The sequence below is a fragment of the Pinus tabuliformis genome, chromosome 4_2 (genome assembly GCF_031772625.1).
Source record: "Pinus tabuliformis cultivar Carrire ecotype Pingquan chromosome 4_2, CPIR1, whole genome shotgun sequence".
Taxonomy (NCBI): Eukaryota; Viridiplantae; Streptophyta; class Pinopsida; order Pinales; family Pinaceae; genus Pinus; species Pinus tabuliformis.
Genome location: NC_142304.1, coordinates 1104656757 through 1104800935, shown reverse-complemented (window position 1 = coordinate 1104800935; position 144179 = coordinate 1104656757). Strand labels below are relative to the sequence as shown.

The 144179-nt window shown below is 40.2% G+C and overlaps 1 protein-coding gene and 1 pseudogene across 1 annotated transcript; both read right to left on the bottom strand.

The window, feature by feature from the left end:
• Nucleotides 1-42219: 42219 nt before the first annotated feature.
• On the bottom strand, nucleotides 42220-116150 carry LOC149173533 (period circadian protein). The gene is made up of 4 exons (XM_089424641.1): nucleotides 115871-116150; nucleotides 115649-115748; nucleotides 42914-43330; nucleotides 42220-42549 (listed from the first exon to the last, which is right to left on the bottom strand). The coding sequence occupies exons 1-4, from the start codon at nucleotides 115975-115977 to the stop codon at nucleotides 42415-42417; spliced, it is 759 nt and encodes a 252-aa protein (XP_089280767.1). The 5' UTR covers nucleotides 115978-116150; the 3' UTR covers nucleotides 42220-42414.
• Nucleotides 106505-107430, bottom strand: LOC149173534 (cytoplasmic tRNA 2-thiolation protein 1 pseudogene; annotated as a pseudogene).
• Nucleotides 116151-144179: the final 28029 nt, after the last annotated feature.

Genomic DNA, 144179 nt, shown 5'->3' with positions numbered 1-144179 from the left:
CAGGAAATAAATAATGAAAAAACTCTTAAAAATTACTTCTATGTTGTAAAGATGAAAAGCATGAAATAAAACTAAGAAGCATAAAGCAACTTCATTCCAACTAATCTACGGAAATCATTGAATGCTTTGAAAAGAATCGAGATGATATATGCACTGCTTCTTTAAAGACAATTCAGTATTTATCTATAAGGAAAGTGTGCAAAAGAACAAACAGGATAAATATATTTTTTGCTACTTACCCTGATCTTATAAAATCATTAAATACTTCCTCTGCAATACATAAATATTCTATATGATATGTGCAAAATTTAATTATGACGAAAGGAATATCAATCATAGCTATTAATGTCAAGACATTTTAAGAATTCTGCGAGCACTTTACTTTGCCAATAAAACAAGATTCACAACTTCACCTTATGCTGATCCTGGCATTTGTTTATTAAGATTTCAAAAATGAATGTTTTTCTTCAAAGTGCAGGAATCAGTTTCACATTTAAAATAATGATTTTAAGGAAAAACATGAATACATGTTAAGTTAAATTAACCAGAACTCTTACTCAACAATTGTTTCCTTCACCATTATATCCCGAAAGTAAACCTCGTTATCCGGCAATGAGATCAGGGCAAGTATCACACTTAACTTGTAATGGAAATAAAAGATGATGTAAAACATTCGTTTCTTACCCTTTGCCTTGGTCTTAATAAAAATACATAACAAATTTATTAATTGAACTAAAATGATAAAAGCTATGAGAAAGAGTTATAGATAAAATCACCAGTCGAATGATCAAAGCATAAAACAAAACTATGAAATGAAATTATAGAATTGTATTAAATCACCCTCACACCATGCAAAACAAAATGCAGCAAAGGAAATCCTAAGAAGTTTGGGGCAACAAACTGGATGGTGGGCCCATCCACCCAACTCATTGCCCTTACAGCAGCGAAATCACAGTGCCAGAAGATTTAGAAGAAACATAAATGCAAAATAGAATGCCAGAATATATTAATCTCGAATTCCTATTACATAATTGCTGAATAGTGCAGAGTTGGGCTCCAGTGGTCCCCTCGAGGGATCATCCCACTGGGCACACAGGTTCCTCCCTTCCTTCACAACGAAACCAATTCCCCTGTTCTACAAAGAAATGTGATTTACAAAATACAATGTTGGATTTGGATCCCCTTTTTAGTGCACAACCCTCTATCTTATAGCAACAACGCTGCCCCAATTACTTAGATCTACAATTAATAGGCCTATAAGTTTAGAATTACAATTGATTTAGAACCAAAATAAGAAAATTCGATTTTGACTGAGTTCGAATGGGTGAAGGACGCATTTGTTGAGTGTATGTATTTTAATCATGTTGCTAATAACTTTGTGGCTTCTAGAAGTAGTTTGACTTTAGCTCCACACATTGCTTGTCGTTGTTTTCTACACTGGTGAACATTGAAATTGTAAACCCAAGAAATTTCTACCTCTGTTATTGTAACTTGATCCCTTAAAAATTACATCTGATGCTATCAACTTCGCCAAGCCTTGCATGATTGCATCGAGAGCTGCTTGTAGTTGTTGGGCCTCTAAATAATTTAGTGAAGTTATTTCCCTGGCTCCAGATAGACCACTAGCCAAGGAAACTGATCCAGGTGGATCTCCAGACACCAGTGGCATGGAAAAAGCTCAAAATTCAAAGTGGCTGAAAGATGATGAACTTGACATCAGATCGAAGTGCTCGTCGCTCTGATACCGCTTGATCCAGAATCTTTTTCTTATAAATGTGTTAAAGAATTACATGCATAAATTGTAGCTTAACATAGAAAACTTAATGTGCACATGAGAGAAGAGGAGAAACACATAAGGCATGAAAGAAGACAACAAGACTTGATAACGGAGTTCATCCAACTTGGAATATGTCTTCGGGCCCTGCTCGATCAATGGGGAGGCCTTCATTCATTAAATGGCATGAGAAAGAAGAGTACAAGCATCAGTTACAAAAAAGGAGTTTTATACCTCCATACTGAAAAATGGCCAAAAAATATAGAACTTTGTTGGGGAAACGGACAGCGCCATTGCGTTCATGGCGTAGAGAAGTGATGAAACAAGCAGGGCCCAGAACAATTCTATCCCTTGGGTTATAAGAAAAAAGCCTTAATGGATTGGAAATACTTAAGGCAAGGCAGAGGTCAGGATGTTCAAAGCTTTACCAAGGAGTTTAGAAAACAAGCACTTAATTTGGACATTGCACTTGACTCACCTGAAATAGTAACTAAGTATATTGGATCATTACATAGTTACATTACACATTCATTATTATTGTTTGAACCTACTACCATTGACTCGACTAGTGTAAAGTTCATTCATCTGGAAAACAGGGGAACACCTGAACGGGATGACCACCCAAAGAGAGCCGCAGCAGCGAAGAGAAGGGGAGCAAATCCCTCTTGTACACATTGTGAGAAAGAGGGGCATGATGAAGAAAATTGTTGGAAGTTGCACCCTGAGCTGAGACCTGAAAGGAATGACAGAAAGGGGAAGCAGAAGGTCGTCACCACCGTGCAACAAAACCAAGATTCCAAGTCAGAGGAAGATGAGAAGGTCGCAGCTACAGGATTTGCACGAGGTAGGCCCATTGACTTGGGGTCCAATTCCGGTGATGAAACGAAGTTTGCAGCCCTTGGGATCGCAGCAGCAGGACTTATAGATTTGGGGTCTGATTTCGACCATGAATCAAGGATTTCAACAAACTTAACAAAAAGGGCACTGCCCGCAGTAAGGCTCCAAGAACTTGAGGAGATCAACCACCGCATCCAAGCAAAGAATGCTGAGCTAAGGAGGCTTCTACATGCTGGAGGTAAAAAGCGATTCCTCGATTTCATATGATTTTAATGATGATGAATTTGCTACTTTTGAAAAACATATACTACAAGGATTGGATCCAAACTACTGAAGAAGATGGGGTATTAGGGAAAGGGCCTCAGCATCAAAGGGCAAGACATCGTAAACCCATCGAAGTCGAGGAATTGTTGCGTCGTGCAGGACTCAGGTACGCCAGAAAGGAAATGGGAGAAAGCTCCAATACAGCTAGAAACCAGCCAACGACAGACGATGAAATTCCCTCCTCACAGTCCAGTGATAGTGAGGGCCCCATAAACAATTATCGAATGAACACTATGGAAAAGCGCCCCAAGGCAACCCCAAAAGTTTGGAGGAAGAAGAATCGTTGTAGCCATTGCAACAAAGAGGGACACCAACAGACCGCGTGTCCGATGCTCCATGCTCTGGAAACATCGTTGGAGGAGCCGAAAGGTGAACATGTTCAGCAAATGAATCCACCCCATTCACGGTGGTCTACTTTATTAAGTTGGTTTTTCTAAGGTAGTAGCTTGTTATGGCCACCATTGTAAATCATACATTGCAAGTAAATGTAAAAGTGATGGTGTGTTTCCTATCACTTCAAAACGCAATGATGATATTTTGGCCTTTCTTTATTAGTAGTTGAGGTATTGATTACTTTTTATGTAATCCTTGGCCAAGGAGTGTGTGCTATAAACTCTTGGCAAGGAAGGGTTGTTAAGTCATGTGTGGTGTGCATAATTGCAAAAAAAAAAAATGTACTAGTTTTGCGTGCAGGTGATCGAAAGTGTGGGTTGAAAGGACACAAACAGTGTGCTAAGTGTAAATGCTTTTGGGGTCCAAAAGCTCCTCAATGGGAAGGATTGATCTAGGTGGATCTCCAGACACAAGTGGCATGGAAAAATCTCAAAATTCAAAGTGGCGGAAAGATTATGAACTTGACATCAGATCGAAGTGCTCGTCATTCTGATTCCAATGGTGCGAACGAAACTCCAATCCGAGTCCAAATGAAGGAGATAGAGGCAGTCAAAGTTGGGTTGACTTTTTGATGACTGGGCAGGATTAATGAAGGCACAATTTGGACTTTTTCCGGTGGACGAAATCCGGCCAACTCCAGCCAGATTCTGGGCAAAATTGTTGCCTAGTTAAAATGACTCCTTCGGTCCAAAACCGAATTTTCAAAATTGCACAGTTTGTTTATAAAAATTAAAAATATATATAAAAAAAGGGGGTGGCGGGCCACCAACCCCGCCACCCCAACCCATACCATATAAAAAAATAAAATATTGGTGGAGGGGCGGGCCACGACCCCCGGCCCCTCCCACGGATCCATCAAACGGTTACAAGGGCAAACAAACGGGGGTGGGCGGCCATGACCCCGCCACCCCACAACCCATAACCACTATTCAATATGTAACAGAGTTTAGTGGGTCGGCCCTTGGGGCATGGACCCAACCCCAAGACACGCAACCATCGCCCAAATAAATATGATGGAGCCAGCGGAGGTATGCCTTGGGCAGCCCGACCCAACCAATATTTTAAATTCGTTTGTGGTGTATAAAAAAAGGAGGAGGTGGGGTTTGACCACCCAACCTCCTTCATATTAACCGAACCTTCCACCAACGCGCCATAACTATTTCATTGAAAAATCCGCCACCCATTTGTTATTTAAACACATCTTATCAATGTGCCCAGTGGGAGGAGGAAGTGCACGCAATTCAAGGTAGAATTTTGTAGGAGGGCCGAATTTCCACTTTGTCAGATTTTGACAGATTTTATATGGTTTCAACATTTCTTGATGCCATGAACGCAATGGCGTTGTCCGTTTCTCCATCATAGTTCTACATTTTTTGGCCATTTTTCAGTATGGAGGTATAAAACTCCTTTTTTGTAACTGATGCTTGTACTCTTCTTTCTTATGCCATTTAATGAATGAAGGCCTCCCCATTGATCGAGCAGGGCCCGGAGATGTAGTCCAAGTCGGACGAACTCCGTTATCAAGTCTTGTTGTCTTCTTTCATGCTTTATGTGTTTCTACTCTTCTCTCATGTGCACATTAAGTTTTCTATGTTAAGCTACAATTTATGCATGTAATTCTTTAACACATCTATAAGCAAAATATTCTGGATCAGAAACAATTGTGTCATTTGTACTAACACCTTCACCAGATCCTATGAGGGAAACTGCTAAGAGTGGAAAGAAAACAATGCAGAGTTTTGCAGCATGTCCTCGACAATCAAACATATTAATCTTTGCAGCAAGATATAATGAGATATATCCTAAGCGTACAAGTGCCCATGATGTATGTCTGCTTGGAAAGCTCTTATGCCCTTCCTTTATGACTTTCGGATCACCATGACATATAACGCTCTCAGTAACATTATTATAGATTGGTACTCCATCAGGGAAACATGCCAATAGAAGTCAGGCCGACCTCGAGCAACTGCATCTTTTATTGAATCAGTGATGACTGTTGTAATAAGAACAGGCAGACAACGCCCTGTTTAGTGCATAATCAAGGCCCAAAAACCGTGGAGGTGAGAACATTGTAGTTCTTGTACTGTTGGTACATGAACTATTCACCTGCCACAAAAAGAGTTTATTACATTAATGACATTTTTTACATTCAATACTCATCAAATTAACAAAACAAGAAGAATTCATAAATCAATAATTGTTACCTCTGAATGCCTCTAGCTAATAGCCCAATAGTGCATAAAAAGAATAATAATGACTATAAACACCTAGTACAGGCAATATTTATTCAACAAAAAACATGAAAATATGGACAAAATGGAGGCTCAACACTCCCCCACGCTGACCTTCTTGCATGTCCTCATGCAAGCCAAACCATAAAATTATAAAATCATGGAAGAAGGCAGGGGGAATGGTTAAATATTAATGATCATACTATGCTACCTAAGAGTGTCAAAAAGAATCTCCAGCAAGGAAATATTAAGATATCGGGTATGTCATAATTTTTAAAACATTTATCAAGTTTGCAACATCACTATTACAGTGCCAACTAAAACCATGTTACAGTCCTTATGAAAGTATCGAGTGTAGGAATGACAAAATTTCAATGTAATAAGATCAGGTACAGGAAAGAAATGTTTTGTACTAGACATTATGGAAAAAGAGTATTGCACATTTATAATAGAACTCACATACATGTTGTACTGTCTCAAATGAACTCCCTACTTGTCATAGATTTCTTTTTCAGAGTTCTTTTTTCTACCCAGAGTCTTCTTAACATTCATGATATAAAAAAACAAATTTATGTTGAAAAGGTGCAATTTCAAAAAGAATACCACAAGATTCTTGCACCTCTTATAGCAATCTTGTACCTAGGCCATCTAGTGCTTTTAGAGGCAACCACAATCAACACACATTGTTGTCTATCAACCCCTAGTGAGTAATCATTGCTAAGCAATTCATCACTCTAAATACCATAAAGAATTGAAGTGAGTCATGATACCAGAAAATAGAAATAGAACAAGATGACACCTTCTTGGACCAAGCAACAACTTCTTCATTGAACACTCTAAATTTTGTTTTCATCTAGATGCAAAACTGAATTTCTTTTGAATCTAGTACAAAGAATTACCTATAATAAGGGTACCACATCATTAAATATTCCTAGTTTTTGAAAGATAGAACTCAAAGCATCATCCTCAAATAATCTTAAAACCATTGTCCAAGAAATAAAAGGATGAGTCTTAGGGAAAGAGAAAGATAATCAAGTAAATCATAGTTTATAATTAACTTTAATACCACAGACATGGTCCTACTGCCTGCAGGTGTCTATAGCCTCAGCAGGGATGTCTTTTAACCCAGCGAAATGTCTGTATCCCACTTATTAGATATAGATTCAGAGTTTTCTTACTTGACTTTTAGAAATTATATGAAGGCCACTGTCCTGGCTTGGTAACCAGCTGATGGCACTGCCACTCACAAGAACTAACATGGACGAATAGGCCGACTCGTGATGATACCTCCAGTCTTCCAACTTTCCGCTGAAAACCATTACTTAGGCTTGGTGACTAGTCACAGTAATGTCATAGATGTTATATCTCATGATCGTGGTAGGTCAGCTCATCCTGAGACCTCTTATCCTCCAATCAATCCTTTGTAAAGTTCGATTGTGATTAAATTCAAAGGTTACTTAATAAGTGGGGAGGCAGATCTACTCCTTAAGAGTACGGGATCACGTGAAAAGTTTTTAATGACTAATCATTACTGGCTAGTTCCTCTACCCTAAAGACTTGTTTTGATAAGAGATCCCAGATAATGTATGAAAGATTTTTTTTTTAGTTAATAATGCTAGAGTTCTCATGAATAGCTCATTATGATCTTTATAAGAGTGGTCCATATAGGAGGCTCTCCAATGGTAACTTCTAAGGGAAACTGAAAATATATATCTAAGATGACAACTCATTAGAATGACTAATCATGGTTACTTTTGCAAAATCATGAGATATTAGAGTGAATCATACTCAACAAGACTTGTCACAAATGTGTGTGTTAACAACCAATGTGGATCAAAAGTGGTTTCAGTGGCTATCCTTTGGAAGTCAAAACCCTAATAGCATTGTTGTAACATATTTATTCATGGCATTGATTTTATTCTTCTACCCTACTCTACCCTAAGAAGCGGAAGACTCACGTTTAAGTATAGGAGTACTCCCAATGCATCCATGTGCGCAACATGAGGATAATCTTACTCATGTTCAAATTTGAAAAGCATATTCGAAAAAATACCAGAACATGAGGAACCAACTGCATTAACTGATGTGATGCTACAAATTGTCGAATGATAAAGGAGGGATGGATACTGACAGTCATTTGAAACCAAGATTCTATGGGATCCATATACTCTTGGTCATTTGATTCATGGACAACATATGGTGCATCATGTGAATCCTCCACATTTCTTTGTTTATCCTCTAAAGTTCAGGCCGGATCAGATGGATGTTCTTTAATATCTGCTTTTGATGGCTTCTCCTCATCAAGCATGATCCATAGCTTCTCAGTTTCCCTAGGAAGATCTTCTGGATCTTCATGAGTCTTTTCTTCCAGAGGGATATACCTATCTCTAATTGATGCCAAAATGTGTTCTTTATGTGAAGCAGAGACCCCAGCTTCTGCTAGAATTTGAGATAGTTCTTGGAATAGCATCACACTTCCTAACATTTCCTTGCTAGCTGGAAAATGTTTTCAGCACCTAGATTGAGAACGGGGGGTTCTTTTAGCACCTGAAAAGAAGAAAAATAGAAACACACTAACTCAAAAATTCAATTATAGTTAAAGGAACAAGCCAATATTGTAAACTAAGAAAATCACACTTGCAAAAATTAAATAATCTCAATTGCAGAAACGAAAGCAACCCAGCATCACACTTTGTAGTAAATAAAATCACTCTTAAAAATTCAATTGTAGTAAATCGAGCATCACACTTTGCAGTAAAAGAAATCACTCATAAAAAGTCAATTGCAGTAAAAGAAAAAAATTCGACATCACACTTTGCAGTAAAGGAAATCACTCATTTGTGGTAAAGGAAAACTTGGTTGTGAGCTCTCTGAAAATACCATCTAGTATGCTTCAACAAGCAAGGGGAATCTTGTTAATCTAAAAATTCAATTGTAAAGGAAAGGGAAAAGCATGACAAGTCGTGAGGCCTTATCCTTCAATGTCTCCCCGGAAACAAAGCCAAAATGTCGAGCGGTATAAATGCAAGATTTACACCAACATTTAAATTGTCAATCCGAGTTGGTAAGCTTAGAGGTGTAACACAATGAATGCCAAAATACGACCTCAGGGATCTGTCAAATAAAAATCAAGCTCTTGCAAGAAATTCAAAAAACGCATCATTCAGGAAAAATGAACAAGACTCTTCAAAGAAAAGTAAACACACTGGGAATCTACTTCTGGCTCCTCTTCTGGATTGAGTTGACTACTACAAAAAGTCTTCCTCAGTTGTCTAGGGGACAAGGGAATGTAGGCACCATTCCAATTGGAAAGTCGTTAGGAAATAAATAATGTAATTTAGGAAATAAGGAATGCAAAACCTCTTAAAAAATATTGCTATGTTGCAAAGATGAAAAACATGAAATAAAACTAAGCATAAAGCAAATTCATTCCAACTATTCTACGGAAATCATTGAATGCTTTGAAAAGAATCGAGATGATATATGCACTGCTTCTTTAAAGAAAATTCAATATTTAGCTGTAAGGAAAGTGTGCAACAAGAAAAAATAGAATAAATATATTTTCTACTACTTACCCTGATCTTATAAAATCATTAAATAATTCCTCTGCAATACAGAAATATTATATATGATGTGTGCAACATTTAATTACGATGAAAGGAATATCAATCATAGCTATTAACCTCAAGACATTTTAAGAATTATGCGAGCACTTTACTTTGCCAATAAAACAAGATTCACAACTTCACCTTATGCTGATCCTGGCATTTGTTTATTAAGATTTCAAAAATGAATGTTTTTCTTCAAAGTGCAGGAATCTGTTTCACATTTAAAATAATGATTTTAAGGAAATCATGAATACATGTTAAGTTAAATTAACCAGAACTCTTACTCAACAATTGTTTCCTTCACCATTATATCCTGAAAGTAAACCTCGTTATGCAACAATGAGATCAGGGTAAGTATCACACTTAACTTGTAATCGAAATAAAAGATGCAGTAAAACATTCCATGTTTATCCTCTGCCTTGGTATTTATAAAAATACATAACAATATTATTAATTGAACTAAAATGATCAAAGCTATGAGAAAGACTTGTAGATAAAATCACCAGTCGAATGATCAAAGCATAAAACAAAACTGTGAAATGAAATTACAGAACTGTATTACATCACACTCACACCATGCAAAACAAAATGCAGCAAAGGAAATCCTAAAAGGTTTGGGGCAACAAATTGGCTTGTGGGCCCAACCACCTAGCTCATTGCCCATGCAAAAACTAACTCACAATGCTAGAAGATTCAGAAGAAACATAAATGAAAAATAGAATGCCAAAATATATTAATCTCAAAGTCCTATTATATAACTGTTGAATATTGTAGAGCTGGGCTCCAGTGGTCCCCTCCAGGGATCATCCCACTGGGCACACATGCTCCTCCCTTCCTGCACAACGAAACCAATTCCCCTTCTGCAAAGAAATGTGATTTACAAAATACAATGTCGGATCTGGATCCCCTTTTTCAGTGCACAACCCTCTGTCTTATAGCAAAAACATTGCCCCAATTACTCAGATCTACAATTAATAGGCATACAAGTTTAGAATTACAATTGATTTAGAACCAAAATAAGAAAATTCAATTTTGACTGAGTTCGAATGGGTGCAAGACGCATTTTCTAAGTGTATGTATTTTAATCATGCTACTAACAACTCTGTGGCTTCTAGAAGTAGTTTGACTTTAGCTCCACGCATTGCTTGTTGTTGTTTTCTGTGTTGGTGAACATCCCAATTGTAAACCTGAGCAATTGTTACCTCTGTTATTGTAACTTGATCCCTTAAAAATTACATCTGATGATATCGACTTCGCCAAGCCTTGCATGATTGCATCGAGAGATGCTTGTAACTTTTGGACCTCTAAATCTTTTAGCAAAGTTATTTCCCTGGCTCCAGATAAACCACTGGCCAAGGAAACAACCATGTCATTTGTACTAACACCTTCGCCAGATCCTATGAGGGCAGCTGCTAAGAGTGGAAAGAAAACAATGCAAAGTTTTACAGCATGTCCCCGACGGTCAAACATATTAATCTTTGCGGCAAGATATAATGAGACATATCCTAAGCTTGCAAATGCCCATGATGTATGTCCGTTGGGAAAGCTCTTATGCCCTTCCTTTGTGACTTTCAGATCACCATGACAAATAACATTCTCAGTAACATTATTATAGATTGGTACTCCATCAGGGAAACAACACCAATAGAAGTCAGGCCGAGGTCGACCAACTGCATCTTTTATTGAATCGGTGATGACTGTTGTAATAAGCACATGAAGACTATGCCCTGTTTAGTGCATAATCAAGGCCAACAATATCTGGCAAAAACCATGGAGGTGAGAACATTTCAGTTTCTACACTACTCGTACATGAACTGTTCACCTGCCACAAAGAGAACCTATTACATTAATGACACTTTCTTACATTAAATACTCTTCAAATTAACAAAACAAGAAGAATTCATAAATCAATAACTGTTGCCTCTGAATGCCTCTAGCTAATAGCCCAATAGTGCATAAAAAGAATAATAATGACTATAAACACCTAGTACATGCATAGAGTTATTCACAAAAAGGTATGAAAATATGGACAAAATAGAGGCTCAACAAAAGAGGGATGTTTTCCAACATTTCTTCCTCAACTTGAAGAAGAGGGGGAATTTGTTTAGAATACAAGTTTTATAAGTTGTTGTAAGCTTTTGACCTTGGTATTATCAAACGAGGAAATTTCTTTCCCTTCCACCAAAATTTATTTAACATTATTATTCTATAGCCTCATTTTTCTTTCCTAGAGAAAAAAATGTTAGGTAAACTTGACTCAGGGTAGAGTCAAAGTTGACCAGGTTAAACAGTGATGGTTTTGGGGCACATGGTATTGTGCACCCATAGTATTCTGCCCATGGTATTATATGTAATGGAGCTTATAAAATGCTAGAAGGACTTCATTGTAATGCAAGACTTGGAGGTGAGAGGTGAAGGCTCACTTGGTCGAATTGGCCAGGGTTTTGGCCAAAGATAATGAAATTTCATTAGGTTGGGTTTTTCCCCAGATTTGGGGTTTTCCCGGATAAACATTTGTGTTTATGGTTGTTGCTGGTTATTTTCTTATATATATTCCTATCAGTAATTATTTATGTTATGCAGTAAATTTTCTAACAATTGGTATCAGAGCCAGATATTGGCTTCAAAGGGATTCTTTGATGCTAGGAGTTTATATGGCCTGATGAGATCAATGCAGCTTTTTACAGATATGGGTCTAAAAATAATGGTGGAACAATCGTACGCGGAAGAACCTCGAGGAGAATGTGCGGAAGATAGTGTCGTAACTGCCAGGGATCGCAGTGCATTTGCGATATTTACCGGTTTGGAACATGCTAACGAAGTGTTTGGGATTCATGCAGCTATTTAAAGAAGGTAAGCAGAAGAAAATTGTTCATGCAGCTTTGAAAATTGTTCGTTTTCTGCTACGTGAGGCCACCGGTGCTGGAATCTACGAGGTTCTCAGGCTCGCAGTTGGAGCGGTTTGATAGAAGTTTTTGAGCAAATCAAATTGAGAGAGGATGGATCAGAATCGCAGCAGCAAAAAAAAATGAAAAATAAAATAAAATAAATAATAAATAATAATAATAATTAATGAAGTCAAAATTATTGCATGTAAATGGGCATACTACTGTAAGCCCTGGTAAGGCATGTGTACCCCTCGGTGATCACCGGTAAAGTCTGGTTAGACCTAGGTGATAGGGGGGGATGTTGGGTTAACAATACCCCGGGTAAAAACTCTAAGGGGGGTAAGGGCTAGAGTGAGCGGGATTGTCTCACTTAGCAGGTTTGGCTCGAGTTAGTCAAGGAACCCCAAGTCAAGTTTAAGGGGGGAATTGTTAAGTAAACTTGACTCAGGATAGAGTCAAAGTTGACCGGGTTAAACAGTGATGGTTTTGGGGCAAATGGTATTGTTCACCCATAGTATTATGCCCGTGGTATTATATGTAATGGAGCTTATAAAAGGCTGGAAGGACTTCATTGTAATGCAAGACTTGGAGGTGAGCGGTGAAGGCTCACTTGGTCGGATTGGCTAGGGTTTTGGCCAAGGATAATGAAATTTCATTAGGTTGGCTTTTTCCCCGGATTTGGGGTTTTCCCGAATAAACATTTGTGTTTATGTGTTTATGGTTGTTGCTGGTTATTTTCTTATATATATTCCTCTCGGTAATTATTTATGTTGTGCAGTAAATTTTCTAACAAAAAATTGTATTTTTGCTATCTTCCTTGAGCCATGGACTCCTAGATTAAAACCTCCACATTTCTTCCTCTGTTTTCAAGGAGGAATGGTAAGGCTCAAATGTCTTTTTTCCCTCCATTTTGATCTCCATGGAGAAAGGGTTTTGCTCCAATTTTTTATCAATTTCTTCTAGATTTGATTTGAGTGACATTATATCCTTTTCTATAGCTTCATAATTTTATTTTCTCAAGGATTTTAGCGCTACTTTAGCCACTTTAATATTATACTCCTAGACATCGATAAGGGATCTAGTAACCCAAATGATACAAGACATGGAGATAATATCAAAGAGGTCCTCTAAATGGGCCAAAGAGGATTGAACTGAAATGGAAGAAGGCCATAATATATTAGTTCATGAAGTTCTAAAACAATGGGCCTATGGTCTAAACTTCCCCAAGCCAATGCTTTGGAGGATAGAGAGAAATGTTGAACCGAAAATTCACTACTTACAAGAAACCTATCTAGCCTTGCCATCATGTTTTGCAATCCAATCCTTCAACTGTTCCAAGTGAGTTTTATTTTTGTTAGTTTTATATCTATCAAGTCCAAATGCATTATTTGATCTTCCATATTCTCTTTAGAAAGATCTCTAACTTATGATTCACCTCTTTTGAGTCTCCCATGGATGCAAAATAGTATTTAAATCACACCAAAAATGAGACTGGAGGATCGAGATAGATCACCTATACTATGAAGAGAATTCCAACAAATTAATTCATCTTAATAAGAAATTGACATATAGACAATAATAATAGAACACACCTTTTGCGAAGGCAAATGGGAAAGGTTGAGGGCTACCCAATGTGGATATTTCCACTCTTGAAGCTTCTGACATATTGAAGGGTCCTAGAGAGTGTAGACTTCTCTTGAAGCACCTTTTGAGCTTGTTGTTGAGGATTCACTGCCTCTCCATACACTTTTTCCTTTAATCCAAATTTCCTCTTCTTTCATTCTAGTCTCCTAGAGTAGAAGAATCAGGCATTTTCTTCTATAATCGGAATTTTAATTTATGATAATATTTTTTCATTCCCTAGTCCTCTAAAGTTACAAGAGACCACCTTCATCACTTACTTGTTGATATTGTACACTCCCCTTAGGGAGGAACCATGCCTATCAGTTTCTTTGCACTTCTAGTGAATTTAGTTAATGTTTCTTTGATTGATTTTTGAGTCCCTAGATCTAAATTCTCATCAACTTGCTCAAATCAAATATATTTTTTTGATTTTCTTCCTACTATTATATGTGGCCTTTCCATAGGAGTATCATCAGAAATATCTCTTCTAGAGAGCTCCTCATCTAATGGAACAAATTAGCGAGGGCTGATGGAGGTCTTTAGGGAGAGAAGGGCTTCTCATTCTTTTGGTTATTTTTGCCTTGGAACTTGCAATGGGATTGGGACATCTTCAAGTGCAGGCATACCTTCCTCCTCTTGGTCTCCTAGGAAAGCTTCTTTCTTGTGAAGATATTCAAAATTTTAGTAAGTTTCCTCTATGTTCTCTAGTCCATTTAGGAATTTAAATTGATTTTTGAGGTATCTTTTATAACTAGCTTGCAAATTCACTGAAAAGCAATCCCTTGAAGGATTATGAGGAGGTAGTGATACCTTAGGACCAATATGATTCTCAGGGGATTGAGGGGGAATTTGCAGCCTTGAGGGACCTCTTCTTCTCTTGGCAGTCTGCCAATTATCTCCTTCTTCCTTCTACGAGAGAGAATTTGAAGGTTTTGAACATTTTCCAACAAAATAAGGTAAGATGGTCATATTAAACTTCTTGGACGAAGGTCCAATTATCTAAAGGTAGATCTAATGCTTCTATAAGGCCTTTCTCCAAATCAACTTCAACACAAATGTAGGCACACGAAAACATCCCATCCTTGGGTTTTGCTCTATCTATATACCCTCTTAGGGCATTGCTAATATTTTTTAATGTTTCTTTATTCCAATAATGGAGGGGGAAGCAGAGGAGTTTTAATTAGATGGTAACAGAAGAAGGAACATAATTTTTAGGGTTGAAATTTTGACCCCATTTGTATATAAATATATATATATAAGTCTTGAGATCCCATAAAATAAGGGCCACTTGTGAATATCAAGTCTCTATCAAATTTATCTTCAAAATAAAAGGTTAAAAAAACCCTTCCACAAAAGGAGGTTGAGACTTTTCCTTTAATCAAAGGCCTCCAATTCTTATCCGACCAAAGATTCATGGATTTACAGGAGGGCCAAATCCCTATGAGCTATCTCACTACACTTGGGTCCCCCAATAGAAGCTCCATAGTGCACGATTTAGTAACATTCACCACGACTTTTGGAATTTATTATATCTTCTTCATGAATTTAACAAGCCACGACCTTGCATTCTAGACGACGTTGTTATAAAAGTGTTAAATGCATTGAAGTCAGGGCCTAAGAGGAATAGTGGGAAGGGGGGAAGGGCAAGTCCCCAAATCCAAGTACCATTTAGGGATTGTAGGAAGTCAATTAGAGTTTTGGAAGTTTAGATATCAGGGATAAAAATATTCAATTCACTCAACTTATATTGGAATATCAAGAAAAATAATTAAACATTAGAGTTGAACCCTATATTTAAATATGATAACATAAATGAAAGTTTAAAAATGCATGTCTCATCAATAAATATTTATAATAAAAATAATAATAATATTATAATATATCACTGGGCGCATTCAACATGAATGGGAACTCATAGTCCTTTATACAATATATTAAATACATTAAGAAAACAAATTACAAAAATAATCAGATAACTAATTAATTGAGTAATTATTTAATTACTTTAGGGTTACAGGTGTTTGGGAATTTGTCTTTAATCTTGAAGGAAATAAGGTATAAAATTTTGTCTGGGAATTGAGAGAAGCTATTGATAACCAACTAGAAGCATTGGCACTCTATTGAGGATTAAATATTCTTAGCTCAATGGAGATCATGTGTATTTATACAATGGGGTATTCAGATATCATAATTCAATGTTTAAGAAATAAATCTAACTCAAAAGATAACATTCTTGTGAGGTTGCTTTACAAAATTCTGCTTCGGGCTTACAAGACTCGATAGCAAGCTCATAAGCCAGCCTATGTTTTGGTAGTTTTCTAGAGGCATGCATCGAGAGCCCCGTGGAATATTCTCTGAAAGGCCATTTGCGCGCGTTTTACGGCTACTTTACACGCCCAAGCGGGCTACCTTGCGTAGACTGAGTATAACCCAAGGGTTGACAAATAACTTTGAATCCATAGGTTATATTAGGTTTTGAGGGCCTTGTTAGCGCTTGAATTTGGCCTCAGGCTGAAAAAGACAAAATCCAAGGCAACATCAAACCACTTAGCCTCGTAGCTAGCCCTACGGGGACAGGAGAGGGCTCTCTCCGGGTCTATCTCGGCAAAAGGTCTTTAAAGGGCTGAGATGACCTAATAAAGAACACTGATTTTAGGCTAGTAAACTGATGGGGAAAGTTTGGTTTTAATTTTTTAGGGTTTTGTTGGAAATCTGAGCACGGCAATTTTGGGTGCGGGGATGAGACACAGTTCTTGCAGAGGTCTTTTTGGGGCAAGGTAGGAGATTGTCTTGATGCCTTTGAAATAAATGAATGGGTAGATATGACCGGTGAGGAGCTAAGGAGAGCAAGAAACCGTCGAGAGTTCTCCTTAAACAGATGAAAACATAGATATTAAGCAAACTTAAAGGCAGAGCATAGAAACCATGAATTCTACCTTAACACTTCATTTACTTAATTTGCAGAAGAGAAGAGTAGGAAAATGATATACATAACAAACTTAAAAGTACATGAGAGAAACACACCATCAACACAAATAACCACAGGAATCCCAAATAGTGCTGCAAAACCCTGGTCTTTCCTTTGCCAAAATTGCAGAGATACAAAGTGTAAAACAGTCTAAGCTTATCCCTCAAGAGTCCAACCATGAAAATGACTAAGAAAATACATAATATAGGCAAGCTAACCATTCCCTTGCCTCTAGGGGTTGAGCTCATCATCCTAGGAGCTGTTTCAACCAATTCTAAACTGAGCACTACAATCTAGGCAATCAAAACAACTTGCCTCTATAAGCTAGGAAACCAATTCATTCATTAATTTTTTGCCATTTTATGAATGAATCTTCTAGAATAGGTAAAAAAGTATCATGTCGACATGAAATTACATCAATTACATCAAAGAGGATGAAAAATCCAACCAAAAAGTCAAAACTAGTCAATGTTGCGTTTTCCTGAGCTGAAGGTGCAAAACTGGCAAATTTTCCCAACGCGTAGCGCGCCTTTCAGGCCACTTTTGAGGCACTTCCCAGCATCCAAATGAGGCACAAGTGGGCTTGTTGGAAAGGTCTGGATGTCTACTCTCCAGCCCAAGTGGAATTTCTCAATTTGGTGGCAATTTGCCCCTCCAAAAATGCAAACCCCCAAGACTGCTTCCTGTGTGTCCAAAAAGTGGCAGAAGGTCATTTTTTGCATGTTTTTTGACCTTTTGGGGGCTCAAATCTTCATGAAATTTCTTGGCAGTGACTGAGCAAGTGTAATTTGTCATGACAAATCCAAAAATGCTGAGTTTTCCTGAAATGGACCTCCCCAACTTAAGGGTAGCACGCGGGCGCGCTATGCGTTGAGGGCAAAAACCTGTTTTTGGCACAAAAAATTCAAAATTGACCAAAATTGCTCCAAATTTCCTGAATTTTGAGCTGGAGGTGTATCATTGAACACCATGCTCCTTCAAGGTGGCTTCAGCCAAAATCTGAAGCGGATCGAGCCTTTTCCTCCGTTTTAGTGCCTTGGCCAAGCATGCTTTGAGTACCTTCATTTTTGCTTTGCACACATGCATGCGGGCCCAATAATGATTCTTCATGTGGCGGAGCATGTCATTGTCCCTGTTTGCCTTGGCTAGCAACTTCTCTAAATGAGTGTTCACCCGAATGAGCATAGATCCTTGCTCAATAGGTGTCAAATCACCGGGTCTCTTCCGAGCCAAGTTCCGGTCTTCTCGGATCCTCCGCAACTCATCAAGAGTGTTCATCCTCCAACTGCTTGTTGCGCTGCTCTAAGTATGTGATTGTCCAATTTTCCATTTCCAACTTTTGCTGCAACAAGTCATTTTCCGCCCTAAGTTGTTGAATGATCTCCTTTGACTCTAAGCTAGGAGAGCTGATATCAAGGTCAACAATATCTATGTCTGGATCACCTGATGGCCCCTCATCAATCTTGGGTTGCTTGCCTCTCTCTTGTACTTGTGTTGCTGTCGAAAGCGAGGCCCCTTCCACCTGATGTGGAGATAACACTCGCTGTGCTGATGAAGAAGGCGAGACCCCTTCCACCTGGTGTGGAGATAATACTCGCCGTGCAGATGCAAATAAGACCCTGTGGCCTCTCTGATATGTAACATATGGAGGAGCGCTGACATGCTCTGGCTCAGGAATGTCAAACTGATGTGAAGGCCCTCCCTCATCATGGACAATCTCGGGAGGTGGTTGTGGCACCATGAAGAAGTCGCGAGAAATGAAATCCTCCCAAGCAATACCCTGCTGTGCTAACTGATGCATCACTACAATCTCGATCAGTGCATAATGATATATACTTTTGAGTTGATGTGCAGGGTTCTTCCTTTGCACTACGGGCACCATCTTCTCTATATTTCGGCACATGAAAAATGGAATGTTCATCATTCGTACCCGGGTGAAATGCATCAACAAACAGATATGGTACGAATATAAACGTGAAAATCTTCCCTCACAAGTGAAATAGCGCATAATGAGCCTCATCAAGGGTGCATACTCATCCCTGAGGAATCTGAAAGGAAAAATAGCAGTAAGGTGCCTCATGCATCCGGGTTTGATGTATGGTTGATAATGAAATTTGTCTAGCAGCTTGCGCTTGGTCCACTCTTCCCCAACATTTGGTATCCCGGTGGCTTGAGCAACCATTTCAGGTGATAAGGTGAAATCCACTCCTGCAAGGTTCACATGGCCATTGTGCAAATGTAGGACAAACAAGCAGACCAGCTCTCTATGGTGTTGAATTTGTGAGATCCTCTCACAATATCCAAAGCATGATTGATACTGAAAACATGACATTGCAAGTGGACAAGCTTGAAAATGAGCCAATGAAGTGGGCTCCTCTCTGACATGCCGACCACCCTTACCACCCTTGTGATGCCTCCTTGGCACTTCTACCTCTGGTGTTGAATCACTGTCATAACTCTGCTCATAATTTGATTCGGTTTCTGACATGGTTTTGAAGGCAATATGGCTGAAATGTATTGCTGACTTGGCACCCAATTAACTATTGTTTGACTTTTTCAAATGTTGTTACCAAGGGGACATAAATACAAAGGAATTGTTAGGGATAGGGGAACATAAGGGAATTAGGGAGAATAAACACAAAGAAGGAATTTAGGGAAGGCAAGCATGGGAAATCACAAAATTGTGGGATTTTAAAGTGAAGTAGGGTTTAGGAATTAAATATGTTTTAGGAATTTAGAGAGGAGAATTATGAAATTTCATGGGAAAATTTTAAAGAGAAAGGTGATGAAAATGAGGGAAAAAAGGGATTACAAATGGGCAACCTTGGACAGCAAGAGAAATTTGAAACCCTAGCAACATTGAGACTTTAAATTTTCCACAAGAATGTAGGGTTTTGATTTATCATTTTCATAGCAATTTGAACATATTAATTTTCTCTTTCATCTTGCAAAACCAAATCTAACCATGAAGGAGAGGCCTACCTGCAATGTGCTTGAGAGAAAGATCGATTTGATGGCTTGCTGGCAGTTTGTTGAGCTGAAACCCCAACGCGTAGCGCGCCTTGCCCAACGCGTAGCGCCCCTCTGACGTGTAGCGCACGTGCAAAATAACACTGAGAAAGGCTCCCTGACGCGTAGCGCGCCCCTGACGCGTAGTGCGTCCTCCCTGACGCGTAGCGCGCCTCTGAAACTGCTCAACTTGCTCAAGAACTCCTAAAATCGCCTTTGCAAGGATTCACTTAGCTTGTGAGAGGCAAATGAGTTGCTAATGAAGAGTGATGTGTTTTGATAGGCTTCCTTTAGGTTTTTACTTGCCCAAAACCCACTTTATAATGTTTTGAGTGTTGACACTTTTTTGAATTAATTGGCTCTGACTTTTGATTTCTTTTCTTTGAAAAATTGGTTGAAATGATGATTTCTTCTGAAAATTTTTGCAGGGATAGCTTCTAAGGTGCTTTGGCAAAGGAGACCAAGGCTACACTTTGACATTTGGAGAGTTTGAAATTTTGAGAATTTTTACAAGAAATGAGATAATGACCTTTGTTTTTCAAAAACAGAGTTTTTGAAAACAAGGTGAAAATTTAGCTGTACAATAGAGAAAATTGTTGAAATGGTGCTTATGAAGAACATCCCTCTGGCCAGTTGGTCCTTTATGACTTCTCAAGACAAAAATGGACTCAACCCTAGACCTAAGACCTCGAAACTTAAGGCAAGATGAATGACCCTTTGAGGATTTTATTTACTTAAACAAACCTGAACCAGCAGTGCCAAACAAGAGGGGAATAAAAAACACAAACTCCCTCCACCGGGATTATGGCATGCCTAACGGAATGCATGATCACACTGATGGAACACCTAATCATGAAATGCAAAGAGCTTTGATCTCTGGTGGAGGGGTACTAGACCGACTCTAACAGGCCTTTCATACACCAGAAGATTGTAAGGAAAATGAACTAGTATAGTTGAAATTATAATAATTAACGAGGGATACCTTTCATCTCCCACCTCCCTTGAAGCTTAGAAGCATAGGCTTTAATATGTTAATGAAAGAAGCATTGCTATACAAGGTGACATTAGAGTGTCAAGTTGAAGTAGGATTTCAATTTGAAAGCCTACACAGATGCAGATTGGGCTAGAAGTCTTGATGACAGGAAGAGTACTTTTGGTGCAGCTTTCTTCCTAGGTGAATTTTTAGTGTCGTGGGTCAGCAAGAAACGAGGCTCTATCTCTCTGTCGACTATTGAAGCAGAGTATATTGTTGCTGCTACCTGTTGTCCACAGATTCTATGGATGAAGCAAACCTTGAAAGATATATAGGTAGAGTTGTATGATCCCATTCCAATAATGTGTGACAACACAAGTGTGATCAGCATCTCTAAAAATCCAATCATGCATTCAAAGACTAAGCATATTCCTATCAAGTATAATTTTTTGAGAGAACAAGCTGCATTTTCAAACTTGTATATGTACCCACTAAAGAAAAATTGGCAGATATCTTTACCAAGCCACTGGCAAAGGGAACCATTTGAGTATCTCGGGTAGTAGATAGGAGTTGTGACTCCTCCCTCCACATGACTTCATTTTGGTAGGTGGTGCCGCTACTCAGCATGTGGAATTCATGGGAGAGTAGACTGCAATGGTTCAGGGGGAGTGCTTGTGAAGTATTCTTTGCCACTGATGTCAAAGGAGGAGAAGATTCGCATCAGAGTAAACGTGCCAAGCCTGAGGGGGAGCTTATGGTGTTGCAATCAATGACAAAGGGAGAGATTGTTGGACATTTGATGGTGTATAGGCGGTTATGTAAGTGTTGGCATTGATGTCAAACAAGGGTCAGCATGATGATTAGGTGTTTGGATGGAACTCCATGGTAGTTGCAGCTTACTGAAGAAGCCATAAAATGGTCATCATGGTAGTTGTTGTTCAACTGGCCAAAGAGATGCAGAGAGAATTTTGTAGTCACCTTCTAAGAAGTAGGACTCAAAGCCTATATCAGACCCCCCCACATTGGAAATTGCTCTGAATAAGTTTTCCAACGATATGTGGAGTCCAAAAATGGACTCCTGGATCAAAAGTTATGGTCTGCTGAAGTTTCAAGGATTAAAGCTTCATGAAGGAAAGAATATCGGTGATCACATATCGGAGGTCCAGAGATATCGGCGATTGCATATCGGAGGTTCAAATAAGCATGCATATCGGTGATCGCATATCGGAGGCCCAGGAAATCGACGCATCACAACATCAAAGGTCCTGAGATATCGAAGCTTCGGCACATCGAAAGGTCAGGCATACCAGCGCATTGGAATATCGGCGATCGCATATCGAAGGTCCAGTGATATCGACGCATCGCAACATCGTAGTCAAGCATATCGGTGATCGCAATATCGGAACTTTCCAAGTGGTGAACCTTTTAAATGTTGTGATATGGGTGAAGCATTGATAGCGTTAAAAGCCATCGGGAATGCCAAAAGAGAATTAACAAAAGATTTCATTGCAAAACCAAAGGTGGGTGAGCCCTTTTCTCTCTCCTATAACAGGGCACGTGGTGGCATATCATTCGTCTCGATAAGCTACAATGGTATCCGACGTCAGCATGACGTGGCAGTACGACAGAACACGTGGCAGACAGTTTTGGCATTTTGAGGGACATAAGGGGGGAAATCTGGGTGACACGTGTCACCTCTCAGGAAATGCCACATGGTGTGAGGCATATCGGAGGTTGAGGATGTCGGCACTTTATAACAGTTGGAAATTGACAAAGTGTCGATAAGGGGGCTCTGATATTAAGGTTGGCACATGGTCGAGAAGAACTTATTGAACCAAAGGTGCTAAGCTCTTAACAAAGGAAAAGCAACCCCCAAGCAAGAACAAAATGCCCTAGCACCTTAAGGCTAATCCTTTGGCCACCCCACCCAGTCCTATGGAGGAAAATAGAAAGGGGCTAAACAAAATGGGCCAAGGACATCAGAAATCGGTTATAGTAATGTCTTTAAGAATAAAAGTCTCGATGAGTAAAAGCTCTGATATAACACTATTGAAATAATACAAGACATATTGGGTTCCGATAGTGTAATACAGAGAGTTAAAGATGTTCGACAGTTGCAAGATTGAATGTGGGAACAGAGGAGTTAGTATCAGGAGTAATGGCGACTATCAAAGAACTGTTGGGCTTGTCTTGATGTTGAAGGAAGGCCATCCCTGATATCCCATGCACATATTATAGAAATAAATGAAAAACAGAGAAGCCATTGCGGAAGTACAGTCGAGCTCTGTGAGCCATGAGTAGGACTGGGAAGTCTCAGTGGAGTGTGCAGGTGGACTAAGATTAAATTCTCAGCATGGAGATTCACACAATGAGATGGTGAAATGAACGAAGCCCATTCTTATGTTTTAATGCAACGACAGAATTTGGAAAAAGTGATGCAACAGAATAATGGAGTGCTATGCCAGGAGTACAATCTCGGGCAATGTGGATGGCAACAGAGACAACATTGAGCTCAGTACAGCGCAGGAACAAACCTCAGAATTTCCATTGAGCTACGGTGGAATACAATATTGTTATGTATCTACTTAAGAGAGTTGGGCAGATGTGTGACAGTAATTGAGTTTTGAGTGAAGCGCATAGTGACAGAGATGTTGAAGCACCTGAGAGGACCTTGTCTGATAGTGCAGCGAGAGTGTTATGTGGAGAATGGCGAGGGTAGTGTTGATGAGCAGTCAGTGAAGAGCCCTTGACAGTGAAGGCATAGCACAGCGGAATTGTTGTTGTGAGCAACAAGAGGAAATTTGTTGCAAGTGAGCATAGAAGGCAGAATGCAAAAGTCAAATCTGTGAACAACAATTATTTGGTATTTTACTTGTAAAATTGTATGCCTATGTTTTCAGTTTGAAAATTGTATGAAATAGTAGAAAAGTGGCAAGGGCAGGTTGGTGCTTGCATACTAAAGAGGTTGATGCCTCTTGGCAAGTTGGTTCTTGTTAACCAAAGGCAGGTTGGTGCCTGCATACTAAAGAGGTTGTTGCCTCTTGGCAAGTTGGTACTTGCTAAACAACAGGGGTTAGTGCCTCCTGTGTACAAATGCTCACAAACAAACAAATGTAATTGAGTGGGTGTTTAGTTTACATCATAAACAAACAACAAATTTGTGGTTTTTTCCCTCTGGTTTTCCACATGAAAAAATAGTGTCAAATGCATACTGCTCATGTGATTGTTGTTTTAATATGTGTGCTTGAAATGTTGTTGGTTAATTGATTTGTGAATGCATGATCTCACAAGCTAAATATTGTAAGAAGAGACTGTAAGCATAAAAATAAAAAGAATAAGAGTTTCTTAATTACTTATTCACCCCCCCTCTCAGCAATTCCTTATTTTAACATTTGGAGCCCTTGAGAGGTGTATAAATAAGAGGGTTCGTTGAGCGTATTTTTCATATCCTAAATGCATCTTCCATCAAGAATACCTCTTTGATTTGGATAGCGATTGAGGCAAGCGAAGAAGGGAGGCAAGGCGCTGAGTTTAAAGAGGGTTTGTCTCCTAGGGTGTGAATTCCTTGAGATAAATCCGCAGGTCTGATGCAGCTTGTGTGGAGCCAAGAAGGACTAGTTGGGCAGCTTATCTCTTGTTTTTGGGTGACTTCCTTGCCAGATTAGGGTGCAAATGTCTAACGTAAGTTGGGACTATTTTGTGCATATTTAGAGTAGTATTACTTTTGTTATGGGCCGCAAAGAAGGGTTGTTGCTACAATTGTGCATGAAAAATGTTTTTGAGGGTCAAGAGGCTAGTTGAGACCCTCTGTCCTAGCCGCAGTAGCCTATAGAATGCGGCATCCTAAACAAAGGTTTATTTCCTTGTGTCAGAGGACCAAACCTTTGTTGTAGCAGAACAGCAAGTTGTGACGTGTCTTAAGGAGGATCTTGAGGCTCAAACAATGTGTGAGGAGGCCTAGAAAAGGACAACAAGGGGGTAGATTGCTTGAGAAGGGAATAGTAGGGATTTAGGGCTACTGGTGTGCCCTAATCAGATTGAAGGATGCACAGATACCAAGGCAAGAAGGCAACAACAGTGAGTTGTAGATAACTTCATGTTGATGGTTGGATGCTAGGGGATGAGAAGTCCTAGGAGAGGACATTGCATTGGACGCTCGTGGACTGTTGGAGGGCAGCGTGAGAGTGGACTAAGTTGGCAGAGTTGGAACAGCCTAAAGAATCACTTGTGGAGGATTGTAGAGGCCTGCTTCAAACCCTAAGGAACAAGTATCTTAAAGGACTAAGGGATTGTTAGAAGTGGCAGAAAAAGAGCTCAAAGGCCTTATCAACTAGGAGCAGTTTGTAGCCCTAGGTTTGCCTTGTAGAGAAGGACATATATAGCAGAAGTTGGGCAGTCCTCCATGCCCTAAGTTCATTGTTGGAGAAGGACATTCGACAGTGATAGTGGGAAGCCCTCCAACCTTAAGTGTGTCTTCATCAAGCTGCACAGGAAGGCACTAGTGGGAATAAATTCCCAAAAGCGCTGAGGAGCAGTAGTGGTCGGTAAAGAGTTGTTCACAAATGGACTTGTGAACAACTCAACAAGAGTATCGATGTGTTGATGCCTTGAAGGACTAACGATCAGCATGAGAGCATTTGAAGTCAAGTTCAATGATCTAATGGAGTTAGTTCATTAATAGAGGCAGATGGGTGTCGCTACAGATTGAGAGTTCAAGGATCGAGTAGATGTGTAGAAGGTATGACCAAGGCAACTGTGAGGAACTCTACATCAACTAGACGGTCAAAGTACTTTGTTCATGATAGATTGGTGGTCATCATGACAGACACCAATCCCTAGTAGTTATTGTCTTGCATCAGTGGATGTATGAGGGCCATTATCCATGGTACGGGAGCCTAAAACTGTTGTATTATCAGTTTGTTAATATATCGAAGTTGGGTTGTATAAATTTGTAAAAGGTTGCATATATTTTGTGCATTAGTAGATTTACTATCTAATATTGTTCTGTTGTGCAAAGTAGTCTTGTTGTGATACTTGGATTAGTAGCGTTGATCATTTAATGTTCTATCCTATACTCCAGTATCGTGGAAAAATAACATGATATCAGAGCTACTTTGAAGGGCTAGTGAACCAGAGTGTGCACAACGAAGCATCTCAGAAGGAGTTGGGATTGTGTAGATCATGGAGTTGATGGTTCAACTGAGAACATGGAGATGTGGTCTTGACTGGCTTGGCAAAGAGAATGGCTGGGAGTTCTGGTGGATTGGTGGTGATCCAAGTGAATGGTAGTTTTTTATAGGGCAAGTTTTTGATCATGGACTTCATTTGACTTGCCATGGATCGTTGGGACAACTCGAGAATTTCTTTGGCGTGGACGAGATTGGTTTGATCGAGATCATGTGATGGACTACAGATTGGCAAGCTAGGTTCTTCATTGGATCATGATGTTGCATATCCGAGATTGGAGGGATATGCACGTGTTGTGTTTAATCGTGGAGGATGAGAGCTTGCAGCACTGGGTTGCAGTGATGATGGCACGTGTTCGACTGCAACTCGGACTGACCTTGTAGGACATGAGATCAGTGACAGGGTGTGGGAGTGGAGATCGTGTAGACTCAAAGGGAGTCTAACTTCAAAGGGAGAAGTCCTATGGAAGTGTTGAGGTCTTTAGGTTCAGATGAGAAAAGTCAGAGGCACTACCGAAATTACAGGGTTCATTCTACATAGTATGCTCTAGTGATGGACGTCAGATGGGCTAGTGTCGCCAAAGATGATGTTAATGGAGACTCCCTAGTGTTGGAAGTACCTCCCTTGCTAAGAGGGAATGTTGAGATTTGTAGCTTGGGAGGTACTCCAAACCCTAGGCTAGTAATTTTTGAACGAATGTGCACACAAATATGTTTGTGGACCTAGAACCCAATCATATGGGCTTTGCACGCAAGTGTGTGGGTGTTAAACCGTGATGGGGATTTGTGATTTGACCAATGGAGATGATAGAGGACCTCTAGAGGAACCAGGGGCAATGAAAATCATCAAAATCTGAGGTCTAGAAGTCAAGTTATGAATTTTTGAAGTTATGTGTGAGCTAATTTGTCAAGGAGAGCAGGTTGGCTAGGGCTAGTTTATCCCTCTTGACAAATTCGTTGGAGCCCTTGAGAAGTGTATAAATAAGAGGGTTGGTTAAGGCTATTTTTCATATCCTAAGTGCATCTTCCATGAAGAATATCCTTGCGATTTGGACAGCGACCGAATCAAGCGAAGAAGGAAGGCAAGGAGTCGAGTTTGGAGAGGGTTTGTATCCTTCTAGGGTGTTGATTGCTTGAGAGAAATCCGCAGGTTTGAGGCAGCTTGTGTGGAGGCCAGGAGGACTATTTTGGGTAGCTTATCTCTTGTTTTTGGGTGCAACTTTTGTGCCAAATCAGGCCACAGATGTCTTAGGTGGACTATTTTGTGCATATTTTAGAGTATTATTACTTATGTTTGGGGCTGCAGCGAAGGGTTGTTGCTATAGTTGTGTGGGAGGACTATTTGTGAGGGTCGAGAGGCTAGTTAAGACCCTCTCTCCTAGCTGCAATCACCTAGAGAAGGTTGTAGCCTCAACAAAGGTGCATTTCCTTGTGTTGGAGGACCGAAACCTTTGTTGTAGCATACCAACATGTTGTGAGGTGTCTTAAGGAGGATCTTGAGGCTCAAACAATGTATGGGGAGGCGTAGAAAAGGACAGCAAGGGAGAAACTTGCTAGAAAAGGGAATACAGTGATTTGGAGTAGGGATTTAGGGTTACTGGTGTGCCCTAACCAGACTAAAGGATGCACAGATCCCAAGGCAAGAAGGCAACAACAATGATTTGTAGATGACTTCTTGTTGATGGTATGTTAGTAGATGAGAGTTCCTAGGAGAGGACATTGCATTGGACAATCGTAGATTATTGGAGGGCAGTGTGAGAGTGGACCAAGTTGGCAGAGTTGGAGCAGCCTAAAGAACAACATGTTGATGATTGTAGAGGTTTGCTTCAAGCCTTAAGGAACAAGTCTCTTGAAGGACTAAGGGATTGTTAGAAGTGGCAGAAAAAGAGCTCAAAGGTCTAATCTGCTAGGAGCAGTTTGTAGCCCTAGACTTGCCTTGTCGATAAGGACATATACAGCAAAAGTTGGGTAGTCCTCCATGCCCTAAGTTCATTGTTGGAAAAGGACATTCGACAATGATAGTGGGAAGCCCTCTGGCCATAAGTGTGTCTTCATCAGGCAGCACAGGAAAACACTAGTGGGAAGAAAGTCCCAAAAGAGCTGAGGAGCAATAGTGGGCAGTTGAGAGTTGTGAACAAACAGAGTTGTGAACAACTTGACAAGAGTCTTGATGTGTTGATGCATTGAAGGACTAATGGTCGGCGAGAGAGCAATTAAAGCTGAGTTCAATGACTTCATGGATTTGGTTCATTGATAGACGCAGACGGGTGTTGTTGCAGAGCGGGATTTGAAGGACCAGGTTGATGTGTACAAGGTACAACCAAGGCAATTGTGAGGAGCTTTACATCAGCTAGACGGTCAAAGTACTTTGTTCGGGATAGATTGGTGGTCATCACGATAGACATCAAGCCCTATTAGTTGTTGTCTTGCATTAGTGTATATATAGGGCCATTAACCATAGTACGGGAACCCTAATTATTGTATTCTCAGTTTGCTAATATAACAAAGTTGGGTTGTATAAATTTGTAAAAAGTTGTCTATATTTTGTGCACTAGTAGATTTACTGTTAAATATTGTTTCATTGTGCAAATAGTCTTGTTGTGATACTTGGATTAGTAACTTCAATGATTTAAGATTCTATCCTAGACTCCATTATCGTGGAAAAACAACACAAAGCATTTCAAAAAATTTAGCTCTATTAATGTTTTGACCTATTGTAATACCTTTAGCCAAATATAGGGAATCACTTGTACACAAATGGTGCATCATCCAGGGACCAAGCCTGCATGAGTAATAAGTAAAAAATATAAAAATCTCTTAGATGCTCTAAATATTAGTGTTGTCCAATCAACACCACTAAAAAGCACTAACAACACTAAGGACTAGAAGCTTTCTTCATTGCCTACACCCAACCAGTAAGTAGCCATGTCAGCCCTCACCTTTTGGAGGGCTATATATGCCAAATACTTGAATATAATAACCCCTGCTTAACAGACCAACCAAGATCTCGTTGAAAATGTAGCGAGTAAAGGTCTTTTGGCTTGTGCCTTAGCCAGTGAAGACCTCGATTTGTCCTTCTCTCAATAGGCATGCGAGCTCATAAGTTAAACTTCGGTTAGGATGAGTTTATTTCCAGTTTACTGCAATAATCTAAAGATGGCATGCATAGAGTTGGAGCTTCAGTTAAGTGGAGTATTCATCAATTTGACTACAGAACGAGGTGGTAGTAACAAGTTTAGGTTAGAGTGAGTTAGTCTTCAGTCTTAGTTAACTCATTATCAAAACTCGACTTCTAAAATTGAACTGGGCCTTCCCTGCATGCTCGAATTGGGTCTATAAAGAGAAAGGACAAAGGCAAAGAAAATTACAAGTTTGTTCACAAGTTTGTGAGATCATCTTTGATTGTGGAGAGTGCAGAATTGAGAGCTTGTGTCCTAAGAAATAGAAGATCACAAGTGCACAAGGATTTAGGAGATTGTGAGTAGCACATATTTGAGAACTCGTGTCATGAGACGTAGGTAGTCACAAGTGCGCAAGAGAATAAGAGTCACAAGTGTGCTAAGGAATAGGATACTTGTGTGCTAGAAAATAGGAGATTTGCGCAAGAGAATAGGAGCTCATGTGCACTAGGAAATAGGGACCTAATGCACAAGGAAATAGGGGCTTCAAAGTGCGCAAAGAACAACGAGCAAGATCAAGCAAGAGGTAGGGCAATTCAAGGCAAACAACAGGGAATATTTGTTTGTTGGAGGCCTGAGATCAAGCAGTGATCAAGACAGGTCAAGATCAATTGTATCATCTGAGATTAGCGAGAAGAAGCATAACGCTTTCTCAAAGACAGATGCTTTGTACTAGATCAAATTTCTCAAGGAAAATCAATAAAAGACCACAACAAAGATAGTAGGTCTTCCTTTTGGGTTTCCTGGGTAAACAAGTGTTTCAATTGCGTGATTTTGTTTTTTAACCCTAGTGTTTTATTACGCTTTATTGTTAAGGAACTCTTTATCTTGGTGAAGGTAAATTTGGTTTTAGTTTTCAATTATTCATCTAAGTAGTTGTAGGGTTTCATGGAAAATTAACATGGTATCAGAGCAGAGATCAGCATAAATACCAACACTGAATTGATCAATCAGTGAAGAGCGCAAATCAAGCAAAAGGCCTACGCAAGAGTTTTGAAGATCAATCCTTAGATAGCAGTGTGTCGTTCCTAGGACTAAGGGCAAATCACAATTTAGAGGGTGCCTCGAACTTCTGCTCATGGAAGGAGCAAATCTCAATGGTGTTGGAATATAATGGGGTGCTAGAATTTGTAAAGAATCAAATAGTGCCACCTCAAGATGCCCAACAGTTGACCCAGCATAACAAGAATAACACCAAGGCAAGGAGGATCATTCTTGAGGGGGTTAGAGATCATATTATCCCTCATCTCCATGGGAAGAAGACAACATATGAGAAGTGGAAAGCCATCTTAGATTTCTATCAAGGTACCAATGATGTCAGGAAGCTTGCCTTGAAGGAGAAGCTAAGAAGTATCCGGATGAGCAAAGGAGATCCCATCATTACGTATCTTTCCAAGTTCACCCAAGTTCAGGATGAGCTAGCTGGAGTGGGCAATATTGTAGCAGACGGTGACCTTGTGAGTCTTCCGCTTCTAGGACTCATAAGTCTTGGGAGAATTCTAGGATGTGGTCAGTGTCAGAGAGAATATTTCCAACCAAGAAAGGCTATGGAGTGACTGCGTCCAAGAAGAAATCTAGAGAGGGTGTGAAAATTTCATCTATCACAACGACTGGAAATTATCTTTCTAATTGTTAATTTAATTAACAATTTATCTGTTGTTTGCTACGGCAAATACCAAATAATTCACACTGATTTTCACGAATAAACTGCAGAAGAAAATAGCGCTAGAAACTAAGAAAATTTAGCACACGCATACTCAAAAATGACAAATGTCCCTGGAAAAAACCCCAACTTGGGAAAATCGGTGCAGCAGATGAGGGTTTTATTATTATACAGCTATGAAATCTAAGTACAATCTATGGATACCCAACTGGAAATCCAAACAGCAAGTATCTAACAGAAATAATTTAGAGAGAAAATTCGCTCACCCCACAAGCAATCTTGAACTGGGTCCTTCACAAAATTTGGTCGTCCAAACCCCAATGTATGCCCTTTGCGCAATCCTTGTGCTACCTCTCACATGTGTGCCTCGAATCTGCCTCTGAGAAAGTCATCTAGTCTATCTTTGCTGCTGGAAGTGATTCTCCAACCCTCTAGAAGAATTTCCCGGCCTCTGGAAGCTAAATCAACTTCCTCCCAAGTTAATTCGAACTGCTATGCTTCTGCGTAGATCACTTCTGTCACTTGTTGATCCCTCTCCAGATCTGGAAATTTTCCTTCGGATTACTCTCCCTGCCCCTCACTGTCTCTGCTTCCTCACTGAAGCTCGAACTCTCCAGCAACTGACTGTTGCTACTCTGGAAAATCGAATTCTCCAAGTGTCTCTAGTGTATTCTCCAAGTGCCCAACAACTTCTTATAATCCTTTGTTGGAGCACCAACAACCAAGATTAAAACTTAATTAAGAGCTAGGATCATCTTGAAGTCAAACTGTGTGAGTTTCTAGACTATTCTCACCTTGACTTAATTAATTTTGATTAATTAACCAGTGTTCCTAAGTTTAGACTTAGGAAACATTAAAAAATAGGTTAATAATCTAATTAAGTCATCTCTAGGTGGAATTTCCATAAACGATTTATGGGTTTTAGAGATCTCATGCATTCTAGCCTCTCCACCAAATTTCATGGCTAGAACACATCTAATGCTACAAAAACGAACACTCCCTCTTAGCGAGGATTGTATTCTAACATTGCACACCCTACTACAACACTTTGTCTATGTATCATCCTTTGTCACGTTGCTGATGTATATCCATACTTTCCACCAACCATTACGCAACTATGACGTTGCATCTGTGTCGTTGACACTGACATATTGATTCCAACCCTACATCTATACTGCAACTCCCTCTTAATTGTTGTTGTTGCGACTGCAACTACTGCAACTGAGAAGCATCCTAAATATTGAATCAATTGTGTTCAATATGATGCATTTGTCTCCTGAGTTCGGAATGCTACTAGCCTTTGCACTGTCACTGAGGAATCTAAATTGCTGCTAACTCTGCACTGAGCCACCTACTTTGTTGTCAACACTGCACTGCGCTCCTTAACATCTAACTGCTACAAATCTACAACTGTCATTCTAGTATTGACTGCATCAATTTCCACTAATCCATCTTGCTACTGAATATTGTGGGCCCCCGTAGCCAGGTAATGATCCTAAGAGGTGGGCTCCTCAAGGACCCTGCCCACTCTTTGTAGCTCTTTGGGGCTACAACACCAAATCACCCCACCTCACTCCTGGAAGTATATTTGCGAACATAGCAAACTCTTCCTCTAGCATAAAGGAAAGCTTGTTTATTTCCGTGGATGTTGCTCGTTGGTCCTACTTCCCCTGCTTGTCCTTCTTCCTGAGAGGACACTGCGTGTTGTAGTGACCAAACTCACCACATATGAAGCACTTGACCTTAGGCGGGTTTTTCTTCTTCTTCTTCTTTTGCTCCCCCTACCCCTGACTAAGACCCTTAGATGCGAGGTCCACATTATCCTCCTCATTGACACCCTTTGACCTGCTACTATTGTTGCCACTGATGGAGCTCTTTAGAAGAGTTCGACTCAACTCCTCCTACTGCAAGTTGGACTACATCCTATCCCATTCTTGTAGCTTGTCTCGGCCCAATATACTTTGGATAAAGACTTGTCAATCCTCCAAGACACTATTTAGTGCCAACCGCACTAGGTCTGTTGGTTGAGACGTTGCCCCAACAGCTGCAAGTTAATCCCGGAACTCCTGAATCTTGGTGAGGAAGGGATTTGTGCCTTCCCCTTTCTGCATCCTGATGCATCTCAGCTTTCTTCCAAAAACATCTTTCATTGCTCAGAAGTACCCTGATATAGTTGGGCAAGAGCATCCCACATCTGTTCGGCAGTATCCTTACAAGATATATGCGAGACTATATGGTCCCAAACTCCATCCAGGATCAACAACTTCACTTCACCATTTATCTTCGGGATTCCTTCAGTTGATCTGTATCCTGAGGAACTGCCACATTGTCTATGTAGAGCTTGAAGCCATGTTCATCTAACAAAAAGGACATCATGGCCTCCCAGATGACATAGTTAGAGGAACCCTCCAACCTATCCTGATCTCTAAACCATGTTATAGTCATCTCTTAATCTGTCAAGAAATCCCTCTTTTCCTGCACTTGGTTATTGGTTTTGCTATACGCACTCCCTTCTTGAGTGAGAAAATATTCACTCAACCACTTCTAATCTGCTACTGGAAAATCGAACTTATAAAACTCAAAGTTCCCTGAGAGAAATTTTCCCTCTGTATGTGCTTTTCTCTTCCACCTGACGTTGATTCTGCAACTACAAACCCCTGCAAAACCCTTTGTGTCCAACCAGAAATCTGCTCAGCGAAAATCTAAGTTGTTGTTGCTCCCTCTGACTGTTGGAATCACTATTCCGGGCAACTCGACTTTTCTGCCAACCTGCAACTGAAATCGAATTGTTGCCCCAACAATTCGACCTGTCTGCCAATGAATTGTGCAGCCTCTAGGAATTTTGGCCTGTTGTTCCCACTGAATAGTGAAATTCCCTTCTCCACTTTTGAGCTTCCCGACTAATCGCTCACGCTCTAATACCATGTGAAAATTTCATCTATCACAGCAACTGGAAATTATTTTCCTAATTGATAATTTATTTAACAATTTATTTGCAGTTTGCTACGACAAATACCAAATAATTCACTGATTTTCACAAATAAATATTGTGGCAGAAAAATAGCATTGGAAACTAAGAAAATCTATAACACACACACTAAAAAATCATACCATTATTTTTGGACAAATGTCCCCAGGACAAAAAACCCAACTTGGCAAAATCGGTGCAGCAACTGAGGGTTTTATTATTATGCAATAGTGAAATTTGAGTACAATTTATGGATGCCCATCTTGCAATCCAAATAACAAGTATCTGACATAAATTATCTCACCCCACAAGCAATCCCGACACTGGCTCCTTCAGAAAATCTAGTCGTCCAAACCCCAGCGTAAGCCCTATGTGCAGTCCTTGTGTTGCCTCTCACGCGTGTGGCTCGAATTTGCCTATGAGAAAGTCGTCTAACATGTCTCTACTACTGGAAGTGATTCTTCGGCCCTCTGGAAGACTTTCCCGGCATCTGGAAGTTGAATCGACTTCCTCCCCAGCTAGTTCGAATTGCTCCACTTCAACCACTGCACAGTCTATTTGCTGCTTCTGCATGGATCACTTTTGTCACTTAATGTTCCCTCTCCTGATCTAGAAAACTTCCTTCGGATCACTGTCCCTGCCCCTCACTGTCTTTGCTTCTTCACTGAAGCTCGAACTCTCCGGCAATTGACTATTGCTACTCTAGAAAATCGAATTCTCCAAGTGTCTCTGGTTTATTCTCCAAGTGCCCATCGACTTCTTCTTATAATCCTTTGTTGGAGCTCCAATGACAAAGATTAAAACTTAATCAAGGGCTAGGATCATCTTGAAGTCGATCCGTATGAGTTTCTAAACTATTCTCACATTGACTTAATCGGTTCTGATTAATTAACCAATTTTCCGAAGTTTAGACTTAGGAAACATTAAAAAATAGGTTAATAATCTAATTAAGTCATCTCTACTAAGTTGCAGGAAACGCTGGGCAGGGGGCCGTTTCCGTACGGAAACGAAACGGAAACGGGTTTCCCCGTACCGTACGGCGGGGAAACGAGTTTCCGTCCGTACGGGCGCGTTTCCCGAGATGGAAACGCGCCCGTACGGACGGAAACTCGTTTCCCCGCCGTACGGGCCCCGTTTCCTTTAAAAAAACACTTGTTTTTAAAAAAAAAAAAAATTCTAATTACTTTAGGGTTTAGTTTAGGGTTTCTAATCACTTCTAGAAAGCGTTTCTAAAGTTATAAAAGAGTTGGGCCTCTCATTCTCTCATCACACTATTCAGCAAGGAGTTTCTCTTGGAGATTGGCAGTTGTTTTAGTAGCTGGTGTTTTGAGCATTGAGCAAAGTAGATTTCAGCAGCGGGAGAAAGAGATTTCAGCAGCAAGAGAAGGAGATTTCAGCAAGAGATTTCTGTAGCAGCAGATTTGGCTCAGCTACAGCCATATTTATCTTCTCTTTTCTGGCATTTCCGGGTAGTTTCAACCACAGAAAATTAATTTGGGTAAGCCACATTCATTTTGTTAGTTTTTTCTTACTAGTTCTTCAAATTTTCTAGGGTTTATGCAGCTAAATTGCTGAAAAACGTTTTTTATTTATAGATTTGTTTTTTAAATTTATTTTTGCAGCAGATTTGGCTCAGCTACAGCCATATTACAGCCATATTTCTCCTCTTTTCTGGCATTTTAGGGTAGATTCAGCCACAGATAATTCATTTGGGTAAGCCACATTTATTTCTTAGTTTTTTCCTTACTATTTCTTTAATTTTTCTAGGGTTTATACAGCCAAAAATATGAAAAACGTTTTTATAAATTTATTATTTACAGATTTGTTTTTTTAATTTATTTTTGCAGCAATGGCTTCCAGCCAAAGTGCAGCTGCAACTTCAAGCCCTAAGGCCAACCCAAGGGCTGAATATTATCCTCTTTGGAGGCATGTGGTGAAGCTTCAAAAATGTGGAGGTGGTGGCTCATGGGAATGGCGATGCACTCTTTGCAATGTTACGTACAAGGGCTCCTACCCAAGAGTGAAGGCGCATCTGTTGCATGGAGGAGGACAGGGGATTGTGGGTTGCACAAAAACAGTAGACCCGTTGCTTAGGAGGGCATATCAAAGAGAGCAAGATGAGGCGGATGGTACTAAGAGGAGGCATGATGAGCATACTCAGGCTACATCTAACGTTGAGCCAAGGATTGTAGTTGAAGCAAGAAAGAGGAGAGGTGGTCTGGGTCACAGTCAAGAACATGAACAAGCAGCACCCAAACATACCAGAGGCTCAGGGGCATCCCAATCAGTTCAGGATAGCAGAATTGCTAGATTGGTGAATGTGCAAGCAAGAGAAGAAGCTGATTCCAGAGTTGCCAGGTGCATTTATGCATGTGGTATCCCATTCAATGTTGTTCGCTCTCCTTACTGGCAAGATATGTTGAGGGCAGTTAACAAAGCTCCTCAAGGGTACAAGGGGCCCAACTATTCTCAAAAATGAGAAGGAACTTGTGGAGGACGTTTTAGCTCCAATTCGTTCTTCCTGGAGTAGCTCTGGGGTTACCATAGTCTCAGATGGTTGGACAGATATGAGGCGCAGACCATTGATAAATATCATTGCCACTTCCCCCAAAGGAGCAATGTTTATCAAGGCAGAAGACTGCTCAGGAGAGGTGAAAGATGCACAGTTCATTGCTGATATTATTATAAAAGCTATTGAACAAATAGGGGCTAACAGGGTGGTGCAAGTTATCACGGATAATGCACCAGTTTGCAAAGCTGCAGGTTTGATTATTGAGGGGAGGTATGACAACATATTTTGGACACCATGCATTGTCCATAATCTGAATCTGATCTTAGAGGAGATCGACAACAAAGTTTCCTGGATAAAGGAAGTCACAGGGGATGCAAGGGAGATTATCAAATTCATCACCAACCACCACCAGTCTCAGGCCATATTTCGAGAGTACTCCAAATTGGAGTTGTTAAAAGTTGCTGAGACAAGATATGCCTCAAACTTCGTGATGTTGCGCCGCCTTGTTGAGGTTAAGCATGCATTAGTTTCTATGGTGGTGAGTCAACTGTGGATTGAGTGGAGACAAGCAGATTCAGAGCGGGGATCTATGGTGCGTAGATTGTGCCTTGATGAGGATTGGTGGAGCAAGGTAGATTTCTTGCTGAACTTCACAACCCCTGCATTTGAGCTTCTCCGGAGTGCTGACACTGACCAACCTTTCTTGGGAGAGGTATATGATGGCATGGATTCCATGGTTGAGAAAACTATGGAAATCATTTCGCAGGAGTCTCCACAACTTCTGTTTGTTGATGATCATTTTGCTGGTTTGATCAAGAAAATCATTGTTGACCGGTGGAACAATTTCAATACACCATTGCACACTTTAGCACATGCTTTGAATCCCAAATTTTATGATGAGGAGCTTATTGCTAAAAGCAATGGGAAGAGGAAGGCACCCCATAAGGATAGAGAGGTGGCTAATGGGGTGAAAAAAGCACTAATGAGAATGTTTCCTTCTCACCTACATAGGGAGGTAAAGGAGGAATTTGCCAGTTTTGCTGCAGGAATAGATGATTATGCAGATATATCAGCTTTGGCGGAGAGAAGCACCATGAAACCAGTTAGGTGGTGGATTTGTCATGGAGCAAATGGTGTACATTTCCAAAGCCTTGCCATTCGTATTCTTTCACAAGTGGCAAGCTCTTCATCAGCAGAAAGGAATTGGAGCACTTATGGTTTTATTCATTCTGTGAAGCGCAATAGGTTGGGCTCACAGAAAGCAGAGGATCTTGTTTATGTGCACTCCAACCTTCGCCTTGCATCTCGTAGGGGTCCAGAATACAACAGTGGTCCTTCTAAAGAATGGGATGTGGATGCAGAAAATCCTGATTTGGATCTCTCTCTTGCTGCCCTGAATATTGAGGAGGATTCTGGAAGTGGAATTGGTGCATCATCTTCTTCAGCACCACCATCCACTGTTGAGCATTCTGCTGCTTCTATTTTTGATGAGGATTGTTATGATGAGGATTAGTCTTTGACTCTTTTGTGACTTGTCTCTATAGTTCTTGAGACTTGCAGCCTTATAGTCTTTATTGTACTTGCAGCCTCATATACTAATATAAATAAAGGCTGATTTTGGATTTTCCAGTTCCTATATTTTTATTTTCATTATGTGATGAGTCATGAGTAAATGTGATCATTGTGATGTAAATTTAATCTTAATGTTAAAATGTTTAAGTAAATGTATCATTAATGCTTTATGATTGCAGTCTTGCACATATATATATTAATAATTTTTAAATGTTTTTAATATATATATATATATATATATATATATATATTATTATATATATTCGCGTTTCCCCGTTTCCAAAATTCGGGGAGGTCGCGTTTCGTTTCGCTTCCGCGTTTCGTGTCGCTTCCCCGTTTCCCCGTTTCGTGCAACTTAGCATCTCTAGGTGGAATTTCCATAAACGATTTCTAGGTTTTGGAGATCTCATGCATTCTAGCCTTCCCACCAAATTTTGTGGCTAGAACACATCCGAGGCTACAAAAACTAACAGAGGGATGAGAGCTAGGAGATTAGCTTTGACAAAGGACAAGGAGAACTTTGCCCAGGCAGGCAAAGGTAGCAAAGCCAAGGGCAAGAAGGGCTAAGGAGAGGCCAAGTCCAATCAGAAGAATGAGAAGAAGAAGGATCTAAGCAAGATCAAGCGTTTCCATTGCCATGAGTTTGGGCACTGTGCCACTAAGTGTCATAATCAAAAGGAGGAGTCCAGTAAAGATCATGTGGCTGCATAAGCTTGAGGTAGATGCATTTTCTTCTCAGTTCAAGAAATATTTCTCATTGATAGCTTGCAAGGCAAGCTAATAAGCAGCAATGCAAGGCATATTGATTTAGGAGCATCCTTCCATATGACCGGGAACAAGGAATACTTCAACCACCTGAAGCAGAAGGAAAGGCAATTTCACATTAAGCTAGGAGATGATGGCATGTATGCGACCAGGGGAGTTGGTATTGTCAGTTTTGACAAGGAGTCAAGTAGCTCTCTCCATCTCAGAGATGCCCTCTATGTTCTAGGACTAAAGAAGAATCATGTTTCTATTGCTACTGTAGATGATAAGGGTTATTATGCCATCTTCAGTAGAGTTAAGGCTTACTTCAAACACTTAGCTTCTGGATATATGAAGTAGATAGGTGTGAGGATGAAGAATTTGCAGAGGTTGCAGATTGAGACAATTGCAACCTTGAGAAGCAAGGTAGGGAGTGCGTAGAGTAGAGACATGAGTTTTGAGGAGAGCAGAGCTCTGAGGGAGTCTTTAGCGCGAGAGCAGGTTAGAGTACCTAAGGAGGAGCTATGTTGATTTCTAGTAGCATCGGATGTGCTCCAAGTCTCAAAATTTACAGGGAGGCTTGAACACATGTATTCCACAATACCCAAAAATCGTTTTGGGAAATTCCACCTACAGATAGTTTTATTAAAATAATTAATTATTTTTAATGGGAACCTAAGTCTAAACTTAGGTAATTAAAATAATTAAAGGGTATTAATCCAACTATAGGTGAAACTTCTAGAAGAAGACAAAGATCGAGTCCAAATGATCTAAGCCATTGATTAGAATCTAATTTGGGTCGTTGGTTCTCAACTGGAGGATTATAAGAAGGACTTCAGTGGGCATTTGGAAAACACACAAGGCAAATACTCAGTTACCCGAGTAAAATCGATTTTCTCACTGGTCGAGGTTCAGCAAGAGGAAATCGATTCAGAGGGAGAGTTACATGTGAGGAGGAGAGAGAAGGTAGCAGCATTAGTCAGGAGTGCAAGAGCAGAGGACGCGGAGAAGAGAAGGGACATCAAAAAGGCTGTGATGCAGAGGGGCAACACAGAGGCTGACGCTGGGACTGCGCAGTCCTCATGCAGAAGTTGACGCAGTGAGACACAGAGGGGGCAATAGCTCCTCTCCTAGAGTAGAATCTCGTTGGGAAGTGTGAGAGAACTGTCTATAAATTTCTCACAGAGATTCCTCTTCTATTCAGCTGGTTGTATCTTGTACATGAGATTTTTGCTGAAGATTAATAAAGAAACCCTCATATGTTGCACATGTTTTCCCACATTGGGTTTTTTTAGGACAATTGTCCAAAAATAACTGTCATTATGATTATACTTGTGCTAGTATTTTCTTTGCATTTACTTTCCGTGGTATTTTAATTGTGAAGGTTGCAGTAGAATTTATTTCGATATTTGCCGTATAAACACTGTGAATAACTTATTTCTGAATTAATAAGTAGAAGAAATAATATCAGTCACTGCAGTTGGATTTCTATCTAGAAATTTTCACAAGCTACTCAAGCCCAAGAAGGAGCCTCAACAAGTATCACAGATTGAGCCTCAGCCAGGTGGCAAGTGGGCCGACCAACAGGATGATGACGAGGAGAGACCAAGACAAGTGGAGGCAACCACTCAAACAATGACTCCCAGCACAATGAGGAGGAGAGCCAAGTGGACCGATCAAGAGGCCCAAGAGCGAGGTGAGTCTCCTAGCTCTATGCTTAAGCAAAGCAAGCAGCAATAGAGGTACATCGAATATATGGCACTAATGAATGATTTGATAGACTAAAGCCTTATTGTTATAAAGAGGCAGTCTCTCAACAACTTTGGCAAGATGCCATGGTGGAGGAATATTCCACCATCATGAAGAACGATGTCTAGGAGATTGTGGCATGCCCAGAGGGAAAATTAGCAGCATGCAAGGTGAAGCATGGAGCAAATGGAAGTGTGGAGGAGTACAAGGCCACTGTATTGGATGTAGGAACAGTGTCAGTTGATACGAGGGAGCAGGTTGCAAGGAAGAGTGATTCTTCAGGAGTATGATATGACATTGTTAGAAGCTCAGGATCAGAATCTTGGGAGTATGGTTGGAAGGAATAGGTCTTCAGATCAAATTTCGCAGTAAGAAGCAGAGAGGTCTTCTAGTTCAAAGGAAGCAACAACAATAGCAGATAACGTGGTGTGTTGGAGACAGATCTAAGTGGAGGAGGTTCTTCCAGAAGTACCTTCCTCGCTAAGAGGGAGTGTTGAAAATGTAGCGAGTGAAGGTCTTTTGGCTTGTGCCTTAGCCAGTGAAGACCTCAATTTGTCCTTCTCTCAGTAGGAATACAAACTCAGCAGTTAGACTTCAATTAGTATGAGTTTATTTCTAATTTATTAGAATAATCATCAAGATGGCATGCGTAGAGTTGGAGCTTCAATTAAGTGGAGTCTTCATCAGTTTGACTACAAAACGAGGTGGCAATTACAAGTTCAGTTAGAGCGAGTTAAGACTCCAAGTATTGATTGGAGAGAGAAAGAGTATCACTCTCAGTTAACTCGCTATTACAACTTGACTTCTAAAATTGAACTGGGCCTTCCTTGCATGCTCAAATTGGGTCTATAAAGAGGACGACGAAGGCACAGGAAATTACAAGTTTGTTCACGAGTTTGTGAGATCATCTTTGATTGTGGACAGTGCAGAATTGAGAGCTTGTGTCCTAAGAAATAGGAGATCACAAGTGCGCAAGGATTTAGGAAATTGTGAGTTGCGCAGATTTGAGAGCTTGTGTCCTAAGAAGTAGGAAGTCACACGTGCGCAAGAGAATAGGAACCACAAGTGCGCTAAGGAATAGGAGACTTATGCGCTAGAAAATAGAAGATTTCCACAAGAGAATAGGAGCTCATGTGCACTAGGAAATAGGGACCTAGTGCGCAAGGAAATAGGGGCTTCTAAGTGCACAAAGATCAAGGAGTATGATCGGCAAGAGGCAGGGCCAGTCAAGGCAAGCAGCAGGGAACAATTGTGTGCTAGAGGGCCGAGATCAAGCAGTGATCAAGGCAGGCCAAAATTAATTGTATCAGCTGCGATTAGTGAGAAGAAGCAGACCACTTTCTCAGAGAATATTGCTTTGTAATAGATCAAATTGTTCAAGGACAATCAATAAAATACCACAACAAAGATAGCAGATTTTCCCTTTTGGGTTTCCTAGGTAAACAAACGTGTCAATTTGTGTGATTGTGTTTTTTATCTCTGGTGTTTTATTCCATTGCGTATAAATTGTTAAGGAACTTTGTAACTTGGTGAAAGTAAATTTGGTTTCAGTTTTCAGTTATTCATCCAAGTAGTTGCAGAGTTTCATGGAAAATTAATAGATCCATGTGACATGGTCCCATTCAATATTTGGCATATACATGTTTTCTCTAGCTATTTTCAGAAATTGTGTTCATAACAGCTAACAGCATGAAATTTGTTCCTGAAAGGTAGAATTGTACAGTATTGTTACTATGTCGAGGACAGCATATGGCAAAAGAATGTGGTGTCAAGCTAAACAGTGGCAACATTTACTTAAAGGGCTACTCAGCTCATCACCCTGATCCTTTGAATGTCAACCAAATCAACCTTTCAGCTGCATTGTTAAAACACTATCAGCGTAGTGTAGTAGTGAGGGCTAACAATGGGAAAATATTGGATATTTATCACAGATTGAAGCCACTATCAATAAAATCACACTTGATTTGTGGCCCGTTTCCAAATTCTATACTTTTCAGCAATAGAGCATGATCTGTATGTTACCATACAACAAACAGCTTTCCTATTCACTGAAACATAATTTCCAGCAAGATATTGCATGTTTTGTTCCAAATCAAGAATTTGAATTTTTGTAATGTTTGATAAAACATAACATCAATTTAAGCATTTTCAGTCTAAACTTTTAAAGGTTACATTATACAAAACAAAATTCTTAACAGGAATGAAGATAAGTGTCATCCATACAATCTACGCCAGTCATCTTCTACATTTTTCTCAATCTCAATGGGAGTATTTTGATTTTCCAGTAGTTCTTTTGAGAATATAAGTTCCATGTGACTTGCCAAAAGATCGCCAAGCTTGCAAAGCATCTGAAGAAGGCAAAAAAAACTGCCAGAATTAGTTCTAGGACATAGCACAATTAACAGAAACTTTGTTCAAATTAGATCAACATATCAGATATAGTTGTCTAGAAACTTTCACATCTAATGCATGATGAGAGAATTACAGTAGTTCTATGACATTTTGCAAGAACAGTATTTACCATTTTATACAATAGACTTTTTATTTGGTAATCTGACATGTATAGCAAAATTATTGTACAAATGATGTTCATGAATAACTTGGTACAACTGCGAACAGAATCGTGGATCTACACTGATTCCAGAAAGTTAAACGATTACTGTTTTATTTTATCTGTCTTCTATAAGTTCCCTCTGCAGATAAAGATTATACCTGCGAGTCTTCCACTTGTTGCATTCTGGTTCCTTTGCTGTCTAAACGGCTGTTTGGGGTAGTTGGAGCTACCAGAAGCACTGCAGACACCTTCAAAACATGAACAAAATGCAGAAAGGAAGCCACGAGATCATCAGATATGTGTGTCGTTGGTGGCAGCCTTTTAAGACCGCTTGTGACGGCCTTTGAAAAATCAGACCCTTCATTGATTTCAGCTGCATATAGAGACTGCTCCATGTCTTCAAGCTGTAGACATCTTAGATTTTGCAAGGATTTTGGAATTACTGTAAAAGAAGGAAATATGACTGTGAAAGACAATGATTGCGCAGAAGCTTTTGAATTGATGAACTTCAGAACTTCGTAGGCTACGCAAGCACTAGTAGGAGCTTTGTAGTTTTGAAGGAGTATCAAGGACACCTGCATTTACAACAACTCTTCAGATTCACACACAGATTCCATTCTGAATGATATGAAAGTCAATAATGGTCAATGAAGCCACATGAATCACAGACTGATAAAACCTATGGCTGAAAGTGATCTGCTATGAAAGTTACCGCTGTGATTTTAAAAGCAATTTCCAAAGTACTGTTGGACAGTATTTGTCATTGATGTCAAAGTTCTGAATACTGGATGTGACAAAGATTGTTGAAAATGGTAGCAAGAAAGGTTTCTTTGACTTGTGCCGTAGTCAAAGAGACCTCAACAAGTTCTTCTTTAGCATGCTCGAGTTCCCTATATGTTAGGACAAATTCCTGTGATTTAGGATGGGTCCATATAAATTAGGACGAGTTATGAAGCAGTTCAACTGATGTGCTAGAGTAGAAGTCTTAGTTATTGTCTTCTAGTGCGAGTTAACTTGGAAAAGGATGAGTGACAAGTCTCCAATTCTAGATCGAGACTTAAGACGAGTTGCATGAGCCACTTCAACTCCGTTAACAACTCAACCACCAATTCGATTTCCTGAAATAAAGACTTGCCAGATTTAGCCATTCGAAGTGCTTATAAGGAAGAGCAAAGGCACAATTGTAATCATAATTTTGTATGCACTAGTTTGTGTTTGAGCTTGTGAGAGAAAGGCTACCAAGAGAAGCTTGTGCGAATTATTGAAGAGGAAGAATTCTTGCAGGGAATGGGCTAGGAAATAGGAAGCATCCCTATTTAATAGGAGCACCTATTGCGCTAGGAAATAGGGATTTCAGCACAAGGAAATAGGCCTCCAGAAGTACACAAGGATTTAGGAGCAAGATCAAGGTTACTTGCAGGTGTTTCAAGCTTAGTACTAGCAGAGAAATCAGATTGATTTCTATTGAGACAAAGTTGTATTGTCAGAGATCTGTTGCTCATTCTTTTATCAAAAAGAATTCTGAAGCAAGCAAAGGGTTTTCCCAGTTGGGTTCCCTAGAAAAATTGTGTTGCTGAATTGTGTGATTGTGTAGTTATTTTTGTTCCGATTCCGCTGCAATATAAGTAGAGAAATTCTATGTCTATATGAAAAGAAACTAGTTTTCAAATTGTTCATATTAGCAGCTGCAGAATTTTGTGGATTTTCCCCAAGGTATCAGAGTAATGAATAGAATCGATCGCCACATAGACCTCAGTTTTGGGAGAAAGCCAAATAGGAAAAGAAGATTTCTAGTGTTTAGTTTTCACTGAGATGGCCTCAACCGGGCTCAGAGATCAGGATAGACTTGACGAAGCTTCTAACTTTGGTGTATGGAAGGCTAGGATGCTCTTTCTATTGGATGAGCATGGTCTGAAGGAGTCCGTGACAGTTGTTGTAGTTGTACCGGTAGATCCTATCTATTTCCATGAGTACAAGAAGGAGATATCCAAGGCGAAGAGGATGATCCTCAATGGAGTTCGAGATCATATAGTTCCACATAATGCAGATAAGAATAGGACAAAGGACGTGTGGGATGTTGTTGTGAAACTATACCAAGATCCATCTAAGAACTGTAAAATGACTCTCAAGGAGAAATTGGGGATCACCAAGATGCAAAAGGGTGAGAACGTAACTTCCTATCTCACCAGGATTCAAGGAGTTTGAGATGGGCTTGTAGATGTAGGAGAGAAACCAGAAGACATTGAGTTGGTGTGGACAACTCTAAATGGGTTTACCAAGGAATGGCGAACTTTCATTCAAGGAATAACTGGACGAGGCAAGCTACCAGATTGGGAATGCCTGTGGAGTGATTTCACTCAGGAGGAGCTCAAGCTCAATCTTGTTGAGGCTTCTACCAGCAGCAGTGGCAAGGGATCAAAGGTTGGGAATAAAGAGGAGAATTTTGCTCTTGCAAGTAAATCCAAAGGCAAGAAAGGAAAAAGGAAGGACGAGACCAGTCAAAAGAGTGACAAGAAGAAGAAGGATCTAAGTAATATCAAGTGCTTCCATTACCATGATTTTGGCACTATGCTACTAAGTGTCCAAATCGAAAGGAGTCGAATAAGGAACATGTAGCTGCATTGGCTGAGGTAGATGGGTTTACTTCTCAGCTTGAGAAATATTTCTCAATGATATCTTGCATGGCAAGCTCAGTAAGCAGCAACACGTGTATTGATTCAAATGCCTCTTTCCACATGACCGGGAATAGGGAGTATTTCAACCCGCTAGAGGAGAAGGATATGCAGGTTCATATCAAGCTTGGAGATAATGGCAAGTATGCAACCAAGGGAGTTGGTATTGTCAGCGTTGAAAGAGAGTTTGGGAGCTCTCTCCATCTCAGAGATGTTCTCTATGTTCCAGGGCTGAAGAAGAACCAAGTTTTAGTAGCAAACCTTGATGATAAGGGATATGATGTCATCTTTAGCAGAGGTAAGGCATACCTCAAGCATCTAGCTTTTGGGACAATGAAGCAGATAGGTGTGAGGATGAGGAACCTTTGCAGGTTGTGTTGACCACTGAAGTGGCACCTGATGATTATATGAAGACTCCATGCCCAAGGATGTACCAATGAACACTTGTACCATCAGATATCATCAGTCAACAGAGTTTTTAAACTCTACTTCTATCTTCTCATCATATTTCTTGTACCTAGATTCCACACCCTGCGAGGAATTGCAATAAGTGATACTAGTAATGATAATTTTTTGAGTCTGTAATAGGCCTAGGATGTTGGGACTCGATCAACAAACGAGTACACCTTGGAGTGTTTTTTTTATCTAGTTAATTATCCCTTCTTTTCCAGAGGCGGATAATTTCTTGGGTTTTTTCACTCACGTTTTACCCCAAAGTTGGGGTGACGGTTTGAAGGTTGAGCCCCTAATACATCTTAGTGTTTAGAGTCGATGTATATTACCATACTAGATCACATAAAAAAATTCGTGGAATTTGGTTAGGTCTAGGTAGTTATTTTTAAATTTTTTAGATTTTCCGCACTACGGAAATTGCTAATAAAATTATACTTGTAATGTAATAAGTGATGTCTAGAGAAGTTGTATGGGGTATGAGTAATGAAATTTGCACCTCTCACCCTCAACTTTCTACTATGACACACTTTGATGGGTTAAAAATGTGTTTTGAACCCTCAAAACCCACTTTTCCTAAGTTTAATGGGAAATCTGGCAATTAATTAAGCCATAAATTAAATAAATGGAGAAAAATAAATATCCACACATGTTAAATGTTGTGGAAATGAGGTGGAAAATTATGGGCAAATTAAAGTGAAGTCCCAAGGTGATGTGGACTCCTAAAATCAAGGAAAGGACATGTGCTCAAATAAAATCAAATTTCTAGCATTAAATGAGAAAATTGCTTAGTTGTAAATTCGAATTTGTGAAGTTAATGCACATTTGGGAGCTAAGTCACCTGACACGGGATTCGGGACACGTAGGATTCGGGATTCGTGGTGTCGGATTCAGACACGCTGACCCCCCGAAAAAGGACACGTTATATATTATTTTATTAAATATATATATATATATATATATATTTAAAATATATATATATATATATATATATATATATATATATTCAAAAGTAGATATTATCAAATTTCTTACACAAATTTTAATTAATGATACAAATTTATTGATTTCAAACATAGATCTTCATCTATAGCTATTAGCATGCATAGTACATACAAAATTCAAATAAATGTCAGTGGTACTAGTCACATAAATGATAAATCTATTAAAAATTTAAATCATGATTCATAATTCATAACTGAAAGACAACTTACAACTACAAGATAGTAAGATAAACACACTGACAACTGCAGTTTTCTCATTAAGTCATCAAATCAAAATGTGTTACATAGGTAGTGTTGGTGCAATGCCAATGGCAAATAGAAATAGAAAATATAAAACAACTACAGGTACACAAGCCTCAAGGCATCAATCAGCATCATTGTCCCCATCATCATGGTCCCCACTGCTCTCCTCTGCATCCTCCTCCTCCCCTGTATCCATAGTCGCCTCTGCATCTGTTGGTATGGAGGCTGACCCCTCTAAGTCATCAAATCTAACAGGCTCTAGCACTGGATCATTGAGATCCATGTTGGCCAATGCCAACTCAACAGTGGTGTCCAGACCCATATCATCAGGAACAGTGTTACTTGGGAGTGGGGAGCGAGAGCGAAAACGGGAGCGGGAGCGACATATTAAGAAGCTCTTGGTTTGGTGCTCTTGATTAAATACGAGTTCCATACCCTAATACATGACAAAATTCAATGGAAACATTGCAATCCCCCAATCCTAAAATCCTGAAAAACTGATAAGTCTGCTGGATTTTGAATGAAATCTAAAATTCTACTTTCTCCATATGAAATCCAATGAGGCCGGAACCACTCTCAAACATCCTGAGTCATTTCATGGTAATGTTAAAAATTTAAGTAAAAGGATGAAAATGAAGATTAAGGAGAATGTCACTTTTACTTTAAGAATTTAACATTACCATGAATAGCATATCAATACTAGGGCCTAGACTTGATCATGAAGCTGCCAAAATGCTCTACTCCTTGCTGCAACAGCACAAATCACTTACCAAATGAAAATATTAATGAGAAAACACACATTTTCATACCCACGCTGAGCTTAGCAAGTCCTGGAAACTGGACACGTGTCCTAAAATCGCGACACGCCTCTGAAAATCTCGACACGCCCTCGGACACGACGTGTCCTGTGATTTGGACACGAATCCGGACCGAATCGTGTCGGATTCGCCGAATTCGGGATTCGCAGGGGGTTTAGGACGAATCACGTGACTTAGTTTGGGAGGATTTGGGAAATATTTGGTGGAGATTTTTGTGAGAAATTGTTCCAACATGGGTTACCACCCATATACACTTGTCATTTCATCATAAAATTAGAATTTGGCACATAAGGGAAGAAGAAAATGGTGTCCACTTGCCAGAATTCGATTTTTACACTTGGCATTGGGACTCCATTCAACAAATTCGAATTTCTCTTTGGGATTGTCATCTCATGCCACTTGTTTAATCACTTCTACATTGGGATTAGCTCCCATAGTTCTATATAATAGATATAATAGAGCCTTTAGCTTTCATTTGTATCATGTAATAAGCTATTGGGCTTGAGGAAACTTTGTCATTTTGTACTTGCATACTTTCTTAATACAATCAAAACTTTGGGGATATCTCGCTGGTGTTATCTTGACGTTATGAGGTGATGTCCTTTCATACTACTGCTATTGTGTTTAATTTCTTTCGCATGTTGAATTAATATTAATTTATGCTTGTCATCTTGCTTGGATTGATATGTGCAAGCTATCTTGCACATATCATTGATTTAGAGTAATATTCTAGAGATAAGCATGTCAATTCATTTTAAAAGGAATGTTTGGTTTATCTTATTCATTATCTTGCCCTAATCTTGTGCAAACTAATACGTGTTCAAGTGTATGGGAAAGATCTTTTGTATTGTGTGCAGGAATCCATCTGGAAGTGGGAGAAATCTCAATTAAATCAACTCACTCCTAGAATCACAGGGATCCAAGACTTAGCCATTTTTTCGCTTCAAGTTTTCAATCCAATGAAGAACAAAAGGGAGTTTTCTTAATCTATAGCTACTTGATCATCTATTTAAAATTCAAAATACTTCTTTGATTCTATTTCTTTCAAAGTTATATCTCCTATTCAAGAGTCATTTCTAAAGCTAGGCAAGTATGGGGGTTCACTCACATTATTTAAGCTAGTACTATGTAAATTATATTCTAAGTTTAGTTTTGGTTTCTTTTTCCTAATTTTACACTGACAATTGGTATTTTTTTTTGTTTTGCAGCCCATAGGCTTAAAGAGCTTGAGGAGAAGCTTTGGAAAATTACTCAATCGTGTGTATGCGGGACCCCATCACGCGATCCAAAGACTGATTTCTAAGAAGGCCATAAGCACTTGGGAGAAAGTTGCAAACTCATCGGGGTCATGGGCCTTTTGAGCCTTGTGAATCTCTTTTGGAGATTTTTTTCCATCTTCAAGTTTGTTGTTGTTATATTTTTTGGGGAGAGAGTCTAGCTTTGTTAGAGTCTCATCTTTGTAAAGATCTCTCTCGTATTATGGGTTGCCCTCTTAGAGGCATGTTTACCCAGTTTAAGAGCTAATAAAAGATAAAAAAATGTGTTGGAGGGAGCTTGGGATATTTCCCATGGCATCCTCCTTCCTCATTTAGAGGAGGGATTCTTGTGGGTGGCCTAATCTTACTTTTAGTTTTTTCTTAGCTTTCTAGCTTTTAAATTTCATATGTTGCATGCTTAAAATCAATACATTTCACTCAACAAGCAAATTTTTATTAATCTTGTATTTAAATTCCCACATGCATATGCTCTCAAGTTTTGCAAACTATTTCTCTTTGAAGCATTAGTTTAATTTGGGGAATTAACACAATTTGCACTTTATCTAGGCATTTTAGTATAGGAAGGCTCCAAATCTCATTAAAATTTACCTCCAACTTAAGTTGATTGAATAGACTTTTAGGGACCCCCTATCTCTATTGACTCCTCATTGTGAGATCCAAACATTTAGGCGAGGATGAGGTCTGAGGACTAGAGTTCAATTGTAACTTTGTCTTAGCACTAATTAATAAAATAAACCAAGAACTCATTCCATCATATTTGCTTTGTTTGCAAAGTTCTTATATTTCTTGTTATCTTGATGGTTTAAAGTTTCACATGCAAATCTTATTTCAAGAGGCACTTTGAATGCAAGCATTGTAATTCCTTTTAATTTTGCAACAAGTTACTTGGAAATTGACTCATCTTGTGATTTAATTATTGTCATAAATGGTTGATTTCACTTTCAAGTACTATTATTTTGGGTTGCAAACTTAATTGCATGTTGTCATCTTGGTCTAACATTTGAGTTATTTTCGTATCCTTTTGAGCAAGATAGTTTCCATGCTTTGATTTGTAGACTTATTCATCTTGAAAGCATTTATAATACCTTGTGCTAACAATTTATTGTTTCACTTTTCAGGGTTATTTTGGCTTTCCATTTGAAAGCATTTCACTTCATTCTAAGCAAATACAATTTCATTTCTTAAAGAGCAATACTTTGAAGGCACTGGTTGTTTATGTATTTCATGCTTATCTTATGTATTTATGGTTATTGCTCATATCAATTTTGCTTATAAATCTTAAAGAAATAATATATTTAACTCTAACAATTCTCCTAGAAACTCACATTTCTTTAACTTCAATTTTCATTAAGGACCACCCCCCTTAGCTAACCTAGGAGATAGCTCAAACGGAGAGAGTCGAGATTAGTTTGACAACCCCTTCTCTTAATTCCCTGCCACCAACCACACTTTGTGGGGTTGAAGGCTTTTCTCACTGACGTGTAGGTAGGTGTAGGCGGCAAGATCAACATTTTTTGGCACCGTTGTCGGAGACATGTCTTCTTGTACCTGGAAAATACAACTAAATTTTGGTTTCTGCATGTTGGATTATAGAGTTAGATTGCTATTCAAGTGGCGACTCCACTTATTTCATTTTCTGCAAGGATTTCTACTTGAAGCTTGCTTCTTGTAGATTTCTTGCTAATCTTGGATAGGAGCCTCTCTCTGGTATCCATTTGCTCTTTCAGGGTCAAGCGAGCATGACATCATGAATGATTTGTTCGCCCCTTGTGATTTTACTAACATTTCAGGCTATCCGAATTTCATTCCGGATGAAGCCATTGAGGCTATTGAAGAGTTGCCTAGTTTTCTAGGTAACAATGCCATCAGTACTGAAACTCACCTTAGGAATTTCCACCTTTGTGTGAGCAAATGGTGCCATGATATTAACCATGAGGATGTTAAAATGAGACTTTTCATCTTTTCATTAGATGGAAATGCAATGGATTGGTTCACAGAATTACGTGCAAACAGTTTTGATTCTCTAAAATCAATCATTGATGCCTTTGAAGAAAAATATGGAGATAAAAAAAAGATCGAAGCGAAAGCAAATGAGAATGATAAGGATCTCATCAAGGGGTTGACTAAAATGATTAAAGATATGCAACTCGACCAAGTTCAACTCATTAAGACCATGGAGGAAAATCATGCACAAGCAATAAAAGCCATGGAAGTCAATCATTCTAATCAAATGGCCAGTTTTCAAAATAGGTTGCTCACCATGGAAGAAAAACAAGTGCAATTAATCAACACCATGGAAACAAATCATGCCAAGGAAATAAGTGTTATGAAGGCTAATCAAGTCACTTTTCAAAATAGGTTGGATGAAATGGAAAGATTACAAGTACAAAAATTCCAACTTAGGTTAAATGATGAATGGGAAGAGAACAAAGAAACAAATCATAAGCCTCCCAATCCACTGAAACAACCTTCATCTCATTATGAGGTCATTTACTCCATTGAAAAATGGCTAATTGATGGAGACTTGGATAGCAAGGAAACTGAGGGGAATCAAGTTTATACTTATGAGATTGATCCATCACCCATGTCAGAGCAAAAGCAAAATGGACAAAGGCAAGTCAAAGAAGTCTTGGATACTTTGAATTTTCCATCGGAGCATCTTGTAAATCAGACAGAAAAGTCTACTTTGATTACCTCAACATCAACATCACAATCTATTAAGAAAAGAAAAAAGCGGAAAGGATTTGGTAAATCTGATGACCATGTACAACACAATGTTGGCACAGACCAAAGTCCTAAGATATTCAGAATTGGCCAGGACACATCAGAAAAACCACCCATGGATTTACCCGAAAGTACGCAGGTTCTCAGCATGAACTTCATTGAGGACATCTAATTCTATGGGGCATCTTTTTGTATCATATTTCTAACCTTATCCCTTGTCATTTTTGTTTAATTAGTTTTATTTCGTGAATAAATTGTCATTTATGCTCTTAAAATAAATTTTCATTTCTTCATTTATGTACTTGATTTCATTTGATAATATTTAGAATAACTACTGTTGATATAAGTCTTTTGTCGATAGATGTAGATTTCAGGTTCTTGCACACTATCACTTCATATCTAGCATCCATCCCCATATGGAGCCAAATGTTGACCACTGGAGTGGAATCTGATGATTATACGAAGACTCCATGCCCAAGGATGTAGCAATGGACACTTGTACCCTCAGATATCTTCAGTCAACAGACTTTTTAAACTCTCATTCTATCTTCTCGTCAACTTTCTTGTACCTAGATTCCACATCCTACGGGGAATTGTAATAAGTGATACTAGTAATGATGAGTTTTTGAGTCTGTAACAGGCCTAAGATGTTGGGACTCGATCAGGAAACGAATACACCTTGGAGTGTTTTTTTAATCGGGTTAATTATCCCTTGTTTTTCAGAGGCGGATAATTTTTTAAGTTTATTCACTCACGTTTTACCCCAAAGTCAGCTTGACGGTTTGAAGGTTGAACCCCTAACACATCTTAGTGTCTAGATTCAATGTATATTGTCATACTAGATCACACAAAAAAATTCGTGGAATTTGGTTAGGTTTAGGTAGTTATTTTTTAACTTTTTAGATTTTCCGCACTGCGGAAATTGCTAATAAAATTATACTTGTAATATAATAAGTGATGTCTAGAGAAGTTGTATGGGGTATGAGTAATGAAATTTGCAACTCTCACCCTCACCTTTCTATTATGACACACTTTGATAGCTTAAAAATGTGTTTTGAACCCTCAAAACCCACTTTTCCTAAGTTTAGTGGGAAATCTGGCAATTAATTAAGCCAGAAATAAGATAAATGGAGAAAAATAAGCATCTACACATGCTAAATGTTGTGAAAATGAGGTGGAAAATTATGGGGGAATAAAAGTGAAGTCCCAAGATGATTTGGACTCTTAAAATCATGGAAAGGACATGTGCTCAAATAAAATCGAATTTCTAGCATTAAATGAGAAAGTTGCTTAGTTGGAAATTCGAATTTGTGAAATTAATGCACATTTGGGAGGATTTGGGAAAATATTTGGTGGAAATTTTTGTGGGAAATTTTCCCCACATGAGTTACCACCCATATACACTTGTCATTTTATCATAAACTTCGAATTTGGCACATAAGGAAAGAAGAAAATGATGTCCACTTGCCAGAGTTCGATTTTTACACTTGGCATTAGAGCTCCATTCAACAAATTCGAATTTCTCTTTAGGATTGTCACCTCATGTCACTTGTTCAATCACTTCTACATTGGGATTAGCTCCCATAGTTTTATATAATAGAGCCTTGTGTTCTCATTTGTATCATGTCATACGCTATTGGACTTGAGGAAACTCTATCCTTTTGTACTTGCATACTTTCTTAATACAATCAAGACTTTGGGGATATCTCGCTGGTGGTATCTTGGCGTTATGAAGTGATATCCTTTCATATTACTGCTATTGTGTTATTCTTTGGCATGTTGAATTAATATTAGTTTATGCTTGTCATCTTGCTTGAATTAATGTGTGCAAACTACCTTGCACATATCATTGATTTAAAGTAGTATTCTACGGATAAGCTTGTCAATTTATTTTAGAAGGAATGTTTGGTTTATCTTATTCATTATATTGCTCTAATCTTGTGCAAACTAATACGTTCAAGTGTATGGGAAAGATCTTTTATATTGTGTGCAGGAATCCATCTAGAAGCGGGAGAAATCTCAATTAGGTCAACTCACTCCTAGAATCACAGCGATCCAAGAGTCAACCATTTTTTCGCTTCAAGTTTTCAATCCAACAAAGAGCAAAAGGGAGTTTTCTTAATCTATAGCTACTTGATCATCCATTTAAAATTCAAAATACTTTTTTGATTCTATTTATTTCAAAGTTATATTTCCTATTCAAGAGTCATTTTTAAAGCTAGAGAAATATGGGGGTTCACTCCCATTACTTGAGCTAGTACTTTGTAAATTAAATTCTAAGTTCAGTTTTGGTTTATTTTTCTTAATTTTACATTGAAATTGGTATTTTTTTTGTGTTTTGTAGCCCATAGGCTTGAGCATTGGGCAACAAGGAGCTTGAGGCGAAGCTTTGGAAACTACTCACTCGTGTGTATGCAGGACCCCTTCACATTATCCAAACACTGATTTCTAGGGAGGCCATAAGCACTTGGGAGAGAGTTGCAAACTCATCGAGACCGTGGGCCTTTTGAGCCTTGTGAATCTCTTTTGGAGAGTTTTTCATCTTCAAGTTTGTTGTTGTTATATTTTTTGGGGAGAGAGTCTAGCTTTGTTAGAGTCTCATCTTTGTAAAAATCTCTCTCATATTGTGGGTTGCCCTCTTAGAAGCATTTTTACCTAGTTTAAGTGCTAATAAAAGAATAAAAAAAAAAAATTGTTGGAGGGAGCTTTAGAATTTTCCCATGGCATCCCCCTTCCTCATTTAGAGGAGGGATTCTTGTGGGTGGTCTAATCTTGCTTTTAGTTTTTTCTTAGCTTTCTAGCTTTTAAATTTCATATTGTGCATGCTTAAAATCAATACATTTCACTCCACATCTAAATTTTTACTAATCTTGTATTTAAATTCACACATGCATACGCTCTCAATTTTTGCAAACCATTTATCTTTGAAACATTTGCATGAATCATTAGTTTAATTTGGGCAATTAACACAATTTGCACTTCATCTAGGCAATTTTAGTATAGGAAGACCCCAAACCTCGTTAAAACTTACCTCCAACTTATGTTGGTTGAATAGACTTTTAGGGACCCTCTACTTCTATTGACTCTTCATTGTGAGATCCAAACATTTGGGCGAGGATGAGGTCTGAGGACTAGAGTTCAATTGTAACTTTGTCTTAGCACTAATTAATAAAATAAACCAAGAGCTCATTCTATCATATTTGTTTTGTTTGCAAAGTTCTTAAATTTCTTGTTATCTTGATGGTTTAAAGTCTCACATGCAAATCTTATTTCAAAAGGCACTTTGGATGCAAGCATTGTAATTCTTTTTAATTTTGCAACAAGTTTAATTTTTCTTGTACTTGGAAATTGACTCATCTTGTGGTTTCATTATTGTCATAAATGGTTGATTTCACTTTCAAGTACTATTATTTTGGGTTGCAAATTTAATTGCATGTTGTCATCTTGGTCTAACATTTGAGTTCTTTTTGTATCCTTCTAAGCAAGATAGTTTCCATGCTTTGATTCGTAGACTTATTCATCTTGAAAGAATTTATAATATCTTGTGCTAACAATTTATTATTTCACTTTCAGGGTTATTTTGGCTTTCCAATTGAAAGCATTTCACTTCATTCTAAGCAAATACAATTTCATTTCTTAAAGAGCAATACTTTGAACGCACTGGTTGTTTATGTATTTCATGCTTATCTTATGTATTTATGGTTATTGCTATATCAATTTTGCTTATAAATCTTAAAGAAATAATCTATTTAACTCTAACAATTCTCCTAGAAACTCGCATCTTTTTAACTTAATTTTTCATTAGCAACCACCCCCCTCAGCTAATCTAGGAGATAGCTCAAACGGAGAAAGTCAGGATTAGTTTAACAACCCCTTCTTTTAGTTCTCTGCCACCAACCAGACCTTGTGGGGTCGAAGGCTTTTCTCACTAAGGTGTAGGTAGGTGTAGGCGTCACGGTTAACAGATTACACGTACAAACTTGTGTAGCCTTGAGCAGCAAGGCAAGATGTGAGCAGAGTAGGGATGTTGGAGAGCTTTAGCATAGGCAGATGGGACACTTGCATCATGGGGCGCTGAAAATTCTTCAACAGATTGCCACAGGATTACTAGCATGCAGTTTTGACAAGAGTGGGGTGTGCAAGGGGTGCACGCTTGGCAAGTATGCCAAGTCTTCTTTCCAGGGTCTGTTACCAACCATTTTGTGGGTAATATCCCTAGGGGAAAAAATTTCTCCAAGATGGTCCTCAGTCGGCAACCAGCAGCTCCTTGCAGCCATCAGCTAGATCATTGTGCCATTTCTCCGCCACCTGAGCCAGCCATGTGGTCCCTCACCCATCTACCATGATCGTATGTTTGAAGGTGGGCCTCCCGAATCTAATGGTATGACTTGTCATTTTGAAATTGAGTATTGTAGTTTGCTTATCATGAACGCTTCTGGGCATGGATTAATGGGGGGATTCGGCGGAAAGAATGGGCTAGGTTTGTGCTTCTATCCCCTAGACCCCTTTTGGGAATTAACCTTAGATTCTAGTCCTGTGGGATCTCTTTTACTGACCATTTGGTTTCAGGGATGGTATTTCAACGGAAACCCCGATTTTGGTTGTGTGGTCCCACTCCCTTATCCACTTATATTACCATTTTTCCACTCATTATTATCCCATCCGTCATTTTTCCCACCTGGGTCCACATAAGGTTAGCCTGCCCCTTCCCCTTGCCTACACCTCAAGTCATGCCCTGGAATGAAGCCAGGAGGTTGATGCAGTTAAAAAGAAAGTTAAATGCATATATGACCACATTCAACATGAAAAGTACCACAAAATGTAAAAGATGGCCGGGACAAAAACATTTAGCACGTGGGAAAAAGCCAATACATGAGCTCTACCCCATCATCATGGCCATCACCCTAGTTCCAACATGTTCTGTGAGCCTTCTTCATCATATAGGAACCCATGATTGTCCCAACCCCTAGTGGGCAATGAACAACACCACCTTAAAGGGGGGAATTCACTGCTATATCTTATACATCATGCTCTAACCCTTTGAGCCCCGAGCAGTTAATCAAAGAAAATCATAAAAATGCAAAAGGCATATACAGAAGGGTGGAAAAATCAAGGTCGGAGTACCTCATGTACCACGATTTCTCCCTCCTACACCTTACAAACCCAAGTGTGTGCTTCCCTCTTATTAGCTACCCTTATGCCCCAGCATGTGACCCAGGGCTACCCCTTCTCATTCCCTACCTCATTCACCCATTTTCCACATGCCACCACCTTTTGATTGATGTACCTTGACTATATTATCCCTTGTAGAAGCAAAAACCACCTAATAGGGTACTTGGTTAACCCCATTAGGAGTTTAGGAGACATTGGTGTATCCCGAAGCCCATTGTGGAAGGGCAGGGCATTATGAAGTCTCCACTTGTGGTCCATGATTAGGTAAGCTCATTTGCTCGATTTCTCTAATGACTTCTTGTACCGAAAGCCTAGGGGACGCATTAGATCTTATGCTGGATTGCAAATGGTTTCCATTTCCGGTTTGGTCTCCCTATATGGGGTCCTAATCCTCCGAAGGGCTAGATTGGCACATATAGAGTGAGTGTTGAGAGCCATGGGCCTCCACAACAGCAGATTGCACTTCATGGATCCCCATAGCCATTGAGAGATTGCTCGTGGTTCACTCATTCGACGAAGAGGATGCACCTGATCCATCATGCCCAGCTAGCCCCAGATCTACACCATACACTTGGCAGATGATCCATGATTTCTATGATGATGTGGCATCTCCTACATTATCATCCTAGCCCTTGAAGGAAACCTACAAGCATCTTCGATTTGTTTGGAGACCCATGAGAAGAATATTATGCCCCCAGGGTCATTTGGAGCACCACACGTTATTACAAGGGGTCAACCCCTTGTCCGTTGCTTTTGAGGGTCCTATTCTTCATTGTGGCACCCACTGACCTCATCAGGCCTCTTAGAGAGCCCTATGACATGCATAGATTATTATTTGTCCTCTTGAGAGACTTACCTTTTCATTTGTGAGCTAGTTTGGTGGGCTTGTCACCAAAGTTAGATCATTTGCACATTATTTTATTTTTAGGGGCTAATGTAGGCCCATTAGCTAAATCAAACTCCTAATTAGTGTATAAATAGGAGTTAGTTGGATTTATTTGTATCATCACTTGACTTGGGATCTCTCTATCTTTAGAGAACTTCGCATTTTTTCCTTGGAGAATTATTTTGGATGATGGATGAATTTTGATGTATGGATTTGGGCTATTTCTATCTTGGAGCTTCTTATTTACAAATGTGATGCTAGTTGGATATACTCTCTAACATTGTAAGTGCAAATTTAACGCTATTTTTCTTGTTGCTGCATACATTTGAATTTCGCTATAATTAGGGCTAATTGTTGCATGTACGAAATGTGGAATTATGTGTCTATTTAGCTTATTCTTTGTATGGGCCATTGTTAGATGAATGAAATGTCCTAGAGATCATGTTATCTTGATAAGCTTGCACCATTTGTATGAATTATAAATGCTTAAAAGTCACTTTTCTTCTCTTTCCTCTAACATTGGACGAAGTTGACTTTTGGAGCCTCCTTGAACAAGAAACTAAATCCTTCTTCATTATTATCCTTGACTCCATATCCCAAGTGAATCAGGCACTGGTCCCTCAAAAGGGTGATCACTTTAACCCTCCTTTTTACCTTTTTCCCTTTCTTTCTAGGTCTAGCCCCATTAGGTCACCTAGGGCATCAATTTCCTAGGAAACTAGCCATTGGAAAACTTCGATCTCCTAGATATAACTGCGTTGGTGGGCCCCCTTGCTCTCCTCCAAATTTGAAGCAATTTCGACAGTTGAATCTCCGGATACCCCAAGCCCTAGCTCTAAGATCAAGTTTTGCCTAGGTGTTCCCAAGACTAGAACCTACTAGGATCAATTTGACATCTTTGGAAGAAAATTCTTGTTTGATCCTTTCCCCTCACCTTGGCCAGGTTAAGAACATCATTGATTGCCTAAATCCATCCCCTAACTTGGGTTGGGTCCACTTGGCCTTATGTGGTCCCATTCTTCACCAAAGCCTATTTAGCAAGGCCTACTCGAGAATCCACGTTCTCAAAAGGATTTTAGGGATTTGAGAACCTCCTTCATAGGTCTTATCCTTCTACCTCAACCCTCTAATCCTCATCCCCTCTCCCTAGAAAATCAAGTCCCTTGCTTAAAAGGCAAGCAAGTCCTACTTTCATTCTATCCTAGGGAAAGGGTTTCTAAGGTCACATCACACCCCTTCATTGATCTATACTTTATAAGTGACTTCCTAACTACCGGGTCTCCTCCCATCGGTGAAAGTCCATAAATAGCAAGGAGCCTTAGCTGTGGTGACAGTGGGCTAAGTCTCCATCGCTACCCTTGACCTAGAAGTTGCCCTCATAGGAACCCCTTTTAGGTCCCCTACTAGTTTGAGCGGTAACATTTTGGTGTTGTTGCTGGGGACACGAGAGGTGTGCTTTGTTCCTTGTATGACATATCATTATTTGCGAATCCACTAGAGGAACGAAGCCCTATTTCTTCATTGAACTTTAAAGTTAATGCTTGTAGGGTGAAGCAAGCATCTGTCAAGGCACTTTAATTCACCCTGGCGACTCCATTATAATCTTAACATGCAAAATCATAGAAAATGGAGGTTTCTCTTGGTCCTATACTTGAAAAACTCAATAACCAAGAGATTCAGGGACTCCAAAAGAAAATGGTGGAATATGAAAAAACTTTTCAAAATATGTTGGAGAGCATGGGTATGGAACTCATGATCACGTTTTATAGGTCACAAGAAGTACAACTTGACATAGTAAGGTGTTCTTATGAAGAGGATCCTAGTCGTCAACTCGACCTTTCTCACATAACTTGTGCCGTGAAGATTCTAGATAACCTCATCAATAACAATGTGAAATGGAATACCTCCTTTCATGATGACGAAGAATTGGATCCCGCAAGCCTCCAAGTCATGCAAGAAAGAATGGATGAATATACTAAGTCATGCAGGGAGGTAGTGAGGGAATATAATTCTAATGAAGTTTTCTCCTGCTTATATGATGAAGAAGTGAAGCTTCATAAGATGAAATGTGAATATAAAGAGAACCCCACTAATGCTCTCCTCCAATAAGCATACTACCAGAATCATGTAACAAATACCTTAGCCATTGTTCTTCAAGAGAAGAGAGAATAAGAAAGGTCCCACTAGTCAACCAACCTAGATGAAGATGACCTTGAGGGCCCTAGCAATGAGCAGGAAGATGAGTCCTCGTTGGCGCTGCAGAACAGGCAGGATAATTTTGAGAGCACATGTGTTGAAGACAATGGAGTTATGGAAAGTGAGGCCGAGATTGACCTTACCTTTCTCAAGGGTATCACTCTTATGAATCTCCTTTTGAAAACCTTGAGGAAGGTGATCCCGTAAGCTCCTTGGAAAGTGACATTGGAGATTATTTCCTCATTGAAAAGGAGAAGTGGGAAATTGTTGGGCCCCAATTTGATTGTGCTCCCATTTATGATACTGACAGGGAAGATGAGATTGAGATTGGTTTTTCCTTTATCCCGAACATTACTTGCGATGACATATCCATCGATACCTTTGGGAAGGAGAATTATTATTTTCCCTTGCATGAAGAAGGACAGTTGGAAATGATTGATTCTCCTTTTAATAAAAGCCCAATCTTTGATGCTTATAATGAGGAAAGCAATGAGGCTCCCACCAACCCACCTCATGACTATGTAGTCAGATCACTTGAGCCTTTAAATTGTGGGGAAGGAAATCTCGTTGAATATGACACTTCACCCTACCCTTTGCCTTTCCCTCTTGTTCATCACTTTGAGTCTTCCTCGAGTAATTCCCTCGACTCTTTTGATATGACCTCCAGTGACAATGCCCCTTTTCCCCTTTCTGAATATGGTGTCAAGGAAGAACCCTTCATTGAATATATGTTATCCCTTTCGACCCATCCTTAGGATTATGATCACTCCGCGACCTCCCCTCCCCACTGCGACCATCACATTGAGAGACCTATTTGTTGCACTCCTTTCTCTCACCCTTCGTTCCCTTCTCATCACAACCATGTGACATCCTCAAAGCATGATATTACAAGCAGTGATTGTGATGAGGAGTTCACTCTGATATTACAAGCAGTGATTGTGATGAGGAGTTCCCGAGAGCGATCATTCATTCCTCCATTTTGTACCTAGAAAGAGAGCCCTGGACCTCTAGAAAGACCAGTTTTCTTTCTCCTAGGATATCCCTCTACCTCGAATGGAGATTATATTTTCCTGCCACCCCCCACTTCATCCGCCATATGACTATGTCCACATTCGATTTGGGGGTTGCTACATGAGTAATCATACTGGCAAGCATATGTATATAAATGTGATGATATGTTGGTTGTACTGGCTTTATGATTATACTTACTATATGCATGTTAGGGTAGGATGCATTGCATGTTCATTTTCTCATTAGAACTAACATCATATGATATTTCGCAGGTAGATTAGATGCATCTGAATTAAATTTTGCATATTTTATTTTTTGTTGATTTTATGGCCTAACATATTAGCTTGTGTGATCATGAGACGCTGCGAAAGCATGTTTCCCCATGTTTTCCATCTATTATATGTGCAGGTGACAGTTCTACAGTAACCAAGAGATTGTTGGAGTTCTCGTGACCTCCCATTTGAGTAGCTTCGCCCACTTCTTTGAGAGATCATGTCCCAGTTAGAGCCAAATGTTACCCACCATTTTGTGGGTAATATCCCTAGGAGACAAAAATTCTCCAAAATGGTCCTCAACCGAAAACCCCTTGCAGCCATCAGCTAGCTCATTGCGCTATTTCTTCGCCACCTAAGCCAGCCATGTGGTCCCTCGCCCATCTGCCATGATCATATGTTTGAAGGTGGGCCTCCTGAATCTAAAGGTATGACCTGTCATTTTGAAATTAAGTATTGTAGTTTGTTTATCATGGACACTTCTGGGCATGGATTAATGGGGGGGATTCGGCGGAAAGAATGGGCTAGCTCTGTGCTTCGGCGGAAAGAATGGGCTAGGTTTGTGCTTCTGTCCCCTAGACCCCTTTTAGGAATTAACCTTGGATTCTAAACCCGTGGGATCTTTTTTACTGACCATTTGGTTTCAGGGATGGTATTTCATAGGAAACCCCGATTTTGGTTGCATGGTCCTACTTCTTTATCTGCTTATATTACCCTTTTTCCACTCATTATTATCTCATCCATCATTTTTCCCACTTGGGTCCACATAGGGTTAGTCTGCCTCTTCCCCTTGCCCACACCTTGGGTCATGGCCTGGAATGAAGCCCAAAGGTTGATGCAGCTAAAAAGAAAGTTAAAAGCATATATGGCCACATTCAACAGGAAAAGTACCACAAAATGCAAAAGATGGTCGGGATAAAAACATTTAGCAGGTGGGCAAAAGCCCATACATGAGCTCTACCCCCATCATCATGGCCATCACCCTAGTTCCATAAGCTTCTATGAGCCTTCTTCATCATATAGGAACCCATGGTTGTCCCAAGTTCCAACCCCTGGTGAGCAATGAACCACCCCACCTTAAAGAGGGGAATTCACTGCTATATCTTATACATCATGCTCTAACCCTTTGAACCCCGAGCAGTTAATCAAATAAAATCATAAAAAGGCAAAAGGCATATAAAGAAGGGTGGAAAAATCAAGGTCGGGGCACCTCATGTACCATGATTGCTCCTTCCTACACCTTAAAATCCCAAGTGTGGGCTTCCCTCTTATTAGCTACCCTTGTGTCCCAGCATGTGACCTACGGCTTCCCCTTCTCATTCCCTACCTCATTCACCTATCTGCCACATGCCACCACCTTTTGACGGATGTACCTTGACTATATTATCCCTTGTAGAAGCAAAAACCACCTAATAGGGTACTTGGTTAACCCCATTGGGAGTTTAGGAGACATTGGCACATCCCGAAGCACATTATGGAAGGCCAAGGCATTATGAAGTCCCCACCTGTGGTCCATGATTAGGTAAGCTCATTTGTTCGATTTCTCTAATGACTTGTTGCACTGGAAGCCAAGGGGACGCATTGGATCTTATGCAGGATTGTAGATGGTTTCCATTTGGAGTTTGGTCTCCCTATACGAGGTCCTAATCCTCTAGAGGGCTACATTGGCACATATAGGGTGAGCGTTGAGAGTCATGGGCCTCCATAGCAGTAGATTGTACTTCATGGATCCCCACAGCCATTTAGAGATTGTTCGTGGTTCACTCATTGGACGAAGACGATGCACTTGATCCATCATGCCCAGTTGGCCCCAGATCTACACCATACACTTGGTAGATGATCCAGGACTTCTACGATGATGTGGCATGTCCTCCATTATCATCCTAGCCCTTGGAGGCAACCTACAAGCATCTTCAATTTGTTTGGAGACCCCTGAGGACACTTGTGTGCCCCCACAGTCATTTGGAGCACCACAGGTTATTAGAAGGGGCCGACCCCTTGTCCACTGCTTTTGAGAGTCCTATTCTTCATTATGGCACCCATGGACCTCATCATGCCTCTTAAAGGGTCCTATGACATGCATAGATTATTATTTGTCCTCTTGAGAGGCTTACCCTTTCATTTGTGAACTAGTTTGATGGGCTTGTCACCAAAGTTAGGTCATTTGCGCATTATTTTATTTTAAGGGGCTAATGTAGGCTCATTAGCTAAATCAAACTCTTAATTAGTGTATAAATTGGAGTTAGTTGTATTCATTTGTATCATCACTTGACTTGGGACCTCTCTATCTTTAGAGAACTTCGCATTTTTTCCTTGAGGATTATTTTGGATGATGGATGAATTTTGAAGTATGGATTTGAGCTATTTCTATCTTGGAGCTTCTTATTTGCAAATGTGATGTTGGTTGGATATACTCTCTCACATTGTAAGTGCAAATTTAACGCTATTTTTCTTGTTGTTGCATACATTTGAATTTCGCTATAATTAGGGCTAATTCTTGCATGTATGAAATGTGGAATTATGTGGCTATTTAGCTTATTCTTTGTATGGGCCATTGTTAGTTGAATGAAATGTCTTAGAGATCATGATATCTTGATAAGATTGCACCATTTGTATGAAGTATAAATGCATTAAAGTCAATTTTCTTCTCTTTCCTCTAACATTGGACAAAGTTGGCTTTTGGAGCCTCCTTGAACAAGAAACTAAATCCTTCTTCATTATTATCCTTAACTCCATATCCCCAAGTGAATCAGGCACTGGTCCCTCAAAAGGGTGATCACTTTAACCCTTCCTTTTGCCTTTTTCCCTTTCTTTCTAGGTCTAGCCCCATTAGGTCACCTAGGGCATCAATTTCCTAGGAGACTTGAAGAAATTTCAACCCCCACTCCAGTTATCAATTTTCCTCATCACTCCATGCATTTAGTTTTAAATCCAAGCATGATAAAAATTCTAAAATCTGGAAATGACTAATTTTCTGAAAACACAAATTTAGAGATTTCACAATTGCTGAAATTACAAAAATAAAACACAACAAAATTATGACAGCCACACACAGAAAATAACACAGTGATTTTTGGTCAATGTGAACCTGGAAAAACCCCTTACAACTCTTGGGGAAAACCAGTTTGAGAACTCTTCTTTATTTCTGAAAATGCTTTTACAGAGAAACTGAAATACACAGCGGAAATTCTAGCCACCACAAATTACAACTTATCTTGATTTTCGTGCTTGAACTCCACCTCGAAAATTGTGCCAATCAGCAAACAGCGAAAATAGAAATTTTCCAGCAATAAAACAACATTAAATGTTGTACAGCTAGCCTCGAAAAACGTGCCCAAAACTTGTTATACAAATTGTACGGATTTTAGCAGTACGGCTGCCTCAAAATTCGTGCCCAAATCTGCCTTGAAATTCGTTCCCTTCTTGTTGTCCCTCTTCCTTGATTTATGTGTTGTCCCTCTTTCTCGATATTTGTGCCTTTATCCTACTATACGGATTTGCCTTGGGATGCGTGCCAATAAATGTTGTTGCTCAAATTTGCTGAAATGTCTTCTTGCTACTCTCCTTCACTACCTCACTGCTCAGAAATTTTACCCTTGCTCTCTCCTCTTTCTCTCAAATGCTCATGAAAGAATGAATTGATATTTTCCTCATCTTCTCCTTTTAATCTCCAAATGACCTTTTGGGTTACCCTACGATCTAATGGCTGAGATTCATTTAGATCTAAGGATGAGAATAAATGTGCATTTAATTCTCACTTTCTATTTTTTAACTCACCCACTTAAATAAAGACCCACTTAGCCTTTTATTTCCATAGTCACTTTTTCATTTTTTAATTCTTCATTGACTTTAATAAAGTCACCTTTAAATTAGAATGTAACTTTACCACTTATAAAGTCACTTTTAAATTAGAATGTAACTTTACCACTTATAAAGTCACTTTAGGAGAAAAGTAAAAAATAAATTTGGACACTTTTCCCTAGGCCAAAGATCAAAGCCTTAGGGAACCACTTGTCCTCTGTTACCCAAATTTTAACAAGACTAGCCATTGGAAAACATCGATCTCCTAGATATAACTGCGTTGGTGGGCTCCCTTGCTCTCCTCCAAATTTGAAGCAATTTCGTCAGTTGAATCTCTGGATACCCCAACCTCTAGCTCTAAGATCAAGTTTTGCCTAAGTGTTCCCAAGACTAGAACCTAGTAGGATCAATTTGACATCTTTGAAAGAAAATTCTTGTTTGATCCTTTCCCCTCACCTTGGCCAGGTTAAGAACATCATTGGTTGCCTAAATCCATCCCCTAACCTGGGCTGGGTCCACTTGGCCTCGTGTGGTCCCATTCTTCACCAAAGCCTATTTATCAAGGACTACTCGAGAATCCAAGTTCTCAAAAGGATTTTAGGGATTTGAGAACCTCCTTCATAGGTCTTATCCTTCTACCTCAACCCTCTAATCCTCATCCCCTCTCCCTAGAAAATCAAGTCCCTTGCTTAAAAGGCAAGCAAGTCCCACTCTTCATTCTATCCTAGGGAAAGGGTTTCTAAGGTCACTTCACACCCCTTCATTGATCTATACTTTATAAGTGACTTCCTAACTATTAGGTCTCCTCCCATCGGTGAAAGTCCGTAAAGAGCAGGGAGCCTTAGTTGTAGTGACAGTGGGATAAGTCTCCATCATTTCCCTTGACCTAGCGGTTGTCCTTATAGGAACCCTTTTTAGGTCCCCTGCTAGTTTAAGCGATAACAAGATCAAGACAACAAATCCAAAGGGATTTTGAAGTGGGTGCACTCAAATGTGTGTGGGCCCTTCTCTTCTCCATCACTCATGAGACACAGTTATTATGGTACTTTCATTGATGACTATTCTCATAAAACCTAGATATTCTTTATCAAAAAGAAAGATAAGGTCTTAACCAAGTTCTTGGAGTTTAAGGCGTTAGTTGAAAATCAGACAGGAAAAAAGATCCAAGGCAGTGACTCGTGAGAAGTGACAATGGTGGAGAATATGTCTCAACTGCTTTTAAGGAGTTATGTGCGAAGGAAGGCATTAGAATACAGTTGACAACACCTCATAACCCTCAGCAAAATAGGGTGGCTGAGAGAAATAATTGCGATATTATTGAAGCAACCAAGGCCGTGTTGCATGATCAAGGGCTGCCTATGTTCTTGTGGGCAGAGGCATGCGACTTTGCAGTATTTCTACAAAACAGGAGTCCACACAGGATTCTTAGATGAGTTACACCACAAAAGGCTTTCACAGGCAAGAAACCTGATGTTTCACACTTTTGGATCTTTGGCACAAGAGTTTATTGCCATGTGTCCAAAGATAGCAGGAAAAAGTTGGAACCCATAGCAGAAAAGGGCGCTTTCATGGGATATAGTGAGACAGCCCAGGCACACAGGGTGTATCTTCTAGGACTCAAGAAGACAGTTCTCAGGCGAGATGTGAGATTCCGGAGGATCGAGCTCTGAGAGATTCCTTAGAGCGTGAGAAAATTGCAGTAACTGAGGAGCTACTCGCTCCCAAGCAGGAGCCACAGCTAGGACCACAGAGCAAGCTTCATCCAGGTGACAAGAGGCCCGCACAATAGGATGAGGAGAGACTAGGCCAAGAGCAAGCAACTACTCAACCATAGACTTCCACCACAGGGAGGAAGAAGGCCAAGTGGGTCGGGATGTTGATTTAGGAGGCCCGGGAGCAGGTTGAAGCTCCTAGCACCATGTTCAGGCAGAGCAGGCAAGCACAGAGTACACAAGTTATATGCCACTGATGACAGAGTTGGTGAACGCTGAGCATTCTTCTTACAAGGAGGCAGCTTCTCAACAAGTTTGGCAGGATGCCATGGTGGAGGAATATTCCTTCATCATGAAGAACGATGTCTGGGAGATTGTGCCACGACCTGAAGGCAAATCAATAGTTGGACCGAAATGGGTGTACAAGTTGAAGCATGGCCCAAAAGGGAGTGTGGAGAAGTACAAGGCTAGCTTTGTGGCCAAGGGCTTCTCACAGATTGAGGGTTGTTGACTAGAACACCATCCGATGCAAAAAAACTAACACTCCCTCTTAGCGAGGAAGGTGTTCTCTAGCGTTGCACTGCTACAACATCATGTCTCTGCATCATCCTCCATACAAGTTGTTGATGTCTAACAACTGTAGCTGCCTGCCACTATCCACCAACCATTGTGCTAACTCTGATTCATCTGCCACTGACTGTAGCTGAACCATGTTGCATCTGTGTCACTGCTACACTGTACTATACAACCTACACTGCTACCAACTCTGCATCTACACTACAACCCCACTAACACTCCCTCTCATTTTTGTTGTTGTTGTTGCAACTACTACCACTGAGAAGCATCCAAAATACTGAATCAATTGCATCTCTGTGTTGCAACTGTCTCCTGAGTCTTTGACTGCTACTAGCCTCTGCACTGTCCACTAGGAAAATTGTGTTGTTGTTGAGTTTGCATTATGCCCCCTACATTGCTACCAACACTACTCTGTGATCCTCAGCATCTGACTACAACTAGTCTGCGACTGTCACTCGGAACTGACTGCACCTACTAACATTGATCCTCCTGCAACTGAATATTGTGGGCCCTTGTAGCAAGGATAATGAGGAGTAAACTGCAAATGTTGCTCCTCTACAAACCATGCTCAACTTTGCGCAACTTTGGAGTCTAGAACTCGATGTCTCCCCGCCTCTCTCCTAGAGATATCGCTGCATACAAAACGAATTGTTCCTCCAACTTGGAGGACAGGTGATCTATCTCTGTTGAAGTTGTTGCTTGGTCCTACTTCTACTTCTTGTCCTTCTTCCTCTGAGGACACTGAGTACTATAGTGGCCAAACTCGCCACACACTTTAAGTACTTGATCTTGGATAGATCATTTTTCTTCTTCTTCTATTCTTGCGAGCCTTGTCCCTGACTGGGACCTTTTGCTTTTCCCTTCGATGCAAGGGATACATTTTCTTCCTCCTTCACACCCTTCGACCCTTTGCTGCTATTGCCGCTAATGGAGCTCTTTGCTAGAGTTCGCCTCATCTCCTCTTGTGTGACATCTGCCCACATCCGATCCCACCCAAGCAACTGCTCTCGTCCCAAAATGCCATGGATGAATGTCTCCCATTCCTCGGTGACACTATTGAGGGCCACTATTAAAACTTAATCAATGGTTGAGATCATCTCCAAGTCAATCTGTGTGAGTTTCTAGAGAATTCTCACCTTTCTCAAGTAATTACTATTAATTAACCAATTTTCCTAAGTTAAACTTAGGAAAAATTTAAATGGTAGTCAATAAATTTAATTGAGCTATCTCTACGTGGAGTTTCCGGAAACGATTTCTGGGTTTTGGAGATCTCGTGTTTTAGCCTCTCCACAAAGTTTTGAGACTAGAAAACCATTCGATTCTACAAAAACTAACAAGAGAGAGGGCCAATTTTTGTGTTTGTTCTTGTTTGTTCTTGTTTGTCCATTATCTAGATCCACTATTGTCATTATTTCCCGAGTGTTTTCTTTGAAGGCTAATGAAATCCCTATTTGCTAGTTTTTCCCGACAATGGAGTTCTCCGAGAAAAAAATTGTGTAAAAGTTTATTTGCTTGGATTTCTTGCTTTTTATGTGCATAATTTGTTAGAAGCTCGATTATGTTAATTGTGCATAGATTTTAGATTTGAATTTTATAGGTTTTCAGCGAAAATAAAATTCATGGTATAAAATATTCACTAGCACATTAATCAATTTGTTGCGCTTAGAGAAAAATAACAAATTGCAAAACATTCCATTTTAGTATAAGTTTGAAATTTGTGTCTTTCAAGTTTTGATATAACTATGGTTTGGTATCAACCAGAAATATAAACCATTAGTCAATAAGAATGGAAGAATTTTGAATGCTAGATTGGGCATAGAAGAAAGTGCAAATTGTGATTTGCTATAGGGTAAGTTACATAAAATAGGTAGGGGCTTTGAAATCTTTACATAAAAAAATGAACTGACTTTTACAAGAAAAATCCAATTTGTATAGACATGTTAGCAATTGTTGCTTTATTAGGAAGGGAACTTCCTTGAAATCATGTTTCTAGATTGATGTAACTAATGGTTACATGAAGTAATACATGATGTATTTCTCAAAATAAATTTTAAAACACAGAGCTATGATAAATAGGAAAGCATGTGTCAATGGTGTTAAAGTTGTAGCTGGGATAGGTGTCTCTGCATAGGCCTTGTGTCTAGGCACATAGAAGATATCTTGAAAATTTACTTATTTCGGCATTTTTTAATTCTTTCTAAGTCCAAACTTCAAAAAAAATGATAATTAACTTAGTTATTATTGGTTTTATAACTCACATTTCTAAAGCTTTTTTTGTTGGTTTGACTCACGAGGGATTTGAACATTGAATCTCTTTCTTTACATAATACTTCATAACATGGAAATCACCAATTGAGTTGCCCCCCATGGGCGTAATTCGGGCTTCTAAAGTTGTAACTTTGGAAATTAATATTTCCAATTGACAAAATCAAAGAAAGTGAAGATCAAATTTTGGCCTTAATATTTTCTTTGAAGATCTCAAGGAGGAAATACAGTGACGAGAAAAATCATAAATAATTTACTAGAATAAGTGGGTGGACACATTAGAGATCACATCAAGTGAGAGAGAAGAGGGTCAATTTGGGTAGACAAAGGAAGGTTGAGTAGCTGAGAGAAGGGCTCATCTTGTTTAGAGAAATATGGGTCGTAGCCTAGCCATATTGAGCAACGAGACTGAATCTTAGGTCGTGTTTGCAAGAGAGAGAGAGGTTGAATTTCCTCCTGGAGGAAAGGCCAAACCCTGGGTAGATATTTGCTGAAGAAAAGGGGTTGTACTTTGCTTGAGACAAGTCATACTTTAGGTCATACCATTGTGGTGGAGAGAGGGTCGATTTTTGTGGCCATTCTTGGTGGGAACTTTATCAAATGTGGGAAACTTATCATTGTTGTTGATGGTAGTAATAAAAGTTGCCCAAGTTGCAGAAAGATCTTCAAGCGTAATCAGCGCCAACTCTTTATCAAATGCAATTTCACCAACGGTTGATAGTTGATCCTTAATTTTTTATATCCTCATGAAATATGCTTGAATAGTCTCTCCTTTGTTCATCCTAATGTCCTTGAGTTGATTCTTCAAAGCAAAGATTTGACTCAAGTTGTTTACTTGATACATTCCAATCATCTTGTCATACATTTCCTTAAATTTCTTCAACTTGGAGACATAGGTGATGAGATGGTCTCCAAGAGAATCAAGGATAATCTTCTTAGCCGTGACTTCTCCATTTTTGAATCTAGCCGTAACAGCGACATTCAAATTTTCTGGTGGTTTTGCTACCTCGCCTTCCACATATTCTAGTACATCATGTTCTTCAAAATTAATATCAAGTTTTGCCTTCCATGGACCAAAATTCAAAGTATCATTCAATTTTTCTTCATTCTTAAAGTAAGAAGAAGACATCTTGATCAAGTCGAAAAAATTTCAGCAGCAAGTAAGATTTCTTTGAATTAAAATTTCTGCAAAAAGGGGTGATTAGCTCTTATCTTCTTGGGCAACAAATTTCAGCAGCAAGTAAGATTTCTTTGAAGTAAAATTTCTACAAAAGGAGTGATAGCTTTTATCATCTTGGACAACAAATTTCAGCACAGGTAAGATCTCTTTGAAGTAAAATTTCTGCAAAGAAGTGATAGCTCTTATGTTCTTGGGTTTGTCTTCACCAAAGCTCTAATACCATGTTGAAATTCTGATGTTCTATGCTAAAACAATTACTTATTCCAAAAACTTATTTTTGCTGCAATATTAGTTAAGCAATTGTAAATAGAACATAAACCAAATGCACAATAGAAGACAGCCAAGAACATAATGAGACAAAGAATTTAGGTCCAATGACAAGGGTGAAACCCACAAGGAGAAAACCCAACCAGATTCTTTTTCTATTAGATATCAATTGTTCAATAGAGATACAAAGTACAATGAGAGATCAAGAGAATGAGTAAGTTCACCCAAATCTAAACAAGTTGTAGCATGAAGATCATTGGTAGCAGCAGCAGATGCAAACACTGAATCAACCTTCCCTTCAACTGAATCAACACTGAAACAATGAAGCACTAAATCAACCTTGGTTCACCAAGTTCTGCTCTTACTCTTCAAGTCTCTCTCTCTCATAATCTTCTCAAGTCTCTCCAACACTCTCTTCAAGTTCGAATTCTTCTTTCACAAATGCACAAGTAATAGTAGTCAGGTGAGAAGACATGAGACACACATATGAAAGGAGCAATGAATTCTTGTTATAAAGGAGGAGCAATATGCATACCTTGAGGAAGAGTAACATATGCTATTTAAGGGGGTGTAACTCGTACCATTAATATGCATGCCTTAGTTATTTATGCCATTAAGAGAGGTACACATGCCTTAGTAACTTATGCCATTAAGAGAGATATGCATGCTGTTGAAATTTCTAAGTCTAACACGTTAGAAATCCCTACTGCATCCTCTGGTTTAGATTCTCCTACTTGTTTATTACATTAACAAGTTATTTATAAATATAAATACTGAAAATAAACATAGAAGCAGCCTTAACTCATATATAGATCATCAATTGAAAGACTGAGACAAACACACAAGAGACACTGTTATTTTTGGACAATCGTCCCCGAAAAAACCCAATGCGGGAAAACCGGTGCAGCAGTTCTTAGGGTTTTATTATTATGCAGATTCTTGCTTACAACTAAGGTGCCAAAAATGGCTCACCCAACAAAGATTGTTACACGGCAGTAATACCTCTTCTCGAAAACAGATATTTAGCTAGTCTACCCCATGAAAATCCTTCTGACGCTTCCTCTTGGCTCTGCGTCAACCCTGCTAGCTTCAGCTCAGCTCCTGAAGCCCCTGCGTTAGCCATCTAGCTCTCTACGTCAGCGCTCTGGCCTTCTACGTCACCCACGCAAGCCCCTCAGCCTCTGCGCAATCCCCAGCTGCCTCTGCATAGCTTTTGTTGGCTCTGCGTAGCTCTAGCTGCCTCTGCGTCAGCCTCTTTGGTCTTTGTGTTGACCCTTTGGCACTATCCCTACATCTCTGCTATGTACTCACTGCCCCTCACTGCAACAAATCACTTGTTCGAATCTTCTCAGCAAGCCCCGCTCCTAAAAATCGAACTGACTGATCAATCTTGGTGTATCTTCAATTGACCCTCAAGCCTCTTCTTATACTTTTCCTGTTAAGTCTTCAACGGTCGAGATTAAGTCCCTAATCAAAGGCTAAGATTAGATTTGGCTTGATCCATGTCATTTAAAATATTCTCACTCAGTTTTATATTAATACCAATTAATATTTTAATTTTCTTGAGTTTAGACTTAAGAACCCCATTTAAAATACTAATTATTTTAATATCTCTCCAACCGAGTGGAATTTTCCCAAACCGTTTCTGGGTCTTGGAGATCTTATGTATCTTAGCCTCTCCACCAATTTTCATGGCTAGAGCATATCCGATGCTACCACAAATCAACACTCCCTCTTAGCGAAGAATGTGCTCCAGTAATGCTTCACCATGGAAACATCACATTGATTCTCCGCACCGGTACCTGTGCTTGCTCGGCCTACTGCCTCACATCATCTGCACTATTGCTTCCTGTACTGCTGCCCATGACACTGCCACTGCCACTGCTACATGTGTAATGCAGCTCCCTCTCAATATGTTGCCCATGCTGCCTCTAGCACTACCACTGCTAACTGTTGCACTGCAACTCAGTTACCAAGAAGTAGGTAATTGGCTTCTCCTAAACACTGACATCCCAGTCGGTCTGGAAGCCTCGTGACGCTGAAGCTGCCTCTGCTGCTATCATGTGCTCCCTTTGTTGCCACTGCGCTGCTGCATACATCTTTGTGCCTCTCACACTGTTGCAACCTCAACTACGTTGCCTCAAAATTTTGCACCACTTCCTTGCTGCTCCACTCAACATTTGTCATCATGCTACTGTCGTTAAGGGCTCTCGTAGCCAAATGTGATCCAAGAGTTTGGGCACCTCAAGGATCCTGCCCCTAATATGTAGTCCTCCAAACTACAACTCAATGTGTCCCCACCTCTTCTCTATAGGTGCATGAGCACTCATGGCACAATCGTCATCAGTCTCGCCTTCTTTATCCGCCTTAGCTAGAGTTGCCTTAGAATCAGAAGCTTCTCCCTTGTTTTTCTTCCTGGGACATTGGTATGCATAATGTCCCAGCTCCCCAGAATGGAAGCACTTCACCTTGGAGATGTCCTTCTTCTTCCTCTTCCCTTGTTGTCCCGCAGATGCTAGAGCCGCATCCTCCTCCTCCTCTTTCTTGATTCGACTTCCCTTGTCACTACTCCCCGCCTTGGTCAACCTCCTGATCTCTTCTTGGCGAAGCGCTGCCCACATCTCCTCCCAACCTAGAAGAATAGTGTTAGGCCCCTATACTACTAGTGTAACCCCTTATTGTTATTAGTATAACCCACTTATTATACTGATGTACCCATGTACTGCTCATATTGTTACTATTGTGCCCCATAGAAGCCCACTATTGTTATTATTGTGCCCTTACATTATTATTGTTATGTCGGCTCTGATTATGTTATGACCCCTTAGACTCCTATATATAGAAAGGAGGTCTTTTCATTTGTATCATCCAAGAATTGTTCATTTATGTAATGTAAAGGAGGTTTCCCCCTCGAAGAGGCTGAATTCTAAGGCGTTGATCTATCTTTTCTATCTTTTCTTGAGTTGGTTTCATAACATTTGGTATCAGAGCTTTGGATTCTAGGGTTTCGCTGCTCCAAACAGGTCATCGTGGCATTTTCGCTATAAATTTTTTTCTGTGACGTTTCAGAAGTCGCAAAAAAAACCCATTTGAGAAGAAATTGCGTTGAACCTTGGGTCCGAATTTCAGAGCTTTTCGCGCGATATTTGCGGAGATATGATCTGAGGAAGTTGCTCATTTTCCAGACTCCTGAATTACATTCAAAACAGGTGACCTGGGGAAAATCGTCATAACTTTCTCTCTAGGGATCGGATTGAAATTTCGTAAGAAGGTACAGAAAGAGGACGGGTTGTAGTTTCTTGTATGCATTTTTTAGATCCAAAGGTTGAAACAGTGACTCGTGGCACGTAGTACAAGTTCGCTCTACTGAACTAGTCTATAATCAAGTCATTTTGGGAGATTGTGCATAACTCTTTCTTGGAGAATCCAATTTGGATCAGACTAGTGGCATTGGAAAGAGGACACAGAGGGCTACTACAGGTCACAATTTCAGAACTTAAAGATCTGAAAGTACAGAGTTACAGTCGTTTCAAGTTAGAGCTCCTAAAATCAAGAAAAAGCAAGATGAGGAAGTTTGATGGCAAGGATCCGGTAAATTGGATACTTCAGATGGAGCAATATTTTGATATACATGGTGTACAACTGTTACAAAAGGTATGTATTGCATCTTCATATTTAGAACCAGATCAATTTTTATGGTACAAAGGGCTTTGTTCTCGTAAAAAACTTGTTACGTGGTCAATTTTCACGGAGGAAATGATAGCACATTATGAGGATACAAAGAGCAACACCTTCTTTAGAGCAACACCACAACAATTGGAAAGAGTAAAAGAGCTTTGTGACATAGTGGAAAGCAAAATTATGGAAACCAGGAAGTGTACCCCTCACAACTATAAAGATGGAAGTGTTGTTTCTCCTAGCCTTCCACAACCTACAAGGGTTACACCACAACAATTGGAAGAAAAAAGAGAAAAAGGGCTTTGTTACAATTGTGATAGCAAATGCACTAAAGGTCATAAGTGTGCTGAGAAGAAATTATTTTACATAGAATATGAAGAGGAGGAAGAAAAGGATCAAGAAACAACAAAAGAAGAAGATATATGCCAGGACCCCACCCCAGAGAAAGAAGAAATGAATCAGACCATATCTTGTAAAACATTGGCAAGAATTACCACTCCTCAAACTCTCAAGATAGAAGGACATATCAAGAAGAAAAAGGTGCAAGAAGTGAAAGATCACATCGAGAAAGAAGAAATGAATCCAACCATATCTTGTAATTCATTGTTCGAAATTACCACTCCTCAAACTATCAAGATAGAAGGACATATAAAGAAGAAAAATGTTCAAGAAGTGAAAGATCACATCGAGCATCAAGAAATAAATCCGACCATATCTTGTAAAGGATTGAAAGAAATTACCACTCCTCAAACTCTAGAGATAGAAGGACATATCAAGAAGAAAAAGGTTCAAGCAGTGAAAGATCACATCGAGCATCAACAACAAGTTCTCCAACTTTTAAAGGATAACGCCACTTCGGTGCAAAATCAAACGAAACAACAGGCACTTAAAAAATGGCGACCTTACCGAATGGGAAGACTCTTCAAGGATGAGGATGTGGAAGCATTGTTTTGTGCTATTTATATTATCCAACCAGATTGGATAAACGAAGCAAGGGATGAATGGAAGAAGGACGAAGAAGTATGGCCACTTATTCAAAAGTTGCGAAAGATCCCAATTCAAACAATATTGCCAAAAATTAAAGAGGAAGGAAAAATCATATTGGAACCTGGAGCAGTCATAAAAACAAGAACCCGACAGCTACGAAATCGATCAATTTCAGAGTATCTCATCAAGTGGAAGAACTTACCCGCTGAATATTCCACATGGGAGGACAAGAATTTTATACAGAAGCATCAAGAACTACTCAAGCGTTGAGGACAACACTTTTTGAAGGAGAGGGGCATGTTAGGCCCCTATACTACTAGTGTAAACTGTAACCCCTTATTGTTATTAGTATAACCCACTTATTATACTGATGTACCCATGTAGTGCTCATATTGTTACTATTGTGCCCCATAGAAGCCCACTATTGTTATTATTGTGCCCTTACATTATTATTGTTATGTCGGCTCTAATTATGTTATGACCCCTTAGAGTTCTATATATAGAAAGGAGGTCTTTTCATTTGTATCATCCAAGAATTGTTCATTTATGTAATGTAAAGGAGGTTGCCCCCTCGAAGAGGCTGAATTCTAAGGCGTTGATCTATCTTTTCTATCTTTTCTTGAGCTGGTTTCATAACAAATAGCCTTGCCCAAAATACTTTGGAAAAATGTCTCCCACTCCTCGGAGACTGCATTCAGGGGGTCTTCACCGTGAACTCCGGATCTAGTGTAGACCCCACGGAAGTAAGTTGGTCACGAATCCCCTGCAATCTGAGGAGGAACGGATCTATCTGCTCTCCCTTCTGCATTGGATACGACCGCAGTTGATTCTCCAATAGCATCTTTCGCTGCACAGTAGTCCCCTGATACAAGGTCGTCAAAGTATCCCACATCTCCTTTATTGTGTTCTTTTCAGCAATATGTGGTATGACATGATCTTTGACCCCGTCAAGGATCATGCACTTCGCCCTCGCCATTGCATCCTCATACTTCTCATTCTCAGTTGGGTCGACTGGGATAGCCATGGTTCTTAAGGCAAATTCCTTGATGCGATGTCGATCCAGGACTGCCAGGATCCTGGCCTTCCAAATGACAAAGTTGGAAGCCCCGTCCAACCTATCCTGATCCCTCAGTCCGTTCACTGCGATTTCAACTCCTCTTCTGGACTCCCTCTAAGTCTCGACTTCCCTCCTAGAAATCTCCCTCTAAGTCCTGATTTCCCTCCTGGAAATCCTCTGGCCAATTGTCGAACCACTCCTCTCTAATCATCCTTTGCCGCTGCAACACAGATCTGGATTCCTTGGCTATAAATCCGTCAAGGTAATGATTCCCTCTACCTTGGCTCTGTCCCCTTAGGTATTGTTCTACACCAACAAAAACAACACCCCACCAACTTCTCAATCGCAATCTACCCACAGCTCCCCAAGCCCCGGTAACTGAAGAAACTGAGCCTTCCAGGCTCTACGCAATCCCGGCAATAGCAGAATCTACACCTCCTAGCCACAGCGTCGATCCTTCCTGGCCGAGAAAGATGATCGGACACTGCGTAGGTCTGATCTGCCCCTCTCTACCTCTGCGCTGACCCTCCTCCTAGCTCGAAATGATGACGTAGGCCCTTTGCGTCACTTCTTCTCTGCTGCTTCTGCTCTGGAACAACGTTGTATCTCGGGACAGCTACTACTGTTGCAAATTCCCCAGATTACTGTTGGTGCCTTCAATTCTCCTGTGATCTGTAATCCTCTAATACCATGTTGAAATTTCTAAGTCTAACACGTTAGAAATCCCTACTTAAATTCTCCTACTTGTTTATTACATTAACAAGTTATTTATAAATATAAGTACTGAAAATAAACACAGATGCAACCTTAACTCATATACAGATCGTCAACTGAAATACTGAGACAAACACACAAGGGACACCGTTATTTTTTGTTAAATTATGGTATGTTCGATTCTTAGAGCAATTTAGTTATCTTTCTTATTATTATCCACAGCTTAGCAATCACATGTGCATAAAGTAAAGTGCAGATAGAACATTAAACGATCGACAGAAAACAAGCCAAGACAAGAGACACAAGATGTGGTGGCTAGCCAGGGACAAACCCCAATGTGGGGAAACCCTTTGATCAAATCTTCCTTTATCTTCAATAATTCAGCAGAGAGAAATAGTACATAAATCTGATTTACATCAGCAGCAGCAAACCCTAGATCAGCCAAACTAGGGCAGACAATATCTCGCAAACCAACCGTCAAATCGGCTTGATTCCTTCACCAAAAATGCGGCCTTCCACAGAGAGTCAGGAGCACCTACAGCGCAGTTCTGAGAGGGAGACAGTTGGTCAACGCTGGTCAAACTTTGGATCTGCAGTTGCAGCCCTAAATTCTGCGTCTTCCTTCCACACGTGTGAGAGAAGAGTCTCTTTCTGCGCAGTAGGAGAAGAGCCTCTTTTCTGCGCAGGAGAGAGAGAGAGAGATGTGATGAGATGAGTGCAAATGAGGAAAAGTCCTCCTGTATTTATACACAAATGTTGATGATTGAATAGATGCGGCTGTTGGGCTTCTGAGCCTACATGAGTTGTTGGTCGGCTTGATAATTATTCCATAATCAAAATAAATTCATATCTCCATAAATACTTATCAGAATCGAATGATCCTTAGATCAATCCTACACCTCTCGATGAGAGGAATCTAATAAAAATATTATCAGCCATGAATAAGATGACCCACATGGAGTTTGGCCCTAGTTGCCAATTTTAACACTCTCTCTCAACTAGGGAGAACTCCATCGGCAATTCGTCTGTCGGTAGCTACTATTCATCCATCAAATGCATTGCCCTGTACAGCTTGACCCCTGCTCTGCTCTGCTCTATTCTACCTACTCTGCTCTGCTCTATTCTGATCTGCTTTGCTCTGCTCTATTCTGCTCTGCTCTGCTCTGTCTGAATTATGAAAAGGAAGAAACATAACATCCTCCACTGACTCAAAGTCAGTCTCAGAGTGTGTACCACTGGTCCCAAACCAGTCCTCAACCGCCCCAAAGTCAGTGTCATAGTGGGTACAACTCCTACCACTAGTCCCAGACCAGTGTCATTGATCCCAGATCAATGATCGAGGATGTATCATACCATCCTCCATTGACTCAAAGTCAGTCTCAAAGTGTGTACCACTGGTTCCAGACTAGTCCTCAACTGACCCGAAGTCAGTGTCATAGTGGGTACAACTCCTACCACTAGTCCCAGACCAGTATCATTGATCCCAGATCAATGAAGGTCATCCTAGCATAGGGAGTACGGTAGATACAGCGATGCGTCCATCGGTACTACTATGGTCCCTATCCTCATTTCCCTACTCATTGATCAGATGAGAGGTACTTCCCATGAGTCCCAGACTGCATGGGTAAGATGCCTCGACAGGAGAACTGATCAATCCTATCCTCACAGGAGAACTAATCATCCCGCTACACAATCGTCATGGAGAACACATCATCCAGACCTCATAGGAGAACTAATCATCCTGCTACACAATCGTCATGGAGAACACAACATCCATACCTCACAGGAGAACTAATCATCCTGCTACACAATCATCATGGAGAACACATCATCTAGACCTCACAGGAGAACTAATCATCCTGCTACATAGTGGCCACGGGGTGTCACAGGGAAAGTTTTGATTCTTTTACCCTGTTCGTCATATGTTGCTCCAAGAAGTACCCCGCACCCCCCCCCGGAGCTCCCAGAGCTCAATACATCACACAGGACCCTCATCAGAGGTTTTTTTTTTTTTTGTGAACGACACCAAGTTGTTCTCGGAAAGTAAAAAATTTGACCTTTCCTAGGGGCTTTGTCAGAATGTCGGCGACCTGTTCATCTGTACCGATATGTTGGAGCCTTATAGCAACCCCCCCGAAGCTCCCAGAGCTCAATACATCATAAAGGACCCTCATCAGAGGGTTTTTTTTTCTTTTGAGCGACACCAAGTTGTTCTCAGAAAGTCAAAAATTTGACCTTCCCTAGGGGCTTTGTCAGAATGTCGGCAACATGTTCATTTGTACCGATATGTTGGACCCTTATAGCTCCCCGCTGCACCATATCTCGAATATAGTGGTACCTGATACCGATATGCTTGGAGCGATCATGAAATACGAGATTCTCTGACAAACGAATCCCACTCTGGTTGTCACATAGGATCACGGTGGTATCCAATGTAAATCCAAACAGCTCATTGAAGAGCTTTCGCATCCAGACTGCCTCACAGGAGGCCATGGTAGCAGCAATATACTTTGCCTCGGCAGTGCTCAGAGCCACTGACTTCTGCTTCCTGCTCATCCAGGATATCGAAGCAGATCCCAAGGAGAAACAGCACCCAAAAGTGCACTTACGATCCACCACACTGCGTGCCCAATCAGCATCAGCGTATCCAAGTAGTCTCACATCTCCGGCAGTATATCTTAACCCATATGTAATTGTGCCATGAAGATATATCTTAACAGATTCTTGGTACCAATCCAATGTATGTGGTGAGGTTCAACCATATGTTGACTTAATGTGTTGACTGCAAAGCATATATCTGGACGGGAGTTCACTAAGAACATTAATGCTCCGATGAGTTGCCGATACTCAGTAGCATTTCATAAAACGGGTCCAGCAGCGCTACCACTTAACTTCTTAAAGTCAAGCTCCATCGGGGTAGAAACAGGCTTGCAGTCAACCATACCGAATCTTTCCAATATCTTCACCACATATTTTCCTTGAGATATGAAAATTTCCCCTGGCTTCTGCCACACTTAAAGTCCTAAGAAATAGTGCATCAGTCCTAGGTCCTTCATTTCAAATTCAGAAGCCAACTCCCACTTACATTTGTGAATGAGAGGGTCTGCACCTGTTAGAAAGAGGTCATCCACATACAGCACCAGTATGAGAGGCTTGTCATCTTCAACCTTAAAGTAAAGGTTAGGATCGGCTTCACTCCTAGTGAATCCCAGCTTCATCAAGTAGCTATCGATCCTCTCATACCATGCTCGGGTTGCTTGCTTCAGCCCATAACAAGCCTTCTTCAACCTGCATACATGAGGTATTCGATCATACATCTCAAATCCCTCGGGTTGCTCTATGTAGACCTCTTCTTTGATCGAACCATGCAAGAACACAGTCTTGACATCCATCTGATGTAGGTTCTATCCTTGTGAAGCCGCAAGGGCTATGATCGAGCGGATGGTGGTATATCTGGCAACAGGTGCAAATATCTCGTCATAGTCTATACCTTCCTTCTGGGAGAAGCCACGAGCGACAAAACGAGCCTTATACTTTTCCGTACTTCCATCTGTTGCATGCTTTATCTTGTAAAGCCATTTATAAGTGACAACTGTCTTGTCCTAGGGCCTGGGAACTACTTCCCAGACATCATTCTTCATAATAGACTCATATTCTTCGGTCATAGCATCATTCCATACTTGATGCTTGACAGCATCTGAAAATGATGAAGGCTCATTTTGTATGATCGTGCTCATGATGGTCAGGCATCCCTGATACCTGTTGAGTTTCTTGCTTTCACAGAAGGTTCCTTGGGGTACAGTGTGTCCTTCAGCATCATTGAGTAGCCCCCTAAGCCAAGAGGGTCTCTTCTTAGAAGAGGAAGGCTCGGGTGGATCAATAGGATCCATGGGTTCTTCCACATCAAGCATTGTTTCATCATCCTTTTCTTTCGGTTCCCTGGTGTCCGCTTCTTGAGAGCTCCTCAAAATCGGAAGATTCTTGCTTTCACGGAAGGTTCCTCGGGGTTCAGTGTGTCCTTCAGCATCATCGAGTAGCCCCCTAAGCCAAGAGGGCCTCTTCCTAGAAGAGGAAGGCTCAAGTGGATCAATAGGATCCATGGGTTCTTCCACATCAGGCATTGTTTCATCATCCTTTTCTTTTGGTTCCCTAGTGTCAACTTCTTGAGAGCTCCTCAAAGTCAGAAGATTGTCCACCTTGCTGAAAGCCATATCTTCGTCAAAGGTGACATCATGACTAATCACGACTTCCCTTTGACCAGCTACCAAAATTATATAGCCCTTAGTATTTTCACCATAGCCCACGAAGATTCCTTTCTTTCCAGATGCACCCAATTTATTCCTTCTCTTTCAGCACATGAAAATATACAGGGCTTCCAAAAATTCTAACATGAGATACGTTAGGTTTCTTACCAGTGAACATTTCTTCAGGAGTCTTAGAACCCAATGCTTGATGAGGGCATTGGTTTTGTACATATACGGCGGTGCTTGCAGCTTCAGCCCATAGAAACTTCAGAAGTCTTTGATCATGGAACATGGCACGGACAGCTTGCACAATCGTACGGTTCTTCCTTTCTGCCACACAAAAGTCATGAAACTCGTTAGATTCATATTCAGTCCCATTATTAGTCCTTAAGATCTTGATCTTCTTTTCGGTTTTCTCGATCAAGGCTTCAGATGTGTCACAAGACATGACACCTAGCGGACTTTCTCCGACCTGATATAATAAATCAACTCAAAACCCAAGAGTGAAGGCATCTTTAATATTGTTTTTCCATGCATGTACCTTGCCATCGATGAAAGCCACCTTGTAGCCTTTGTCTTCCATTTTCGAGATGGACACCATGTTCTTTTTTAGATCAGGTACATATAATACATCCCGTAAGTGGATAGTATTACCTTGATTCAATTTAAGAGACACATTTCCTACACCTTTCACGGGATATTTCATATTATCTCCAAGGACAATTTCCAGGTTAGTTTCTTTCTCTATCAGATTATGGAGAACTTTGTAACCAGTGAAGTGCCTTGAGGCACCACTATCAATGAGCCAAATTCCCATTGAGTCCAAAGGAGCAGAGGTAGATAGAGCAGCTAGTAGATAATATTCATCCTGCTTATTATCAACAGTGTTGGATTCATACCTGGAATTTCTAGCCTTCTTGAATGGTTGTCCTCTTTCTTGATTTCCAGCACTCCTTTTCCCTTTGCTATTAGATTTGCTATTCCTTTGATTGCCATGAGAGGGATTTTGATCATCGTCCCGGTGTGAGTCCCTTCTATTAGGGCACTCCCTTACATAGTGACCTATTTTATCGCAAATGTAGCATCGTCCTTTTCTTCCACCCTTAGGTCCAGCCTTTCTTTTTCATTTAGTCCCGGAATTATTTCTTTTCTTAGCATGAGAAGAAAAGGCAGCAAAAGGACCTTTAGGCATGGGCATTTCTTGCTCTTCTACCCTTGTTTCTTCTTGAATGCATCTAGCCATTAATTCCTCAAAACCAGGAATTACATTATTGTTCAGAAGAGTAGTCGTGAACACGTACAATTTGGACGGTAATCCTCCAAGGGTTGAGAGTGCCATTTCCCTATCTGCAATAATTTCTCCAATAGATAGGAGATCGTTCTTGATCTCAGTGATTCTTAAGAAATATGCTTGCATACTCTCATCTTTACCCTTCTTGATTTCCTTCAACTTATTCCTAAGAAACAAAACTTGATTTGCATCATTAACTTTAAATAAACTCACCAGTCTATCGTAGATTTCCTTGGAGGTGTTCAGGTCGGAGATGTAGGCCACCAAGCGCTTGTCGATAGAGTCCCGGATGATCTTCTTTGTTTTGACTTCTCCGGTTTTCCATTTGTTCTTGGCAGCAGCAGGTGCATTTGATGGAGGCTCAACAATATTGCCTCTCACATGGTCCAACACTCCTTGATCTTCTAGGGTTAGATTGAGAGACATCTTCCATCCATGATAGTCAGCGTTCTCACGGAGCTTGTCTTCGGCATGGAAGAGTGTTGAGAACCCCATAGTTCTTTTAGGATAGCCTTGCCAATATTTTCTTCAGTGATTGCTTTTGCTCTTGCTCGAGGTTTGTCTTCACCTTAGCTCTGATACCATGTTAAGTTATGGTATGTTCTATGCTTAGAGCAATTTACTTATCTTTCTTATTATTATCCACAGATTAGCAATCACATGTACTTAAAGTGCAAATAGAACATTAAACAATCGACAGAAAACAAGCCAAGACAAAAGACACAAGATGTGGCGGCTAGCCAGGGACAAACCCCAATGTGGGGAAACCCTTTGATCAAATCTTCCTTTATCTTCAATAATTCAGCAGAGAGAAATAGTACATAAATATGATTTACATCGGCAGCAACAAACCCTAGATCAGCCAAACTAAGGAAGACAATATCTCACAAACCGACTGTCAGATCGGCTTGATTCCTTCACCAAAAATGCGGCCTTCCACAGAGAGTCAGGAGCACCTATAGTGCAGTTCTGAGAGGGAGACAGCTGGTCAACGCTGGTCAAACTTTGGATCTGCAGTTGCAGTGCTAAATTCTGCATCTTCCTTCCAAACGTGTGAGAGAAGAGTCTCTTTCTGCACAGTAGGAGAAGAGCCTCTTTTTTGCACAGGAGAGAAAGAGAGATGTGATGAGATGAGTGAGTGCAGATGAGGAAAAGTCCTCCTGTATTTATACAAAAATGTTGATGATTGAATAGATGTGACTGTTGGGCTTCTGAGCCTACATGAGTTGTTGGTCGGCTTGATAATTATTCCATAATCAAAATAAATTCATATCTCCATAAATACTTATCGGAATCGGATGATCTTTAGATCAATCCTACACCTCTCGACGAGAGGAATCTAATAAAAATATTATCAGCCATGAATAAGATAGCCCACATGGAGTTTGGCCCTAGTTGCCAATTTTAACATTTTGGACAATCGTCCTCGGAAAAACCCAATGCAGGAGAACTGGTGCAGCAGTTATGAGGGTTTTATTATTATGCAAATTCTTGAGTACAACTAGGGTGTCAGAAATGGCTGACCCAACAGAGATTGTTACACAGCAATAATACCTCTTCTCAGAGACAGATATTCAGCTAGTCTACCCCATGAAAATCCTTCCGGCGCTTCCTCTTGTCTCTGCGTCAACCCTGCTAGCTTCAGCTCAGCTCCTGAAGCCCCTGTGTCAGCCTTCTAGCTCTCTACGTCATATCTCTAGCCCTCTGCGTCACCCACGCAGGCCCCTCAGCCTCCGCGCAGTCCCCAGCTGCGTCTGCATATCTTTTGCTGCCTCTGCATCAGCCTCTTTGGTCTTTGCACTAACCCTCTGGCACTATCCCTGCCTCTCTACTATGCACTCACTGCCCCTCGCTGCAATAGATCACTTGTTCGAATTTCTCAGCAACCTCCACTCCAGAAAATCAAACTAACTGATCAATCTTTGTGTATCTCCAACTAACCCTCAAGCCTCCTCTTATACTTTTCCTGTTGAGTCTTCAACGGTCGAGATTAAATCCCTAATCAACGACTAAGATTAGATTTGGTTTGATCCATGTCATTTAGAACATTCTCACCCAGTTATATTAGTACCCATTAATATTTTAATTTTCCTAAGTTTAGACTTATGACCCCCATTAAAAATATAAATTATTTTGATATCTCTCCAACTGGGTGGAATTTCCCCAAACCATTTCTGGGTCTTGGAAATCTTATGTGTCTTAGCCTTTTCACCAATTTTCATGGCTAGAGCACATTCGATGCTACCACAAATCAACTCATGCCTTAGTTAAGGAGAGTGTAACCTATCCATTAAAGAGAGCATAAGAGGAATATTTTATGGCATGCCTTTAATGAGTGTAAGAGGAATATGCCATGTCTTTAATGAGTGCATAAGAGAGTGTAACGTATCATTAAGAGAGAGAGAGAGTTACGTAGTGCCATGTGAGTCATCAAGGAGTGAGATGTGAAGTGATTGAGGTGATGAAGGTAAGGTGACTTGTAATTCCTTTTAATAATATCATAGTATCATAAAGGATAATAATAATATTGATGATTAAATCGAGATCGAACAATTAGGATTGATTAATGATAAGTTAAGTGATTTTTCTTCAACTATACTTGATTACCAATTGATGCAAGGTGATTTACTATTTTTGGAAAGTCGTACTTGAGATGCTAGACATGACTTTCTATTTTTTGAAAGTCACTCTAGAATTGTCAAAAATGAGATTTTATTTAAGGAAATTCACCGTTGAGCTGCCAATTTTCAACACTCCCTCTCAGCTAGGGAGGAATTTATTTTTGCAACAAAGATCTTTGCTTTCTCTACTCATCTTTATTCATCTTTGTTTTAGAACAATGATGTCTCAATCTAGTAAAGAAGAATCATCATAGGGGAGATTCATCTATCACCTTATATCCACTGATATTCCCACCTTGACACAGACTTGGCAGGATTACTACTTGCCAACACATGATAAGGATCATGCACAACCAAGCTTTACCATAAGAGTCAAGTGTTAGAACACCTGCATCCACAGACTTTGGGGGGATTACCACTTGTCAACACATGACAACAATCACGCACAACCAAGTCTCATCTCTGCTTGGGGGGATTACCACTTGTAACACATGACAATGATCGCGCACAACCAATCTTTAGCACACCCATTGGCCAAATGGGTGATAATCCCAACAAACCCAACTTGTGGGTAGGATCCATACTAGGGTATACTCTTGGGCCTTGGCAAGTCCCAAACTTGATGGTAAGGGGGATTACCACTTGTCAACACATGACAAGGATCGCGCACAACCTACATTCAAGAGTTCCCTCAACCCTAGAAGCTCTCTTGGCTCCATTCCCAACTTGTAAGTTCAAACACGAGGGAAGAGCATAGCTTAGTGTTCTCGATCATCCACAACTTCCCCCACTAGGAAGGGTCACATCTATCAGTCCAAGTTGCTCTCTGAATACCTATTGTCGCTCAAATTGTACAAGCAAGATGTGACAACGATCAGGACAGGGGTTGTCACGCTGATCCCTGCCCTCTCTATTCTAGTTGTCTCCTTAAAGCAAGCTATGGGGGGTAGTCCCTATGAAATGTGAAGATGAAAGACCCGTCGGCAACCAACAAGTCCAGGAGACACAATTGAATGGCCTAGCAACTTGGTTAATTTAGCAAGTTTAGTGATTAGATTAGATTACTTTGAAAGACCAATGCCTTAAATGGAGTCAAAATACTTGCTTTACGTGAATTATCTACCAAGCCACCGAATGAACAATTGCTACTTTAGGATGCTTCACTGTCCTATATGAAATGCAACACCTAAAACTAAGTGAAATGCAAGATCTTGGTTTATTTTAAATTAGATGCCTATCTAGATGAATCCTTCCTCTCAACTATTTTGAAGCTAGTCTCTAGTGTAGGTTGTGAGAGAGAAATCAAGGGGAAAAATAGCAAAAGCCATATTAACGATACGTCCCCTAGAGTTCTAACCAACCGATGCCTCCAGCACTGCAGAGACTGTGGCTCTGACGACTGCAAGGACACCGTGTTAACCACAAAAGAGGGTCTAGGCTTTGCAAGTTGGGTGAAAAAGATGGTCTTATCTCTCTATCAACCAAGCTTATCCCTGAAGGTAAGTTAATTAGTGCAAGACTAATCCTAAAATATTAGTGCAAAATATGAGAGATTATCTTAAGGTGAAGTTGTTAAAAGTCTTGGTTGGATAATGGGCGGAGGTTTTTGTGTAAGATTTATGTGTAAGGTTTTGGGTTTTGCTTCGGGTTTTGTTGATGGTTAATCATCAACGGGTTTGCCCTTGTTGATCTTTATACTTGTAGAGACATGTAACATATGTAATCTTTCTTGTGGTTAATTGAAGGCTCTACTCTTACTTGACCAAAAAAAAAAAAAAAATTGTTAAGGGTCTTAAGTACTTAGAGACAAATTACAATGATATTCAACTTAGAACAATGAAGTACTTAACAATGTACAATGACAATTTTCACCAAAATAAAGTGCTCAATGAAACAAATAGATGGCACCAAAAAAATGTTATCAAGATTATCAATATCAGAATAGACAACAATAGATATGCAAGTCCAATGTTTCTTAACGATATTAGACAATGATGATTTTTTCAGCGCAATAGAATGTCAATGTGCTAACTAGAGACAAAAAGAAAGAACTTTGATTCTTTACAAACACAATTAGCAATTCTTTGGACAAACGCAAGATTACTCTTATCACAATTATGATGACAATTAAGTGCCTTAAGAGTGATTTGATTAACAAGATTATGATTTTAGATATGAAGCTCACTTGCAACAAGTTAGTAAATCCACAAGAAACAATGTAACCAATTATCCAAATATCCACTTCTTTAGCAATGTGATATCGATGACAAGTATAGATAGTTCAATGTCACAATAATGCTAACTATCAACAATATTATTTCTCAATAAGCCAATCTTATCCAACAATCACCAATTTAATTAGCCTTTTAGAGCACTTATGTCCAATGAGAATGCAAATAGTGATATGCTTGAGTGCAAGGATGCAGATGTATGCAAAAGATGCAAACATGCAATGAAATGCAAGAGATGGTAACCAAGAAGACGAGGATTGCAACAGTAAGGAAAACACCAAATGACACAAGGGGATACTTATTCAAGATGCACAAGGATGCAAGGAACAAATGCCAAATGAAAAAAGATAACTTTCAACAACTTTTGACACCACTGTTATGTTTAAACTTTATATCAGACCTTATGATGCATATAATAATAGTCCTCCAAATTTGTATGACAGCCTTCAAGAAGTGACAAGATAATGCAAGCCCAACCAATGTCAAATATTTACCAATAATGAAATATGCTTGCAAGTTAAATATTATGCCACTCTTAGGTGATTTTATCACTGTTGTAGATGTTTTTTGATGGTTGTAGCAAACATATCAGACCTTGAAATTCACCCAACAGTCCTCAAAAATTTCACTTATGCAATCAATTCAACCACAAGATTAATTTTTAATGTCTTAAGTGAATTGCTAATGAATTTATGATTATTTTAAGTGTATTTACGCCTTGAATATATTGCTGCTACAATGTGCTTCAGAATTATGAATGCAACAGCGATGGCAATGAGAGATTAGAGGGAAAACCAAGAGGTCAAATGGCCTTGTAGATGACTACTTTGGCTTCCAATGAACTTGTCCACCTGCAAGCACAATGTTAGCTCCAAAATCGCTGCAAAACAAATTGTTAGAGACCACGAACCAATGCAAAACAACTCAATGATTGAAGAATCACTGAATGAGGGCTAGAAGAGGGCTAAACGGCCAATGATATGGCAAGAAGGCCAAGGGAAAGGCAGTGATCATGGGAAGAGGACCTATGAAGGCCACGGCTAGGGAAGAGAAGGCCTAAAAGCCCTGCAACACACAAGGAGAAGCCTCTTAGAGGCAGCAACAAGGCCTAAGAGGCCTGCGGCTAAAGGAAAAGGGGCAAAGGATGGTCGTCGAGAGGGTTTGAGGCCCCTCTAGGGCTGCAGCAAGGCCCTAAAGGCCTGCGGCTAGGAGAGGGAATCCCAATAAGGGCTGCAGTAGGGGTATAAGGCCCTAAAAAGGGTTGTCGTCCCAAAGGAAAAGCCCTTTTAGGGCAGCTGCCAGCTTAAAAGGGAAGAAGAGGCCACAACAAGGCTGGAAGAGGTGACAGCTAGGCCTTAGAGGCCTTTAAAATTTCAGAACCCTACAATCACAAAAAATTCTTCACAAAATGCCCAAAATCGCTTCCTTGAAGGCCAACGTCTACCTTTCTTGGCTGGACGTTGAGCTTGGAGGGAGGCTAGAGGCTAGATCTTGCCTTCCTAGGCCTAGATCAGCCTCAAAACCCCAGTGAAATTGCTCAATTAAGTTGGACTCTTCACTTGGAGGAATAAAACACTTCAAATCCTAGCCTTAGGGCTAGATTATATAAAAAATTCAAAACCCCAAAAACCCCAAGTGCTACAAAATGAAACAAGGGTTAGAAATATTTACAATATAAAATCATTAGCTCTCATTAGCAAATTAATTCTTTGTAGCCCAAGATCAAATAAAAATTTTTGAAAAAAAAATTAAATACATTTTATGGATGAATAATTTCGAAAGATAGACCAGCCAAAACCCTTTAGCAAAATAATTCAGCACAGAGAAAGCTTAGATCCCAAACAAGGATGGCTCTTCCCTACAATCTGTGAACTTGGAGCCCAAGGGCTAACGTACCTATAAATCTCTATATAATCTCAAAATAAATTGTTAGATCATATAGTGAATCAGATCACCTAAGATAACTCGTACCAATAGAATGTTTTATCACCGACAAATGAAATAACAGTTAAATACATTTAGCACAATATAGAAGATCAACACATAACTAGCACATACCACAGATCACCAGATAGAAGAACACCATGAAATGAACCCCAAAGTCTTTCTATTATGAAAAAAATGTTTCTAGCAAAGCAGCAGCTCAGTGAATGCGTTACAAAATCACCTCATCCAAAGATGGGAAATAGAAACTCAATAGCTTCCTTATATAGAGAAAACCCCTCCTAGTGGAAAATAACGACTAGTTGGATTGAACTCATCAAATTGATCTCAACTGTCGAAAATAACATGATCATCTTTTAATTTCCACCGTCGAATTTTTATTCTTGAGAAAAAATTCGAATTTCTCTTAAAAACCATTTTTTATTAAACCAAAAATTAATATTTTGGATTAATTTCCTCAAAAAAATGACTTTAACTTAAACACCAAGGTCCAAGGGCTCAAATTTCCTTAAAATATCCATTTTCCCTTGGTGGAGGACCTCCAAAATTTGACTTTTATTTTACTCACGAATTTTTTATTATTTCCACTTGGAGAAATTAATTTCTCTATAATTATTTTTTGACTCAATTAATTAATTTTCTGGCTTTGGATTTTTATTTAATTTAGCCAGCAAAAATAGTTAATTAACTCTAGGGGGATTTAATTATTTTTCCACCCTCAAATATTTTAGCTATGGTTTCTGATTGAGAGGGACCATGAACTAAAATATATTTACATGAAAATATTACAATTAATTCAACCCTTAGAAGGGGAATACACCTTTAGACCAGACCCTCAAGACATTACCCAATTTTGTGACACAATATGATCTAGCATGAAACCAAGTGTGTTTATAATAAAATAACTTAGCCATGGTGTTTTGATTACGAGGGACCATGCATTAAAATCATTCCTAGACATATGTTTACATCAAACTCGATAAACACTAGGACTCACCTAAGACCTTGTCAATGAATTCCACCCTAGCTTTAGGGTTTAAGCTAGAAGAAAAACTTTGTCGATTAGGCATGTTTACAAACACACATAATTCAAGGAGGTAAAAAAATTCCTAGGATATAATCCTTTGCCAAAATCATAGGCTTACCTAGGTGTTGTTACATAATTAAATGGTCATACTAGCATCATTTACAATAGACCCTGCAGAAATTGGGTTTACAATGATATATTCATGTTGACTGATGACTTTGATCTTTGACAAAATTTCTTGATTTCCTTGTACACTGCTTTCTCGGATTGTTGAAAAAATGGTGGTCAACAATTCCAAGAACTTCCCTTTCGGCAAAGGCTTGGTAAGTATGTCAGTTATCTGATCATTGGTTGCAATATGACGAAGTCTCACTACTCTCTGCACCATATCCTAGATATAGTGATATTTAATCTCAATGTGCTTGGACTTGTCATGGAACGTGGGATATTCTGTAAGTTGAATCCCACTCTTATTGTCACAGTGAATTACTATTGTATCTGGCACATGTTCAAACAGCTCTCCAAAGAGCTTCCTCACAACTAGCTATGCTAGCAACAATGTACTCGGCTTCAGTTGTGCTAAGGGCTATAGACTTCTATTTTCTGCTCATTCAAGATATCATGGCAGATTCCAAGCTAAAGCAATATCTAGATGGCTCTTTTTGTTAGCAGAGTTACCAGCCCAATCAGCATCAGAGTACCCATGTAGTCTCACATCTCTGACAGTATATCTCAATCTAAGATTGATGGTTCCATGCAGGTACCTCAGCACATACTTTGCAGCAAACCAGTGTGCATGTGATGGCTTAATCATATATTGGCGCAATGTATTGACCGCAAAACATATGTCTGGTCTAGTGTTCACTAAGAACATCAATGCCCCAATCAGTGGTCGATACTCAAAAGGATTTGTCAAATCAGGACCTGCAACTTCACCACTTAAATTTTTGAAATTCATTTCCATTGGTGTATTCATGGACTTACATTCTGTCATACCAAATATTTCCAGTAGCTTGACAACATATTTTCCTTGAGAAAAGAAAATCTCACTAGGTCTTTGCCATACCTCTAGGCCCAGAAAGTAGTGCATCAAATGAAGATCTTTCATTTCAAACTCAGAAGCTAACTCCCTCTTACACTGGAGGATAAGAGGTTCTCCACCTGTCAAGAATAAGTCATCAACATATAATACCAAAATCAAAGGCATACCTTGGACCATTTTGAAGTAGAGATTTGGATCAACATTGCTTTTGGTAAAACCAAGTTTCATTAAGAAGTTATCAATGCAGGCATACCAAACTCTTGGGACTTGCTTCAATCCATGGAGAGATTTCTTCAATCCATAGAGAGCTTACTTCAATCTACACACGAGTTTTCCAGTCATGTACTTCAAAACCTTATGGTTGCTCCATAAATACTTCTTTGAGGAAGCCATGCAGAAAAGCAGTTTTCACATCCATTTGGTGAAGAGTCCATCTTTGGCTAGCAACTAGAGCCACAATAGATCGAATGGTAGTATATCGAACACCAGGTGCAAAAATATCATCATTGTTTATTCCCTCTTTTTGAGAGAAACCTCTAGCCACAAATCTAGCTTTATATTTTTCAACACTGCCATCTACACCATGTTTAATTTTATACAACCATTTAGAAGTCACAACAGACTTACCTTTAGGTCTTGGAACTACTTCCCATACATCATTATGTATGATGGACTCATATTCTTCGGCCATTGCAACTTTCCATACTTGATCTTTCACTGCCTCTTCAAAAGTGCGTCGTTCATCCTAAATAATGTTGCTCATGGCTAGAACATATCACTGAACCAGCATGGTTTATTACTCTCTCTAAAGGTTCCTCTAGGGGCATCATGTCTATCAACATCTTGTAGAGTGTCGCAAAGCCATAATGGTATCTTTCTAGTAGGAGGATCCAAGGGGTCCATGTGCTCCATGGATTCATCAACAAGATCAACCTCAGGCTCAGGATCTTGAATTTCGAAGGCATCATCTTGTATATCAACATTAGCAAGAGGAAGAGGAGTGTCTCTTGCCTTTCCAAGAGTTGCATCTTCATCAAATGTTACATCCCTACTAAACTCTATAGTTCTTTGACCAAGTATGTATATTCTGTAAGCTTTAGAATTTTCACAATAACCAACAAACATACCTTTCTTACCTGAAGCTTTCATATTGTTCCTCTTTTCCTTTGGCACATGAAAGTAGACAGGGCAACCAAAAATCCTCAAGTGCCCAACCTCGAGTTTTTCACTAGTGAAGACTTCTTTAGGAGTCTTGTTGTTTAAGGCTCGGTGTGGAGATCTATTTTGGACATAGACAATAGTGTTAGCAGCTTTTCCCCATAGAAACTTTGGGAGCTTTTAATCATGCAACATAGCTTTGACTACTTCCATGATAGTTTTGTTCTTTCTTTCAACCACACCATTTTGTTTTGGGTTATATGGTACAGCGGTCTCTTTCTTGATTCCAGCTTCTCTGCAGAATTCAATGAAATCATTTGAAGTGAACTCTCAAGTCCATTGTCTGATCTAAAGATTTTGATCTATTTTCCAATTTGTTTTTCTACCAGAGTTTTGAAGTCTTTGAACATGTTAAATGCTTGACTTTTGTTTTTCAAAAAGAAAATCCATGTCTTGCAAGCAAAATCATCCATAGAGATTATATAATACAAGTAGCCACCAAAAGAAGTTACAAGCATAGGTCCACATAAATCAAAATGTATAAGATGAAGTACCTGAAGTACCTGACTGGTTTTGCTTTTGCTAGAAGGGAATGGTCCCTTTACATGTTTTCCACTTGCACACCCTTGGCAAACCCCATCATAATCCACTCTAATCTCAGGGATTCCAGAAACCATCTTTCGCGCATGAGGCAATGTCTTATAGTGCAGATGAGCGAACCTTCGGTACGGAAGTGCACAATGATGATTGTTGTCATGAATTAGTGCATGGATTGGTCTTCCATTGACTTTATAAAGACTTTCAAATCTCAATCCCAAAGTGAAGGCATCTCTCATACTAGATCTTATTGGCCAAATGAGAACTTTTCCATTTATGAAAACAACTTTCATTACATTGTCTTCTAAGGCAGATATAAATACAAGATTTTTTTTCAAACAAGGTGCATACAAAACTTCTTGAAGAGATATAGTTTTACCTTGATCCAAATGAAAAGAAACGGAACTAGATCCCTTTATAGGATATGTGGAGTTATCTCCAAGAATGATTTTCAAATTCGTCTCCCTCTCAACCAAATTTGAGAGAACTTTATAACCAGTAAAGTGTCTTGAAACACCACTATCAACCAACCAGTTGTCACAAGAATCTGCAAGAGAGGAACTAGAAAGAGCAAAAATGAAAAAGTATTGTGATTGTGTTTCAGTTGCATTATTATCATACCTTGGGTTCCTTGAACTTTTGGAAGAACGGTAGCTTTATTTACGAACAATAGGAATTTCTCTTCTTCTTCTATAATCGGATTTGAAATTGTTGCTAAGATTGTTATAGTTTGGATCTTGGTGCTCTTCTATTTTCTAGGTAGTCACGAGCATAGTGGTCATGCTTATGGCAATTGTAGCATTAAAATTTTGATAAGTCCTTGTTCCATTTATAGAAATTGTTGGATCTAGGAGCAATCTTTCTTGAAAAGTGATGGCCTCCTTTTCCTTTCTGCTTCTTGCCTTGGACAACAAAGGCAATAGGTTTTCCCTCTTCATGTTTGGGAATTCTTCCTCTGGAAATCATTCTAGCCTCTTCTTGACTGCATTTTCCCAGGAGCTCATCAAATGTGGGAAACTTATCATTATTGTTGATGGTAGTAATAAAAGTTTCCCAAGTTAGAGAAAGGCCTCCAAGGTTAATCAGCACTAGCTCTTTAGCAAATGCAATTTCACCAACAGTTGACAATTGATCATTGATTTTTGATATACTCATAAAGTATGTTTGAATGGTCTCTCCTTTGTTCATCTTAATATCCTTGAGTTGATTCTTCAAAGCAAGGATTTGACTAAAGTTACTTAATTGATACATTCGAATCAGCTTGTCATACATTTCCTTAGATTTCTTCAACTTGGAGACATAGGTGATGAGATGGTCTCCAAGAGAATCAAGGATAATCTTCTTAGCCTTGACTTCTCCCTTCTTGAATTTGGCCTTGACAACAACATTCGAATTTTCTGGTGGTTCTGCTACCTTGCCTTCCACATATTCCAATACATCATGTTCTTCAAGAGTAATATCCAATTTTGTCTTCCATGGACCAAAATTCAAAGCATCATTCAGCTTCTCTTCATTCTTGAAGTAAGAAGAAGACATCTTGATCAAGTCAAACAAATTTCAGCAGCAAGATCTCTTTGAATTAAAATTTTTGCAAAAAAAGGGTGATAGCTCTTATCTTCTTGGGCAACAAATTTCAGCAACAAGTAAGACCTCTTTGAAGTAAAATTTCTGCAAAATGAGTGATAGCTCTTATCTTCTTGGGCAACAAATTTCAGTAGCAAGATCTCTTTGAAGTAAAATTTATGCAAAGGAGTGATAGCTCTTATCTTCTTGGGCATGTCTTCACCAAAGCTCTGATACCATGTTGAAATTATGATGTTCTATGCTGAAACAATTACTTATTCCAAAAACTTCTTTTTGCTGCAATATTAGTTAAGCAATTGTAGATAGAACATAAACCAAATGCACAATAAAAGACAACCAAGAACAGAATGAGACAGAGAATTTAGGTCCAATGACCAAGGCAAAACCCATAAGGAAAAAACCAAACCGGATTCTTCTTCTATTAGATATCAATTGTTCAACAGAGATACAAATTACAATGCTTCAAGAGAATGAGTAAATTCACCCGAATTTGAATAAGTTGTAGCATGAAGATCATTGGTAGCAACAGCAGATGCAAACATTGAATCAACCTTCCTTTCAAATGAATCAACACTGAAACATTGAAGCACTGAATCAAACTTGGCTCACCAAGTTCTGCTCTTACTCTCCAAGTCTCTCTCTCCCACAATCTTCTTCAAGTCTCTCCAACTATCTCTCTCAAGTTCAAATTCTTCTTTCACAATGCACACACAAGTAGTAGTAGTCAGGTGAGAAGACATGAAACACATATATAGGAGGAGCAATGAATTCTTGTCATAAAGAAGGAGCAATACGCATGCCTTGAGGAAGAGTAACATATGCGATCTAGGGGAGTGTAACTCATGCCATTAAAGAGAGATACGCATGCCTTAGTAACTAATGCCATTAAGAGAGGTATGCATGCCTTAGTTAAGGAGAGTGTAACATATGCATTAAAAAGAGCGTAAGAGGAATCTTTTACGACGTGTCTTTAATGAGTGTAAGAGAAATATGCCATGTCTTTAATGGTGCATAAGAGAGTGTAACATATCATTAAGAGAGAGAGAGAGAGAGTTACATAGTGCCATGTGAGTCATCAAGGAGAGGTGCAAAGTGAAGTGTTTGAGGTGATGAACATAAGGTGACTTGTAATTCCTTTTAATAATGATATCATAGTATCATAAAGGATAATAATAATATTAATAATATTGATGATTAAGTCGAGATTGAACTATTATGATTGATTAATGATAAGTTTAGTGATTTTCATGCAACTATACTTGATTACCAATTGATGCAAGGTGATTTACTATTTTTGGAAAGTCATATTTGAGATGCCAAACATGACTTTCTATTTTTAGAAAGTCACTCCAAGAATTGTCAGAAATAAGATTTTATTTAAGGAAATTCATCCTTGACGTGCCAATTTTCAACACGGGAAGTCCAAGGGAGAGAACATGGCTTCCTACCTTACCAGGCTCACACAATTGTGAGATGAGATGGAAGTTGTAGGGGAGACAATGCTTGAATCTGAACTGGTGCATATAGCCTTGAATGGATTTACAAAGTAGTGGGATGTATTTGTAAAATGCATCGTGGGACGAGAGCATCTTCCCACCTAGAAAAGGTTGTGGGATGATTTCACACAGGAGGAGATTCGAGAAGGATCTCAGCATGGAGACCAAAAGAAGAAGGGTGAGGAGGAAGAGAACCTCTATGGGGAAGGGAAAGGCCGAGAAAGGCTCCACTAAGGGAGTTACTTTGAAAGACAATAAAAAGAAGTTCGACGCTAGCAAGGTGAAATGCTTTGCATGCCGCCAACTAGGGTATTTTATTAGCCATTGACCTAACAAGAAAAAGGGAAAACAAAAGAAGCAAATCACTAATACAGTTGAGATGGACGAGTTTGCAGGCAGATTTGAGGATGAGTTCTATGGCCACCAACATGTGGTACATTGCCAGTGGTGCTTCATGTCACGTGACTGGAGTGTGAGACTACTTTACCAGTTTGAAGGAGCACAATTTGGACTTCCACATTGAGCTCGATGACAATGCCAAGAACAAGCCAATAAGAAATGGAACTATTATGTTTCAGGAGGAGTCAGGGAAGCCTCTACTATTGAAAGATGTGATGTACGTTCCAAGTTTGATGAAGAATCTGATTTTTTTTCAGCCTTGGAGGACAAGGGTTATGTCGTGATTTTTTGATATGGAAAGGTGTATATTTGTCCCAAGGGTTCCAGCTTCAACATAGCAAAGGTGCTTGGAGTGAGAAGGAACAAGTTGTACAAACTTCAATCCAAGCCAACCAAAACATTGGTGAGCAACAGCAGCAACAACCATGATTTGGGGGACTTGTGGCATAGGAGAATGGCACACTTGCACATCAACCTCTGTGGCATCATTCCAAGCCCGACCCAAGGTGTGGGCAAGGGGAGGGGGAAGGCTAACCCTATGTGGACCCAATGGAGGAATGTGGACCCACGTGGGAGAAATGATGAATGGGTTTATAATGAGTGGAAGGAGAGCGATATATGTATGAGGGAGCAGGACCACGTAACCAAAATCAAGGTTTCCCATGTAGTACCATCCCTAAAGCCCAAAGGTCAGTAAAAGAGATCCCACAGGACTAGGGTCCAAAGTTAACATCCAAAAGAGGTCTAGGGGACAAGAGCACAAACTTAGCCCACTTTTTCTACTGAATCCCCCATTAATCCATGCCTAGAAGTATCCATGGTAAACAAACTACAACACTCAATTACCAAATGATAAGGCATACCTTTAGGTTCGTGAGGCTCGCCTCCAAACATACGATCATGATATATGGGTGAGGGACCACATGGCTGGCTTAGGTGGCAGAGAAATGGCACAACGAGCTAGTTGGTGGCTGCAAGGGGCTATTGGCTGCCAAATGAGGACCACCTAGGAGAAAAAAAATCTCCTAGGGATATCACCCACAAAATGTTGGGTAACATCTGGCTCCAATTTGGACGTGATCTCTCAGAAAAGTGGATGAAGCTACTTGAACGGGAGGTCATGAGAACTCCAACAATCTCTTGGTTACCGCAGACTTGTTACCTGCACATATAATAAATGAAAAACATGGGGCAGCATGCTTTCGTGGCGTCTTATGATCACACATGCTTGGATTAGACCCATAAAATCGACTCATATAAATAAACTTTCAAATGCAGTCTTTAAATCTAAATGCAGCTACTCTATCATGAGAAATATCATATGACATTAGTTCTAATGCGAAAATCAGCATGCAATACTTCCTACTCTAATATGCATATGATGCAAAACTAATAGTCAGTGTAATCATAAAGCCAGTGCAACCAACATATCATCAAAACAATATAAATATGTTGGCCTATATGATTACTCACATAGCAAATGCCAAAGCGAATGTGGATAGAATCACATGGATGATAAGGCCAGTGGGAGGTAGGAAAATAGAATGCCAACACACGGGTAATCATGCGAGAAGAGGTAAGAAAAGGATGTAATCTAGTCCATGAGATCCTCTCTTCTAACCAAAATATAGAGATGTCAATGATTAGGCTCATAAACTTTTGATGGATGGAAACCTCTGGCATATTATTATGGTCCTTATTATTTATGTCATATTTCATGGCCACTACAAGGCTATGATTAGTAGGGAAGGGAGACTGAGATGGAGAGGCACAAGTAGGTTGCCCATGATGATCACACTACAAAGGGGAGATTATAGATTAATCATGATCCTGGGGGGGTGCCCAAGGAGATAAAGAATATTCAACGAGGGGTTCTTCCTTGACACTACACTCAGAAAGGGGAAAGGGATCAAGGTCACTTAAGATCATATGAGAACAAATGTGGGAATCACTCTCAAAATGATGAACAAGGGAAGAAGGCAAAGGGGAGGGTGGACTGTTACATCCAATAGGTTTCTCTTCCCCAAAATCATCATCTAAAGTCTCAGGTGATTTGAATATAGAATCATGAGGAGGATAGGTAGGGGCCTTATCAATTTCCTTACTATTGGCATCAAAATTTTGGTTTTCCCTAAAAGGAGAATCAATTACTTCCAACTACCCCTTTTCTGGCCAAGGAAAATAATAATTCTCATTCCCAAGGGTATCAATGGATATGTCATCATAAATAATACCTGAGAGAAAGGGAGGACCAATTTCAACTGCATCCTCCTTGTCGGTGTTGTAAATGGGAACACAATCAAATTGAGGACCAACAATTTCCCATCTCTCCTTTTCAATATGGAAGTAATCTCCAATGCCATCTTCTAAAGGGCAAATGGGATCACCTTCCTCAAGGTTCTCAAAAGGAGAGTCATCAGGAGTAATGTCCTCGAGAAAGGTAAGGTTGGTCTCAACTTCATCCTTTTTGTCATGTGGACTCGAGGAGGACTCGTCTTCATTACTTAGATTCTCAATGTCTTGATGATGGTCAATGAAGGCTTCCTCTTGGATGTTTAATGTGGGGCATACTTAAAAATGTCTAAATCCATCAACGAACTCTTCAATAGATGAGATGCTCTTAGGTTCATGATCATGCAACCATGAGTTATGACCACCGAGAAATCCCATGAACAACAACATAAGAAGATCTTGGTGAACAATCTCCTCTCTTGAAGCATGTACATTAAATCTTTCTACGTGGTCAATTGCGGAGAGTGGATCACCATCAAACACAAGCACCCCACGTACCATCATTCCCGTGATATGATTAGGGTGCCCAAGGATGCTAGCAATGTCCAAAGCAAGATATTTATCAAAGAAAGACAACCTATTTGAGATATACATGAAAAAGATGTAGGGGTCGCTAGGGTGAATTTAAAGATGCCTAAAAAAATGATTGCTTCACCCTACAAGCATCGACCTTAAAGTTCAATGAAGAACTAGGGCTTCGTTCTTCCAATTGAGTCACCAATAATGTTATATCAATACGTCATATGGGGAACAAAACACACATTTTGTTTCCCCAGCAACGGCGCCAAAACGTTACCGCTTAAACTAGCAGGGGTCCTCAAGGGGGATCCTTGAAGGGCTACTACTAGGCTAAGGACAACAATGGAGCAATAGCCCACTATCACCTCGGCTAAGGCTCCCGCTCTTTAAGGATTTTCACTAATGGGAGGAGAGTCGTTATGATGAGGATCATTAAATGGATAGACCAATGATAGGATGAGGGGTGATCCTAGAAGCCTATTCACAAGAGAGGCTCAAATATGTGGCTTGCTTGATTTGGAGGCAAGGTTTAAAGCTCTCCAGGAAGGACTTAAGGGGAATTTCAAGGTTTAGGTTTAGGGTATGTGTTGATTTGGGATAGCATCGAATGTGCTCTAGCCACGAAATTTGGTGGAGAGGTTGGGGCACATGAGATCTCCAATACCCAGAAAGGATTTGGGCAGATTCTAAACAGATCCGGAGATATTAAAATAATTAATATTTTTAATGGAGTCCCTAAGTTTAGTCCCTAAGTCTAAACTTAGGGAAAATAAAATATTAATGTGTATTAATATGAATCTGTGTTAGAATGGTCCAAAAGACATGGATCAAGCCAGATCTAATCTTAGCCATTAATTAGGAACTTAATCTCGGTCATTGAGATGTCAACAGGAAAAGTATAAGAGGAGGCTTGAGGGTCACTTGGAGAACACACCAGAGTGATCAGTCATTCTATTCTCTAGAGCGGAGTTTGCTAAGAGAGATAGAATCAGTGATCAGGAGAGCAGCTGAGGGGCATTGAGTACAAAGAAACAGAGAAGGCAGAGATTGTGTCGAGAGAGCAGCGCAACAGCCAAGGAGATGGACGCAGAGCCAGCAAGGGCTCACGCGGGGCCACGCAGAGGCAACCAAGTGCTACGCAGAGCACCAGAGAGGCCAGCGTGTCTGACGCAGAGGCCCAGGAAGTTGACGCAGGGCCTCCTGGGCTGACGCAGGCCAAGAAAGGCTAACGCAGACCCAGCGTGAGACAGAAAGGGGTTGACGCAGTCCCGATTGGGCAAACGCTGGGGTTGCAAAGCAGTGTTGTGCTGAGGAGTTGTCGGAAGAATTTTCCGGGGTTTCAGCCAGGAGATTTCTCTCAAACTATGAGGTATAGCTGCTAAGAAAATTCTCTGTTGGGTAGCCCAGTTTCGGCACCCAGATTGTGCTCTGATATTGTTTAATAAGAAAACCCTCAGATAGTTGCACCGGTTTTCTCACATTGGGTTTTTCCGGGGACATTGATCCAAAAATAATGGTGTCATGTGGTGAGTTTGTTCTTGTTTCTTTTAGTTGCTGATCTATAATATGTTGAGCATGCACTAGTGTTTATTTTCAGTATTTACTTTGTAAATAACAACTTGTTAAAGAAAAATAACAAGTAGGTAGGAATAAATCAGAAAAAGCGCATGAAGGGTTTCTAAACTAAGTAAATTTAGAAACTTCAACATGGTATCATAGCATGATTGCAGATCACAGGAGGACTAAAAGACATCAGCCGAGTGGAGCAATAGCAGCAGAAAACAGTTGTCCCGAGGTGACAGAAGTTGTTTCTAGCAGCATAGAAGCCAAGAAGTGTGACGCAGAGCCAGCCAGAGCCACGCAGAAGAAGCCGCGAGCTACGCAGAGCCTCCGAGAGGCCAGCATTACTGACACAGAGGGCCAGAGGGCTAACACAGAGCCAGCATGAAGCAGAGAGGGGCTGACGCAGTTCACAGAGAGGCAATTGCTGGAGTCTAGAAAGCTGCATAAATATTGCAAAGTGGAGCTAGTGAGGTACTGTAGTTAGAACAGCACCTGACAGAGCAAGGCCAAAGGAGTTGTTACGGAGGGTTTCTAGCCGAAGAACCTGGATCAGCGGTGCAGTTGCACAAGATGATCAGAGTAGGGGGCATCTCAACAAGCGGTAGAAGGATTTCCAGGAGGGAAATCAGGACTCAGAGGGAGTCCAGAAGAGAACTTCCAGACAGGAAGTAGAGACTCAGAGGAGTCGAACAAAGAACTTCCAAGAGAGTAGTAGAGGAGCGTTATGGCACTACACAGGGTAAGATACCAGGATAGACTGGACGGAGCATCAAACTTCGCAATCTGAAAGGCCAGAATCTTATCAGTGCTTGACAGGAATCGTGTCAAGAACTTCGCCTTGAAGGTTATAACTATCCCAGTCAACCCCAATGATAACGACAAGTACGAAGAGGCGATGGCGAGGGCCAAGTGCATTATCCTTGACGGGGTCAAGGATCATGTGGTACCACATATAGTCGAGAAGGAAACGACAGTTGAGATGTGGAAGGCTCTCAAGAACCTGTACCAGCATACTTCTATGCAGAGAAGAATGTTGCTCGAGAACCACATGAGGTCATATCAGATGAAGAAGGTTCAATCGATTGACACCTTCCTCGAAGGAATGAATGATATCTGAGACCAGTTGACTGCTATAGGAGCGATACCAGATCAGGAGCTTATGGTGAGGACAGCCCTAAATGTTGTCTCAGAAGATTGGGAAGTGTTTGTCCAGAGTATCCTGGGCAGAGGGACTCTCCCACCTTGGGACGAGATGTGGGCAGCTCTTCGCTAGGAAGAGATCAGACGGTAGTCGAAGACAAGTAGTAGCAGCAAAGGGATCAAGGTCAAGCAGGAGGAGAAGGATGTGGCCCTAGCATCTGAGGGAAAGCAGGAGAAGCAGAAGAAGAAAGATCTCTCCAAGATCAAGTGCTTCCACTGTGGGGACATGGGTCATTATGCGACTCAGTGCCCAAGCAAGAAGAGTAAGGGAGAGTCTTCCGAGACTAAGGCAGCGCCAGCACAGGCAGAGAAAGAAGTTTCGACAGACGATGACTGTGCCATAAGTGCACACGCGCCACTTGAGCGGAAATGGGGAGACATCGAGCTGTAGTCAGGCGGACTACAGGCGATGAGGGGCAGGACCCTCGAGATACCGAGCATCTTGGATTAGACCTTGCTACGGGAGCCCCGACGAGGAGTAGCAGGACTGGCTGAGTGGGTAGAGACGGATGCGGATGGAGCGGCAGAGAGAGCTATAGTGCAGGAGTCCCGAGACGGCCCAGAGCTAGCAGGTTGCAGCAGTGAGAGAGGCACAGGAGTGTTGCACCAGTGCAGGAAAGCACAAAGAGGTGTGCAATGATGTGAGATGCATGGAGTTGTTGCAGCAGCGCAGAGGTTAGAGAGGGAGCACTTGTTAGCGACAAAGGGAGCTTTAGCATCAGAGGGTGTTTCTAGCCCAACAAGGAGGTCAGTTGGGAGATCAGTTACTTACTTCTCAGTAACTGAGTTGCAGTGCAGCAATGAGCGGCACGATGCAACATGATGAGAGGAGGTGCAGTGCGGATGCAGTGTTGGGAGAAAGTACCAGCAGCAGCACGGATGTAGAGGGAGTTGTCGTACAGATGCAGCAGTGGCAGTGGCAAAACCATGGGCAGCAGTACAGGAGGCAGCAGTGTAGAGGATGTTGGGCAGGAAGGCCTAGCATCAGCACAGGTACCGACGCTGGATGATCAGAGTAATACTCAGTGAGGAGTGTTGATTTGGATTAGCATCAGATATGCTCTAGCCATGAAATTTGGTGAAGAGGTTGGGGCACATGAGATCTCCAATACCCAGAAAGGGTTTGGGCAGATTCTAGACAAATCAGGAGATATTTAAATAATTAATATTTTTAATGAAGTCCCTAAGTCTAAACTTAGGGAAAATAAAATATTAATGTGTATTAATATGAATCTATGTTAGAATCGTCCAAAAGACATGGATCAAGCCAGATCTAATCTTAGTTGTTGATTAGGGACTTAATCTCGGTCGTTGAGATGTCAACAGGAAAAGTATAAGAGGAGGCTTGACGGTCACTTGGAGAACACACCAAAGTGATCAGTCATTCTATTCTCTAGAGCGGGGTTTGCTAAGAGAGATAGAATCAGTGATCAGGAGAGCAGCTAAGGGGCATTGAGTACAGAGAAACAGAGAAGGCAAAGATTGTGTCGGGAGAGTAGCGCAGCAGCCAAGGAGAGGGACACAGAGCCAACAAGGGCTCACGCAGGGCCACGCAGAGGCAGCGAAGTGTTGGGCAGAGCACCAGAGAGGCCAGCGTGTCTGACGTGGAGGCCCAAGAAGCTGACTCAGGGCCTCCTGGGGCTGACGCAAGGCCAGCGTGAGACAGAGAGGGGCTGACGCAGTCCAGATTGGGCAGATGCTGGGGTTGCAAAGCAGTTTTGTGTTGAGGAGCTGCTGGAAGAATTTTTCGGGGTTTCAGCCAGGAGATTTCTCTCCAACTGTGAGATATAGCTACTAAGAAAATTCTCTGTTGGGTAGGCCAGTTTCGGCACCCAGATTGTGCTTTGATATTGTTTAATAAGAAAACCCTCAGATAGTTGCACCGGTTTTCCCGCATTGGGTTTTTCAGGGGACATTGATCCAAAAATAATGGTGTCATGTGGTGTGTTTGTTCTTGATTCTTTTATTTGTTGATCTATAATATGTTGAGCATGCACTGGTGTTTATTTTCAGTATTTACTTTGTAAATAACAACTTGTTAAAGAAAAATAACAAGTAGGTAAGAATAAATCAGAAAAAGTGCATGAAGGGTTTCTAAACTAAGTAAATTTAGAAACTTCAACAGTATGTATCTTATAATGGAGGTTCCTAGGCCTTGAAATTCTTGTGAAAGCTTGGATTCCCAGTGATCCTTGAAGAATTACCCTTAATAATGTATGGGAATACACGAGGCCAAGTGGACCTGGGGAGTAGGTCAAGGCAGTATGGTTTGGCAACCAATGATATGCTTGACCTGTTCCGAAGGGGGAATGGACCTGTTAGCGCTTGAGATTTCACCCTAGGCTGAGGAAGGTAAACCTTCAAGGCAACATCAAACCATTTCACCTCGTAGCTAGCCCTACGGGGTATGAGAAGGCTCTCTCCGGTCTATCTCGGCAAATTTTCAATGGGGTGAGATGACCAACAAGTTAACACTGATATTAGGCTAGTAAACTGATTAGGAAGGTTGATTTGAAGTTTTTGGGGTTTTTAATGACGGGGTTTTTCTGGGCTGCATGGGCAAAATCACAGCTTCAAACAGAGAAATATAATGAACAACACAGGTTGACGACTGAGGCAAGGTAGGCAAGGAATTTAGCATCAAATCTAGATTTTTAAATGGGATGGCAAGACTGGTGAGGAGCTAAGGAGGGCAAATAATACTTTGAATCCTCCTTAAACAGAAGAAAACATGGAATATGAGCAAATTTATAGGAGGAGCATACAATAATATGAATTCCTACCTAAACACTTCATTTGCTCAATTAGATATGATCATGAGGTGAATGAAACATAACAGTTTACATATGAGACAAAGGGAAAACTTATGCTAAATTAACATACCACATGAATCTCAGAAGTTAGAGCTGTAAAATTTTCATTAAAAATCCCTGCAGAAAACTGTACATTGAAAGCTCTGTTCCAGCACTCAGCACTCAGAAACTCTCCCCTCTTCTCTCCCTCTAAAAAAAAAATCCAAAGTATTGCTTCAATACCAATTACATGCTCAAGCTGTTACTAGCTTCTAGGAACCGAAAACTAACCTCTAGGAATTAAAACTAATTAATATTCAAAAAATAGACCAAATCAGGATCAGATTGCACAAGGTGTCGAGTTGTGAAGGTTGCTGGTCAAACTGTTTTGAAATAGGAATCTTCAAAGCTGCCATTTGTCATAGACTGCCACCTGCTTTCGGAATTCTCTCCTCTATGGACGCACTTGGTCGATGGATCAAAAGGGTATTTACAGATTTGTTACACGTCTGATGAACAACCATATCCAGAATTAGAAATCGACACCAAAGATGACCAAGCCAGAGTTATAATATGCCACCATCGAATTCCAACACACCCAATCACATGCAATATGGTAGCATCAACAAAAGCCCATAATCCGCCTTCTAAGAGCCACATCGCCCACAAAATCTCCAAAGGATCAATCGCTGGCGGAAATCATGGAACGGAATCCTGTCTGTCTCAGGTTCCCCATGATCTGAAACTCATCATCTGTCTAGACTCTACATTGAAAGTGACTTTCTTGTTATAGAGCTGTGCAGAGGAGGGGCGCTACTCCATCTGTAGCAGGCATATCAATTTTTAAAGCATGGCGTCCCCTAGTTCGATTAATTCCACGTTTTGGAAGGCCTCGGTTCAAACCATCTATTAAAACACATGCTTTGCACCATTTCTGGCTGGAAATATAACCACAGCGCTCACATACACCTTGTTCTGGCATTTTTGCTGAAGAAGAAACGCGAAAATTCTCACCTGATCTAATTATGTCACGGATTGCTCTTGGTCTGATTTGTTCTAAATCTTTAATAAAATCACGAGCAAAGCCTCGATATGCATTTGGTGAATAAATGCATTTGGTAGAGAAGTAATCAAGCTTCTTGAGATATGCATACATGACGATCTCCTTTTCATATGTATATTTAAAAGGCTTGCATCTTGGAATAGATCCATCTTCCCCTGTTGTTATCAATGTGCATCTACTTAGCCTGGCAATATCTCCACGAAGAATATTTAATAGTACAGTCTCTGCTATATCATCTGCGTTGTGACCAGTTGCAATTTTATCTGCTCTTACCATTGCAGCCCCTCTATCTAAAGCCTGGCGACGAAAAACTCCACAAAATGTACATAATTATGTCGTTTAGTGATGCCTTCATCTATTGATAGCAAGAACAGATCTAGACCATAATTGTGTCGTTTATTCAACTTTGTCAAGACATGTGCTAGAATAGTGGAGTCTTTACCACCAGAAGCTCCAATAGCAACACGTTCTCCTGGTCTGAAAAGATGTTTCTTGATAATAACCTTGTGAATCTCTTCTTCAAAGGCATAATAAAAGCATTCCCTGCATACCTGTTGTTGAGTCTTGGGTCTTCTCAGAGCAGCTTTCTTTTGTGCACATATGTCGCACTGGCGTCCCATTTTCTTTGGCTTCTCCATGTTCTGCTCCATTTGTGGTGTGCAGAGCTCACAATTCCATCAACGGCAAATTGAAGCCTTTGTCGGAATGAATATTTTGGTTTCACCAAGACGATCTTACAAACTAGCCATTACCTTCACGCATAAGTCTAGACTCTAAACAGCCCACAATTTTGCTAGGAAAACTATAGGAATTCGGGCCAGCACATTTCAGGATTTTGGGCCAAGGTTTCGTGGTGAATCCATTTCTTTCGGAAATATGATCCACATAAATAGTGCAAGGGAATACATATGGGCCACATAGAGTGTAACAAAGAGCGAGCCTATGAGAGTATATACGAGCCACAAGTTATGAATCTAACCACTGAATTATTTAGACAAAGCGATATGTAATCCACAGAGAAATGTATTCAGATCACTGTAACAGGCTGCGAGCTTGTAACTGTTCTATTTTTCCCACATATAGATCATATCTCAGGAAGGTAGGACCAATTTCAACATTTGAACAATCAGGTCCCATTTTCAGTCGCCAGACTAAGTTTGTACTCAGCATTATTTGTCCTGTGGATGTCATATCCCAGGAGATGTCATTACCGCTAAAGTCCCATGAACCTGACTGAGAAACATTCTGGTTGTGATTTGAAGAAGTTAGAGTAACGTGTCCAAGGGATCCATGATATGATAACTTCTCACTGCTTTCTATTGGAAAAGAAGATTCAAACCCAGTAGATACAGCATTCTGCTTTTCTAAATGCTCATTTGCCTCTGTTGAACTAGAAGGTGCAAACTTGTTTTCCTTCAAGATTTTTAAAACCTTATCTCCATCAAGCTCTCCTTTATAGGATACAGCGTAAATTGTAGTAAATTTGTAACTGTCAACTTTAAGGATATATTCATGCAAGTGCCAACCATTGCTTACTTGCAGAAGGCTTGCAGAACCCTGAATTTTAAAGTTGTTAAACTTTGATCCTGCTGTCTTGTAACTTTTGTCTGGGAACTGAAGAGAATAGTTCGATTTGTTGTTTGTGGCACTGCCTTCTTGTGTGAGAAATAAAAGGGTTCCAGCATCTAAACTGTTTGAAAGATGTAATGCAAGGCAAAGTCTTGAATCCTCTGCAGTTTTCATCTTGGACCTTTTCCCAAATCTTATTTCAGTGCAGAATGAGATACTACTGTAATGCCTCTGATTGCTGATGATGTTTTGAATTGTGTTTGTGCTTTTGCAGAGATAAGAGCTGAGGAAACTGCTCCCTTTTGAAGAGCTGGAGATAAATTACATAAATTTAAACAACACATTAATGATTTCTTCTTCAAAACAGGGTTTTGAAGAAGAATCAATCTCTGACATGAGACGGAGTCTAACAGGACCAAAGAAAGAATTTTTAATGCAAGACAATGTGAGGGTCCCAATGAGGCTTCTAGCCTAAGAAAACCAAGGGCAAGATTCAATCTCGAGGAGGCTTGAGATATCTCAATATCCGACCATCAAAATTTCTTCAAAATTGGAGGGCACCTAGGAGACACTAGCGCAGTAGGGGCCAAGAGATCGAACTCTTTTGATGGGTGATTTGCAAGATAAATGATACCCTAGGAGACCTAATGGAGCTAGGCCTAGAAAAGGGGAGGGAGTAGGATGAAAAAGATTTAAGGTGATCACCTTTGGGTGGACCAATGCCTAATCCTTTGGGGAGAAATGGAGTCAGGTAGAATTATCACTATGGACCTTCGAATTTTCTAGGTTAAGGGGGCCTCAAAGGCAACTTTACTTGGCACTAGGGCAGCGGCAAAAGTAGCTTCAAAGACTTTATACTTCGTTTTGCAAGATAAATGGCTTATCAAGATGGATTTCAGTAATGAAACATCCCTAGGAACATTCATTCATTATACATGGCCCAGACATGAAGCATTTACTATCCAAAAACAAAATTTCCACAACTTCACATAAGAGATGCAACAAATAAGCCCTAGTATAGCAAAATCTGAGCAACAATGTATGTGACAAAATTAGAAAGAAAGAATAGCAATAAAATGTACTTACATGTATAAGAATATATCCAACCATCCAAAAAAACTTGCCATCAAGAAGCTCCAAGACATATGAAAATTATCCAAACATCAAAACTCATTCCATGCTCTGAAATTCGTCCTCCAAGAAAGATAGCGAAATTCTCAAGAGAGATACAAGTCCAATCCAAGTGATGATGCTAAAATGAATTCACATCACTTGTATTTATACACTTCTAATGAGTTTGATTCTAATGAGTTCGATTTACCTAATTACGCCTACATTAGCCCTAGAATAAAATAATGTGCAAAATAACTAACTTTTAGTGACAAGCCCACCAAACTAGCTCATAAACAAAAGAATAAGCCTCTCAAGAGGTCGAATGATCAATAATACATGTCGTTGGGCCTTCTAAGAAGCCTGATGAAGTCCATATTGACATAATGATGAATAGGACTCCCAAAAGTAGTGGACAAGGGGTTGGCCGCTTGTTCTCCAAACAATAAACCTGTGGTGCTCTCAATGGGTGTGGGGGCACACAAGTAACCTCATGGGTCTCCACATAGATCGAAGATGCTAGTAGACCATCTACAAGGGCTCAAATGATGGTGTAAGTGATGCCACATCAGCATACAGGTCCTGGGTCATCTGCCAAGTGCATGGTACACTGTGGGGTCAGCTGGGAATGCTGAACCAAGTGCATCTTTCTCGTCCAATAGGTGAATCTCGAGCAATCTCTAAACATCTCTAGGGATCCATGGAATGTTGTCTACTGTTATAGAGGCCCATGGCTCTCTACACACACCCTACATGTGCCTATGTAGCCCTTTGAAGGGTTAAGATCCCATACAGGGAGACCAAACCCAATATGGAGACCATCTGCAATCCTGCATAAGATCCAATGCATCTCCTAGCCTTCCAGTACAACAAGTCATTTAAGGAAATTGAGTTAAAGAGCTTACAAACCATGGACAACAAGTGAGCACTTCATAATGGCATGCTCTTCCATAATGGGCTTTGGCATGTACTAATGTCTCCAAGCTCCAAATGGGGTTAACCAAGTATCCTATTAGGTGGTTTCTACTTTTAAAGGGGATAGTATGTCCAAGGTACATCCTTCAAAGGTTGGTGGCTTGTGATAAAGAGATAAACGTAGTAGGGACTCGGGAGTGAAAGGGGAAGCCTTGGGCCACATGCTGGGGTACAAGGGTAGCTAGTAAAAGGGAAGCCCACACTTGGGTATATAATGTATAGGAGGGAGCAATCGTGGTACATGAGGTGCCCCGACCTTGATTTTTCCACCCTTCTTTATATGCATTTTTCCTTTTATGATTTTTCTTTAATTAACAACTCGAGGCTCAAGGGATAAGAGCATGATGTGTAAGATATAGCAGTGGATACCCCCTTAAAGGTAGGGCGGTTAATTACCTACCAGGGGTTGGGACAATCATGGGTACCTGAATGATAAAGGAGGTTCATCTAAGGCCTGTTACCACCCAAACCAGCAAGGGACCTAAAAGGGGTTCCTAAGAGGGCAATGGTGGAGGCTTAGCCCACTGTCACCACAACTAAGTCTCCCTGCTCTTTACGGACTTTCACCGATGGGAGGAGTCCCGGTAGTGTAGGGATCACTTGTAAAGTATATGTCAATGGATAGGTGGAAAATGACCCTGGAAACCCTTTCCCAGGGATGGAGTGATGAATGGAACTGGCTTGCTCTTTAAGCAAGGGACTTGGTCCTCCAGGGGTAACAGGTGAGGATTGGGGGGTTGAGGGAGAAGGAATACGCTTATAGACAAGGTTCTCAATTCCTCTAATCCTTGGAAACTTGGATTCCCAAATGGTCCTTGACAAATAATCTTTATTGAGAAGTGGGACCGCATGGGGCCAAGTGGACCCAGTTCAAGTTCGGGGACGGAATGTAGCAACCAATGATGTTCCTATCCTAGACAAGGTGAAAGGAAAGGACCAAACAGAATATTTACTTCAAAAGGTTGAATTGATCCTGTTGAGGTCTAGCCTTGGGATGCCTAGGTAAACTTCGATCCTAGAGCTAAGTCTTGGGATTCCCAGAGATTCCACCATTCGATTTGCCTCAAATTTGGAGGAGAGGGAGGGGACCCACCAATGCAATAGCCTATAGGAGATCAAAGTTTTTCCTTGGGTCAATTCCCAGGAAATTGATGCCCTAGGTGACCTAATGGGGCTAGACTTGGGGAAAAAAGGGGAAAATGGTAAAAAGAGGGTTAAAATGATCACCCCTTTAAGGGACCAGTGCCTAATTCACTTTTGGATATGGAGTCAAGGATGGCGATGAGTAAGAACTTGCTTTCTTGATCAAGGAGACCCAGATAGTCAACTTCATATGATGTTGAGAGAAAGAAAAGAAAAGTGACCTTCAAGCATTTATACTTCAAAGTAAACGAAGCAAGCTCATCGAGACAAATAATCTCTAGGACATTTCATTCATATAACATTGGCCCATACATTAAATTAGCTAAAACATGCTCAATTCCACATTTTGATTATGCAAAAACTAGCCCTAATTTTAGCAGTATGCAGCAACAAGAATAATAACATCAAAATTCACTTACAATGTTACGGGTATATCCAACCAGCATTTCGTTAACAAGACAAAGCTCCAAGGACAAGATAAATAGCCCAAATCCATACGTCAAAATTCATCCATCTCCAGAAAATATCCTCCAAGGAAAAAATGTGAAGTTCTCTATGATTAGAGAGATCCCAAATTAAGCAAAGATCCAAATGAATGTATCTAACATCAATATATAGCCTCTTACGGAGTTCGAATTAGCCTACGGGCCTACATTAACCCCCAATGATAAAATAATGTGCAAATAAAACCCCTATTGATGACAACCCAACCAAACTAGCTCACAAGTGTAAGAATAAGCCTCACAAGGGGCCAAATAATAATATGTACATGTCATAAGGCCCTCTAAAGTCTTGATAATATCGTGAAGTGCCATATTGAGGAATAAATTCCTCAGAATATGATGGACAAGGGGGTGGCCCCTTGTTCTCCAAGTAGTAGACCTATGGTACTCCCAGTGGGTCTGAGGGCACATAAATGACCCCATGGGTCTTCATATGAATCAAAGATGCCTGTAGATCCTCTACAAGGGTCCAAGTGGTGGAATGAATGTTGCCATGACATTGTACAAGTCTTGGGACACCTGTCAAGAGTGTGGGTCCCCTGTGAGGGCCTACTGGGCATAACGTACCAAGCATATCACCATCATACCAAAAGTGGATCGCTAGTAGTCTCTGAGCATCTATGAAGATCCGTGGAGTCTTGCCTATTGCAGTGGAGGCCCACGGCTCTCTATGCACACCCTGCACGTACCAATGTAGACCTCTGGGAGTTAGGATCCCATATAGGGAAACCAAACCCAAATGGAAACCACCTGCAATCCTGCATAAGATCCAATGCGTCCCCTAGGCTTCCAATACAACCAGTGATTAAAATAATAGGGTAAAAGAGCTTACAAATCATGGATAACAAAGTGGGCACTTCATAATGGCATGGCCTTTCATAGTGGGCTTTGGCATGTGCTAGTGTCTCCAAGCTCCAAAGGGGGTTAGCCAAGTACCTTATTAGGTGGTTTCAGCTCGTAAAGGGGATAGTATGTCCAAGGTACATCCCTCTAATGGGGGTGGCAAGTGACAAATAAGTGAGATGGAATAGGGAATGAGAGGGGCAGTCCTGGGCCACATAGTGGGGCATAGGGGTAGCTAGATAAGGGGAAGCCCACACCTGGGTATGTAATGTATAGGAGGGAGCAATCGTGGTACATGAGGTGCCCCGACCTTGATTTTTCCACCTTTCTTTATATACCTTTTGTCTTTTATGAATTTTCTTTAATTAACTACTCGAGGCTCAAAGGACAAGAGCATGATGTGTAAGTCTGTAAGATATAACAGTGATTACCCCCTTTAGGTAGAGAGGCTCATTACCCTCCAGGGGTTGGGACAATCATGGGTTCCTGAATGATGGAGGAGGCTCATCTAGGGCCTATGGAACCAGGGTGATGGCCATGGATTGGGGTAGAGCTCATGTAATGGCTTCTGCCCACGTGCTGACTATTTTTGTCCCAGCCATCTTTTGCATTTTGTGGTACAATTTCCTGTTAAATGTGGCCAATTATGCTTTTCACTTTTCTTTTAATTGCTTCAACCTTCGGGGCATCATTCTAGGCCTGACCCAAGGTGGGGAGCAAGGGGATAGGGAGGTTGGCCCTATGTGGACCCAAAACGAAAATGTGGACCCGAGTAGGAGAAAAGATGAATGGGGGTATAGTGAGTGGAAACTTGGAAAGGGAGTAATATGTGCGGGGAAGGGAGCGGGACCACGCACCCAAAGTCGAGGTTTCCCAAGTAGCCCCACCCTAGAACCAAATGGTCAATAAAGGAGATCCCATGGGACTAGGATCCAAGGGTAACAACCAAAATAGATCAAGGGGACAAGAGCACAAACTAAGCCCACTCTTTCCGCCAAATCCCCCCATCAATCCATATCCAGAAGTATCCATGATAAGTAAACCCAATACTTGATTACCAAATGACCAGACATACCTTTAGATTCGGGAGGCCCACCTTCAAAGAGGATCTGGGTTTTAAACCCAAAAAAGAAGAGATCGTCCTAAACCTCTTGTTCCTCAAACATTCGGGCAATGCCACTAACCAAAAATCTTGGGACCAACTGCTGAAAATATGAGATATGGAAACCCTGGTTTGACAGCCCTTAGGGCAATATAACTAGCCAAAAAAATTGGATCTATTGTCAAATGTGCAAAAATACAAAAGTTTATAAGATTCTAGGTCCATATGGACCACACTGCTAGGGCACCATTTTGGGGATGAAATTTGTTAAATGGAACTCTAAATCAGCAATAAAGCCACCAGCAGTAAATCAGCACTAGAAGAGCCTTGAAATAATGGATGGTCTGAAAAATACTAGTGTAATAGCCTGTAGGTGATGTGACCAGTCAAGAATCTTTTAGATCTGTCCAAGGAAAATTTCCTGAAACAAAACAGCAGGAAATCCCTAATGCTGAGCACTTCAATCTTGTGCAAAAGATCTCCAAAAAACACATAAAACAAGCTCAAAAACATCCCTAAATTATGCACCCTTCTCCAACTAATAATAAAACCATAAAAAACGGCCCTGATAATGCTGAGCACTTCAATCTTGTGCAAGAGATCTCCAAAAAACACATAAAACAAGCTCAACAACATCCCTAAATGAAGCACCCTTCTCCAACTAATAATAAAACCATAAAAAACGGCCATAACACTCCTCAAGTTAAAGTTTCTTCCACATGCAAGCTTTGAAACTTAGAAGATACTAGCATGAACAGCAGTAAAAACCCTAAACCACAGTGAAACAAGTATAAAGAGGTCTACACCCACTCTGATACCACGTCGTGGCCACACGAGAAAGCAGGGATCGAATGGAATCGCAAACAAACCCTAATAATTGCAATCAAATGGAAGAAACAGAACTTGATAAAGAGTAAGCAAGTGCACTAGAGCTGATTCACTGAACCATAGGTGCCCTCGCATAAGAGGCCATGAGAGCAATATGGAGAGATAACCAAGCACAAAAAACATACCAAGACAGAAAGAGGGTGAAACTGTATATGGTGTCTGTACGCTTAAAACCTTCTGAAAAGAGCAATAGCTCATTATAATGACTTACAAATGATACTTGAGTCTGTAATTATAGACACCACAAGTGGTAGGGAGCCCTTCAATGAGAGGTTATGGGTCCACATAAGACCGGTCGATCTTAACCAAAAATAGTACTAAAATAAATAAGCATAAGTTGGTGTTAGTCATATATATTAATGATATCATATGAGTTTTAGCCACAAGTGAAGATTAGAACATTCAGAACCATATTTACTTCTCTTGGGTATGACTTGATTCCAAGAGTGTGAGTAAACCAACGGAATGGGATAACATCTTAAAACAAAATGTTGATCTCTTCTGTAATGAACTGCAAACCATTGTCCCCGTGCCCAGAAATAATAGTTCTATTCCCGCAGTCCTTACAGTACCCCACTTTACTGAGGGATATACTATCTTCAGTAATTAGCCATTCTATGATCTGGATTTCAGTATCTGCTTCAAGTATCTCTAAGAATGTTAATGTAAAGGATGGAAATGAGGTCTCATACAAACATATTGAAACGACCCAATTAAGTGTTTTCACCTAAATACCTGCGGGGAGCCTTCTGAATCCACAAAGTTTACAATTTGACCAGATGCAGCAACATCTACCAGTCCATAGCTGTCCAGTGGCAGGTCCAGAGGTAGTTCTCTGTACAAAAGGCATTTCAGTTCACTAGAAGAGAGCCCTGGAAGAAATATGCCCATGAAATATTTGATATAGCATACCTTTAGATTATTGAAAAAATTGGCCTTCTATTGAAGAAAACTTACGTTCTTTTCCATGATGAAGAAGGGCTCTGGCGAAGGGCATGTGCAAGCCTTAAGCCTGCACCGTGCTTCTCTTTGCAGAATACAATCACCTTGCTTCCTAATTCCATTTGAAAATTCTGGATCTCTCTGGGAGAAAACACATACAAATCCTGATGTGAAGAAGCAAACAATGATCTTTAATGAAGGCGTTAATCGTTTTCGCGTAGGGTCACTTTTACAGTGATTTTTTTATATTGTTGGCCACGGTAGCCATGTTGCATACATTGAATTCGTTGTATTCTCATTGCCATTAGTGAGAATGTGAATTTATGACATCCTTACTATTTATTTAAGTAATTCATAAATTTTGATGGAAAAAATTTAGAAATTTAAATATATATATATATATATATTATTTTTATTTATTTTTTTTTCAGGATGGGTTGGAATTACACATATGAAATATGCATCATTTAAATGTAAAAAATAGATTTCAAATTATGTTATTTGGGTAAAAAATATTATTTTTAAATTTATGTAAAAAAAATTATTTAGGTAAAAAACATATATTTCAAATAAGATAATTTGTGTAAAAAATATTATTTTTAAATTTGTGTAAAAAATATTATTTAAGAAAACAAATATAATTAAATTGCACTTCAAAAATAATAATTAAAAAAATTATATAAATATGAATTAGATATAATATATTTATATTTGATTTAAATTTCAAAATATATGTCACATTATCAATTTTCTTAATATTTTATGTCATAAAATTATCAATTTTCTTAATATTTTATGTCATAAAATTATTATGATTTTGAAGTGGTTTTTATTACTTCTTTTAGGTGAAAGAAATATAGGTATTGCCTTCCAAACAAGATATTACAAGAGAGTGTTGGAGATTTTAGAGGTAGGAGACAAAAAGTTGCCTCAAAAATCTTAAAATGTTTCTCTTCGTACTTTTCCAACATAGAAATAAAATTCATATTTTTCCAACATAGAAATAAAATGTTAAGGAATTCTTAGTATTCTTAGGAGACATTAATAACCATCATCAATAAATATAACATTTTATTAATATTCATGTCACGCACCTCTATATAAAAAAAAAAAATTAATATTACTAGGCAATCACTTACCTTAACATTGTACTATGGTAAAAACATTAGTCGATATCAAAACATATATGTTACATTACTTGGTATTAATAATAACTTGTTAACATCAACAACGGATCTATATATGTATAAGGTGGCAGCTTAAATGAAATATGACCATATCCCCGTGAGGCAGGTATAAAGGTTACACGCTGCATTAATCCGGTTGACTGATTAAGGTTAAATGTTTTGTGCATATACACATGGCATATATTACATAACCCTTTGAAACTCTGCCACCACGAAACCTTCGGCTTACATACATTGCACCGAATTCAATTTCATTAATTAGTAACAGCTACCACTCAGATCTTTTCCACATCCGAACTTACCTGCATTCATCACAATCGTCCGGCCTCTGTACTTGGTACCATCTGCTCAACCCTGCGTCATCCAGTTGGCAAGGCGGACGGTGCGATGGCACTTGGCCATGTGCTCCCGGAGCTCGAGGTTTTACCGTCTGACTTCTCGGTGAATTTGCTTTCGCGCCCATCTCTACTGGCTATCGAACGGTGGACAAGGCTTAAGGCAGATCGACGGAGAGCGATCGTGCCACGAACCGGTCATAGACATGGTAGGTTTATAAACCCATCCCTTTTCTTCGGATTCTTATTATTTTCATTTGTCAAGTGTCGAGTTACTGAGCTCTGGGTTATTGAATAGTTCTAATGCGAACTACAGCTGCTGCTCAGGTTCTGGTATCGTTTCAGGTATGCGTCCATTATGGTTTTCACAGCTTCAGTGTCTATTAACGGTATTAATCCTTGTTCCTTTCTTCTCGATATGGTTACAGTCTCTTGTCTGTCACGGCTTACAGTTATAGTTTAGCAGTGTTAAAGTTTATTGTTCCACCATTACTTACTGCAATATGTTCTATAGATTAATGAATCATTGGTTTCTGATTCAGGTCGAAGCTGGCGTTGGACTTGGAAGCAAGGGTAGCTTCCTACATGCCGCCAGTCGCCCTGAACCAGGTAGGCATATCTCTGTTGACTGCTGCACTTCTCCTTTACTCAAATCGAAGTCTGAATCCGACAGACAATGACTGTTTTCGATTCGACTTCTCCATATACCAGGGTTCACTTGGCAATGAATCGACTTCTAGCCTTGCTCAGGCGGGAAGCACCATACTCAGAGCTTCGACCATTTTAACATGTTTATTTAAGTTTTTAAGCCATTCGGCTCTTTTCTGATTACGGCAACTATTGGGAACAAGTTTGTAATAGACTCTGTCATACAAGTTTCATGACTTCTGTATAAATGGAATTAATCCTTTTAAGCTTGACTTGCTCGCATACGTTTATTTCAGCCCCCTCGGCGGAATGTGTCTTCTGTTTATTTTTAGTTTACCATGCTGAGTTTCTTCTATGTAAATGACTAATATATAGCCATCTATTTCCATATGAAAATGCGTTTAACGCCAAGAGACTCTCCGTACGAAAGTAGTTATATTTTAGTTATAATACCTCTGTTATATTACTGCTGTTATATATTGTGTTTGGTTTGATATCCGGCGGCTCGATCTCTTTTCCATTCGACTTTGTAGCCGGGGTTTATATATAAGTCGGCCTGAGAATGCATATAGTACCATTGTTGAGCTATTCTGCCCACAGACATTGTTTATTTAATGGGTATTTAGATGCGTTGTTTTGACTGTGAATTCAATGCATGCAAGCTACAGAGTCTAGATTATGAATGTATTATCGATCTCCGGCTACGGCTGTCCGGTCCGGGATTTGGTTTGCTTTTGTGTTTTTCCTTAATTTATATAGCTAACGATGTAGCATATATATATATATATATATATATATGCGTTCAGCCTTGTAGCGGGACTTACCAGTCCGTCTTAAGGTTTTGGTGTCATAATGTACACGCATATTTGGGGTTTTTCTTCAAGAATGTTTACTCTGTTTTTCTCCCGAATCTTGCTGTACAGAATATATATATACATATTTTTCATTACGCACTTTGTAAAACAAGGAAAGGGTCTAAAGTATACCCTTCCATATTTCTAGATATCATTCAGATAATATGACTTGTTTGCTCAGATTTATATCGTATGGTTATTGATAAATAAGATACAAGGGTTTGATGTTTGTTTAATATAAATGCGTTTCGGTCTCTGTTTATGCGAATACTATTTGATTCTTCTTTATTTCTTTCAGATAAGAACAATAAACAGCTATCCCTTACTGGTTCCATTTCTTCTCACAATACAGCATTTTAGTTTAGCACAGTACAGTATAAGAAATAATCTCAGTAGATCAACAGTCATAGGTTCTTTCTTCAGATTTCTGTTCAAGTCCGTAATGCATTTGACTCTGTTGTTTTTATAATTTTCACAGAAACATATACATTTCTTTCTAAGGCTGGATTAGTTGTCTATAATGCGCACAGAGTTTCATGTCTGTTTTCTTGATACTGTCTCATAATAGAAGCAGTTAATACTTAACTTATTTCACTTTTCTCTCTTTTCTCTGTACAGAACAGAAAGTAAATATTTAACACTTAAACAGTTGCATAAGCAAGAAGCCATACCTGCTTCTGTGCCAAACCTGTTGTAATGCCTGTCAAACCTCCCGTCCATAGGAAGAGTCCTTCTCGAATCTTCCACCCCCAAGCACTTGCAGGTCCTACTCGACCGCAATCACACTGGTCTTGCCAGTAACGCTATCTGATCCTAACCAGACGTAGCGTGCACAGGAAATTCCTTCCTTCTATGCTATCTGATCCTAACCAGACATAGCATGAGTATTTTCTTTCTTCTTTGCTTTCTCTGCCATCTGATCCTAACCAGACTTGGCATTCTTCCCCCCTCCTCTGGGGTCTCAACTACCTCAAGGTAGTTAGGGTTCCAATGTAACTGATTCCTCAGTTACTACCCATAATTAGTCACAACTCAGTACAAATAATAACCACACAGTTATCTTTTATTAACATAAATTCATAACAGGATTATAACTTTAATTTTCAAATAAAGTCTTTTACTCAAAATTACTTTCACAATTACTAATGTCACTTTTCACAAAGGACGTTACATCTCCCCCTCCTGAAAGTCTACATCGTCCCGATGTTGCTGGTCATCTAAAAACAATCTGGGATAAGTATCCCTCATCAGTTGTTCATCTTCCCAGGTGGCCTCTTCAGGCCCAAAGTGCTGCCAGCGCACTTTAACCTGGCTGATGACCTTTTTCCGCAGCTCGACCCTTCTCCGATCTAAGATGCTCACTGGCTCTACCAGAAATTCTCCTTCCGGTTCCACCTGAAATACATAACAATCAGGTCAGCTGCTTACTAGTATTCTAATTCAATTTATACTAATTAACAATCTTCCCCTACCTGAATGTCCTGCCAGCTTATTATATGCCTAGGGTCATACACATATCTTTTTAAGACTGATACATGGAAGACATTATGGACCCGAATATGGCTAGGTAGGGCGAGCTGATAAGCTACCGGCCCTACTCGTGCCAGAATTTGAAATGGTCCACAAAAACGCGGTGCCAATTTGGCACAAGCATTCCATTGAAGGGTGCTTTTCCTAGCTCGAATTCTGATGTACACGTGTTCACCCACTTGATATTCTTTAAATGTTCTCTTCCGATCTGCAAAATTCTTCTGCCTGTCTTGTGCCATCTTTAGATTGGCTCGCACTTTCTTCACCATGACCTCCATCTCTTCCAACATCTCAGGACCCAGCAAAAATTTATCCTCCGGTCCACCCCAACTGGAGGGTGTGCGACATTTTCGGCCATAGAGTACTTCGAATGGGCTCATCTTCAAGGATGAATGATAGCCATTGTTATAAGCGAATTCCACTAGATGTAGATACTCCTCCCATCGCGTAGGTTGCTGCATCACATAAGACCGCAGCATGTCCTCCAATACTTGATTCACTCGCTCAGTCTGTCCGTCAGTTTGCGGATGGTAAGCGGTGCTGAAGCTCAATTGTGTTCCTAGGCCTTCAAACAAGGTCCTCCAGAAAGCTGAGGTAAATTTAACATCACGATCAGATATTATTTCTTTCGGCAGTCCATGAAGTTTAAATATATTTTGCATAAATATGTTTGCGATTTGGGCTGCACGATAAGTGGATTGAACTGGTATAAAGTGAGCTGACTTGCTGAGTTTATCCACCACTACCATTATTGAATCATTATTCTTTTTGGATTTCGGCAAACCAGTAATAAAATCCATAGTTATGGTCTCCCATTTCCATTCCGGTATGGGTATTGGCTGTAGCAGTCCCGCAGGATGCTGATGTTCAGCTTTCACCTGCTGACACTCCAAACAGCGCGCCAGGTATTCTACAACATCTTTCTTCATGCCTGGCCAGTAATACTCCTTTCTTAGTGAGGTGATTAATTTCTGGTAACCAGGATGCCCTGCATAAGGACTTCTATGATTTTCATCCAGAATCTTTTCCTTAATACTGCTCTGATTGGGTATGTAAATCTTTTTCTGAAAACACAACATGCCGGCCGTATTCAAGGCATAACCTTGCTGTATAGAACGGGCATCGGAATTTTGCACCAAATGCTTCTTTTGCAAATAAATCTGATCTTGCGCTGCGGCTTCCTCAATCTCTTGGTCAAGAGTGGACCATCCTTGACTGATACCAATCTCATAAATGCAATGCACTTTTCGACTTAGTGCATCGGCTACCCTGTTCTCTTTTCCCTTTAAGTGCTTAATTTCGAAATCGAAATTTCCCAAAAAGTCCACCCATCTTGCTTGTCTTGCGTTTAAAGTGGGTTGACTAAAGTAACTAGTCAAACTGTGGTGATCCGTCAATAGCAGAAACTTTCTCCCTACCAAATAATGGCGCCACATCTTCAAGGCATGGATCACAGCGGTTAATTCTAGATCATAGGCAGAATATTTCTGCTCATGTTCTTTCAACTTTCTGGATTCATAGGCAATCACTTTGCCTTCCTGCATCAGCACTCCACCCACGCCCTCCTTACTAGCATCTGTACAGACTACATATTCCTTTTCAGGATCTGCCACACACAGCACAGGTGCTGTGGTGAGTAAATGCTTGAGCTGTTCGAAGCTCCGCTGACAATCTGCTGTCCACTTAAACGCTTTTCCTTTCTTTTGCAAGGAGGTAATGGGGAAAGCAACTCTAGAAAAGCCTTCTACAAACCGCCGGTAATATCCAGCCAACCCCATGAAGGACCGAATATCTGCTACATCCTTGGGTGTAGGCCAATCCATTATAGTTTTAATCTTTTCGGGGTCTACAGTTATACCTTCCTTTGTAATAATGTGACCCAAATACTGGATCTGTTCTTTATAGAAGTCACATTTGCTGAATTTCCCATATAACTGATGCTCCCGTAAAGTCTGCAACACTATCCTTAGATGTTCCTCATGCTCTTTCCTATTCCGGGAGTAGATAAGTATATCATCAATAAAGATCAATACAAATTTGTCTAAGTATTGATGAAATACACTATTCATTAAACACATGAATGTTGCAGGCGCATTAGTTAACCCAAATGGCAGTACCACAAACTCGTAATGTCCATAACGAGTACGAAAAGCGGTCTTGGCTATATCTTCATCTTTTATTCTAATTTGGTGGTATCCTGATCTCAAATCGATCTTTGAGAAGATGGTCGCCCCCTTCACCTGATCAAACAGCTCGTCAATGCGGGGTAGTGGATATTTATTTTTGACTGTTAGTTTATTCAGCTGTCTATAGTCTATGCACATTCGCAGAGTCCCATCCTTCTTTCTCACAAACAGCACAGGAGCTCCCCAAGGAGAAACGCTGGGGCGGATGTACTTCTTTTCTAGCAGCTCTTGCAGCTGCATTTTTAACTCAGTTAACTCTGGCACACTCATCCGATAGGGTGCTCGGGACACTGGGGCTGCTCCGGGTATCAACTCGATGGTGAAGTCCAAATCCCTTCTGGGTGGCAGCCCTGGAATCTCTTCAGGAAATACATCTGCAAATTCTTGCACTACTGGTATATCTTTAACAGTTGCAACCTTATCCACAGAATCTGCAAACCCCACTTGTACTGCATAAATCTGGCACTTATTCCGGATACACTTAACCAGCTGAGAGGCTGTGATCGGCCGAATCTGCACTGGTTTCTGGATGCCTTGAATCTCCTTTCCCACACCCAGCTCATCTCTGTAGGAGACTGTTTTTGTTTTACAATTAATTACAGACCAACGTCGTTCCAACCAGTCCATTCCTATCAACACGTCATAGGAACCAAGAGGGAGTACATTTAACTCAGTTGTTATTGTTTGGCCAGCTAACCTTAATGGGCAACTGCTGACTTTGGTTAGTACTCGTCTTTTGGTCCCAGTGGCCAGCTGTACTAACCATGGGCTTTTAAATTTAGTGGTTTGTAAACCACAGCTTTCTACCACTTTAGGACTTATATAGCTTAAAGTAGCTCCTGGGTCTACTAAAACAGAAACAACTCGATCAAAGATCTTACCTTCGAATTCTATCATTGTTGGCTGGTAATCAGCTTGCCGATCCTCCAGTGCTGCATTTATTCTGGGCATGGATCGAGCCACATCTCCTACTGTTGAAGCTTCGTAGATCTGGGACAGTTGATCGCTGTCCTTCCGATGAGGGCAGTTTCTGATATAATGGGGTCCGCCACAACCCCAACACTGAACAGGTGGCCGAGCTGAGCCTTCATTGTCCAATCTAACTCGCTGTTCACTGTATTTGGATTCTGCAGGAGGTTTGAATCTGCTCTGAGTTTTTGCTGGATTTTTAGTGCTAGCTCCTTTCGAAAATCCTTTCTGAAAACTGCTGCGTGTTCCTTTACTACCCATATGCATTTTATTGCCCCGCTTATCTGTCCAACGCTTTCCAGAATTTTCTCCTTTCAATTTGTTCTGCTGATAACACAGTCTTGCTTTTCGAATTGCCTCATCCATGGTTTTCGGATTATCGAACTCTATCCTTTCTCGCATTGTCAGAGGTAAGCTGCTAACAAATCTTTGTACTTTAGCCTTCTCTTCACGAATATAGGGAACGTAGCGAAGCAGGGACGTGAATTTAGTTACAAATTCATCAATAGTCTGCTGCCCAAGCCGCAGATCATGGAATTCTCGCGCTTTTTCATCATAAAAGCGTTCTGTCAGGTACTTCTCTTTAAAATATCCTTGGAACTTTTCCCAAGTCACATTCTGTTCGCTTATTCCCCGCACCATCTTGACCTCTTCCCACCATAGCGTGGCTTTGGCTTGCAACTGGAAGATAGCCAGCCTTGCCTTAAGATGATGATCGTATTCATATACCTGAAAATACTTATTCATATTAATCAGCCATGCCTCTGCAGCTTCTTCAGATTCTCCGTCAAAATGAGGTGGTTTAATCTTCCTGAATTCTCCGTGTAATTCCATCCGGGGTCTTTTTGGAGTCTGATAGTCGGAGGCGTTAACAGACTTCTCTCCTCGCGTCTCTCCTCCATCCTCGGCTTCCTCCTGCTCAGTATGATAGCTCTGTTCATCTGTTATTTGTGCTGGTTCCGGCCTCGGATGTGACTGCTGTTGATGTTGTTTATCAGATAAGCTTTTCAGGATCCTTTCCTGTTCAACATTCAATCTTGCGTTATCTGCACGCAGCTGAGCCATTTCATCTTTTAGCTCCTGCAATGTCCTCAAAAGCGTTGAGTCAGTAGTGCGACCCGCTGCTCCCAGCTGCACCCAAAACTCAGAATTCCTTTGAGGTTGTTCCATGTTATCCGGAGGTTCCAGATTCCCATAAGGAGCACTGTTTGCTCTTCTCATTCCGCTACTACCTGCTTCAGAACAACTTATTAAACAGATTTAATTTATCTTGGTATATCGCTGAACTGTTACCATCATACTGTTTATATTCAGGTTGCTGTAATCTTAAAAAAAAATTCCCAAAGGTCACAGAGTTGTAAACCTTGGGCTCTGATACCAATTTGTCACGCACCTCTATATAATTTTTTTTTTAATATTACTAGGCAATCACTTACCTTAACATTGTACTATGGTAAAAACATTAGTCGATATCAAAACATATATGTTACATTACTTGGTATTAATAATAACTTGTTAACATCAACAACGGATCTATATATGTATAAGGTGGCAGCTTAAATGAAATATGACCATATCCCCGTGAGGCAGGTATAAAGGTTACACGCTGCATTAATCCGGTTGACTGATTAAGGTTAAATGTTTTGTGCATATACACATGGCATATATTACATAACCCTTTGAAACTCTGCCACCACGAAACCTTCGGCTTACATACATTGCACCGAATTCAATTTCATTAATTAGTAACAGCTACCACTCGGATCTTTTCCACATCCGAACTTACCTGCATTCATCACGATCGTCCGGCCTCTGTACTTGGTACCATCTGCTCAACCCTGCGTCGTCCAGTTGGCAAGGCGGACGGTGCGATGGCACTTGGCCATGTGCTCCCGGAGCTCGAGGTTTTACCGTCTGACTTCTCGGTGAATTTGCTTTCGCGCCCATCTCTACTGGCTATCGAACGGTGGACAAGGCTTAAGGCAGATCGACGGAGAGCGATCGTGCCACGAACCGGTCATAGACATGGTAGGTTTATAAACCCATCCCTTTTCTTCGGATTCTTATTATTTTCATTTGTCAAGTGTCGAGTTACTGAGCTCTGGGTTATTGAATAGTTCTAATGCGAACTACAGCTGCTGCTCAGGTTCTGGTATCGTTTCAGGTATGCGTCCATTATGGTTTTCACAGCTTCAGTGTCTATTAACGGTATTAGTCCTTGTTCCTTTCTTCTCGATATGGTTACAGTCTCTTGTCTGTCACGACTTACAGTGATAGTTTAGCAGTGTTAAAGTTTATTGTTCCACCATTACTTACTGCAATATGTTCTATAGATTAATGAATCATTGGTTTCTGATTCAGGTCGAAGCTGGCGTTGGACTTGGAAGCAAGGGTAGCTTCCTACATGCCGCCAGTCGCCCTGAACTAGGTAGGCATATCTCTGTCGACTGCTGCACTTCTCCTTTACTCAAATCGAAGTCTGAATCCGACAGACAATGACTGTTTTCGATTCGACTTCTCCATATACCAGGGTTCACTTGGCAATGAATCGACTTCTAGCCTTGCTCAGGCGGGAAGCACCATACTCAGAGCTTCGACCATTTTAACATGTTTATTTAAGTTTTTAAGCCATTCGGCTCTTTTCTGATTACGGCAACTATTGGGAACAAGTTTGTAATAGACTTTGTCATACAAGTTTCATGACTTCTGTATAAATGGAATTAATCCTTTTAAGCTTGACTTGCTCGCATACGTTTATTTCAGCCCCCTCGGCGGAATGTGTCTTCTGTTTATTTTTAGTTTACCATGCTGAGTTTCTTCTATGTAAATGACTAATATATAGCCATCTATTTCCATATGAAAATGCGTTTAACGCCAAGAGACTCTCCGTACGAAAGTAGTTATATTTTAGTTATAATACCTCTGTTATATTACTGCTGTTATATATTGTGTTTGGTTTGATATCCGGCGGCTCGATCTCTTTTCCATTCGACTTTGTAGCCGGGGTTTATATATAAGTCGGCCTGAGAATGCATATAGTACCATTGTTGAGCTATTCCGCCCACAAACATTGTTTATTTAATGGGTATTTAGATGCGTTGTTTTGACTGTGAATTCAATGCATGCAAGCTACAGAGTCTAGATTATGAATGTATTATCGATCTCCGGCTACGGCTGTCCGGTCCGGGATTTGGTTTGCTTTTGTGTTTTTCCTTAATTTATATAGCTAACGATGTAGCATATATATATATATATGCGTTCAGCCTTGTAGCGGGACTTACCAGTCCGTCTTAAGGTTTTGGTGTCATAATGTACACGCATATTTGGGGTTTTTCTTCAAGAATGTTTACTCTGTTTTTCTCCCGAATCTTGCTGTACAGAATATATATACATATATTTCATTACGCACTTTGTAAAACAAGCAAAGGGTCTAAAGTATACCCTTCCATATTTCTAGATATCATTCAGATAATATGACTTGTTTGCTCAGATTTATATCGTATGGTTATTGATAAACAAGATACAAGGGTTTGATGTCTGTTTAATATAAATGCGTTTCGGTCTCTGTTTATGCGAATACTATTTGATTCTTCTTTATTTCTTTCAGATAAGAACAATAAACAGCTATCCCTTACTGGTTCCATTTCTTCTCACAATACAGCATTTTAGTTTAGCACAGTACAGTATAAGAAATAATCTCAGTAGATCAACAGTCATAGGTTCTTTCTTCAGATTTCTGTTCAAGTCCGTAATGCATTTGACTCTGTTGTTTTTATAATTTTCACAGAAACATATACATTTCTTTCTAAGGCTGGATTAGTTGTCTATAATGCGCACAGAGTTTCATGTCTGTTTTCTTGATACTGTCTCATAATAGAAGCAGTTAATACTTAACTTATTTCACTTTTCTCTCTTTTCTCTGTACAGAACAGAAAGTAAATATTTAACACTTAAACAATTGCATAAGCAAGAAGCCATACCTGCTTCTGTGCCAAACCTGTTGTAATGCCTGTCAAACCTCCCATCCATAGGAAGAGTCCTTCTCGAATCTTCCACCCCCAAGCACTTGCAGGTCCTACTCGACCGCAATCACACTGGTCTTGCCAGTAACGCTATCTGATCCTAACCAGACGTAGCGTGCATAGGAAATTCCTTCCTTCTATGCTATCTGATCCTAACCAGACATAGCATGAGTATTTTCTTTCTTCTTTGCTTTCTCTGCCATCTGATCCTAACCAGACTTGGCATTCTTCCCCCCTCCTCTGGGGTCTCAACTACCTCAAGGTAGTTAGGGTTCCAATGTAACTGATTCCTCAGTTACTACCCATAATTAGTCACAACTCAGTACAAATAATAACCACACAGTTATCTTTTATTAACATAAATTCATAACAGGATTATAACTTTAATTTTCAAATAAATTCTTTTACTCAAAATTACTTTCACAATTACTAATGTCACTTTTCACAAAGGACGTTACAATTCACTTGAAATCATTTTTTTTTAAACCTATGTTACGATTTATTTTTCTTTTTCTTTTTTTCTTTTCCTTTTTTTTATCAAAACAATTGTAAGTGGAAATGTGTAACAAATGATGTTTAGATTTGAGTAAGAAGGATTATCCCTATACTCTTGAATCTAACTCTATCACCCACAAGCATGCTAGCCAGGATTGAGCCCCGATATTGGTGCACATAAAAATTTTGCATGGGTACCAACTTTAAGTTGTCAACTTCACACCCTTTAAGATTTGATCTTGGGGCTTTTTTTTGAATCCGAAGTTATTTGTTGCAAGAATAAAGAAACAAGTTAATAAATGGACAAAAACTATAAACAAACAAATCATTCAATGTTTTTTTGTTTGCAACTTAAAGTTCCACTTATATATGAATATTCTTTTCATAATTCCAATAATTTAAATTACCTTACACTGGCCTAAAACTTTTATAGATAAAGTTACATGGTCATCAATATCCCTGTGCAAAGTTTTGGTGTGCAATTTTATTATTAAACTTCGGCTTAAACAATATTCTGATTAAATTTAAGAGAAAAGAAAAGTATAATTGAATTTATTCACTTATAACATAAATTAAAAAGTAATTGAATTTATTTACAGATTTTTTATTAAATTAAAATAATAATAATAATAATAATAAATAAATTTACTCATTTATAACTTTACTTAAGAATAAATACATTTATTTACTCATAACTTGATTTAATAATTTAAAATTATATTCCAATAATTTAAAAAATTAACCCATATATATCCTAATTTATTTGTTGAGAATAAAGGAGCAAAACTCAAAAAAAAAACTTAATTTAATAATTTAAAATTATATTCCAATAATTTAAAAAATTAACCTCATATATATCCTAATTTATTTGTTGCAAGAATAAAGGAGCAAAACAAGGTAAAATTTTACTTCAAAACAAAAAATTTCAGTTGGTTTTTTTGTTTGCAACTTAAAATTCCACTTCTATAAATTCAGCGAATTTTTTTTTGTTTGCAACTTAAGATTCCACTTCTATAGGCTTTTTTTTTCATAATTCCAATCATTTAAATTACTTTAAAATGGCCCAAAAATTTTATAAGCGCCCATCAATTAAAAGGACTTATATAGAGACAAATTTTGATTAAATTTAAGAAATAAAAATATAATTGAATTTATGAATTTAATTACAAAATTTTGAATATATATATTCATTTATAACTTAACTCAAGAATGAAAAGCAAGAGGGACGGGGAAGTATGGCTCTGATTTCATGCACCGTTTCGATCCTGTAACCTTCGAATGACCACGGCTAAGCCTCACCGCTTGGTTGTAGCTCGACAGATAGCCTATTGTTCCCCATCCTTCTCTACAGACCTAGTTGCAACAACATATCTTGGGGATTTGAGTGAATCTTTTGCGGGGACAGGCATCTGTCGGACCCAGCTTTCTCTTACAGGTCAGTTGCATCACTATCAAAGGCTGAGATGGATGAAGAGCTTGTAGACTTCTCAAAGGACCCCTATGAATCTGCGTCCATCTGGACTACTCCTCCACATCAGTCAGCAGTTATGGTTTCACCGATAGTGAAGGACTTATCGGCTTCTCTGGTTGACGCACCTAGGGTTTCCCCAATGTATTCCCTTGATAACCCTAACCCTCCTGATTTCGACTCCTTTCAGGCGGTCGGTCAAGTTTCTGCGGGTACGTCGTTCAACTGTTACCCTGATGACCCCTTCCTCTTTTCTCATCTGGATTACCCTACTCCCTCCCCTTCCTCGCTCCACTTTTTGGAATCCTGTCTAGATCCACAACCTCCTGTGGTCTCCATTGTTGATCCAGGATCCTCTAGGGTTTGCTCCTCAGTGCCTTTTGGACTTTCCTCGTTGTTTGTTTACCCTCATCATGCTCCCTCTGTATCTATCCCTCCCTCCTCGGGTTACTTTGAAGGTGGCCCTATCCCACAACCTAATAGCCCCATTGATGCTACCAGGGTTAGTTATTCCTCTAATGCCCCATCCACAGAGGTTGTTAACCCGAAAGCTGGAGTCCGTAAGCGAGGTGTGAAAAAATCCCCAAGTGTATCAAGGCTAGCAATAAGGGGAGTCAGTTGATTCATTGGGAGGGGCTACCAATGGTTGAGGTCATCAACACTGTAAACAGGGTACTGGTTGGTCGGGTACGTGGAAGGAATTATTCTTCCCTTCGTTTGCAGAAATGGATCTCGGAGATTTGGGGCCATATATTGGAGGTATTACCATCGATTATTATGATGTCGAAGGGTTGGTTCACTCTTCAATTCCACAGACCGGAACATGCTGATTGGGTCCTCTCTAAATTTTGGCATATTGAATTGGTACCAGTGTTACTTAAAAGGTGGAGTCCTCTTTTTTATCCTGATTGGGAACAGCTAGGTGTAGGACCCATTTGGGTCAAGCTTCCAAGCTTGCCACTACACCTATGGTCAAAGGACATATTCAAGCACATTGGAAATGTTTTGGGGACATACCTCGACCACGACAAAACCTTCATTGAGACAGGGAAGATGGCATTTGCTCATATCCTAGTTCACCTTGACACTTGTGAAGGACTGGAGGAAAACTTGAAGATCCAATGGAGGAACACCACCAGATTGCAAATGTTGGACTATGAAGGGGTACCATTCTGATGCAAGCGCTACCACAAAGTTGGCCATCTCTACAAGGAGTGTCCCTTTCTCTCTAAGGATCATCCTCCTCTAGTTTGTTTCTTTTGTTTCAATTGAATCATATGTATCTTCTATGTCTCTCCCTAAGGATGTTATTCAATTTGGATGCAAACTTTCTTCGTTATCATGCCCCTCATCTGCATCCCCCGATGTTTTCTCTATTCTTCCACCTGCCATCCCTGAATTTCCCCTGTGCCCCTCCTCCACCATGGAGGAATCCTCTTATTCACATTTCGGACATTGATACCACCTGCGATCTCATGACAAACCTGTTGCATCATCTGGTGGTGGTTTGGGTACATCCTCTCCCCCGAAGATCCCTAAAACTTCCCGTGGTAGACATTCCAACATGTCCAAAGCCATCCAAAAGGCTAGACTTGACATGGTTTAAGGTAGGAAGTTATCCATTGATGGGGTTCTTAGAGCAAGAAATGCCCCTTACTCAGCCCCCTCATGAAGTGGCTCTCTTTCAACTGTCGCGGGTTGGCTAGTCCCGCTAAACGTCTAGCCCTTAGGAGACTTCTTGATGTTGAGAAGGTGGATGTGATTCTATTACAAGAGACACTTGGTGATTGTGATCATATTATCCATGTCCTGGCATCGATTTTACCAGGCTGGACCCTCCATGCCCTTGATGCTCGCGGTCGTTTAGGGGGTACTACTATTGGCATCAATCCCAGAGCCTTGAGGCTCCTTAATGTATGGGGTAGGGAAGGAGTATTGGTAGCGGATGTCTTCTCTAAATAGATTGGGATGGAACTTCAAATGGTGAACATATATGGTCCATGCCACAATCGAATGACATTCTGGGAGACGGTGTTGAATTCCTCTTTCATGCAATCAAACAACGTCATTTTGACGGGGACCTCAACTTTTATATTGGTTCTGCAGAATCCTAGGGATGTTATGCACGGTCGAACCCTCTCTCTGATATGATCAGTCCCTTGTTGGAACATCACCAATTAATTGATATCCTGATGGCTTGTCTCCAACCTACCTGGCATAATAGGAGAACTGGGAATGCCATGATCGCCAAGAGGCTGGATCGATTTCTAATTAAAGAATCCCTCCTTGATAAATTGGTATTGTACAGATAATGGGTTGGCTTGGGTGGAATATCTGATCACTCCCTGATATATCTAGACATCTCTGGTACTTCATCTAAGCCCAAATCTCCTTTCAAATTCAACTCAACTTAGCTATTGGATGAGAACTATATTCAACGCGTAAAAGATACCTAGCTTGCTGACCCACCCTCCCCTGAACAGACTGCTACTGCCTTCTTTGCTAATAAGCTCCTATGTCTCAAAAAGATAACGATTGAATGGGCCAGGGCTAAGCGAAGACTAGATGATCATACACTTAAATCTATCGAAGAGGAGTTAGCCAGTCTTGAAGACCCTACAATGGAGGATTCTCATCCATTGAAGCTAAATATTGGGTCATTAAGTTGGAATCGGATAGACTTAGAATCCTTAAGGAAAGGGAAGAGACTTGGAGGCTCAAGAGCAGAGCTACTTGGCTACAAGTCGGAGATGATAACACCAAATTCTTTCATCAATTTTCTAAAGGTTGAAAGGCCATCAACACCATTTGGTCTCTTGAAGATGAGGAAGGACACACTTTTACTTCTTTCAATCAACTAGCTACACTGGCCACTTCCCATTTCGGATAACTTTTCAAAGCTCCACAAGAGGCTACTCTGGCGGAAATCATTAAAATCGTTGGTCTCTTTCCAAGGTTTGTCGATGATGATACAGCGGAGGACCTGAACAAAACTTGTTTCGATGGGGGAATTAGAAGTTGTGCTCAAATGGTTCAAGAAGGACAAGAACTTGTGCCCGGATGGTTGGCCAGTTGAGTTCTATCTATCCTTCTTTGAATTGATTGGTCATGATCTTCTTCGTTTGGTTGAAGAATCCAAGACTAATGGTTGTATGTATGATTCTTTTAACTCTACCTTCATTTCCCTCATTCCCAAATCTGATCTGTCGTTCACCTTCAATGATTACAGACCCATCTCCCTATGTAACTGTATATACAAGATTATTGCCAAAATCATTGCTAACCGGATTAAGCCTATTCTTTCTCATTATATCTCACAGGAACAATTTGCATTTTTGGACAATCGTCAGATTCATGATGTAATTGGCATCACACAGGAAGGGATTCATTCTATGCATATTAAGAATATTAAGGGCATGATTCTCAAGATTGACCTGGCAAAGGCCTTCGACAGGACTAGCTGGATATATATTTAGATGCTTCTGACACACCTGGGCTTCCCTATCTCTGTCATCAACTGGATTATGTGTTGTATTACATCAGTGTCATACAATGTTCTTATTAATGGTTCAACATCTAATTTCTTTCATGTTGAGCGAGGACTTAGGCAAGGCTTCCCTTTATCACCCCTACTCTTCCTATTGGTAATGGAGGGCCTGAGTAGACTACTAATCGATGAAAAGAACAATGGGAGATTGAAGGGCATCAAAATAGATGACAACTATATTTTATCACATCTCCTTTTTGTGGACAATGTTCTCATCTTCCTGTTCTATTTGTGACTCCACGGTCTTCAATTTTGTGCTCAAGCTATTTTGTAAAGCCACTGGTATGATGTGTAATCATTTGAAATCCACCTTTTCATCTATGGGTTTCTCTCAGCATGAAATTCATTTTTCCCTACAGTGATTTCCCTTCTCCCCCATCGAATTTGAAGAAGGATTCAAATATCTAGGCTTCCGGCTCAGACCAAATAAATACAAAATAACTGACTAGACTTGGTTGGTGGCCAAAATTGAAAAAGATTGAATATTTGGCAGCATAGATGGCTCTCTAGTCCTCATCAAATCAGTCTTAGAGGCGACCCCAGTATACTGGATGTCATTAGCTTGGATTCCCAAAGGCATACTCTCTAGAATTCAGCAGATCTGCTACAGATTCCTATGGAAGGGATCCAAGGAAGGACACACCTTTGCCTGGACCAGATGGGATCTTATTGCCCTACCAAAAAAATGGGGAGGTTGGGGATTAAAATACCTCTCATGTTTCTCTAGAGCACTTGCTGCAAAATTGGGTTGGCAAGTCCTCACAATAGACAATTTGTGGACCAAGGTGGTCACAAGGAAATATATCAGTCCTCTTCGCCCCATTGATTGGATCAGGAGGCCGCATGGGAACAAGGTAAACATCTCCTCGATCTGGTGTGCCATTCTTAACTCAATTGAGCACATTTGAAATGGCTTAGCTTGGAGAATAGGTTCGGGCAAGCAGGTTCATATTGGGAAGGATCCATGGTCTAGTTGTGGCAATGCACACTCCCTCTCACCTGGTCTCATATGATTTTTGGAACAAGCAGGCATCACAACACTTGATCACATCGTTGATCCAGTCAACACTTCTATACTTACTCAAGCCTGGAAATCGGCACTCGACCTTGACATCCTTGCAGAATGGCAACAGGAATGGGCAAGCTATATCGGTGCACTTAATCGAAACTCATGTAAGAATCTTTGACAGGGATGATGAACTTATATGGGTCCTATCACAACATGGCAGGTATACCCCCAAGGATGGTTATCCAATCATATATGTTGATCATAAACCACCTGCTATGACATGGTGGTGGTGACCCTTATGGAAACTGAAAAGCCCTCCCAAGGAAAAGCTTTTCATGTGGTGTATTTGTGCCACAAAGCTACCACTAGTGACAATCATCAGAAACAGTCCTTTCAAGGTCCCAAATTGTGTGCTCTATGGAGGAATGCAGAAGCAAACATTGATCCTCTTTTCGTTCATAGCCCTGCTACTACCACATTCAAGCATCATCTACTGCATCTATTGAATATCAACATAACCTGGACTAGTCAGTCAATCATAGTTGCCTGGGAAGCATGGTGGAACCGAGCAAATCCCTCTAAACTTCAGAACCTCCCCATGTTGGTTTGTTGGGGTATCTGGCTTTGCAGGAACTCGCTCATCCTCCATGGTAGGATCCCCAACTGGATTGTTGCCTTTGCACACATTTCTACTCTATATCATATGATTCCCGAGGATGAACCCAAGCGTTCCAACAGGCCATCATTGCAGAAACCATAGAAAAAACATCCCCATGGGCATACTTCGACGGATCTACACAACATGATGGTTGTGGAGGTGGTGCGATATTATATCTCAATGAGGATCATCATTTCAAATTAAAAATGGGTCTAGGAAGAGGCACCAATAACTATGCAGAACTTATCAGTCTCAAACACCTTCTTTCATTCTCATTAGAAAAAGGATGCAGGCACCTTCAGATTTTTGGAGATTCCAAACTCATCATTAATTGGTTCAATCAGCAATCTATATGTCACGTGCACACACTTCAGAACCTATTGGATGATGTCTTATTATTAAAATCTCAATTTGACACCATTTCATGTCATCATATTTACAGGGAAAGGAATCAACTTTCCGATCTACTATCCAAGGAGGCAGCGCACCAGCCACGTGGTCACTGGATGATTCAAGAGCATAACGGACATGAATTCTACCAGTACTTCCACAGGCCTTATGATGATCAGCTCTCTCAAGGGGCAGCACTGCCCTGATTTTGGCGATGATTCATTTTTTACTGATATATCTTGCTACACATCATAATTGTATATTTTTTTATTATCTCTTGTATATTTATCATGGGATATCAGGTTACAGACATGTAACAAACTCTTTTCTATGTATGTGGCTTGCCACCATATTTTGATATATGCTTCTTGTGAAGCATCTACAACATGTAATTTTCAGATATATAATGAAAGTTACGATTTTTCCTTGGGGAAAAAAACTTAACCCAAGAATAATTAAATTTATACACTAATAACTTAATTTACGCATATAAAAATATCTTAGTAATTTAAAAACTGACTATATATATAATAATAATAAAATTATGTATATTAATAATTAAAAAAAAAACATAACATGATAATTTTTTATTTATCTAAATGATAACTCTTTCTTTATATAAGTTTCATTTAATAACTTACTCTCGTCCACACACATAAATTTTTGGGAATAGCTTTTGTTTATATGATTACTTTGTGTTTTATTAAATATATATTCATAGCATTTCCATTTTATTGTAATCATTAGTTACTGATAATATCATGTTTTGAAGGTTTTTGGTTCGTGTGTCCATACGTTGTTTAAGATTTATCAAAGGTTGTATGACAGGTAAGGGGCTCACCTTCATTCTTGAGTCTAGGTGGTGGTCATACGTTTTTTGAGATTTATCAAAGGTTGTATGACAGGTATGGGGCTCACCTTCATTCTTGAGTCTAGGTGGTGGTCATGCACCATCGGTCTCATTCGATTCAGCTCTGCAAAAGATGTATTGTGGCGTCCTCAATCTCTTCAACGGATTTGAACTAAGATTTTCCTTATTGTCATAACCCTACTCCAAGTAAATCATTCACTCCATCATTCCCTCCTACGAGTGTCAAGTTCAGACGGGGAGGAGGGGGGATGTTGGTGAACTCGGAACGAGAAAGCTCCAAAGCAATAGGCGAGCAAGAATGGTCTGAGAACACGGTAGAGTGAAGCGCGATGGTGGAGGGTGAGGGCACCCACCTCTCCCTCCTTGGCATGGCCAAAGAGGAAGAGTTGCTTGATCAAGACATTCTGCCCCACATTCATCATTCTGTTATTGCTATGGATGTAAAGGAGTGCAAACATCTCAACCATAGCCATTAAGTAGTTAAAAACATGTTAGCTTGCCAGATTTACAATATGGAAGAAGCTAAGGAAAGGGTTGAGCATAGAATGGTGGAGGTCAATGTCAATATAAACAATATGTGCCTTGCCTTGTGAAATCTCTCTAGATCAATAGGCATCAAGTTTCCTCCCCTCCTACCAGATCCAACAACCACCAACTCCAAGAAAAGCTCAATAGCTATGGATTCTTCTCACCAAACTGCCAATCTTCCCAACCTTGACCTTCCAGTGACTTAGGAAAAGAATGAAGGGTCTGCGGGCTATGGCAGCTCCCAAACCTGCAAGAGCCCATAGCTTAAGGAAATTAGTTAGAATTGCATTACTCAGTCTACCAAAGAGGAATCCTCTCTGCAAGGGGTAGGTCCATATGGAGTTGTAATAGAATGGTAGTACTCTCCCTCACTACCAAAAGGAAATGATGATCCATTCACATATTTGGACGTGCGAGAACAAACAAGAAAGGACAAATCCAAGCATCGCCATCTTCAAAAGGAACTAACACCAAGCAACTAGCCATGGCATGATCAGGCCAAGTTCACACACATCAGGCATCTTAACCTCCTCAAGGAAAGGCTTATTAGGCCTCTTCCTTCTTCTGGTTTCCCTATTTTAGATTTTATAGTCAGCTTAAAAGTTACTATATCTATATTGTCTTAGTTTTAATGGAATGGCCCCACGTTAAAGTTCATGTAATAAAAGTTAATAAAGAAAAAATAAGACCACGGTCATGGGACATGTATTCCAAGCTGAATGTTGGGAAAAACATCCTAGTGGGTGTCACTTTCAGTTTATTATGGCTAAGGAAAATAGGCATCAATTGACATTTTATTTATGAAAATAGATGAAAATAGGAGAAAAGGAAGATGAAAGGTCACATATTTACATGAGAGGAAAATTGAAGGAAAAATAAAGGAAAATGAAGAAAATAGAGGCCTCGATGATAAAAAGGCTTATGAGGATCAGTTCATAGGTTTTGTCAGTTCAGTTTTGGAGCTCTCTCTATTTTGTCATATTATTGCACACTTAGAACATTCCTGGAGCACTCTAGCACTTGAGAAAGCAAGCAAAGGAAGGAAAATGAAGGACAAGAAAAGAAAAGGACAAACAAGGAAGGTTGGATCAAGCAGCTTCAACAGGAAGACTTGCAAGTAACATGTTACATGTATGATTTCCTAGCTGGTTTGTGAATGCATGGCACATACATTTGTGTATTTAGTTCTTTTGTTATCATTGACATGGGTTTTGTTAGGTGTGATAGTGGATTCATCCTTGCCTTTCCACTTTTGGATAGTCATGGTGTGACGGGGTTCTTTTATTTGGTTGTGTTTTGGATTGCTTGAAGGTTTTGGAACTAGGTGAGGTGGTCTCAGGAAAATTCCCAAGGGTTGGGGGTGGAGGGGATTTAATCTTCAGGAAGCCCTTGACAGGTGGGTGGAGATAGGAAAATTCCTCAAGGAAATGGTGAAAAATTTCAGAGGCATCCAAGCTTGTTTTTGGCTTAGTGATACCTTTATTAGTTTTGCTGGGATCATGGTAGCCTGAGGGGGGAGGTGGTTTAATCTCTGAGAAGCCCTGGTTGTTTATGTTTTGGTTTGCTTATGTGATCTCTTGACCGGTTTTGGCAAGATCACAGGAGAATGAGGGTGGAGGTGGTTTAATCTCTGGGAATCCCTGGTTGTTTATGTCTTGAGTCCCACATTCATGCTTGGAATATGGCATGGGGGTGATTGGCTGAAAGAAATATTTGGTTCAACTCAATCTATGGTCGGGTGGTACGTGGAAGTCCCTGACTTGGTTGGATTTTTCATATGTTAATAAGAGCTCTTTTCTTATTGTATTTCATGAGTACTTGTACTTGTTATTATGTGGCTTTGATGGATGTTCTATCATGGTTATCATTCTGGTTATATGTTGGTTATAAGCATGGTTCCATAACAGGTTCTAGTTATGGCTCTTGATATGTTTTGATTGGTTGATGAATGGTTAATGAATGCACGAGCTAAAAAATGTCATTATAGCTATTATGAGAGGGTATTAGACCTTCTTGGTGATTCTCAGCTAAGTTTCACAGCACTATGTTCAAATATGCATTCATGACTTGTAGATTACATATTCGCCATATGATTGACGAAATGGTTGTCATGGTTAGGCCTGGTTAAGTCAAGTCATTGATCAAGTTTTGTATGAATGGCTTTGTCCTGATGTTATTTATCATTCTGGAAAGTCTCATTGAGTTATGGGTAGTGGTTTGGAGGCTAGCCTGAAATGGTGGCTCAAAATCCAGGATTGCACCCTCTAAAATGGAAATTTTGGGCCATAACCACATCCTTATTGGATTATGCATGTGGTTGGGGAGATATAATGGCATGGAGACCTTGTCATGCATGCGGTTATGGGCCCAGGTCATTGAAAAGGAAACCCAACTTGGGGTTTGGGCACTTGGAGTGGTTGTTTAGCTCATGGGCGTCTTGTAGCTCCTCAGGAAGGTCAGTAAAGTTCCAGTTTGTCGACTCCACTTCCTTAATTCTACTTAAGAGGATGGGTCATGTCATAGTAGCCCTCAGCTCATGTTTACCCTGACAGGCCAGTTAAAGTGGGTAAATGTGGTAGGGGTGGGTTACAGATTGGTATAATAGCATGGTTCAACACTTGGATTGGATGGGTGAAATGTGTTTGTCATGCATGCATTGTCATGTTGACTGTTGTTGTGCATGAGGCCGTTGTATTTAGTTAGTGTTATCATGCATTATGTCGATATATTGATATGATTATGTACATACATGTATCGTGCTAATGTGGATTGATTTTGTAGACAAGATACCCTCCCTTGAACTTCACTAGGTATGTTAATTATGTTTATATTTGGTTATCTCAAATTTTATGTTTGCAAGAAGAAGAGGATCAGAGATGGCTAGAAAAATGGTGGTTTATAGTTCACAACGCTCTCCTTACAGATTAGATGAGCAGCCAAGAGAGGGGTACTCTCCTGACCTAACAAACACCTCAAGAAGTCTAAAGGCAGAAATCAGAAGTTGCAAAGCAGATAATGACATAATCATTCAGTCACAGGAAATAATTTCCATGGCACAGGAAAAAAGAAGAAGCAAAGGTCAATGCAGTTATACTTCACAGTTTGTCTGACTTGCAGAGACAGGGACAACCACAAATCAATTATGGACAGGAAGACAGGACTAATGGGGCATATGGTAGCAGGTTTCATGGTGGACACGGGTCGTATAGGCATGTGTTGACGGTGTTGGACCCGCCAACATGTCAAGGGATCTCCCCGGTAAGAAGTCCCAACTAGACCTCAGACCATTTGGTGTAGGAGTCCCATCAGTGGGGTAGTACGATATCGACTTGACCTCGGTTCTGCGCAGAGGTGAGTAAGATGTCCCTGTTGGTATCAAGGGTGTGACATGCGCAACAAGTCAAGGAAGGTGCATGAATGGGTCTAACACACGTAACGGGGGTATGAGTGCGCCCCTTAGAAACTTGTGACAACACGCGGCTTGAAAGGGAACACACGAGAGAGATACATCACAAGCTGGAAAGAAGGTTAGCTAACAATCCAAAGTGATAGTTAAACCAACAACACATCTCGATAAGATTCATACAAACATATATAGAAGAGTCCATACATACATGCATAAACAACAAATACATATATCATTAGAGTAACCAAGATAACTGAAATACAATAACAACATATGCATGAAATGTGCTAGCTCTGTTATATTAAGAAAGTGAAAGCTCCAATCATACATACAACTATGACCAACCACTAGTCCTGACAACGGAACATTACAGTCACTATCGCCTACTCCTCCAAAGAGATATACTAGCTCTGCACTGTGGAGAAGCCAAGGCTCGTTACAATACACTCCAAGCTTTCTCTAAGATACACTTATAGGAAGCTTGGCTCCCAAAAGCCTATATAATGAGTTATGAGGTTCTATAAATAAAAAAGGGTGGGGTGACCCTTGACATTCCCCTTTGTGACTCTTCAACTACCCTCATGACTGTTACATTCTACTATTGACACTTGGTCTTTCACTTTTACAAGATGTTACATTACCATCTGCACATGTACCCATGTGAGACAAAATAAGCTTGAGCAAGCCATGCAAGCTATCACTGAGACTCGAACAGTTGTGGGAATACCAACTTTTAGACATCCTCACAATGATCGACGGTGGTGAATTGATGCCAAGCTTGGTAGTCTGTGATGGTGTCCACATGCTCAATGGTGACATCCTACTGAAAGCGAACTCTTGCATCTGTTGCATCCAGGTACACTGATTGGCACCTCTGTCCAAATCTTCTGATAACATGCACATCATAGTCTTGGGTGCGGCCACACCAACTACATATTGATGCATAGTGTTTGTGTTGATCTCTAAGTCTACGTTGGTGGCTATGCACATCAACTCATCAAAGTACATGTCCAGCTCCAGTTGGACTTAGTTCTTTGACTTCACCTCAGTGAGTGTGCCAATAGATGGGATCGCATGCATGCACACAATGACATCCATGCTTCTGAACACCCATGCATGTGAAGCCTGCAAACTGGTGATGAGTTGCGGGAGTTCCTCATAGTCTCGGATTTGACTCAAGATGTGTGCCTTTGACTCTACCGCCTTGGGCTTCATTATCTTTGGCAAGTGCAATGGGGCTCCTTTGTACCTCATTGTCCATGTTTGCATGTGATCGACAACAGTGTGCAGATTTGACAAGATGCGTGCTCTCCTAGCATAGTGTTGCTGCCAACCATTGAGATGGACAACTAGCTTATGCACATTGACAAATCTAGAATACAACATCTGCATGAATGTCTCGAGGGACGATACTTCATCTAGTATCACTCTCTTCAACTCTGTTATGGCAGATGATGTATCATGTTCTCCTCCTTGCTTGGCCGCTTGTAACTCCTTAGCCATGCGCTCATTCTTTGCTATCAAGAATCGAACACTCGAGCTGGTGGCTTCGGCATATTCTCTGGTAGCATCAGCCAATGCTGTTAGATGCTTGTGCACATCGGATACAATCACTCATTCTTCAAACTACACAGGAGATATGTGGACATCCGGAGTAGGCACTCTGTGCAACTATACAACTCTATGTTGCGACTCGTCGAAAGATATGTTGTGCATCTCCACTTCTGGATTTTCTTCAAGGATCTTTGTGTCTCCTTGATTGTTTGGGTCTTGCTCTACTTCCAGATCTGGTGAAGATGGTGGGGTGACCTCTTGGTTCTAAGGCATGAGGTTAATATCCTGATCTGACTCTGGCTGAACCATATTCGTGTCCATCTGCTCTATCATCTGTTAAATCTCTTGAGCTAAGTCCTGCTCTTGCAACTGCTCACCCTGTCTGCTTTGTGCCAGCTGCTCGGATGAGTCTATAACCTGTATGGGCACAGTTTCATCAATCTGTGCATGTTGCGCCTCTTGTTGTGCATGTTTCTGCTGCGCTTCCTTCTCTCTTCTGCGCAGCTCCTGTTCTTCCCAGATTTGTTGCTTCAACTCCTGCAACTCCTTTTTTGTTTCCTCCATCTTCTGTTTCTCTCTTAGCCTTTGTGTGATCCTCTTGTCGTGTTGTCACCTCTTAACCTCAATCTCCAAAGTTGCTTTCATCACAAGTGGATATGCTTTGAACTTGCGGCTTTGTTCTGCCTCTGCACTGTCAACAACCTTTCTCTTGCCTTTGTCATGCGTAGGTACGTTACCCTCTGTTGCAGCTGATCATGGTGCTCTCTGAGATGTTGCTACTTTTTGCTTTTCCAACCACTCTACATCTATGCCGACTGGTTCATTAAGTTTGGAGAAGTGATAGAAATATCTCCATGGGTCTTCCTTAGGCCAATGACACGTGTATCCAAGGACACCACACTTTCGCATAATGGTCCTTCACCAAGCAATGTGGGTCATAGAGATTGAAACTTCTGGTGCTAAAGGTGAATCTTTTGAACTCCTTCGTCTCGGCCTCAACATGCTTGAGATTTTGTATCCATACAACCCGATTCACAAAGGAAGAGTGGGCCAAGGTGCCTTCTTATTCCTGTACAATCTTGCTAACAACCCTGTCGAGATGTGATATGACACCTCTTACATGACGAGCTTGTCCATGGAAAACTTCAGTAAAACATGCAGATCCTTCTTCGCGTTGTACATCTGTATGAAGGTGCCAAGGGGTGAGGCATACCAATCTGCTATGTCGATAAATGCCTCCATCGCTTCTTGCAACATGCAAGGTGGATCTTGCTTAAATATCATTTTGTACGCCGAGGTGACAAAGCGGTCTGACAATTGTGTGATAACTCCACGGAAGCTGCATTCTGAGAACAATCTATAATAAGTCTGCATAGAGGTTTCCGAAGGTGTCCATGCTCGACTCAAGCCTGGGAACTGCTAATGAGCACAAACTGCGTCCAGAATGTAAGCGAAAATGTATAACTTTTCTTGCTGACATTTAGGTTGATGTCGGGCTTCTGTCACTTGTTCCTTCAACCTGAGAGCCAACATGACGGACCAGTTGCAAGGTCTTCCTTCATTGTCCAATTGGTCCAACACAATCACCCAACTCTGCGGGAAGGCTTTTGTGCTCTCTTGGTTGTATAAGCGACATGCAAAGATGACCAATTTATGATATGCCTTCCATAGTATCTTCATCTTGTAAACCTGGCTGGGTGTTGTCCTGAACTTGGCTGGCTCTTTCGCCCAACTCTTCAAGATATCTCTTGAGTTTTCACTGCTGTTGGGTTTGCTGAATGGTTTCTCCATTATGATCACTGATTGTGGTAAGTGATACATCTGTTGAAAGTCCTTCGCCCTAAAGGTAGCAAGTTTTGTTCCGCTAGCACTGCTCAACATCATCGTCTCGAGAACAGTGTGTGAGACAATCCAGTGGATCATGTCCGTGCATGGAAACGCGAGATACCTGCATGCGATCTGGTACAAGCCAGACTTGTGAATGTTGACATAAACCCATCGGTCTTCCATATTTTCCTCAAAGGTGCCTAAGAATATATCATTGATGTCTTACTATTGCATCTTGATATCCTTGTCTATGAACAACTTGGTGTCTTCGTAGATAGGCAAGCTCATAAACTCTTGTTCAACTGCATCTCTAGTTGCACTTTCAATAGTGTCCTTTGACCCTACTCTCTTGGAGGCCATTGAACCTGAAATGCTGAGAGAGAGACGAACACATTCGATACCTAGAGAGATAACAACACTCATGGCAAGAAATCTGTTAGTTAAAAACCAAAACAACTTTGAGGACTGACATGCAACATACCCGGGTGACTGACTGGGAAGATTGTGCAATTTTCACCAGGAGGCTAGGAGACTGACTACCAAAACTATGCAAGGCACAGTTCGAGTTATCAGGAGGTTGACTAACTGTTGGAACTGCACAAGGCATAGTCCATCCTAGCCTACTAAGGACTAAAACTGCGGAATGTGCAGTTTCAGTTAGCAATGACATGTAAACCCACAAACTGCATTCCGCAATTTCTGGGGCTAGCTAGGCACTGCCTCCCAGAATTGTGCAAAGAAAGCCTGGAGGTTAATGTTGGGCCAACTTTGCGCAGTTTCTGGGAGGAAGGCAGAGCCCTCAGTCTCAGAAATGCGCATTGTTGTTCGGGCAAGGCAAGG

Coding starts and splice junctions, on each gene's coding strand:
- LOC149173533 (XM_089424641.1), bottom strand. CDS start 115,977: ATGGAATTAGGAAGCAAGGTGATTGTATTCTGCAAAGAGAAGCACGGT. Junction 43,331..115,648: donor ATTCAGAAGGCTCCCCGCAG/GTATTTAGGTGA, acceptor TTGTAAATGCAG/GTGTCCTTGATACTCCTTCA. Junction 42,550..42,913: donor AACAAGTGGAAGACTCGCAG/GTATAATCTTTA, acceptor TGCCTTCTTCAG/ATGCTTTGCAAGCTTGGCGA.